This window comes from Myotis yumanensis, unplaced genomic scaffold (genome assembly GCF_028538775.1).
Source record: "Myotis yumanensis isolate MYYU_CA2020_CCGP unplaced genomic scaffold, mMyoYum1.0.hap1 SCAF_3, whole genome shotgun sequence".
Classification (NCBI taxonomy): domain Eukaryota; kingdom Metazoa; phylum Chordata; class Mammalia; order Chiroptera; family Vespertilionidae; genus Myotis; species Myotis yumanensis.
The window spans coordinates 2,204,845-2,344,182 of record NW_027223754.1 but is presented as its reverse complement, the minus strand read 5'-3'; the positions used below and the strand labels follow the sequence as shown (position 1 = coordinate 2,344,182).

Genomic DNA, 139,338 nt, shown 5'->3' with positions numbered 1-139,338 from the left:
TTGCAGGCTCAATCCCTGGCCCTGGTTGGGGCATGAGCAGGGGGCAACCAATCGATATGTCACTCTCACATAGATGTTTCTCTCTCTCTCTTCCCCTCCCTTCCACTCTCTAAAAATCAATGGGAAAAATATCCTCAGGTGAGGATTTAAAAAAGGGAGAGAGAGAGAGAGAGAGAGAGGGAACCTGGAAAGATCATGCAGGGACAACTGGGAGGCCAGTCTGCAGAGGCGACTTCTACCACAAACCACCTGTCACTCTTAGCAGTCCTTTCCCTCCCGCTCCCTTAGTTGCAGGATCCTGCCTTTCCTTCCTGCTAATGACCTTCCTGGAGCCCAGGACCACCTCTGACCGACTGGGAAGCTGAGACAGGCTCACGTGTGTTCACATGGCCGGTGGGCACAAAGATTCTGTCTGGAAATGCTCCATCCCATGTGGCTTTTTCTCCACCCGCCCCCTTCCTAAGTCCTGGTCACTTAGACACGTCTCCCTAAGGAAGAATTCACAGACCCCGGCTCGCTGGGTCACTCATTGAGCCAGCTCTGCTACCCCTCCTGACAGGCAGATTTTAAAACATGCTTCTCGAAGAGAAACCAAGATGGCGGCATAGGTTAACACCGGAATTTGCTGCCTCGAACAACCACTTCAAAAATACAACTAAAAGACGGAACGGACATCATCCAGAACCACAGGAAGGCTGGCTGAGTGGAAGTTCTACAACTAGGAGGAACCGAGAATCAGAGGAGGCGCAGTGCTGAAGTAAAATACTAAGGTGCGGAATGAGCGCGGCTCGGGCTGGTGGCTGAGGGCGCGGTTGTCTGTTTCAACCCGGAGGGAGCCTCAGACTCTGAGCTCCAGATCCGGGCGAGTCTCTAGGGACCCAGACTCAAACGGGAGAAGCAGGACTGTCTGGCTACGGTCCCTCCGAGGTTTGCAGCGGTTGCTGGGACAGAGAGGCAGAGCCCCTGGGGTCGGACTGAGAGCAGCCATAACTGCTCCCTCCTCCGCCCTGTTGATCCCCTGGGACCCGCCCCGCCCAAGCCCTGCACAGAGGCATTTGCCGATAGCCTCAGGCAAAGGCTAGATTAGCACCTCCCTAGAGGACACAAGTTCTTCCACTGCAGACACAGCTGATTAACACAGCCAGTCGGCCTGGAAGTCAAATCCCTCTAGTATTAACTACAACAATCAAGGCTTAACTACAACAAGACTGTGCACAAAGACCACTAGGGGGTGTACCAAGAAAGCATAAAAAATGCGGAGACAAAGAAACAGGACAAAACTATCAAGGGAGGATATTGAGTTCAGAACCACACTTTTGAGTTCTCTCAAGAGGCTTCTAGAGTCTGTCGATAAACTTGATGAGATGTACAGGAAATCTAATGAGACCCTCGATGGTGTGATAAAGGACCATCTAGGAAGTAAGCATACACTGACTGAAATAAAGAATATTATACAGACTCCCAACACCAGACCAGAGGAACGCAAGGATCAAGTCAAAGATTCGAAATTTGAAGAAGCGAGAAACACCCAACCGGAAAAGCAAAATGAAAAAAGAACCCAAAAATACGAAGATAGTGTAAGGAGCCTCTGGGACAGCTTCAAACGTACCAACATCAGAATTATAGGGGTACTAGAAGATGAGAGAGAGCAAGATATTGAAAACCTATTTGAAGAAAAAATGACAGAAAACTTCCCCCACCTGGTGAAAGAAATAGACTTACAAGTCCAGGAAGTGCAGAGAACCCCAAACAAAAGGAATCCAAAGAGGACCACACCAAGACACATCATAATTAAAATGCCAAGAGCAAAAGACAAAGAGAGAATCTTAAAAGCAGCAAGAGAAAGAAACTCAGTTACCTACAAGGGAATACCCATACGACTGTCAGCTGATTTCTCAACAGAAACTTTGCAGGCCAGAAGGGAATGGCAAGAAATATTCAAAGTGATGAATAGCAAGAACCTACAACCAAGAGTACTTTATCCAGCAAAGCTATCATTCAGAATTTAAGGTCAGATAAAGAGCTTCACAGATAAGGAAAAGCTAAAGGAGTTCATCACCACCAAACCAGTATTATATGAAATGCTGAAAGGTATCCTTTAAGAAGAGGAAGAAGAAGAAAAAGGTAAAGATACAAATTATGAACAACAAATATGCATCTATCAACAAGTGAATCTAAGAATCAAGTGAATAAATAACCTGATGTACAGAATGAACTGGTGATTATAATAGAATCAGGGACATAGAAAGGAAATGGACTAACTATTCTTGGGGGGAAAAGGGGTGTGGGAGATGCGGGAAGAGACTGGACAAAAATCGTGCACCTATGGATGAGGACAGTGGGTGGGGAGTGAGGGCGGAGGGTGGGGTGGGAGCTGGAAGGAGGGGAGTTATGGGGGGAAAAAAAGAGGAACAAATGTAATAATCGGAACAATAAAGATTTAATTAAAAGAAAAAGAAATTCTGAACATCACCTCAAAAAAAAAATAAAGTATTTTAATGAAAAAATAAATAAATAAATAAAACATGCTTCTCTAAGGTGCTCACGGGACACCACCCTCAAAGCAGCCAACCAGACCCTCCCTTGCCATTCTGGAGCTGCGTCCACTGTTCCCCAACTCACCTGAGCACCTGGTCCAGACGGCCTGGGAGGAAGGAAAGAGAACACATGTGGAGGTCCCGGAGGTGCCGCAGCCTGAGCATCTGAGAGAGGAATTGGGAAAAGGATTTCTGCTCCTCCTGATCCAGCCTTTCCCCCTCCGGCTCCCCTTCCTCTTGCACCTCTGCCTCCTCCCTCTCCTGCACCTCTGCATCCTCCCTCTCCTGCACCTCTGCCTCCTCCCTCTCCTGCACCTCTGCCTCCTCCCAATCCTGCACCTCTGCCTCCTCCCACTCCTGCACCTCTGCCTCCTCCCAATCCTGCACCTCTACCTCCTCCCAATCCTGCACCTCTGCCTCCTCCCTCTCCTGCACCTCTGCCTCTGGCTCCCCTTCCTCCTGCTCTTCTGCCTCCTGCACCTCTGCCTCCTCCCACTCCATCACCTCTTCCTCCTCCCTCTCCTGCACCTCTGCCTCCTGCTCCCTTGGCTCCTGCACCTCTGCCTCCTCCCACTCCACCACCTCTTCCTCCTCCCTCTCCTGCTCTCCTCTCTCCAACTCCTCTTCCTCCCTCAACCCCTGCTCCTCTTCCTGTTGTACTTCTTCCTCCCCCTCCTCCTCATAGACTTCAATCAACTCTCCCATGAGAAAGATTTCCTTCAGGTTACTCATCGTTCCCAGGTAGAGAGAAAATGTCCCCAGGGTGGACAGGTCCCAGGTGCAGTTCACGTCCACTTCCTGGATGCAGCCCAGCCGCACCCTATCCAGGACCCTCCTGACCCTCTGGAAGGGCACCTCAGAAATCCTCAGTGTCTTGCAGCACAGGTGTAGCAACCCTTCCCTCTGCTGGGCCCATTGGATGATGTGCATGAAAAACTCATCCCGGTCCCTTTCATCGAAGGTAAGGTCTAGGAACACCTCCAAGGGAGCCAGGGGATGCTCCATGCTGGGGCTGGAGCTGTGCATGGTCAGTAGTTCTCTCAGTGAGCAAGTCTCGGTGCTGGCTCCAAGCCACATATCCCAGAAGTTGGCACCCGTGTCCCTTAAATCCAGCACCCGCAGTTTGCACCTCCTGTGGGGAGAAGAGGACATTAGCTGAGATTCTTGCAGGTCAACAGGGCATTGGCTGAGGTGCTTTATGGACTGTGTGTGTGTCAGCGGTTGAGCATCGACCTATGAACTAGGAGGTCACAGTTCAATCCCCAGTCAGGGTACATGCCTGGGTTGCAGGCTCAATGCCCAGTGGGTGGGGGGAGTGTGTGTGTGTGCAGGAGGCAGCTGATCAATGATTCTCTCTCAGCATGGAAGCTTCTATCACCATCTCTCCTTTTCTCTCTGAAATCAATAAACATTATATGTTTTTAAAAAGATCGACTGAGGGAGGGCAGATCAGAATGAGAGTGAGCGTCTGAGTTGAGGCACCAATCAGACTGCACCCCCACCCTGAGCTTCTACTTTGAATCCCAGGGGCAGCTTCTCCCTTGCCCTCCTCCTCCCTCTGCTCTGCTGTGCTCATCCCCTTCCCTTCCATCCCTCCTGCTCAGCACTTGGAGTACCTGTAAGTCCCACTGGGAGGAGGCAGGGCAGGTTTTGCAGGTGCCCCTGCCCAGTTGGCATCCCCCCACTTCCCACAGTGACCTGGGCAGCATGCAAGGGCTCCCCGAGCCTCACTGGCATGGTCAGAAACTTCAGGTCCACCCTCAGGCCCTCCAAACACCCTGACCTCCACTGTCTCCCAGATGCTCAGTCAGGACCCTACCAGGCACCTGGAGCAGCCTTACCTGGGCCAAACCTCCTGGGCAAGCAGAACGTCAAGTGCGTCCAACACGGCTTTTAAGCCCGCGGCCCGGGTTGGGGCATGATCGGGGGGACGCTGCATCAGGACCCCCAGAGGGAGGACAGTGAAGGGCCAGGCTTGGGCCAACGCCTTCAGGAGCTGGGGGCGGCGTCCACCGCGGTAGGCCATGGCGAACAGGTGCGGGAAGAGCTCGGCAGGCAGGTCCTCCAGAGCGGCGATGGCCGAGGCCTGGTCCCTCAGCAGGCGCTTGGCTGCCAGCTCCAGGAGTGTGGGTGGCATCCGGATGCTCATCTTCAAGGTGCCCAGAAAGGAATCCTGCAGAAACGTCGAGGGAACAAGACATCCACGTCAGGCCAAGCCTTTGAGCCCCATCAACTCACACCCCTTCCCTCAGAGGAATCAACTCAGGGCCAAAGCCACAGCCTGGCAATGGTGAGAGCCTCGGTTTGGTGAGTCCCATTCTGGGCTCGGTGGCCACAGAGCCATAGCTCTCCCCTGTAGGCCCCAGACAAGCATCTCAGAAGCACCCACAGCTTTCATTCCAGTCTGACTAGCACGTGGGTACTCAGGGGCCTAAAAGCTGACCCCTACCTTTTTGGGGGGTAAGTTTCAGACCCATTTGGGACACAAACTAAATAGTTAAAATGTCCAAAAATAAAACCCCCAACAGTTAAGATGTTTTCATTGAGGGCAGTAGGGGGTGTGTGTCAGGGAATCAGCTTGTTTAGACATTTAAAAATAAACCAAAGCCCAAATCCAATGTTTGGAATTCAGGTAAAGCTACACTTAGACGTGATATCAAAGCATTCAATCTGTTAGTCTGTAATGAAACAAAAAGGACCCTAGGTGGTTTGCCTCAGTGGATACCGGTTCAGCCTGTGGACTGACGTGTCCCCAGTTTGATTCTGGTCAAGGGCACATGCCCGGGTTGTGGGCTCCATCCCCATTTGAGGAATGAGGAGGCACCTGATAATTTATTCCCTCTCATAATTGCTGTTTCAATCTCTCTCTTTCCCCCTCCCTTCCTCTCTGAAATCAATAAACATACATTTTAAGAAAGATGAAAGAAAGATGAGAGAAACCAAGATGGCAGCATAGGTAAAACACCAGAGTTTGCTGCCTCGCACAACCACTTCAAAAATACAACTGAAAGATGGAATGGACATCACCCAGAACCACAGGAAGGCTGGCTGAGTGGAAATTCTACAACTAGAAGGAAAGAGAAAAGCATACTGAGACTCAGAGGAGGTGCAGTGGGGAAGTAAAATACTAAGGTACAGAGGCGCACGTGGAGCGGGCTGGCAGCTGAGGGCGCGGTTGTCTTTTTCAATCGGGAGGGAGTCTCAGGCTCTGACCTCCAGTTCCGGGCGAGTCTCTGGGGACCTAGACTCATACGGGAGAAGCAGGACTGTCTGGCATCGGTTGGAACTCGAGGGCAGCTTTCTCTCGGAGGTACTTGCAGCGGTTGCTGGGACACTGAGAAGCGGGGCCTCTGAAAGCAGGACTGAGAGCAGCCATAACTGCTCGCTCCACCAGCCCTGTTGATCCCTTGGGACCCGCCCTGCCCAAGCCTTGCACTGAGGTGTTTGCTGGATAGCCTCAGGCAGAGGCTATATTAGCAACTCCCTAGAGCTCCAGGACAGAAGTTCTCCCACTGGAGACACAGCTGATTCTCACAGCCAATTGGCCTGGAGGCCAATCCCTCCCAGTGTTACTTACAACAATCCAGGCTTAACTACAACAAGACTGTTCACAAAGACAACAAGGGGGGGCACCAAGGGTGTCCTCCTCAGGTAATTGGGGAGGCTGAACCACTGGGCCCCAGAGGACACTTAGCACAGAAAACCACTTTATCAACACAAGGAAGCATAAAAAAATGCGGAGACAAAGAATCGGGACACAGATGATAGAAATGGAGAAGAGCAAACTGCTGGATATAGAGTTCAAAACCACACTTTTAAGGTTTTTCAAGAATTTTCTAGAAACCGCTGATAAATGTAGTGAGATCCTCAAGAAATCTAGTGAGACCCTCAATGTTGTGATAAAGGACCAACTAGAAATTAAGCATACACTGACCAAAATAAAGAATATTATACAGACTCCCAACAGCAGATCAGAGGATCGCAAGAATCAAGTCAAAGATTTGAAATATGAAGAAGCAAAAAACACCCAACTGGAAAAGCAAAATAAAAAAAGAATCCAAAAAATACGAAGTTAGTGTAAGGAGCTTCTGGGACAGCTTCAAGCGTACCAACATCCGTGCTGGAAACCATTTACTGTCTTCATTAGGTGAATATAGACAGAGACCCCAAAAGTTAGTAACCTTGAAGCCCTAGCAAAGGTCAGGGCTGTGTACCACCCAGTTAATCTAGATAATGGTAGCTGAAGCAACCTCCCTACCTTTAATCATGTAAATAGCTGAAGCAACCTCCTTACCTTTAATCATGTAAATTGCCTAAGGGTCATGTTATGACCTAATCTGTGTGTCATTGAAACCTCCTTATCCTAGGGCTACCCCAGACCAAATAAAAGGTTGGAGCGGCCAGAGCATCGGAGGAAGTCTCTCTCCTTGAGTTGGACTTGCCCGCCTGGTCCCCCGGACATTTCCAAATTATCTCGTGTCTTTTTCTCTCATTTGCTGTGCGGCTCCTCTTTCAGATACCAAACCCTACTCCACGCTGGACGTGAAAGGAAACTAACTCAGCACATCTGAATTATAGGGGTGCCAGAAGAAGATAGAGAGCACGATATTGAAAACTTATTTGAAGAAATAATGACAGAAAACTTCCCCTACCTGGTGAAAGAAATAGACTTACAAGTCCAGTAAGCACAGAGAACCCCAAACAAAAGGAATCCAAAGAGGACCACACCAAGACACATCATAATTAAAATGCCAAGAGCAAAAGACAAAGAGAGAATCTTAAAAGCAGCAAGAGAAAGAAACTCAGTTACCTACAAGGGAATACCCATACGACTGTCAGCTGATTTCTCAACAGAAACTTTGCAGGCAGGCAGGGAGTGGCAAGAAATATTCAAAGTGATGTATAGCAAGAACCTACAACCAAGATTACTTTATCCAGCAAAGCTATCATTCAGAATTTAAGGTCAGATAAAGAGCTTCACAGATAAGGAAAAGCTAAAGGAGTTCATCACCACTAAACCAGTATTATATGAAATGCTGAAAGGTATCCTTTAAGAAGAGGAAGAAGAAGAAAAAGGTAAAGATACAAATTATGAACAACAAATACACATCTATCAACAAGTGAATCTAAAAATCAAGTGAATAAATAATCTGATGAACAGAATAAACTGGTGGTTATAATAGAATCAGGGGTGTGGCAGATGCGGGAAGAGACTGGACAATAATCGTGCACCTATGGATGAGGACAGTGGGTGTGGAGAGTGAGGGCGGAGGGTGGGGTGGGAACTGGGTGGAGGGGAGTTATGGGGGGAGAAAAGAGGAACAAATGTAATAATCTGAACAATAAAGATTTAATAAAAAAATAAAAAAAGAAGTAATAGATTTGAACTAACAAGTTTTCAAGCTAGAAAATAAAAAAGAAAGAAAGACGGAAGGAAGGAAGGAAGGAAGGAAGGAAGGAAGGAAGGAAGGAAGGAAGGAAGGAAGGGAGGGAGGGAGGGAGGGAGGGAGGGAGGGAGGGAGGAAGGAAGGGAGGGAGGGAGGAAGGGAGGAAGGGAGGGAGGAAGGGAGGAAGGGAGGGGGGAGGGAGGAAGGGAGGAAGAATATGGAAAGCTCATCATGCCAGGTCAGGCTTCGTGCCACGGTGAGGCCGGCTGCCTTAGCTGAGGCCGGTAACTCACCTGCTGTAACCGGGTTGGCTGGGGCTCAGATCTCACACCTGGTGGAGATCCAGGGCACTGACTGTAGAGCTGGAGCACTCTGAATCTCTCCTCTGGTGCCTGAGGTTTTTTATACACCTTCTCAAATGCTAACATCCAATCAGATCCCCTGGTCTAAACCCCATAATCCTAATGGGATTTATGCGTTACTCCCTATTAATTGATTGACCCAGATATCCGTTTAGGAGAGAGAAAGTTAGGGAGGGGCAAGGTTGAAGAATGGCCCTTTGATTCCTTCCAAAGGCACTGACTGAGGTGGACGGATGGCCCATCGTTATCCTAGTTGGTGTGAGAGAGTGAAGGGTGTAATGGGTTCCTGATGTAAGAAAGGAGAAAAACACAACCTGAGAGCATGGTTGCTGGGATCTTTGGCCACATCAGAGTAATCCAAATTATCCACAGCTAAAACAGGCGAGAAGACAATGGTGGCAGTCGCAAGAAAAAAAGAAATGTGTCCATGCATCTAGTTGTCACTTAGGTTTTATGTCAGGTGACACAGCAGATCATGAGCTCCTTCCAGGAGCAGGCAGTGGTTGTTTGAGGATGTGGGTGGCCCTTCAGACCACAAGGCTTCTCTGAGGGAGGTCAGGACAGAATCACCATGAGAAGCAGGGGTCAGGGCTGGGCAGAGTGGAGCTGAGCCATCCTAATGGAACACTGTGAATGACCAAGGGCCATGTAACAGATGGATGTTTTTCCTTGGAGAGAAGAGAGATGGAAAGACTCTTCTCTGGGGAGAAACCAAGATGGCAGCATAGGTAAACACCGGAAATTGCTGCCTCCGACAACAACCTCAAAAATACAACTAAAAGACAGAACGGTCATCATCCAGAACCACAGGAAGGCTGGCTGAGTGGAAATTCTACAACTAGAAGGAAAGAGAAGAGCACACAGACTCAGAGGAGCTACGAAAGTAAAGTGCAGAGGTACGGAGGCTCCGGTGCGCAGGGAAAGGGGTAGGCACCTGAGGACGCGACGCAGCTGTCTTTTTGAATCAGGAGGGAGTCACAAGCTCCCGACTGCTCTGAACTCGGTTCCGGGAAGTCTCTGGGGTCCCAGGGCTCATACGGGGAGAAACTGGACGGTCTGGCAGCAGGCAGAACTCGGAACTTGAGGACGGCTTTTCCTCAGAGGTGCTGGCAGCAATTACCGGGACACTGAGACTCGCGGCCCCTTAGGGCAGGGCTGAGAATCAGCCATAGCTGCTTGCTCCGCCCTGTTGATTCCGAGACCCCGCCCCATCCAGGCTGCTGCAAAGGCTTTTGCATATGAATGCCTGGGTCCTTTGCAACCTGAAAATTACCTAACAAATTGCAGCTGGGCCAGACAGACCCAGAACTTCCAAGAGTAGGCCCAAGGCCCCACAGCAGCTTGCATTGCTTCATAGCTGGGCCTCATCTGGGCACCCCCAAACCCCCAAAAAAGGAAGGGGAATCTGAATATCTCTTCGTAGCTCCTGCTGGGTAACCTCAGGAAGAGGCTTAATTAGCACCTCCTTAGATCCAAGAGCCAGTGTACCCAGTGGTCAGAGTGGGACCATCCAGATTACAACTCCTCAGATTCATAAGGAACACACTCAGGGGGCAGACTCAGTGAGCACCAAAACCCCACTGAAGCAAGTCTTGCCCCAGAAGGGTGTCTTCAGCACTGAAGTTCTCCCACTGCAGACACAGCTGATTCTCACTGCCAATTGGCCTGGAGATCAATTCCTCCCAGTGACACCTACAACAATCAAGGCATAACTACAACAAGACTGTGCACAAAGCCCACAAGGGGGTGCACCAAGAGTGTCCACCTCAGGTAACTGGGGAGGCTGAGCCACTGGGCCCTGTAGGACACCTAGCACACAAAACCACTCTACCAACACAGGGAAGCAGGCAAAATGCGAAGACAAAGAAACAGGTCACAAATGACAGAAATGGAGGACAGCAAACGACTGGATATAGAGTTCAAACCACATTTCTAAGATTTTTCAAGAATTTTATGAAAACCGCCGATAAATTTAGTGAGACCCTGGAGGATATGAAAAAAGACCAACTAGAAATTAAGCATACACTGACTGAAATAAAGAATAATATACAGAGATCCAACAGCAGACAAGAGGATCCCAAGAATCAAGTCAAAGATTTGAAATACGAAGAAACAAAAAATACCCAACTGAAAAAGCAAAAAGAAAAAAGAATCCAAAAATATGAAGATAGTGTAAGGAGCCTCTGGGACAACTTCAAGTGTACCAACATCAGAATTATAGGGGTACCAGAAGAAGAGAGAGAGCAAGATATTGAAAACCTATTTGAAGAAATAATGACAGAAAACTTCCCCTACCTGGTGAAAGAAATAGACTTACAAGTCCAGTAAGCACAGAGAACCCCAAACAAAAGGAATCCAAAGAGGACCACACCAAGACACATCATCATTAAAATGCCAAGAGCAAAAGACAAAGAGAGAATCTTAAAAGCAGCAAGAGAAAGAAACTCAGTTACCTACAAGGGAGTACCCATACGACTGTCAGCTGATTTCTCAACAGAAACCATGCAGGCCAGAAGAGAGTGGCAAGAAATATTCAAAGTGCTGAATACCAAGAACCTACAACCAAGATTACTTTATCCAGCAAAGCTATCATTCAGAATTTAAGGTCAGACAAAGAGCTTCACAGATAAGAAAAAGTTAACGAAGTTCATCACCACCAAACCAGCATTATATGAAATGCTGAAAGGTATTCTTTAAGAAGAGGAAGAAGAAAAAGGAACTCTTACCATTTGCCACAGCATGGATGGAACTAGAGAGCATTATGCTAAGTGAAATAAGCCAGTCAGAGAAGGATAAATACCACATGATCTCACTCATTTCTGGAATATAATGAACAACATAAACTGATGAACAAGGACTGATCCAGAGATGGAGAGGCATTGATTGGACTGTCGGGCCTTGGAGGGAAGGTATGGGAGCGTGGGGGTAAGGGGCAGAGATCAACCAAAGGACTTACATGCAAGCATATAGGTCTAACCAATGGACATGGACAACAGGGGGTGAGGACATGAGCGGGGGAGGAGGGTAGGGGGTAATGTGGGGATAAGGACACATATGTAATAGCTTAATCAATAAAAAATATATTTAAAAAAAGACTCTTCTCTGGGAGAATTTAGGATTTTAAAGGAGACAAGCTAGAGGGCAGACAGTGCCATCCTAGAGGGCAAAGGGAGAGATTCCATCTTGTGTCCCTCCCAGGAGGAAAAGGGTGGGTCTCCTCTGGGAAAGAAGGGATTAGCTCAGCAACTGGGCGGAGAAGATTAAATCTAAGAATGTGATTAGAGGGAAAGAGGCCAGGCCTGGGAGTTAGACATTTTCAAGCCCGAGAGGCACTGAAGGCAGATGCATGGGCTCTTTTGGGATCTTGGAGCCCGGGAGAGAAATAAACATGGGCCAACCACAGGTAACCCTGTCACATCACGGCAGCTGCCACCAGGTGACGTTTATCTGCGGGTCGGGGTTCTTCCACGGAGAACCCTTCCCAGGTAGCAAGTGCCTTCCCTCACTACAGCGTGTCTCCATGGCCCCATTTCTGCCCTCATGGCACCCCTTCACTTCACCACACCCCCAATGATCTCCCCTATGACCATCGGCCCCCAGGTCCCCACTTCAGTAAGCCTGTCCCCCAATATCACTCTGTTCTGCATTTGACTGACAGCCTGTTGTCTGCTGGACTAGAGGCCCTTTGAAGCCAGGGAGCAATCATGGCTCCTTATGTTATGGGTTCAATCAGCAAGATAGACCACTGACTCAGAATTTAAATGTAAGAGCCTTTATTAATCTGGCCAGCTGACTACAGTGCGTCCCTTCAGTAAGTGGCTTTGCAGTCTGCAGTGCCGACCAAGGGTACAGCAAAATCTTTTATTGCAAAAACTACATAATGTTTTAAGGAAAAACTGCAAAGCATTTCATTAGCTGTTCCTTAGAAGTTCACAAAAACAAAGGGGAGATAAATGGAGTCACACCTGGCTGGGTTGAATCATAATACATTGTTTTCTGAGACAATCTAGCAATTTTTCTCTGTCACGATCTCGGACCCTAATAGAATCGGTAACCCTTCCATGCCTCAGTCCCTCCCCCTCGCACATTCCATAACCCTTCCATGCCTCAGTCCCTCCCCCTAGCACATTCTGTAACCCTTTCATGCCTCAGTCCCTCCCCCTAGCACATTCCCTACTGGTCTTATGCCTGAATCAAATCCTTGATTCAGCGCCCTCCTCTAAGATTCTGGAGTATTTCGTGTGTAAAGCCATTAACTTTACAGCCTGTATTCGATTTTGTATGAAATTGAGGAGGCATCTGGCAATACAGGGGCCGAATAGTAGCCCTAGGAGGAGCAGAACGACTGGTCCTGCCAAGGAGGAGAGCAGGGTAGTTAGCCAGGGGGACCAGGAAAATAAACTCTCGTACCAATTGCCCTCAGCCCTTCTAGCCTCTTCTCGGTCAGCCAGCCGTTTTCGCAGCTGGCTAAGGCTTTCCCTGATTACCCCCGAGTGGTTGGTGTAGAAACAGCAAGTCTCCCCTAGGGCCAGACAGAGGCCTCCCTACTTTAGGAAAAGCAGATCTAGGCCCCTTCTGTTTTGTAATACTACCTCTGCAAGTGAACTGAGGGAGTCCTCCAATTGGCTAACGGATTTTTCAAGCGAGCTTAAATCTTGATCTACCTGTCTGCTTAACTCTTTATAATCTTGGTGGCTGGTTGCTAGGGCGGCTGTTCCGACGGCCGTGGACCCTGCTAGTCCTATTCCCATAAGGAGGGGGACTAGGATGGGGGCCCTTCTAACTCTTCTGGGTTCGAGGTTCAAATGTTCTCGGCCTCCTTCTCCCGAATAGTAGTACACCTGTGGGAGGATATGAGTTAGAATGCATAGTCCAGGGTCCGTCGGATTCTGGAGGACTGGAGAGAAGATGCAAGGGGTTATACCAGTTGTACGTGCCCACCAAGTTCCTTCCGGCACTACGAAGTAGGTGGGGGTCCGTCCTGTATGATTTTTTTGAAGTATGATAGAAGAATTACATAGATCTGCATAGGTGAAACTGCTAAGGGGGTAGTTCCTAGGGTACACGCAAGTCCCTGGGTTCAGGATGTCCCCAAGAGTGAGTCCTGGGTGTTTGTGTCCCCACATACACAGTCCGTCTGACAGACTTTCTGCCGAAAGGTACCTGATGGCAGAGGCGTCCTTCCCGAGTTGGGCCTCTGCCCCTATCCCAACATAATAAGGGGGTTCAGGGTTAAGGCGCAGCCAGCAATCCGCAGTCAGGTTTGGGGAAGTGCGATTCAGAAAAGGAAACATTAAGTCTAGGGTTCCCAGCAGCTGCCGGTTGGGTTTTCCTGCGCCTGTACCCAAAAGCTGTTGTAGGTCCTCAAGGGCTGCTGGTGGAGTAGGGCTGGGGTCCTCGGGCTTTTGTGACTCAGGGGAACCAGGAGGTTTGGCTGGGGCTGGGTGCTGTGGCAAGCTCGGCCTCTTTGGCTTGTCTAGGGGACGCAAGGGGCCAATAGGGTTGAGCCGCCGGGGAAGAGTCCGGCGTTGAATGGTGAAGAGCTGGCCCGGGTCTTGGCCGCTGACATAGAGTCTTAGTCCCCACGTCTTTCCCCCTTCCCATTGGTCAGTCCACCAGGCGAGAGGCATGAGGAGAATGGGGTTACAATCTCCGACAGCGCAGTTCTTCTTTGGGGCCCCAGGTCGAACCTCTCTGGTCAGACGGAGAAGTTTGTTGGTGGGAGGTTTTTTCCACAGGGCTAGGGTCTCACAGCTCCAAGAGGCACAACAGAAGTCACCCTCTCCTCCACAGTCACTACCAGCTTCCCGGGGGCAGACATAATGTCGAGTGTGCCACAATTCTTGCTCTAGGGTTAAGTTTCCGTACCCATAACCCCCGGCTCCGGGGACCCAGGGATGCCCCCCGCCCCCAGCCATACCTGGTCGATATGGTTTGACCATGGGAATTTCCCCAGTTTTCCCCAAACAGTTGGCAGAGATCTGTCCGGATGACGGGCGCCCCTGCTCCGACAACAGAGCCTATAACCGTCCCTTCAATAGTCCGTGTGACCTCCCAAGAGTAATTTTTGGCCGAATGGGGATTTTCCAGTCCCGGCTGCAGGCAGACGAGAAGGGTCAGGATGAACACCGAGTGAGTCTGACCTTTAACGGGTCTCCGGTCTTCTGGACCCGCCATCCCTCGACGTTGTCGTTCGCCTTCTTAACCTGTGTACAATGGATCCAGTGCCTCTTTCCTGCAACTTTGATGGCGGTTGGAGTGCTCAGCACCACCTGGTAGGGTCCATCCCATCTAGGTTCCAGGCTGCCAGGGTCGTGACGCTTCACCCAGACGAGATCACCCGGAGAGAAGGCAGGCTGTGCTGGACTGGTTCTCGGTGCGTCCTCCTCCCGTACGGTTCTCACCACCCGTTGTGCTGACGTGGCGCTGCTCTGCAAAGCCTGTAAGGACTTAAGCAAATTTCAGGTAGACAGCCGGGAAATTTCTTCCTCCCTTAGGCGGGGAAGAAGAGGTGGCAGCCTGCCAAACATAATTTCAAATGGGGTGAGTCCTTTTATGTACGGGGTGCACCTAGCTCTGAGGAGGGCAAAAGGAAGGAGACTTACCCAGTTTTCGCCAGCCTCTAATTTTAACTTAGTTAATGTTTCCTTTAAGGTCCGATTCATCCTCTCTACCTGTCCAGAACTCTGTGGTCTATAAACACAATGCAATGTCCAAGTAACTCTTAGGGCCTTAACTATGGATTGTGTAACTTTGGCGATAAATGCCAGGCCATTGTCGGACCCCATGTATAGTGGCAGGCCAAACTGGGGGACAATTTCAGTGAGGAGTTTCCTAACTACTACCTGTGATGTCTCTGCCTTGGTTGGGTATGCCTCATGCCAGCGAGAGAAGGTATCAATAAAAACCAACAGGTACCTATACCCTCCTTGTCCTCCTGGTAGTTCGGTGAAGTCTACTTCCCAGTGTTCTCCGGGATTTTGACCTCGGAATTGCTGCCCCAGTGCGGCCACAACAGGGGGCCCTTGATTTACCCGGGCACACACTTGGCATCTTCTAATCAAGTCTTGGGATATTTTCTGGAGCCCTGGGATGTAAAATTCTCTTCCCAGCAGTTCTGATAGCTTCGTTCTCCCCAGGTGGGTACTCTGGTGGGTCTGGGAAGCGATGGTTTGCCCCAGGGCTTTTGGCACTATAGGCATTCCATCTGGCAAAATTAGCCATCCAGCCTCTCCTTCCCGGGCCCCTAGTTTCTCAGCTAGCCTCTGCTCCTCTGGCAGATAAGTAGGCTTTTCTGGGAGCCTTCGCGCTGGCAGGGCTATGAGAACTTCTAGGGGCCCTACTGGTCTTTTAGCCACGTCCTTGGCCGTTTGGTCTGCAAACCGATTTCCCTGTGCTTCAGGACTATCACCCTTCTGGTGCCCTCGGCAATGAATTACTGCCACTTCTTTTGGCCCCCATATGGCTGCCAGGAGGTTAAGTATCTCGGAAGCATTTTTAATGTCCTTTCCTCCTGAGGTCAGGAGACCTCTTTCCTGATATAGGGCCCCATGCACATGTACAGTGGCGAAAGCATACCGACTGTCCATGAAAATGTTCACTCTTTTTCCTTTTCCCCACCAGAGGGCCTGAGTGAGTGCTATTAGCTCTGCCTTTTGGGCTGAGGTGCCTCGTCCTAAGGCCTGTGCCCAGAGAATCTCCTTTTGTGTCATCACTGCCACCCCCGCATACCGAGTACCTTCCTCTACGAAGCTGCTCCCGTCCGTGTAGAGGGTCTCATCCGGATTCTGCAGGGGCTGGTCCACAAGGTCCTCTTGGAGGGAAGTGAGGGCAGTCAATGTCTCCTCGCAGTCATGCAAAGGGGTCTCTGCCTCCTTGTCAGGGAGGAGTGTGGCCGGGTTCAAGGCAGCTGTTTTCAGGAGGCTGACTCGTGGTGGGCCTAGCAACAACACCTGGTACTGGGTAATGCGGGTGTTGGACATCCATCTCTCCGGGGGGCTCCTTAATAAGGTCTCAACTGCAAGATACTTGGAGTTTTTGGCCAAACGTTAGCTTTGAAGCTTCCTTTACCAGCAGGGCGGTGGCTGCAATGGCTCTCAAGCAGTTGGGCCATCCCGAGGCCACCGGGTCAAGTCTCTTAGAGAGATAAGCAACGGGGCGTTTCCATGGTCCTAGGGGTTGTGTGAGGACCCCTTTCGCCACCCCTTTGCTTTCAGCTACATATAGCTGGAAGGGTTTGGTTAGGTCTGGCAGGGCGAGTGCCGGGGCGCTTACCAGGGCTTCTTCCTCCTTTTCCGTCCAGACTAGGGCAGGCTCCTTTTCCCCCCGTTGCAGAGTATAGTGGTTTTGCAATTTCTGCAAAACCTAGGATCCATATTCTGCAACAACCCACTGCCCCGAGGAACTCGTGGACTTGCCTTTTGGTGGTAGGCCTGGGGATTGACAAGATGGCCTTTATTCTGCTGCTGGATAAAGTTCACCTACCACCTTCTATGTTGTAACCCAAATATGTCACTCGGGTAGTGCATAGCTGAGCTTTCTTGGCTGAGACCCGATACCCCAATTGATCTAGGGTGGTCAGCAACTCTCGAGTGGCCTGTCTACAGTCCTGTTCCTCCTCCGTGGCCAGTAGGAGGTCGTCTACATATTGGAGCAGAGTCACCCGTGGATGGTCCTGACGGAACTCCCGGAAGTCTTGGTTTAGGGCCTCATCAAAGAGAGTGGGTGAGTTCTTAAACCCTTGTGGCAACCTAGTCCAAGTTAACTGTCCGGACTCTCCCTCTGTCGGGTCCACCCACTCGAAGGCGAAGATAGGCTGACTCTGCTTTGCCAGGGGAAGGGAGAAAGAGGCATCCTTTAGGTCTAAAACAGTATAGAACCGGTGTTCTGGCTTGAGAAGGCTGAGAAGAGTGTAAGGTTTCAGAACCGTGGGATGGATAGTCTCAACCCTCTTGTTTACTTCCCTTAAGTCCTGCACCGGCCCGAAATCCTCAGTCCCTGGTTTCTGTACTGGCAACAGGGGAGTGTTCCAAGCAGATTGGCAAGGAATCAAGATTCCAGCCTCTTTCAGCCTCTTAATGTGCTTGGTGATTCCCATTCTCACTTTCTGGCTCATTGGATATTGCCGGACTCTGACTGGGGTGGCACTGCAGGTCAGCTGGACCACAGTTGGAGGCCGGTGTTTAGCTAACCCTGGCGGATTGTCCTCCGCCCAAACTCCCGGGATAGCCTGTCTTAGTTGTTGGAGATAGGCATCTGCGGAGACTTCCCCTGGCTCCTCCTCATGTAGTAAATATTCCTCCTGTAAGGGCAGCGTGAGGAGATATATCCCTGCAGTCCCTGGGTCTTGTAATTTGACCTCAGGTCCTGGCCCTTCGAAGGAGATTGTGGCCCGTAATTTACTCCGCAAATCCCGGCCTGGCAGAGGGTAAGGGCACTCTGGCATTACTAGGAATGTGTGAGTAACCAAACCGTTCCCTAGGTCACTGATCCGACCTTCAGTCCATGGGTAGGCTTTCACTTTTCCAGTTGCCCCTTAGATGGGGATTTTGGTCTTAGAGACAGGACCCACTGGCTGTTGTAGGACAGAGAAGGTGGCTCCCGTGTCCACAAGGAAGTCCACCTTCTGGCCCCCCACTGTCAGAGTTATCCTGGGCTCTCGGGGCCAGCTGAGCCATGACGACCCTAATCCACCTCCTCCACCAACATGGGGGGGCCGGTTCCCCCGCACGCTCAGAGCACTTCCTTTTCCAGTGTCCTTCCTTTTTGCAAAACGCACACTGATTTTTCCCAGCCCGGGCCAGACTCCTTTTCTCCCGCAAGGCTTTCCTTTGTCCTTATTGTCTCTCCGGCCCCTTTGGCCTTTTTCCTCATTTATGGCCAGGGGGACCTTTGCCATCCGGGCGTTTAAACCTGCCGTCGGGTCCTCCCGATTGTTAAAAACCTTCTGGGCCACCTCAACCAACTCAGAGATTGATTTCCCCTCAAAGCCCTCTAACTTCTGCAATTTTTTCCGAATATCTGGGCCTGACTGGGAAACAAATGCAATAATGACAGCCCTCCAACTTTCCGGGGCATCAGGGTCAATGGGGGTATACACCCGATAGGCCTCGCACAGCCTCTCAAGGAAAGCTGCCGGGCTCTCATTAGGCCCCTGGACTGTCTCTGTCACCTTAGAGAGGTTTGTGGGTCTCCGAGCAGCAGTTCGGATGCCCCCCAATAGAGTCTGGCGATACCGATCGAGAGCCTCCTTTCCCCTCTCACTATTGGGGTTCCAGTTGGGCCGCCTGGAGGGAAACACAGCCTCCAATCTGTCTTGGTCAGATGTAGGCTGCCCATCTGGACCCAGTACAAATCTCCTCCCTTCTGCGTTGACCCTCTCTCTTCTGAAGTGAAAAGGGTTTGCAATAACTGCTGACAATCATCCCAGGTAGGTTGATGGGTAAAAAACACAGACTCCAAAAGAGAGATTAACCCTGTGGGTTCTGGGAGAAAGAAGGATTCTGGTTCCTCCAATTGTACAGGTCACTAGTTGAAAAAGGGACATAAATCATGAAAGGCTGGCCGTCCAGGCCCAGGTCCGGTGGCCCAGCCTGCCTCAAGGGCAGGAGAGGCGCTGGGGCCGCCGGCCCAACACCCCCGGAAGCTCCATATTCCGTTCCCTGTCCAGTATGGGACGGACTGAAGGGGTTGGAGGACGACAAAGCCCCTCCCGCCGGTGGGTCCGGAGGGAAGACAATCGGCATCAGGGGAGGCAGGGGCTCCGGGTCAAGAGCCGGTGGTGTGGCCTGGGCCTGAGGCCTGGGCTCACCTGGATCCGGCGCTGGGGGAACATAGGGAGGCGGCCTGACCCCGGGGAGTGCCTCCTCACCCGGACCCTGCAGAACAGAGGGAGTTTTGCCCTTCTGGGCCGAAGCCAAGAGGACTGTCTGTCTCTGTCCCAATTTCTTTTTCTTATTCTGACAACTCTTTAACCACCTTGGTTTTTCAGCCAAAATATCGACCCACACTTGAATATAGGGAATTTGGTCGGGGTGACCCGGCCGGCCATAGACAACATGGTGAACCCGAAAAGCGGTGGTTAAATCATAAGTCCCTACGTCCGGCCATCCCACCTGGAAAGTGGGCCACTCCCGTTCACAGAATCTCTGCAAATCAAAAGCATTAAGATCATATCCATAGTGTCCGGCTCTCTTCTTGAAGTCCTGAAAATTCTTAAGAAAACATTGCAGCGGGGAGCACACAGAAGCAGACGATGACTGCCCCATTTTGACAAACACCAAGACAACAAACACTAAGACAAACACCAGACAGACAAATTCAGTGCAGCCTAAAGCCGCATCTTCCAGGGACCCCGGCCACCGTCGTAACACATTGCTTTTCTAGCGAGATAATTAGCAATTTTTCTCTCCCATGGTCCCTGCCCCTCAGCCCACTCTGTAATTCTTCTTTGCCAGGCCCCTGCCCCTAGCACAGTCAGGGCACATGCTCAGGGTGCGGGCTAGATCCCCGATAGGGGGTGTGCAGGAGGCAGCCGATCAATGATGCTCTCTCATCATTGATGTTTTTATCTCTCTCTCTCCCTTCCTCTCTGGAATCAATAAAAATATATTCAAAAATATGCTTCCTGCAGTGTGTTCCAAATACAAAACCACATTTGATAAAGAAAAGTACTAAGATCAGATACCAACCTCTGCTCACCATGCACCAAGCACTGCTTTAAATATTTGCATGGTGAGGACATGAGGCCAGACGGGGTAAGGCGACCGTGCGTTCACAGGGCTCGTGGGCAGCCTTTCCGGACCCAGCCTCAGCCGTCCTGCTTCCAGCTGGACTCGGCCCACTGTGACCCGCACCTGCAGCCTGACCGGGGTTCCTTCTCCTCGGGGAGATGGCCACCTTCTAGAAAGATCTGAACAATACCCTGAATTGCTTGTAAGTGCACAGCCCTTGCGCCTCAAACTACGCATGAAAAATAACCCGGCGCACAGGTCGGAAAGCGAATCTCGGTCGCACGCGCTGCTCGTGGGTTTCGGTGCTTGGGGTGGGAACCGACTAGGTGGGGAGCCCTCTGGCCGCAGTCCGGGCGCCACCGGGATCAGGTGCTGCTGCTGCGAACACCACGGGCCCTGCTCCGCTTCCCCTCGCGGTGCCCCGCGCTGGCTGGGCGGGAGGAGGGAGGAGGCCCGGGCGCGGGTGCGGCGTCTCCGCTCGGTGCAAGGACTACACTGAGGATACCCCACTGCGCATGCCCGCGCATTAGCCTCCGGACCCGGGTAGCAACACGGTCACGCGGCCCGCGTCGGCCAATCAGGATTGAGGGCGGGGCTTTCCGCAGCGACTTCCGGCAATAAACCCGGACGCGCCGCCGCCGTCAGGTGGGGTCCGCGGTGGCCGGCGCTGCAGGTGGGAGCGGGGACACTCGGCGCGCAGGTAGGGACGGGGTGCGGCCGCCCGGAGCCCGCTGCCTTCGGGGGCCCGGCCCTGGCGGTGCCGGGAGACGTCTGCGCGTGCTCGGCCGCCTCCCGTGCCCCGCCCCCTCCGCCCGGCGTCCGGCGCCGGGGGTCCCGCTCGCCGCGCCGACCTAGGGCCCGCCCCTCGCCGCCCCCCTGGGGACCCGCGCCCCGGGCGTTGAGGGCGGCCCCCACCCAGCCTCCCGCCGCCCCGGCTCCGCCCTCCGTCCCCGTCGTGAGCTCCCGCGGACGCTTCCGTCCGCCCCGCCGCCTCCCTGGGCCGCGCAGACTCGTCCCGGAACTCGGGTTCCTTTTCCTCCAACCCCGGCCGTCCCGCCCCGTCGGAAAACGCCTTTTCTTCCCCCCTTCCTGCGTCATCCTCCCCCTTTCCTCAGCGCCCGCCCCGTCCCCAGGACGCACCCAGCGGGGGTCCCTCCCGGCCGCACCCAGCGGGGGTCCCTCCCGGCCGCACCCAGCGGGGGTCCCTCCAGGGCCGCACCCAGCGGGGGTCCCTCCAGGGCCGCACCCAGCGGGGGTCCCTCCGGGCCGCACCCAGCGGGGTTCCCCTCCAGGGCCGCACCCAGCGGGGTTCCCCTCCAGGGCCGCACCCAGCGGGGGTCCCTCCCGGCCGCACCCAGCGGGGGTCCCTCCCGGCCGCACCCAGCGGGGGTCCCTCCCGGCCGCACCCAGCGGGGGTCCCTCCAGGGCCGCACCCAGCGGGGGTCCCTCCGGGGCCTCACCCAGCGGGGGGTCCCTCCGGGGCGCACCCAGCGGGGGTCCCCTCCCGGGCCAGGGCAGCGAGCAGCGCGGCCCCAGCCCTCGGGTTCAGTCCTCACGTCCCTCCCGGTCCAGGACCTGCACTTGGACCCCCATCAGCGTTTGGTCCTCGGTGAGGAGCCTTGTGAGGAGCACAGAGCGGGAGAAAGGCCGGATGGTAAGCAGGCGCCTCTGACAGCAACGAAACTTATTTTTTCAAAACCGATGATGAAAATGACACCCGAGGGGGCTCCTTTGCCAGGTTTTTGCTCCGACAGCGCCTTCACATTGCCCTGCAAGCCGCTGTCCTCGGCGGTGGGATGTGCGGCTCCTGCCCACACGCACCGCTGCTGGTGGATGCCTGACTGAGCCGCTCCTCTAACCGGAAAACAAGTAGAAAAACATGTAGTCTTGTCTTGTTTTTGTTAATCCTCCCTCACCCGAGGATATTTTTATTTTTCCCATTGATTTTTCTTCTTCTTTGAGATAGTACAGGGGGGGGGAGGGGTGGGCGGAGAGACTGACTGGTTGCCCCCTGGGCCCTGGATCAAACCTGAACCCAAGTCTGTGCTCTTGACCAGGAATTGAACCTGAGACACTTTGGTCCGAGGGCCAACGCTCTAACCCCTGAGCACACTGCCCAGGGCAGCCTTTGAAAGTGTACTGAGTTAGGTTTTCTGTCAGGTTTTCCTTGTCTTGGTGTTTTTATTTTTAAGCTAGAGGCCTGGTGGGTGCAGGACATTCATGCACTGGGGGTAGCGGGAGGGGGGGGGACAGGAAGGGGTGTCCCTCAGCCCTGCCAGTGCCCTCTGGCAGTCCAGGACCCCTTGGGGGGTGTCTGCCTTCCACGGGGAGCAGGCCTAAGCGGGCAGTCGGACATCCCCCCTAGGGGTCTTTAGCTCTGCACAGAGCAGAGGTTCTCAACCTTCCCAATGCCACAACCCTTAATACAATTCCTCATGTTGTGGTGACCCCCAACCATAACATTTTTGTTGCTACTTCATCACTGTAATGTTGCTACTGTTATGGATCGTCATGTAAATATCTGATATGCAGGATGTATTTTCATTGTTACAAATTGAACGTAATTAAAGCATAGTGATTAATCACAAAAGCAATATGTAATTATATATGTGTTTTCCAATGGTCGTAGGTGACCCCTGTGAAAGGGTCTTTCGACCCCCAAAGGGGTTGTGACCCACAGGTTGAGAACCACTGCCGTAGAGGCTCCCGCCTCTCCTGCTGCATTCACCAGCCATGAGCCCGGCTTCTGGCTGAGCTGCATTCCCAGACCACCAGGCAGCAGCTCCTGTGTTGAGTGTCTGCCCACTGGTGGTCAGTGTGTGTCATAGCAACCAGTCGTTCCGCCATTCGGTCGATTTGCATATTACCCTTTTATTATATAGGAAGGATCAGTGGTTACTTTAGCTTATTTCTGGTATATGTGTAACATAAGGTAAATGAGAAGAAAAACTCCGCAGTTCTATGACCTGTTTCATAAGGCGTTCAGGCTGTGCTGTTACAAAAATACGCATGGAGCCTGGAGTGGCAGTCCACCAGTGTAAATGCCGCTTCGCCAAGCTGTTGGCCCCCGTTTCTTCACCGACAGTTGGGAGAATTAACCTGTGAGATGAGGGTGAGAACACTGTCTGCCTTGTAGGGTGGTGGGAGGTCTCCAGGAGATCAGACAGGTAAACGGTTAGAGTAGTGCCTTACCCGGACTGAGATCTAAAAAATGTCTGCTGTTCCATTAGTTACAAAAAGTACGCTTGCTGAAGGAGAGGCATTTCCTGGTGAGTCTGACGCTCTCGTGTCAGGAATTTCCACTGCAAGCGAACTTCCTGAGGCCCTGTTCCTCGCGCCCCACCCTCTTTTCCGCCCGTGAAGTCGAGATGAAGGGGAGGTTTAGCTGAGTTTGGGCCCGTGTGCTCTCTCGCATCAGTTGGCATAAAATTGGAAATTGTACCAGCTGTTTCACAGCTGAACCCCACCCTTTCAATAGTTGCTCTTACACATTTAATTTTCAACAGTGATTTCAAGTTTTTATTTCTGCATTTTGAAAATCTCAAAGGTAATTTTAATTAAAATAAACGTATATTATAAAACTCTAGCAATTCAGGTCTGTGGCAGAACAGATACATAAATTCTCAAAAAGTGATGGGTCATCCTCATTCTAATTTATTTTATTTTGTTTTTTTTTAAATATATATTTTATTGATTTTTTTACAGAGAGGAAGGGAGAGGGATAGAGAGTTAGAAACATTGATGAGAGAGAAACATCAATCAGCTGCCTCCTGCACACCCCCTACTGGGGATGTGTTTGCAACCAAGGTACATGCCCTTGACCGGAATCGAACCTGGGACCCTTCAGTCCACAGGCCGATGCTCTGTCCACTGAGCCAAACTGGTTAGGGCTCTAATTTATTTTTTATTTCAGAGCAAAGGAGAGAGAGAGAGGCTGCCCCCAACCAGGCATGTGCCCTGACTGGGAATCGAACTGTGACCTTCTGGTTCATGGGTTGATGCTCAACCACTGAGCCACACTGGCTGGGCTCATCCTCATTCTAAAAGTTCATGATATCTACTGATTTGCAAAGTTAGATTGGAAATTTCTTTTTATAATGTATTTTTTTATTGATTTCAGAGAGGAAGTGAGAGGGAGGGAGAAACATCAATGATGACAGAGAATCATTGATTGGCTGCCTACTGCAGGCCCCACACCAGGCTTCAAGGCCACAGCCCCCAGCATGTGCCCTGACCAGGAATTGAACTGTGACCTCCTGGTTCATAGATCGACACTCAACCACTGAGCCACCCGGCTGAGCAAAAATATTTTTGGAAATTTGAGACCCACGTCTTTGAAATTGCAATTTGTGATTGTTCCCCTCCCCGACCCCATAGCTTTTATACTGTTTATAATAACTGCTATGAAGGCTGCTTTTTAGTTCACAATCTGTAGATTATATTTTAAAGTAATCCAAAGAACATATTATTGTAATTCAAAGAGCGTAACATGACAAATCTATGGAATGCACACATCTACAGTGGAACAAATATTTTCCTCTGTTAAAAAGAAAACTTCAGAAATGTGCTAATTTTATTTCCATTGTCCATGTAGCTGCATTTCACTCTTCCAACCCATGGAAATACAACTACTTAGCAGCTGAAAAATTCAGACCAACTGTGTTAATTTATGAAGAGTTTTTAAAGTAAAAATGGATTATCTGTAGCGTTTTGGTAGTTGTAAAGGAATTGAGTGTCTTACTAGGAACACCCAGCTGACTCTCCACAGTGGAAACGCTGCGTAAATGGCTTGTGAGGCCTAATGTAAGTGTCCTGAGTGTAGTGGGCATAGTCTCCAAACAGCCAAGTATATGTTTGTGTGTCATAAAGTTTAGAATATTTTGTTACCTGAGATGTCGGCAAGACGTTCCTTTTGCCTGATTAGTTGTTATTTCTGCCTCTATTTTCCCATTTGATCTATAGGTCCTGGCAAGTAATTCTTAAAACAGTTTCTGTGTATGTTGCTACATGGCTTTAAAACTTTTAATTATCCTCTATAATAAAGGGCTAATATGCAAATTGTCCCCTCGGGGGTTTGACCGACTGGGAGTTTGACTACTTACTATGATGTGCACTGACCACCAGGGGTGGCATGGAACGAGGGAAGGCCCCAGCTGGCAGCCAGCAGTGGGGGGAAGGCAGGCCCCGGCCAGCAGCTGGAAGGCCCCGATCAGCCCTGATGGCCTACCCGTGCATGAATTTCGTGCACCAGGCCTCCCATCAGAGAATAAGGTCCCAATACCTTTGATAGTCAGCATTCTCTGCTGTGGCTTCTAGTCACCAATCTTGGTTTCTCTCTAGCAACCTTCCTGTAGCTTTCTCTATTTCAGCCAACCTGTTCTGCTCAGTATTCTCACACGAGTCATGTACATTCCCATCTGCAGGTTTTTCCTGCCGCCTCTTCGGTGATTGGTGTGTTGTCTTTGCCTCTCCATTCACTGAAGGCCCCACTGAGCTTCAGGGCTGAGCTCATGTTCTGTTCTCTTCAGAGGTTTCCCAGGGGGTTGCTTTTTTCTCTGAATTTCTTTGAGTTATTCCCTCTCTACTACTCATTCAGAACCCACATTACAGAATTGCACATCCTAATATATGTAAAGAGCTAGGTGCCGTCACAACCCAACGGGTGACTGGTCACCATGAAGTGCATGGAGCACCTCTCGGTCCCGCCCCCCCGTCCCCCACCCCCTCGCCCCCCACCCCAAGCCCCTGAGCCGCTCACTATGGGGGGTGCTGGCGGTGGGGTGGGACTGGGGACTGTTGAGCGGTGGTGGCGGGCTGCTTCGCGGGGTGGCTGTGAGTTTAGCAGAGCAGTCATGGGGGGGCAGCGAGTTTCACAGAGCAGTCACAGGGTCGGGGGAGAGGGAGTTTCACGGAGCGTTCAGCAGCGAGCCTCGCGGAGCAGTCGCAGGTTTGCAGAGCGTCTTGGGGCGGGGAGCTTCACCTAGTGTTACAGGGTGGCAGAGGCCATGCGACGGAGGCCAGGCTAGGCCCAGGGACCCTAACTGCGCACGATTTCGTGCACGCTGGACCTCTAGTATGTATATATTTGTATATGTTTTAAATATATCTGCATGTATTAATATTATATTGTGTGTGTGGTTTTCTCTCTCTTTTTTTTAGTTTCTCAGCTGGATGGTGCACACTTAGGGAAGGTGCAGATAGCATAGTAATACATTTGTTCTGTGCTTACAGGTTTGTCATTGGAGTAATCCTGTATTTAGTTGGTCTGTTTAGCAATATTCTGCACAGTTGCCACCAGATTTTTCGTTTTTAATCACAGATTCTGAATCCATGGAGTGATATTGAAAGATACTTTGGTACTTTGACAGTCGAAGATGGTCATTTTTCTTTGGTGTGTTTCTTATGAGACTACATCGCAGGACTTGCCTTTTGTAGAGTCTTCTCTGGCCTGTACCTGAAGCTTTATGAAAATAAAACAGCACATGCCCTAGAGCAGCGGTTCTCAACCTGTGGGTCGCCAACCTGTGGCTTGCGACCCCTTGGGGGTCGAACGACCCTTTCACGGGGGTTGCCTAAGACCATCAGAAAACATATATAATTACATATTGTTTTTGTGATTAATCACTATGCTTTAATTATGTTCAATGTGTAACAATGAAAATACATCCTGCATATCAGATATTTACATGACGATTCATAACAGTAGTAACATTACAGTGATGAAGTAGCAACGAAAATAATTTTATGGTTGGGGGTCACCACAACATGAGGAGCTGTATTAATGGTCGCCGCATTGGGAAGGTTGAGAACCGCTGCCTTAGATGATCCTGCCAATGGCTGGGCCTGCTGGCGGCTCTCTGTGTGGGATAACGCTCCCGTCCCCGCCCCCCACCCCACCCCCACCCCCGCTGGTTCTCCAGCTGGGAGCCAGCCCCTGGTGACCTGACTGAGCAGCGTGGAGCTAGCAAACCCCCCACTCCGCATCCCAGCCTGTCACTCAGCGCTGCCGAGGCACTGCTATCGCCACCGCTTCATCCCTATGTCGAACCAGCACTTACTGCCTGTGCAGACATTTAAATATTAAGTAAGCACTTACTTTTTAAAGATTAATGAGAAGTGATCTCAGTGAAATGAAACTTGCCTATTACTCACACATTTTAAACGTGAATCAACTGTTTTTACAGAGCGATGCCGTTTCTGGGCCAGGACTGGCGATCTCCTGGATGGAGCTGGGTTAAAACAGAGGACGGCTGGAAGCGCTGTGAGCCCTGGCGGCAGGACCTGGACCGAGAGAGCGCCCAGCGCAGCGTCCCGCACGGCATGTACGCGCAGCCGGCCCGCCTGGCGCCCAGGGGTCATTTCCTCTTCCAGGCGCTGAAAGCTCTGTCACTGTCTGTCGTTTGGCTGCGAGTTGCCCTCGCCCAAGGCTGGTGGGAGGAGGTCGTTATGTAGCTCAGGTCTGAGCCAGGACATGGCCCGGTTCCCACACGTAGATGCTGCTTTGTTACCGAGCAAGGGTCACTGCCCGACACCACGGAAGCCAGTGCTACTTGGAAAGAAAAGACCTTCCATGGTGAGGCCAGCCAGCCAGGCTCCTCTCTGTCCCCCGACCGGGTCCAGGGAAGTTCAGGGGCCACGGGGCACAGGCGGTTGTGGAAGTGCTGGCGGGGCAGATTTCGGTAGGCATGTTTTTGGAATTCCATCAGAAGGCCCCTGTCTGCGGTTTTGGCTTGGTTTTTTGTGAAGGAGGGGCCTTGAGGCGCAGTGTGGGGTCCTGTCTATGAAGAGTCCGTAGCGTTGCCCGGGGATTCAGTGCCGTTCCCTGTGGGCTCTGGGACGCTGAGATGGCACAGAGGTGCAAGGCCACGTGCACTGTATCCTGCGCTGCCGAACAGGACCCTTCTAGGGTTTCCCCTTTGCGTTTAACTTATTAAATCTTCACTGCATTGTTTTTACTTACATCTCATTAACATTCAGTTTCCTGTCCGAATTTGAATATTTTATGATTTATTTTGGTTACTTGGTTCACTGGGCATAGCAGTGGAGCTCATCAGAGACCTGGGGATTATCTTCAACTCTAGTCATACCCAAGATATCCCAAGAGTGGGATTCTCTAAAAAAACACACATTTTTAAATTGTGGGTCTTCCAAGGAAAAAAGGAAAGAAACTGCATTTTTGGTTCCCTTACAAAAATGCAAAAACAGTCTCTGGTCAACACCAGGTCAGAGGATCCAGGGGCCCACTAGCCCTTGAAGTAAGAACTGTGCTCCGAGGCCTCAGCCCCGGGAGACGCTCCTGTCCCCGCTCCTTTACTTAGACACGCGCCTCTGCTGGCGGCCTTGGTGGTGTTCCCTCGGGCTGCTGGGGGATGTGCAGCTCTCAGTTACAACCTGATGGCCTTATATTTTCTTCTTCAGTGACTAGGAAGGAAAATGTGGTTAGAAAGTTGGCACCGGCGTCAGACCAGCACGCGCCCAGGGCATTTGTGTACCTGCCTGCTCAGCGGGGCTGCATCTGGACTCGGAGGTCTGTCCTGGCCGCCCTGTGTCAGTGACAAGCCAGCAGGCGCATCATCGTCCTGACCTGTGTGGCAGGAGAAGTGAGAGTTCTTCAGCAGAGATCCTGTTCCGCACAGAAGAAATGTAGATTATGTATAATGTTTAAGGGACTTCGGGCCGTGAAAGGGTGAAAAGGAATAACATAGATAAGGATGAGTAAGCGCCATTTTTACCAAAGAAAAGGCATGAAAACATTTGCTTCAGAGAAATGGCCTTGGAGCCGCCAGAGAGGACTGTGCCGAGCTGAGGGCCTGGAGAAGTCGGGCAGGGGGGGGCGGGGCCTGGCCTGCGGGCGAGGCTCCTGTGCTTGGGAGAGTGCGACAGGGCCGATGGCAGATCTTCGGTGTTTGGGATTTGCCAGGAGGCGTGTGGCCCTGGACATGACTTTGTCGGGAGGTTGGGAGTCAGTCTGCTCAGGTTCTGGTTGGAGGCTCAGAGTGGGCAGGTGGTGGGTTTCTGGACCCGCGCTGTCATTTGGAGGTTGCCCAGCCTGTTCACATCGGGTCTCTGTCCTTTGTACTTGAGGAGCTTGAGTTGTGACGTCTCCTTCATTTCTGGTTATTTGAGTCTTTTTTTCTTAGCTAAATGCTTGTCAGTTTTGTTTATGTTTTTTAAAAAACCAGCTCCTAGTTTCATTGATTTTTTTTTTTATCTCTATTTTGTTTATTTTTGCTCTGTTCTTCATTTCCTTTGTTCTTCTTTTTCTAGTTCCTTGAGGTGTGAAGTTAGGTGCTCATTTGAAAGCTTTCTTGTGTCTTGTTGAGGCTTTTATCACGGGAACCCTTTCTTAGAATTGTTTTGGCTGCAGCCTGTAAGTTTTGGTGTATTTCCATTTGCATTCGTCTCAAGGTATTTTTATAATTTCTCTTTTGATTTCCTGTTTGACTCACTGGTTGTCCAATAGCGTGTTGTGTAATCACATATTTGTGATGTTCCTGTTTTATTCTTGTAATTGGTTTCAAGTTCATAAATCATGGTCAGAAAAGGTACTTGATATGATTTCTTCTTTTTTTTAATCTTCAACCAAGGATATTTTTTCTATTGATCTTTAGAGAGAGTGGAAGGGAAGAGGAGGGAGGGGAAGATAGAGAGAGAGAGAGAGAGAGAGAGAGACAGGAACATCCATGTGAGAGAGACACCTGGATTGGCTGCCTCCAGCACTCACCCCGACTGGGGCGGGGATCACACCCGCAACCCAGGTACGTGCCCGTGCCTGGAAATCGAACCTGAGACACTTCTGTGCATGACTGATGTTTTAACTACTGAACACACTGACCAGGGCACTTGATATGATTGCAATCTTAATTTCTTAAAGACTTGTTTTGTGGCTCAACATATAATCTGTCCTGGAAAATGTTCCATGTGTGCTTGAGCAGAATGTTCTCTTGCTTTTGCATGGAAAACTCCGTATATGTAAAGTCCACCTGCGCTAACATGTCCTTTATGGCCAGTGTTCACATTGGATCAGGGACATGGCAAATCATCAGTCAGTGTCGGGTACGTTCCCAGAGTGTTTCCAGTTTGGTTTATAATCTCCCAGTTTTGTTTTGTTTTTTTTTAAAGGAAGGCACTTCTTTTTAAAAAATATATATATTTTATTGATTTTTTACAGAGAGGAAGGGAGAGGGATAGAGAGTTAGAAACATCGATGAGAGAGAAACATCGATCAGCTGCCTCCTGCACACCCCCTACTGGGGATGTGCCCGCAACCAAGGTACATGCCCTTGACCGGAATCGAACCTGGGATCCTTTAGTCCGCAGGCCGACGCTCTATCCACTGAGCCAAACCGGTTAGGGCTGTAATCTCCCTGTTTTAATGAAGCATTTTGAAGTCTGAAACCGCATTGGTTGAGCACATGAAAACCCTTGGGACACTGGGACATGCCTAGCACTTCCTGGGCTAGCATTCTCAGAAGAACCGAGATAAGTCTTAGGTTTCTCAAAAGAAAAAGAATACATTAGACATCAGCTGTGTAATGTCAAGCTGTGATGTGTTGCTTTGAAAATGAACAGCTTGCTTTCAGAATTCAACAAGGTTTTTATTTTGATCTCCTAAATTGCAAGCCAGATACTTACTATCATTTTTTAAAAGATAGCCAAATGAAGATCCCCTATAAATATATTTTAATAAAATCTATCTTTATTTCAGAATCCTAAATAGTGAAGATGACGAAATATTTACTAGTGAGGAGCATGGATATGCATCCAAGAAAAGGAAAAAGGACCATTTTAGAAACGACAGCAATACTCAGTGTAAGATCATGTTTAACATGTTATATTTTACTGGAATATGTTGGCACACTAAGTCACTTCCACACGCGCACAGGAAAGGCGGCTCAGAGGTCTTAATAGTCCTTCTCCAGTGTTGCCCACAGGACTAGTGATCAAAGCTTTTGCAGCTCAGTCATTTTTTTGTGTTTTTAAAAAATATGCTTTTACTAGAGGCCCAGTGCACGAATTTGTGTACGGGATCGGGGCCGGGCCTGTCAGGAGGAGGAGACGGTGGGTGGTTGGCTGGCCAACCGGCCTGATCAGGGCCCCATCAGGGCTGGGCCGGCTGGGGGGAGTGGCCATGGGTGATTGGCCAGCAGGCGCTGCCCCTGATTGGGGTGAGGGGGCAGATTGGGGGCAGGGGTGGCCCTGGGGAGAGGCTGTGAGTGGTGGGTCAGCCGGCCCCACCCCCAAATGGGGTGGCGGGTCGATTGGGGGTCAGCAGCCGTGGGAGGGGCCGTGGGAGGTTGGCCGGCCAGCCCCACTCCCTATTGGTGTGGGGGGGCCGATCAGGGGTGGAACTGGCTGGGGAGAGGGGCTGCAGGCCGATTGGGATAGTGGGAGCTGATTGGGGGTGGGGTTGGCGTGGGGAAGGGCTATGAGCAGTGGGCTGGCTGGCTCTGCCCTCGAATGGGATGGGAGGGGCCAATTGGGGAACCAGTGACTTGGGGGAGGGGCCATGGGTGGTTGGCTGCCAGCCCTGCCCCTGATCAGGGTGGGGGGTGGGGCCAGGAGGGGGGAGGGGCTGCAGGAGGTTGGCTGGCCGGCCCCGCCCCCCTGATCAGGCTGGTTCGCTGGCTGCAGTGGGCATCATGGCGACCGGTCGTTATGGCATTATGGTCGCTGGCTTTTTATATATATAGATTGATTTCGGAGAGAGGAAGGGAGAGGGAGAGATAGAAACATCAATGATGAGAAAGAATCATTAATTGGCTGCCTCCTGCATACCCCCTACTGGGGATTGAGCTCGAAACCTGGGCGTGTGCTCTGACTGGGAAGCAAACTATGACCTCCTGGTTCATGGGTTGATGCTCAACCATTCTGTTAGTAAGATTGGCAAAAACAAAACAGGATAGCAAAACCCACTACAGAGCTTGCACATCCGAGCGACTGAACAGTGGTCACCATCAGTTTGCTGCCAGGCACTGAGGCCCAACCTGAGGCGTTTTGACTTTGGACTTTTGTGCAGGAGGTGCTGCTGTTCGGAGCAAGACACAAAGGTGGTCAGAGCTGGTTAGCCCTGGGGAGGCAGGCACTCCCTGTGCAGCCCCTGCTCTGCACTGAGCGCCTCTGTAAGTTGTGAGTGCTCCCGTGTAGTCAGTCTGCTGAGGAAGGTCGGGCCCTGTGTGGGGGGCAGTTATCATGACCCTTGAAGCTTTAGGATTCAGTTACATGAAAAAATTTAATTAAATCAAATACAATTTAAAGGCAAGGACGGAAGAATAGGACTTTTTATTAGTTACATAACACTTTATTAATTGTACTTTTATAATTATGTTTTCATATTTATAGTCATTAGTAACTAATTTTCTTCTAAGTTACTAAAAGTTGGTACTGTCTGAAAATCATATTTCATGTAAAGATGTGTTTCAGCACCTCTTAAACTTACGTTAGGAAACAGAATTTGCCCAGCCAATGTGGCTTAGTGGTTTAGCATTGACCTATGAACTGGGAGGTCATGGTTCGATTCCCAATCGGGGCACATGTCTGGGTTGTGTGCTTGACCCCAATGTGGGGCGTGCAGGAGGCAGCTGATCCATGATTCTTTCTCATCATTGATGTTTCTATCTCTCTCTCCCTCTCCCTTCCTCTCTGAAATCAATAAAATTAAATGTAGAAAAAAAACCCACAAAGAATTCTGTTCACATTTAACTAGTAAAGGCATCTCAATCTATATCAGATAATTTTGTTAACTTATGCAACTATTTTAAGTTCCTGAAAATCTTCATTTTGAAATTATTCCCCAGATTTTAAAAACAAAGTTAATTTCTGTTGTAGGTTTTTTTCGTGAAAAATGGATCTATGTCCACAAAGAAAGCACAAGAGAAGTAAGTATTCTGTTGTGAGTAAGCGGATATGTTTTGTCCTGTTGAACATGTAACTTCACATTAAATAAGTTACTTCTTTTGCAACATCAACCCTGTGAAGACGTCTGTGTGTGTGTGTGGTCGGTGCCCCTGGCACAAACCTGAATAAACAGAACAAGGGTGGGCCTGCTCTCCCGAGAGCTGCTCCTGCGGAGCCCTGCTGCTAGCGGGGCTGCGTGGGCCTGCTGGGCTGGGACGGGGAGAACTCTAACCCGCCTTTCCCAGGCCGGGCAGCTGATGTGACGCCGTAACGGACTGTGACTGGGCAAAGAGCAGTGAACCTCTCCCCGCCTTTGCTTTGCCGAGTTGGAGAAGCGTTGCTATGAGCCATGAAGCAGTCCACTCACTTCCACCTGTTTCCTTTTTCTCTGCTTAGTGTCCGGGAAGCTTACCTGCTTTGCAGTCTGAGGAACTCGGCACTTGCCTTATTTTGCAGCAACTGGGGATGATTTGGGGAGTAATTGTTTAGTGTACATTCCGTTGGCGTAAGTTACCTGTTCCAGAGGCGTTAGTAGTGGGTGACCTGAAACTGGCCCAGCTTCTGAGACAGAACGTATTTGACTACTTGGTGGTGGTTAACATTGTTAGTAGGTACGGAGGGACTGATCCTTCGCATACAGTCTAATGCACTGTTACACGAATGTTTGGCAGAATCTAACATAATTTGAGCTGACTTAAGACTCTTTCATATTTCATTTGCTCTGTGTTACCACACTGATGGCAGAAAAGAGAACCAGCTTAGGCCAGCACAAGCAACCGAACAGAACTTATGTGAGTCTGCAGGTGCCAGTGGACCTGTGGATCCCAGGAGCACAGTGTAACCAGCTCAGGGAGGGAGCAGGGACAGACTGAGAGCTGGCACTTCTCTCGCCAGCTGTCTCGGCCTCACTGGGCTGTCAGGACTTCTCAGAGGACCAGGTATCTCTGCTGCCCGTCTACATGGCCGACTGTGGCCGCCCGCAGACACTGAGCGCCTGACTGCATGGTTCCAGGCCCCCACCAGGTGGGCGAGCTCATGTGGTTCAGGCGTGTGATTTGCTGTTTGCTCTATGGATCAGAATTAATTCCCCCAACAGAAGAGGCTGTTGTGAGAAGGGGCTGCCTGGACAGGAGTCTCCTACACCAGCACACAGAGCTCTGTTCATTGAGAAGACATTAGAGTAGAAGTACCAGCTGGGTTCAAGTTCAGGTTCTGTCTAGGCTTTGCTCCCCCACAGCCCCCAGAAAATACTTTGCACATAGTAGATACTCCATAAAAATAGGTATTGAGTGCTGTGAATGAATGCATCTTGTTGGTTTGTGCACCCAGTAGGACTGTTCTCGGGACTTGCACAAACCACAAGCCCTTCCCATGTGTCTTAGCTGCGCTAGGGTGAGCCTCCTCTTCTAGACCCTCCCCTGCCACCCTGGGGTTTTCTGTGATTGGCCCCCAGTTTGTCCCACGACTCTGAATTGAAAATCTCTTTCTATACTCTTCGTATTTCAAATACCGAAGGTAGACTTTAAAGTGACACCTAATGTACAAACCAGTCGGAATGCAGGTGCATCATGGAGAAAACCATCTATGCAGAGAGTGGTGTTTCACTCGTTAAAAGACTGACTCAGTGGATAGAGCATCAGCCTGCGGACTGATGGGTCCCGCGTTTGATCCTGGTCAAGGACACTGCTCTGGTTGTGGGCTCAACCCCCAGTAGGGGGCGTGCAGGAGGCAGCCAATCAATGATTCTCTCATCATTGATGTTTCTATCTCCCTTCCTCTCTGAAATCAATAATATATATATTAAATATATATAGATATATGTTCTAAAAAGTAGTAAAAATAAAAGACTGACTTTGTTCATCTTTTTTGCTCTTGGACCTGGGTCTAATTCCAGCTTTGGGGTTTGGGTGCTGAGCAGGCCCTGCCCCGTAGTCACATCGCCCTGCCTCTACCCTCTCCCTCTGCCTTCAGCCTGTGTGTTGGGCAAACGTCCAGACCTCGGGACTCCTGCGAGCAGTCACATTCTCAGCGTTCGTGTTCATAGTGGCCCTTCACAGCACCCGCCTGCTGGGCGTGCTCGCAGTGTCGTAGCCAAGAATATTCCCACTTACTGTATGATTGCAGGCTTCATTGGCCCTCCCCCCAAATGTGTCCCAACAAAAGAAATCGGCGAGATGCGTGATGGGTCCGTCTTTGTCGTCTGCCGCGGGGTGAGGGTGTCTGTGCTGCCTCAGTGATGCATGATGGTAGGTCAGCTTCGGTGTGATTGACGCCACTCACCTGGGTGTGTCTGCATCATAGTAGACACTGTCCTTTGCTGACGGTTAAAAAACAGTTGGCACAGACTCGCCCACACTGAGCGTCGTTGGCTTTGCGTGCGTCCGCGCTGACTGTTTGCTTGTCTTCCAGCGGCACGGCTACTGCACCCTGGGGGAGGCCTTCACCCGCCTGGACTTCTCGAGCGCCGTGCAGGATGTGCGCAGGTTCAGCTACGTGGTCAGAGTGAGTATTTCCTTTCCCGGGAGACACTCGATGCCTTGGCCGCTGCAGAAAGCGGCGCTCCCTCGCGGTGCAGAAATATCCCGGGAGTGGGCTCAGGAGAAGACGGCTCGGTGCCGCTCAGCACCGGCTCCACGGACTCGGGTGGGACCGGGCCGGCCTCTGCGCTTTCTGGGTTTCTCCACGCCATGCGTGCGCTCGCACACTGTGCCAGGGAGGTGCCAGGGGAGCAGCCGTTTCCCTGCGGGTTTACCTGATGGTCCCTGCGTTTCCCACCTCACGTGTCACGGCAGAGCCTGGAACGGGGACTGCAGACAAAAGGAGCTCACAGAGCGGCTATGCTGTTGGCACCTGGCCGGACGGGGTTTGTGTCTCAGCCTCTTCCAGAAAGGGCTCTGGGCCAGGCCTCGCCTGTCCTATTGTGGAAGAGGCCTGCTCTGCGGCTTCCTCGCCTCCTGCTGGTGCAGGGGACAGTGACGGCTCCTGCAGCTGCGGCGGGATGGGAAGACGTCTCATAGTGGCTTTCAGCCTTTAGAAACGCTACGAGAACAGATATGGATGTCAGAGGTGGGGCGGGAGGGCCTGGGTGAAAGAAGATGGAGCGTTAGCTGAAGCACATGTCTGCGTGAGGGCGGGGTGGGTTTGGGGGGGAAGGGCAGGGTGGAGGTGGGCAGAGGGGACATCACAGTGTGGTTGTGCTCATAAAGGATTTTCAATTTAGCAAATAGGTAGACACACTTCTCTCTTGTGGAACCGAAACTTCTCTTCCCGAGGAAGGCGGGTTTGATTCAGGGAAACTGCTCTGATACTTTGCATTCCCCGATGCTCTGTGGTGATGGGATCATGAAACACCTTGACTGGGCTACAGTTGTCCGAGGGGTTTCTGATCAGCGTTGCTCCTCGGATGCTGTGACATGACGTCACTGCCTGTAGGATCCGTTTTTCAGGGATGGCTGCCAGGCAGGGTGCAAGGCCTCTGTTCCTGGGGAAAGCCCTATCTAGGTGTATCTGTGTGCTTAGGCTTAAGGTTTTAGTACCAGTTAGAGAACATTTATCTTGATTAAAATTTTCTCTTGGCAGCTAAGAAGAAAGAAATGTTAGGGAACACACGATTGGGTTGGTCACTGGAAGCCTGGGGTAGTCGTACCTACTGGCTGGTCTCCGTTGGTTTCCGGACACCTCATGGGATGGGTCCGGGGGCTCCTTTGGCACCAGCGGGGACTGCACAGAGGCCGCCCGCCTGAGTTCTCCAGAGGTTTGTTGCCAACAGTACTTCTTTTGGAGATGGTCCTCCCTGCGTTCTGAGCATTTCATGGATCCTTTAAACAGCGAAGCCATGAAAACAATGGGAGGACACAGTGACCAGACTGTCTGGTTATTTGAAGGTTTTGAAACTTTCTCCTAAGGACTGTGTTACGCCAGCAGCGTCACCAGCTTCCTCCACGGTGCACAGAGGAGCTAGAAACAGACAGGACCAGGTGCCTGCATGAGGCGGCGGGCGGGCGGGCGGGCGGGGCTGGGAGGTGCCTCTCGCTGATTTTTTCACTGAGGCTTGATTTGCCCTCCCAGCACGCGTGCTTCTCCCGAGACCTGACACCTCGCCATCTGGTAGGACAGTGACACAGGTGGAGTCACGGAACAGGTAGAACGCACTGTGCTCTGTTCCTCCGCCTACGTGGGCATGAGCTCTGGGCATGATGTAGACAGAGGTAGCAAACGTGCAGACAGTGTGCCCCCAGGGAGTCGGCAGACAGGCCTGACAACGGACAAGTGCTTCTGTTCAGACCTCCGTGATTCTACAGACTTCTTCTCGTGGAACCCCATGACTTACATGTGTCACATGACGTTTTAAAGGGGTGGCCTTGGAGTCCAGGGAATTCTGAGGGTTTCTGCTCCTTTCTAATTGAGCTGCAGTTGGCTGTGTTGAACTTTGTGGAGGGGCCCAGTTGTGGGCTAGATTATTGTCACATCCTCACCCCGGGCACCCTGGGCAGGACTGAACAAAAGGATGAAGAATGAGCCCTCTTTACACGCTTTGTTTTGTGAGTCACTTTTTAAAAAAACTTATTTTATTTTTATTGATTTCAGAAAGGAAAGGAGAGGGAGAGATAGAAACATTGATGATGAGAGAAATCATTGGTTGTCTGCCTCCTGCACGCCTTCTACTGGGGATCGAGCCTGCAACCCAGGCAGGTGCCCTTGACCGGAATCAAACCCGGGACCCTTCAGTCTGCAGGCCAATGCTCTACCCACTGAGCCGCACCAGCTGGGCAGTCTCCCCACTTTCACCGTCGAGTGTGCTCCACAGACTGCCCCGGCAGCGTGCACTGGCAAGCAGGGCTCTCAGATGGTCACGGTTGGCCAGTTGTTTTCTAAACCTGTGGGACCTCCTCTGCAGGAAAGCTTGGTCTTTGGAAATGAAGGACGTCCCTTCTTTGTTGTAAAACAGTCCCTCCCGCGTCCCTCAGCACAGAAAGGCGTGCTCACATTCAGTTAACAACCTCCTGTTGTCGGTGCAGGCATCGAGGTTGGCTGCTACTCCAGGCATTTCCTGTCATTTTCCCCTGAAGGTGTTGGGACAAAGTGCACGGGTGAAATTATGTTAATGCCCCTGAAAACGAGATGGAGGAGGAAAGCGTGAGAAGGGACAGTGTGGGGCCTGCTGACAGCCAAGGAAACGCTCCTCAGCCAGCAGAGGCCGAGTGCTGTCACTCTGACGTGTTTAAGCGAAACAACAGAAGCGATGGTCGTGGTGGGCGGCGTGGGCGCCGTGTCTGGCTGGTGAGCGCCGTGGTGGGGGAGGCCTTTGTTCAGTGATGACATTGCCAGCGAAAGTGGACATCCAAGCCACTTAGAAATTGTAAATGTCCTTCTCACAGGGCCAGCAAGGACCCAGTGCTCTATTGTTCTTCAGCTTCCAGCGTACTTATCCTGTCAGCTTGGAGTATGGCTCCATGCAGCAACCAGGAATTCTTTCAACAAAACTAAAACTGTAAATTATGCAGCAATTCAATTTATATAAACATTAGCAGTCTTTTTTTATTGATTTGAGAGAGAGAGAGAGAGAGAGAGAAACATCAACTTGTTGTTCCACTTATTGATGCATTCATTGGTGCTGCTTGTATGAGCCTGATGAGGATTGAACCTGCAACCTTGGCATATCAGCAAGATGCTCCAACCCACTGAGCTACCAGCCAGGGCCCAGCTAACATTCTTCCTTTCTGCCAGCACTGGGACTTGGTGACAGGGATGAGGCCCATGGAGTGTTCATTCCCAGGGAAGGGGGGCCAGAGGGACAGTCACAGACCATCTGCTTCACGCGTTCCCAGGATGGGAAGCCGCCTCGAAGGCAGCCTGACTCCGTCTGCGTGGCGCCGGGGACCTCGGGCAGAGGCATGGGTCTGGACTGTGGAGAGTCGGGCCGCCGAGCTCTCCAGAGAAGGAACGACTGCAGGGTTTGCCAGAAGGTTAGGACGGGGGGTTCTGCTTGGCTTCAGGAACATCCTGCTTCTGTAGGGTTTAGGTCACTTTGTTTTACTAAATGCAGTAAAATTGAGAAACTTTTTAAAGTGAGATAAAGAAATTTCAGATCAGTGATGCTGTTAGAAGCTACTCACCAGGCCTGACGGGCACACGATGGTGGGAGGTGCCTGGTGGGGCGGACAGTGCAGACCTGCGACCACCTCTGTCCGCTCTCTGAGCCCGTGACTTTCCGGTCATTTTCTTCATCTCCCTGGGCCTCGTCTTCTCATCTGTAGCTGGGGATCGTAGTGCTGCCTCGTAGGGGTGCTTTGGGAGTTGGGCTGATCACATCCCGTACTCTAAACCGTGCCTGTCCAGCAAGCACTCTGTGTTTCTGTTCGCTGTAAATCTACATCCTGCGGGAGCCTGAACAGCCGAACCGACTGTCTGGTGTGGCTAGTGTCTTGGTGACACTGGAGAAGTGACTTTGCCCTCGGGACCCCTTGGGGCTCCTGGGCAGCACTCTGAGAATCACTACATTACAGTAACTCCAGCTCTGCCCTCACTCCTCTCAGGGCGAGAGTAGGGCTGTGAGCGGCTCCTTTCCCTCTGGCCGTTGAGGGGTCAGATGCAGTGCACCTGCGTGTCTGGCCTGTGTCCCTCCGGCTGCAGGGCGGTGAGTCTCTCGTGGGTCGGTTCCCAGAGCCCCATTGGCTACAGACTCACCCGTCAGGTCTCAGTCCAGCTGCACTAGCAGGAAAGCTGCTGCTTAATCTCTGAACTCCTTGTCTCTAACCGGCTCCTCAGGAGGCGGAGAGGAGGGTGTCGCTCCGCATTGTGATGATGGCCGACCAGGGGGGCTCGGAGCAGCGCGCAGCTGCTGGGAACGGGCGGGAGCAGCGCTGAGGTCCAGCCGCAGGTCTGCGCCGGGCGGCTGGGCAGGCTCTCGCCTGCTCTGCCGGTGCTTCGTGTTGTCCGTGGTCTCCGCAGTGTGGGACACTCTACGTAAACGTTAGAAGCGGCAGAGGTGGTCTGTGGTGGTCACATTGTAATGAACTGTGGGCTTCGCCAGCCAATGCATCTCTGAGCATGTGGTTAGCACTTCCTTTCCTCCTCTGGAAGGCAGTGGAGGCGGCCGCGAGGAGGGAGGAGGGATAGAGTCCACTGCTGAGGCTGGGCGGCAGGAGGAGGGAGGAGGGAGGAGGGAGGAGGGATAGAGTCCACTGCTGAGGCTGGGCGGCAGGCGTCCCTGCAGAGTCTGAAGTGCGTGAGGCTGGCCAGAAGCAGCCACGGTTGGGCAGAGTCGGTCAGGATGGTGCGAGTGGAGGTGTTCACAGACGCAGGGCAGGTTGGGTGACACCAGCAGCCACACGTGGCCCAGGGAGAGGCCGGCAGGGCGGTGAGGTCACGGCTCAATTCCTTGCTCAGAGCACGTGGGGAACTGCAGAGGCAGGTGGTGGCGTGAGCCTGTGGGAGGGCAGCGGCTCTCCCTGGAGAGAGAGGAGCAGGCGGGCGGGCGGAGGAGCTGGGAAAGCCCTGCATTCCTCCTGGGGCCTCGGCAGGAGCTCTGCCCACCCACCTGCCTCAGGACGGGCGAGGCCAGAGGTGTGGACAGGGTGGTGAGGCACCAGGACCTGCCTGGTGGCGGGTGGCGGGGGGGAGAGCAGACTTTTCAGGGGTGAAAGCCTGACGGGCTGGGGAGGCATTGGGGGGCGGGGAGCTGGGAGCAGACAGACAGTGTGAGCCAAGGCTGACGGAGGAGACAGGCTGTGAGGACTGGAGCCGGGACAGGACCTGGAGGGAGTGGGCAGAGCGGGCACTTGGGAGCGGTCAGCGTCTGGGGCAGAAGTGAGAGGACCATGATTCTGAGTTTACAAGGACTGGGAAGAGGGAGCTGTGGAGAAAGGACAGACAGGAGAAGGCCCTGCACACTTAGAATTGGAGTCTTCAGGGAAGCAGACGGAGCACAGGTCCACGGGTCCGGTGCCAGCAGGCCTGCCTGGGGCACAGGCTCGGGTCTGCGGGTGGAGGGCGTGCGGGGCCGACCACACAGTCGGCGTCACGCCCTGGGGTGGCGTGACGGGCGCCTCTCACCGAGGACCCTGAGGGGCACACGTCCGTCCTGTGCGTGTCGTCACTGGTGTATGTTTCCATGTGAGGAGATTGATGCTCAGCTTTTCCCTCTTTCTTTTAAGCTATTGCAGCTAATTGCAAAATCCCAGTTAACCTCACTGAGTGGTGTGGCACAAAAGAATTACTTCAACATTTTGGATAAAATCGTTCACAAGGGTAAGAGGATAACTGACCTTTTTCATCGTCTGAATCTTAATGAGCTTTAGTGTGAGGAGAGGGGTTTTCTCTGACCCCCACCCCGTGTGTGTGTCCAACGGTGACGTCCGGTGCGTGGCCGTGGCTGCACAGCCGTGCCAGGGCCTCCGGCTTTCACGTCCACATGCTGTTTATGTTTTTAAAGTTGCGTTTGCGTAGGAAGGAGTATATTACGTTAATACAAGAAATATATCATTGTGCTATTATAAGATAGAAAGATAAGTGAAAGGACATTTCACTGCTTCGTGGTTAGCCATTCACACTTCACTTCACCATATAATGTTTCCATAACCATCAGGGTTGGGGCTCAGTTGTTTCAGCATCAAATACACCTACACATTTCTTTTTAATTTAGTGAATGTATTGATTGATTAGTGGCAAATAGGTAGAACAGTAGGGTTTATGCATGTATAGGGTGTCCCCAAAAAATGTATACATACTGTAACAGCTGATAGCTCCATTTTGAAAATGCAGTGTATTTGAGTAAGCACTGCCTTTGTATTTTCATAGTGTGTGTACATTTTGGGGGACACCCTATATCTGAGTTAATGGCTGAGTGCAGCCATTTTTAAACACCATTTTTCTTTATGGCAAAAATGTAAAGAACATGGAGGCTGACAGTTTAAAGTCAAAAAGTAGACTCGACCAGAAATGCTTGGTCAGGAAACAGTTTAAAGTCTGTTTAAGTCTCGTCATATCTGCGGTATCTCAGAAACCAGGTGGGGTCGCAGTGGAATGAGGTCATTGTTCATTGTGACAGAACGTAGACAATGTACAATTAACAGTTTCACTTAAGCTGACAGTTTGGTACCATTAGTTCCTTTCGCTCTGTTGTGCCACCATCACCACCATCATCTTCCCCAGAACATTCTCATCTTCCCAACTGAGCCTCTGTCCCCATAGACCAATGATGGCGCACCTATGATACGCGTGTCAGAGGTGACATGCGAACTCATTTTTTTGGTTAATTTTTCTTTGTTAAATGGCATTTAAATATATAAAATAAATATAAAAATGCAAGTCTTTGTTTTACTATGGTTGCAAAGATCAAAAAATTTCTATATGTGACACGGCACCAGAGTTAAGTTAGGGTTTTTAAAAATGCTGACACGCCGAGCTCAAAAGGTTCGCTATCACTGGCCTAGACACTCACTCCCACCGTCCCTACCCCTGGTTCCACCGTCCACTTGTGTCTCAGGCTCCGACTCCTCCGTCCGCAGACAGGGAGTCCCACAGCCGCTGTCTGTCCGGCTTGTCTCCCTGAGCATCGTGTCTTTGAGGGTCACCCACGTGGCAGCGTGTGGCGAGAGTGGAGTCTCTTCCTTTCCGAGGCTGAGTGCAGTCGGCTGTGTGCGTGCACCCCATTTCATCTGTAGGTTACATCGGGGTGCAGCTGGCCCTCTCCCAGGTGGCAGCTGTCCACGCACAGTCGTGCTGTTTTTGTTCCAGTGCTCGACGACCACCAGAACCCTCGGCTGATCAAAGACCTGCTCCAGGACCTGAGCTCCACCCTCTGCATCCTGATCCGAGGCGTAGGCAAGTCTGTGCTGGTGGGGAACATCAACATCTGGGTCTGCCGGTTGGAGACGATTCTCGCCTGGCAGCAGCAGCTGCAGAACCTGCAGATGACGCAGGTACGACCTTAGCACGAAGTCGTGACCTCTTCTCCAGACCCCCGGCTTGGAGAATGATGCTCGTCTTACTCTTTCGTGTTAATGAAGTTGTTTTAAATGGGTGAGACCAAAGAGCCCGTCAGTGGGCTCCAGCTGCTACTGGAAAGGGCTGACTCCCCAGGTGACGAGGTGGTAAACTCGCTCACCTCGAAAGGAAATTAGGTGCTTTGGACTCAAATGACATCAGGAAATCACGGCTCCGTGTGTGCGCAGTCTGCCCTTCCCCGCCCTGTGGCTCGTGCAGGGCCTGTACTCCCCTCACTAGCTCGCTCTGCGTGGGCGTGGACGCGGATGCACAGGTGTGTGGAGGCAGATGCACACATGTGTGGCTTGTAAGCAAGATGGCCCACGTGACAGACATGCCATCACATCCAAACTGTCGCCAGTGTCCAAGGCCCATGGTACCTGCAGCTTGAGGCACTGGATGAGGCAGAAATGTGGCCTTGCTCCCCTGTGGTTGTGTCTGATGAGCTGAGGAAGGGTTTGCACAGCAAGGACAGTGACAGCGCTCTGAGGGGACAGTGAGGGCGCCCTGTGCCCTCCACACCTCTCCCTGCACCCGCCCTCCTGGGATCAAGGGCGTTCATTCCTCCACACATGTCCCTTGTCTAGGGCACTGGATCATGGAAGAGAAGAGGCAGCACACGGGACCAGCTGTGCTGGGGCTGAGGCTCTGACCACCGGGGACACTTCTGCCTCTGCGGCGGGGGCCACCCAGCAGACACCTGCCGTCTGTCCGTAGGAGACTCCTGCGGACAATGAGGGCCTGCACGGCACAGCCCCTGGCACAGGCCTCCGACAGCACCACGTGGTGCCAGCCCTCCTGAGGGACAGTTCGGTTCCCTCGCCGGCTTGTGTGAGGGAGGGTGTGGCTTATGTACTTGAAATCACAGAGCTGTGAGCTAGAAGGGCCTCCGTGAAGGATTCATCCACGCCCCTGGCCACTGAGCTGCCCAGGCCGAGAGCAGAGGCTTGGAGCGCAGTGCACACTCCGTGGCCTGACACGTCCCCAGCACCTGCCCCTTCCAGGTGCCCCTTTGCGTGTCGTCTAGTAAACAGGTCCCCTCGTGCAGGTGCAGTGGAGGGGCTGTCGCCATAAGCAGCCTGGGCCATTCCGGCTCCACTTCCGGGCGTCCCTGATGGCCAGCAGAGGAGGCGTGGGGTCAGGGACGCTGGCATCACGCCCCGGGCAGGTGGGGGAGGGGAACGTTAGGTCGGTCCGTGGCCTGAAGGCGCCGTGGCCTGCTCCCTTTCTCGCAGGAGAACCACGGCCTCACGCTCAGTGACCTGCCCTTGCACATGCTGAACAACATCCTGTACCGGCTCTCCGACGGCTGGGACATCGTGACGCTGGGCCAGGTGAGCCCCACGCTGCGCACGCTCAGCGAGGACCGGCGGCTCTGGAAGAAGCTGTGTCAGTACCACTTCGCTGAGAAGCAGGTGGGTAGCGGCCCCGCCCGGCCCCGGCGCAGCCTGCGGCCTCGGAATCGTCCAGTTTAGGAAGGTCGTGTGTGGCTTCTCTCCGACAGCTTAAGCAGTTTCCTGTTCATCTTTTAAAAGGACCGTGAACTCATGACCCAACACGGAACACAGAACAGGGCGGCGTTCCTCCCTCTGTTGACAGCACCGTGTCGCCGTCTCCCCTATGGGCTCAGGCTGCGTGTCCGCTATGGCCGGGGCCCCGCCAGCCTTGGTTTCCTGGGCGGCGGGCAGCATGCCGCTGTCCACGTCCTCCCTGCCCTCCCTGCGTTCTGCTTCGCAGTCAGGGCTATGCCTGTGCGCGAGGCAGCCTGGGTCTGCGGGAGGGGAGGGGAGGCAGGCGGTCCGCGTCCGCAGAGACGGGTGTGGTGGAGCTGGTGACGGACGCGGGAAGTGGAGAAGTGGGTGTGCTGTGAGCACGTCCACTCTGCAGGCAGACGGGAGAGGACCCCTTGAGGAAATGCAGGTCACGGGGCAGTGGCAGTTGTGGGCGTGGTCCGCGTGGCAGGGCCCTACGCAAGGAGGCGCGTCATGAGCCCCGTGGACCCTCCTCTGCTTGGCGGCGTTTGGAACAAGTGCAGCTCTAGTGTGAAGAGCAGGCGAGTGGCACAGGGAGCCGATGACAGGCGGCACCAAGAAGGAAGGGTGTGGACATGGACCAACCCAGGGACTTGAGGCCCATTGGCTGGGGTGGGCGCAGCCGTGTACCGTGGTCCCTGGGGGTTGGGAGTCACAGGTGGAGACGGTGGGTTGAGATGCCTCCTAGGTGCCTGAGTGCAGCCCGTCGAGAGGCCCGGGTGTCTGAAGGACTCGAGAGGAGGTGGCGGGCCTCGGGCAGCGGCTAACAGGGCTCCTGAGGGCCTGAGAGGAGGGGCCAAGGCTCCCAGAGGTCCCCTGGGACCCAGAGGACGCCTGCTAGACTGAGTCCTGTGGTGGTGGGCGACCCCAGGAAAACTTCTGGGGGGTCTTGGGGAGAAGCACAGGGTCAGGGTTACTTGAAGGAGAAGAGCGAGATTGCATTCTGGAGTCGGCACGGGTGTGGGGACAGTGCGTGTTTGAGGGAGGGTTCGTGCCTAGGGAACGAGCGGGTGACGTGCGTCTGGGTGGCGGCCCGGAGCTCCTGGGGGCCCCTCCCCAGGTGCCCTGGCTGCTCCCCAGCTCGAGGGTCAAGTGTATGGCGGGCGTCTTGGGAACATGGTTGACCATTTGTGAGGTCCTTGCATGCATTCCGTAAAGGGTTACTGTATTTTTCTTAATATATTTTTATCGATCTCAGAGAGGAAGGGAGAGGGAGAGAGAGAGAGAGAGAAACATCAATGATGAGAGAGAATCATTGATTGGCTGCCTTCTGGGGGCGAGCCCACAACCCGGGCATGTGCCCTTGACCAGAATCGAACCTGGGACCCTTCAGTCCGCAGGCCGACGCTCTATCCACTGAGCCACACCAGCTCAGGCCTATAGGGCCCCTGTAGAGGCTCTGTCGTCCGCACAGAGTTTCATGTCAGGTGTCAGGATTGGCACCACAGGTGCATCTTGTCTGCATGCTGTGCCAGCCAGATGGAAAGCCCAGGAGCCGCCTGGCAGCGACTCCCACCCCCGGCGGGTGTGACGGCGTCTCCTTCCGACTCAGGGCAGGTCCTGGGCTTCTTGGCCATTTGTACATCTTCACAGAAATGTCTTTTCAGGGCCTTTGCTCATGTCGGGCAGATGATGTGTGTAACTTCCTGCCTCTTTGATTTGACTTGTCAAGTGCAGTTGACATACAGTATTATGTCAGTTTCAGGTGTGCAGCGTCGTGGTTGGACTTACTATTAGTTGAACTACTTATGGGCATCAGGCCAGATCTGAATAGTGAAATCTGTGTCACGGCTGTGTGGGGTCCCACAGTAGGGACACGCGCTTCCTTTGATGAGTCCCTTGGATTTAACCCAGGTAGTTTAAGTCCAGTGATTCCGTGTTGCCCACGCCACCTGCCTCTTTAACAGTTTTGCACCTCGTCACGCTCTGCTCATCACTGCTGACTGAGCCGAGCGTGCGTGTCCAGTTCTGCAGACACCTGATCCTCTCGGAGAAGGGCCACGTGGAGTGGAAGCTGATGTACTTTGCGCTGCAGAAGTGCTACCCGACGCGGGAGCAGTACGGGGACACGCTGCTCTTCTGCCGGCACTGCAGCACCCTCTTCTGGAAGGTGAGCTGCGGGCGCGGGCGGGCGGCGGGCAGGGACAGCTTGTCATCTGCTGCACGGAGCACAGAGGGGAGCAAACAGGAAGCTGTGGCGGAAGCGTGCGGGGCTGTCTGTCCCAGACGCCAGGCAGGCAGGCTCGTGAACACAGAGTGCCCTGGGTTCGGATCCAAGCGACGAGGAGCCGACCATTGGCCTCTGCCTGTCCCTGGATGGCGGTCCTCCCTGTGGTGACTTGGCGGGTGAGGCACGTCCCAGGGGAGGCAGGCAGCAGGTCTGCTGGCGCCCTCGGGCCTCCCCTGGCAGAGGCTGCTCCTGGCTGGCGGTTTTCCCGAGCCCTCGGCCTAGAAAGGACGACCTCCACTTACCTGTTCCCCAGACATGGCCTTCGTCCCACAGCCGCCCCTTCCCCCCCCCCACAGAGCTGCTTTGGAGCACCCCCCCCCCCCCCCGCCCCCCATGTGCCTCCCGGCTTCTCTTCTCAGAGCTCCACACACAAGTAAACGTGCATTTTCTTTGTTCGGTCAGAACCTAACAGACTCTGGTTGCTTATCAAGTCTAGCCCTTCAGTGAGGAATCTGTGCCTGGACACTCACTTTCCATCCAGAGCACGTAGGGCCCTTCTGCTGAGACCCCTTCCTGTCTGCCCCTCCAGATGTCTCTGATGGGCCCCCTTCCTGTCTGCTCCCCCCCAGAAGTCTGATGGGCCCCCTTCCTGTTTGCTCCCCCCCAGACGTCTCTGAGGACAGGTTCTCCCCGCTCAGGGCTGACTCCACGTGCCTCCTTCACTAAATTTTATTTTCTTCGCAAGTGAGCTGTTTCACCTGCAGTGCTTTCCACGCTTTGCCCTGAGTTTGTGTTTCCTGTGAGATTCACGGGTAAAAAGTGGTGAAACTAAAGGCTGTGTGAGCCCGGCCCCGGGCGTCCTGCGGCCCCTGCCCTGTCCTTGTGGGCCTGGGCTTCCGCCTGTGACACCACACGAGTTGGTTCAGCGCACATCCTGCCTCGGCCTGCGCGAGGCCAAGTCCAGCACAGGGAGCGGCGCAGCCGGAGATGCAGGAGCAGGAGAGAGGAGGTTCTGCCGGCCCCCGTGGCCCCCACGCCGGGCGCAGACCTGGTGACCAGGCGGAGCAAGCGGAGGGCGTATGGTCCCTTCAGTGGCGCCTGCACTTGGTGGCCCAAACGCCCCGAAAGGCTGTGAACGACTCCATGGCACAGTGTCCCCTCCCGTGTCATGGCGGCTCTGCTCCCGTCTTGCAGGAACACGGAGGGTGGTGTCCTGCAGCCTGGTCACGGGCGCGAGAGGCGTGGGGGAGAGAGACGTGCGTCATAGCTGCGGGTGCCGGGTGTTGGCTGGAGTCTCGGGTGCTGCCTTAGCGACCCGGCTGTCGCCCGTTTCCTGCTGGTTTCTTTCAGTTGTTGTCACACACAGCTCACCAGCCGCCCTTCTAATCTCTCCCTTTTCCTCCCGCTCCTCCGACCTGTCCTCCATCTCCAGGACTGCCGCCTCGCTTTGCTGTTCCAGGTACTCACACCTCCCGCCCTGCTCGGGACTAACCCTGCGCCTGCCCCGCCGAGGGCACCCCGCACCCATCGCAGCCCCGCCTGTCGGGTGCACAGCCTGGCTTAGGTTAGCCCCAGGGAAGGGTTTGCATGAGGTGCCCGAGGCCTGCACTTGAGCGCCAGGCTCAGCCTTAGGGGAAGCTCCAGGGGCGCCCAGTAGCATTTCCTTCAGGTAAAGGCACCCTCAGCACCTGGTGGTCACGGCCCAGCGAATGCGCCGGCTGTAACGTTCAGGCCACTCGTTCTCTCAAGTTCCTCAGCCCTTTCACACAAAACCCACTTTTCCTGTTAAGTACAATCCCGGAGTGTGGGCGTGGTCAGGGGGCGTGGGCCTGGGGGGGCACGGGCGTGGTCCAGGGGAGCGTGGGCATGGTCAGGGGGCATGGGCGTGACCCAGGGGGCGGGGGCGTGGTCAGGGGGCAGGGGCGTGACCCAGGGGAGCGTGGGTATGGTGATGGGGAACATGGGCGTGGTCCAGGGAGTGTGGGCGTGGTCAGTGGGCGTGGCCCAGGGGACCTTGGGCATGGTCATGGGGAGCTCGGGCGTAGTTGGTAGCATGGCTGGAGGAGGGCGGCAGAAACCTGGGGTCTTCTTCTCTGAGCAGGGCCAGCTCAGGCCAGCTCGGGGGTGGCTGTCCGTCCAGCACGGGAGCAGGAGGTTTCTGTGCTGAGACCACGCGTGTGCCGGTGTCATGCTCTCATGGCTTAGAGACGGGTTTGGGATGCTTAGGCAGCTGGTAACCGACCTGTGTCACCCTCGCCTCCTCCCGCAGGACTCGGGACACCCCTGCACGGCCACCGACCCCGACAGCTGCTTCACGCCCGTGTCCCCACAGCACTTCATCGACCTCTTCAAGTTCTGAGGCCCTTCCCCACGACGTGTCAGCCTCCGAGCCCAGCATCCGGTGACCGCGTGCTGCCCGGCCGAGCCGCTGGCAGCTTCCTGCTCCGGCGGGGACGCCGCGCTGTGTGTGTTCACCTTTGAAGGGTCAGGGAACCCAGTGAAGTCATTTCCACCTTCTTCTCTAAGAACTTATATTCTTCTGAGCATTGGGAAATTTGCAACTTTGCCTCCTAACAAATACGGTTCCGAAGGGCCCTGGGTTTTGAGCGCCACATGCTGTGCTGAGCTGACACCAATCAGTGACACGCTTGGTGGTCACTTGTCTCCAGGTTTTGCGTGGGGGGGGGGAGGGCGCAGGGGACCAGCATTCCATGTAAATACCTTGTGCAGAATATTTATTTTTCTTAAGATGTATTTTAACCACACTAGTTGTGACCAAATGACCTAGGGGAATATTTGTGTGTCCGTCCTGGTGTTTGGCGATTGAGTTGTGAATTGTGCAAAGTGTCTGTGACCAGCAGAGGTGTGAGTGGCGTGGCCGCCCTCCAGCCACAGCCCCGGCCACGCACCATGCTGCCCTCGGACAGACGCCGGCGTCTGGTGTCCCTGGAGGGACGGGTGACATGACAAGCGGCAGCCCGACGTCTGTGTGTGGAAACTGCTTTACAGACAATAAACCATGTTTACTGACACTCCTCAGGCTTGCCCTGAGAACTGTAGTGAGTGGTTTCATACTTACTTAAGCCTTTGAAACCTTTAAAAGATGGTTTTATTTTAAAAATAATGCAAGTCCATTTTAGAAAACGTGTATAGGTGTATAGCATAAAGTCACCGGTAACCTGGCTGCCCAGCGGCCAGGGTGAACATTGCCGCGTGTTCGACTGTGAGTCATGAGGGTCGGGGGCCGGCAGCATCGTCTCTATCTCCCTCAACATACACCGGGAGACAGTGCATGTCAGGCAGCGCCCTGCCCTCACCCTGGGAGTCCACATCTCCGTGGAACAGTGACTCAGATTGGACCGCCTCGGGTTGCTGCACTCTGGCCCCGCCCTGGCCCCCCTGGTCCCCTGGCTCTCAGGCTTCCGCTGCTGAGCTTTGAAGGCTCAGGGATCAGGGTTTCTGGCGCCTGTGGCCACAGCCACAGCCAGGGAAGCCCTTTGAAGCCCTGGTCTCTAAAGAAACAAATCATCCTCAAAACCTCAAGGCCGGTGGCCTCTCCTGTCACTCCCTGCCTGGTTGGTCAGCTTTCTTGAAAACATTACATTATCTAAGCTGCATTGTTAAAACTGACTTCAGAGAGGGGGCGGCAGGAGAGAGAGAAGCATCAGTGATGCGGATCGTTGGTCGCTGCCTCCTGCACGCGCGTGTGCGCGCACACACGCACACACACACCCGGGGTCGAGCCCGCAGCATGTGCCCTGGCGGGAATCATCCATGACCTCCCGGTTCACAGGTCCACGCTCAACCCCTGAGCCATGCCTGGTGGGCTGAAATAGTATTTATTTTAAATGTATTTTTATTATAGAGGAAGAGAGAAATGAAAACATCAATGATGAGAGAGTCGTTGACCACTGCCTCCTGCACGCTGACATGGTACTTTTCATTGAAATAGTTGTCCCAGCCCCTCAGAGCTGCAGGCAGAGGGCGGAGGGCAAAGCGAGACGCAGGCTCCTCCTGGTGAGTCAGAGCTCCTGCCTGGGAGCCGCGGGGGTCCCCACAGGCTCTCCCTGCTTCAGGGACCAGGACGGCGACTCCAGGGGCAGCTTGGCCAGGGACCTGGGCAGCTGGCAGGGGTGGGAAGTCAGTGCCCAGAGGAGGCTGCTCAGGGAGGCGTCTCTGGTTGGCGCCTCCTGCAGCTTTCCTAGCTCCCACTCCTTTCACAGGGGCACACTAGGTTCCTAGAGATGCCACTATTGTCATGGAAACGGCTCCACAACTCTCCAATCCCCGCAGGGTCCACCCCCCTCCCCCAGCTCCACCCGGGCCTCTGCTGTGGCTGGACACCCGACTGGGATGTTCTTGTTTCTCAGCCGGAGCTGGGAGGCAGGCAGCTCAGTCTCCAACTCACGGAACTGATTCAAAACCCCGCAGCCCCACACAGACCCGCCTCGCAGACAGCAGCAAGGCAGCTCACACCGGGAGCTCAGGTCCACGTCGGTCATGGATTATGAAACATCTGCACGTAGTTTGCATTTAAAACAGGGTGTACGTGTGGAGAGGCGGCCGTTGGCTCCAGGCCTGAGGTGAGTGAGCAGTGACCTTCACGTGGCACCAATGACAGGCCAACAACCAAGGACAATATAAATGACACTTTTATTTCTTAAAACCTCAGCATTAAGGATGGATTTGACCTTCTCTGCAGCCATTGCTTTTGTATGAAAAATACTAAAGCATCAGTAGAAGGAGCAGACACCTCGCTCCTCGCACAGTTGTCTATACACAGAATTCAAACGACCCCCCAACCAAAACCCAATCAATCTCAACATTTGCACAGAAAGTTGCTTTGGTAGATTATTTTTCTCCTGAAGCACAGCAATAAATATCTATAGGAAGACCCACCGAGCCCTTTTCACCGGATCCCATACAACAGAAGAACATCTCATTTGCATAAGTGTTTGCAGATGAGCGTGCGGTTTACAGTCCCACCTCGACCCGAGCCTGGCCCACAGCTCCAGCACCACGTAGAACACATCTGTGTCCAGGCTCCGCCAAGTGAAGTTCTTGTTCTACTGAAAAACACAGGTGGGTGAACGGACAGAGGCTTGGCAGACGACAGACAGACACGCTCCGACCCACCAGGCGTGGGGTGCGCGGCGGGTCCCGGGAGCGACCCAGCCCCCTTCCGGGGAGCAGCACCGTGAGCCCTGAGCAACCGGGATGTTCCTCCCGAGAGAATCCAGTGCAGCCAGACGTTGTTCGTGGCAAAAAGCGATGCCCGGTCCTTCACACCAGCCCCGGCTGGATACCGGGCCGCCCGCGGGGAGAGCTGGCCGGGGCCCTGGCCCGCGGTCGCAGTGCCAAGGACAAAATGGACAAAACGCCGCCCACGGCCGGACGCAGCCCTTAGGGTCCCACCGCAGGCGCAGCATCTCGCCTTGAAAACAAAACCCTGGGCATTCTAGAAAGGAGGCACTTCCAGTGTTTTCTACAGTTGCAAGTTTTCTACAGTGAGCAAGTTAACAGTTTCCAAGCAAAATTACGATATCAAGTGACTGAAACTGACCCACACTTTAGTGCATCCTGCAATCTGTAATCAGAACAGCACGACAGGTTTGTAGAAGAAAATACAGATCGATGTTTACAAGCCCAGCAGTAACAACAAAACCTCAACACACGCAGCGCCGACTGCGCCCACCGTGGACGGGGGCCTCTGCCAGCGGCAGGCAGCGTTCGCTTCTCTAGAATTTGATTTGCTGACAGATTTTTCATTTGAGAAGAAGTTTGCTTTTCCAGGATAAACACGACCTGACGCGGCCTTGGCCAAACTCGCGGCCCCCGGCTGGCGCGTGTCCATCCCGGCGGCTGCGTTCGGTGTCACCGTCAGCTCCCCCAGCTCCACGCGGGAGTCACCGCGCCATGCGGCCAACAGAGGCAGCTGAGGACGGCGGGAACGTGCCAGCTGGTACCCGTGGGGCAGCACCAGAGACTGCACCGCCAGGGGCAGGAGCGTGCAGGCACCCGGGCGGTCACAGTGTTTGGAAACTCCTCCCCAGGGTGTGAGACCTGGAGAGACTAACAATTCTACTGAAAACACCTGAGACAGCAAACTAAGGCTCTGAGCGGAAGGAGCCAGAGCGGCAACGTTGGGCAGATTCTGGTGTGACCCGCTGGCCGAGCCCGTCACTCGAGCTCCTCCCAGCTCTCGGTCAGGTGGCCGCGGCTCTGGCGCCGGATGCTGACCAGCCTCCCGGCCGAGCGCAGGCTCCAGCGCGAGCTGCCCCCCGGGCCGGCCAGGCTGGTGTACTTGCCGGAGCCCTTGGCCCCCTCCTCCCAGCCCGGCCGGGGCGCCTGGTCGCTCAGGGGGCCCGACTCGGCCGCCACGTCTTCGAGAGCGAGCTTTGGGGGCTCCCAGCCCTCGATCTCGTCTGGCTTCTTGGACTGTGTGTTCGGCTTTAAGACCAGATTGTCCCAAAACCCAGACTTCTTCTCCGTCTTCAGCTCTTCCTTCAACCGTAAGCTGGTTCTGTGGGAGACAAAGGAGTTGGGTTGGGGTGATGCAGGGGCCTCAGATTCTGTCCATTTTGTAAATAAAGGTTCCTTTTCTAGAACCATCTAAGGTGTGTGGGACGCTAACGCCAATCGATGTGTAAAACTTGAAACAGCAAAGTCAACGAGGGAGACGTCGTCCCCACGTGTTGCTGCTGACACCCGTGAGCCGCCTCTCAGACCCACACGTGGACGTGCACAGAAGACACGACTGGTGCTCACGTGCCTGCCAGTCGGCAGGAGGGACCCGGGGCCCAGGGCCCAATACGAGGAGGATTCCTTTTATCCCCCGGGGTCCCCAGGGCCCCAGCCAGCACACGGGGCCCCGGGAGACGAGGCCAAGGGGACCGACACGCAGGCCCCGCCTCCCGGGGAAGCAGGTGGTCACGGCGACACCCGCCCGTGAAGCGAAGCAAGGCAGCTCTGGGTCGCGGCTCTGGTGCCAGGGGAGGTGGGCCCTGGTCTGTAGCTTCCACGCTCCTCCTCCTGCGGCTCCGCTGCCCACGGCCTTCCCACAGCCCCGGCTTCTCCCCAGACATCAGGGGGCCCTGCACACCTTCCTCATTAGGGGAGGGGCCTGAGTGTCACCTGACTAGCCCTGCTCTCCCTACGTGACAGGGAGGGAGGGGTGGCGGGTCGCAATGACCCACTGGGGCCTGGCCTGGCCTGTGGCCCGCGTCCCCCCCTCCCGCAGGGACTTACCCCCTGGACTTGGGAGATTTGCATCTTCCCAGCAGGTGCTCCTCGTCATCATCATTAAACAGCGAAGTCACTTCCTTCCAACCTCGGAAACCTGCTCCCTGCACCAACAAAGGTCAGGAAGAGGTTAGGTCTGGCAGCAGCACACAGATCGGGTTTTGTAACAAGCTGTGGAGCTGGGCCGAGGAGAGAAGCTGGGCCCCATCCCCTGGGGTCTCGGCTCCTCCTCCCTCAGCGGCAGATGACCTTTGCCATCCTGCTGTGAGGACAGTCACTGCCCATCCTCGTCCTGCCCCCACCCAGGTGGGGCGGCCGAGCTGTGACCCCAGGACGGTTCCCTGGAGGTCAGAGGCCCTGCCAACCCACGGGAGGCTGCAGAGGGAAGGCCTGGAGTTCATCCTGGATGCCTCCTTTCTGCCGTCGGGGCGGGTCCTGTGCCAACCCCAGCCTCTCGGACCCAGAGGCAGGCGCTGTCAGAGCAGGGCCGGGAAGGGAGAGACTCCGAGAGTCCGTCAGGTGCCTCCTGCAGGAGCCCGTTCCGTCCCGCAGTCCCGGCCACTCTGTGGGTGGCTCTCTCCATCAGGGGATGGGAAGGGAGGGGGGCAGACCTCGCTTTACAGAACTCTGAGGTGTTCCTGTTGCAACATGAAAGGAAAGGGAACGAGGGCTGTGTCAGGCTGAGGTCACCCCGGGCCACCCAGGGCCAGGGAGCGAGAGCTCAACGTCGTCCCCAAAAGCTCACCCGGAGGCCACCCCTGGGGCCAGGCTCGCGACAGTGGGTCCCGGATGGACGAGGACCTGGCAGATGGTGTGTGACCACCTGACAGCCCCGTCCTGCCCCTGCAGAGCCAGGCAGGAGTGTGTGCCAGTCCCATGCCCTGTGCCCCGCGCCCCGTGAGGGCCCACCCACCCTTGGTCTGAGCAGCCCTGGGGGCCACGCCGACCGCCACCAGCAGCCGAAGCCGTGTTTACACACTCAAGCCTGTGACAAAGCCCCGCCTCTGTCCCGGCTGCCGGAGCCCCGGCTCCAGACAACGATCCAAACACAGACTCTTCCCAAGCGAGAGCAGCCACGGGACACTGAGGGCGACACATGGAAACAGGACACTGAGGACCTGAGAAGCAGGAACGGCCGCAGAGGACGAGTGGCCGCGGCTCCCACTCCGGGCGACCCTTGTGCCCTCACCCTCCCGCCCAGATCCCACGTAACATCAGCGCGTAACACAAGCTGCTTACACGTGTACAGCTCCAAGTATTTAGGTTCACAGGCCAGGAGTTAAGTTAAAGCTTTAGGTCAGGCCAACCGTGTGTTATCGGGGAAACTTGTTCCACCGAAGACGCCTGTGGCGCTCGCGTGGGGCTTGGTCTCCGTTGGGGGTGAGGGGTACCGCCCCGTGTGCGCCGGGCCCACGAGAACTGCGTGGCCCCGTCCGCTGTCACTGCAGGGTCACGCACTTCCTTGCGTGGCTGACAGACAGGTAAGCATGTGGAACCCGCCACGTGAAGCCGGGGGCCACATCTGCCTCCGGCTGCTAAGGAAGTAGCCGCCGGATGGATGCCCATGTCCTCAGTGGGCGGGCCGGCGGGAGTCCCGCGCCAGCAGGTGGCTTCTCAGGAGACGGCCCGTCTCTGCCTGAAGCAGCCCTGCCCGCTGCTGCTGTGCAGCCAGGTCCCCAGGCACCGGAGCACAGACCCTGCCCCCCTGTCACCCATCCCGCCGGGCTCCCCGCCCCCATGCGATCTCCCCTCCTGCCCTCCCGACCCAAACGCACGAGAGGAGTGAGAACAGCTCTTCTCCGGACCATTTCAGCTCTTGCTCCGAGCATGTCGCCAGCTTGGCTCAAATATACCCCTTGAACTTCCGCAGCATCGGCTGCGTGCTATGCCCCTACGCCGGCACCTGGGGCTCCAGAGGGGAGGGGACTGAGACCCTCAACAAAGGCACCGCCTGTGCCCTCAGGGGACGTGGTGAGAAGGACCATGCCTGTCCGCTCGGCCTGGAGCCCTGGGGATGGGGTTCTCGCAGGCAGAGGAGGAGCGGTGAGCCATGGCCGGCGAGGCTTCCGGGCGGGCGAGGTCCCCGCCCCACGCAGCTCTCCTCCTGCCCACGCTGAAGGGCAGAGCGCACCCGGCTGACGTGTCCGCTGCGTCTAGAGAACGGGCTCCACCCCGTGCAGGAGGCGGGCCACCGTGGAACCTGATCCCAGGCTCTTGTCAGGTGAGAGCTGCCCAGCGGCCCGGCCTTTGCCAGCCCAGCGGGGAGCGGAGGCCCCGGACCCAGAGCCCCAAGGAGGACCTCCCGGCAGGAAGGGGCACCTGGGTGGGAGGGCGCCCGCCGCCCGAACCCGTTCGTCTGTCGGTCTGTCCGCTCAGGGGCCACAGCCACACACCACGCACACGCCTGCAGAGGCCACGGCCACACGCCAGGCACACGCCTGCAGAGGCCACGGCCACACGCCACACACACGCCTGCAGAGGCCACGGGCACACGCCACACACACGCCTGCAGAGGCCACAGCCACACGCCTGCAGAGGCCACAGGCAGCCTCCTTCCTCCTGTGGGCGGTGCCAGCCTGACGACCTCCAACACAGGGTCCAACAAGGGTCACTGTCCAGAGACTAAGCCGGAGCCGGGAGGGAGGGCTCTGCAGGCCCCTCCCGGGCGGGGCAGGTCCTGTCTGTCCGGCTGCTCCTCCTGGGGGACCGGCCGCTAAAGCGACGCTGTGCATTCCACGTGCGCAGCATGGCCCGCTCCCCAACGGCACCGTGCTGGGTACCAGCTAACCACGTGCGCTGGTTCTGACCCACCGCCAATTGCTCTCGGGTTACTGGTCCTCTGGTCACCTGCTCCACAAGGTCCCCAGCCTCTCTTTTAACCCAGAACCACCCGACAGTCACCCCCAGCGGCTCCTGCTGACGGGGAGGAGAGCCGGGTCAGGGAAGCGCCACGGCCCCAGGATAACTTCCCAGCAGAGTCTCGGGGGGCAGGGGGCAGGCGGAGGGCGCTGCTTCTTTCAATCACAAACACTATGGCTCTTTATGAAGTTGGAAAAGCAACAGCCAAACGTAACGATGAAGATCCGATCTCAACACGAAACAACAGAAAAGGCCAAGCAGACAAATGAGCAAAACGTGAGGAAACAGGAGAATCTGCCGTGGAAAGTGTCTCCGTGTTTGCGGGAGAAACGCCGTCACGGGCGGCTCGGCTTCCCGGCTCGGGTGCCTCTGCATTTTTAATGTGTCAGCAGACGACGGGCTCGCAGCCTGACCTGGTCCCCGAGGGCGGGCGGGCGGCAGCCGCCTCAGAGGCACAAAGGGCTCTTTGCCGACGCCCGGCCACCGGCTGTTTGAACAGGTTCCAGGCAGCAGAACCGCGCTGCCCGGCCGGGGGGGCGAGGCCTGGGCAGTGCCCGGCTGCCTGCCCTCCGCTGCCAGGTGCCCTCGGGCTGTGAGCCTGTGGAGGCCTCAGGGAGCGGCTGGCCCTGCACGCCCTCGGCTCCCCGGGTTCCTCCACCTGCTGCAGCCGCTGAGTCCTTTTTCTCTCTGGTTTTCTTTCCCCTATTTTTTAAAAAAATATATATATTTTTATTGATTTGAGAGAGAAAGAGAGAGAAACATCAGTGATGAGAGAGAATCATGGGTCGGCTGCCTCCTGCACACCCCCCACTTGGCATCAAGCCCACAACCTGGGCCTGTGCCCTGACCAGAATCAAACCCAGGACCCTTCAGTCTGCAGGCCGATGCTCTAACCACTGAGCAAACCGGCCGGGGCTCTTTCTCCCGTGGAGCCCTGGAGGCAGCAATGAAGTGTTTATTGAGTCCTGAGCCCGAGCAAGGTGGGAGGGGAGTCCCGGTGGATGTCCCACCCCGTCCCCTGACCTCGTAGGCACAGGGCCAGGTTCCCACCCACACCCTGTCGGGGGCAGGAGGCCGAGTCAGCCTCACAGGATGTCACCCCAGGAGTCTCCCCAGTGGCCTGAGTTCACCTTTCTCCATCCGGGGCCCTTATCTCAGGACGGGCCATCCCTGGGAGCCTCGTGCCCTCTGGCCTTGAATGCAGCAAGAGCCGATGCCTCAGGGGCGACAGCAGGGAGCTGCTCTCGCTCGGCCACGTCTCACGGCTGAACTTACACCCATTCGGAGCCTTCACGCGGCATCTTCCGTAGCTTCCCACCTGGAAAACCTCCACCGCAGGTCCTTTTAACGTGTCCATCTGCACACTAACGGCAAGCTGTACACTGACCGTGGTGGTCACTCACTCAGAGCAGGACCCGGGCAGCGAGGAAAGGAGTCTTCACCGCCCACAGGAAGTTCTCCAGTGCACTCTTTCACTAACATAAACACCAGGCTCTTTAATGATGACGTAATGTTTAATTGATGTGCCGATATAAATGATAACCTTCATATAACCTTGCACACCTGATAGAAACACACACACCCACACATGTGGGGACCTGCACCGACTGAAATAAACCCATAGCCCTGGCCGGTCGCTCGGTGGCTAGAGCGCTGGCCTGGGCACCGCAGGGTCAAGGGTTCGATTCCCGGTCAATGGTGTGTATCTGAGCGGCAGGTTCAACCCCCGCCCTGGTTGGGCACATGCGGGAGGCAACCACTTGATGTCTGTCTGTCTGTCTGTCTCTCTCCTCCTTCCTCCTTGTCCTCCTCCCTCATACCCTTCCACTCTCTCTCAAAATCGATGGAAAAAATATCCCCGGATGAGGACTCACAAAAGAAGCAAAAAACAACCCACAAACACCACCACTTGGGGGTGGGTCTCCAGCACGCAGCCGGCCGGCGCCCTGGGCACAAGCGCTCCTGTGCTGGACACGCTTGCAGTGTGAAAGCACTGACCCGTGAGCGCGCCGACCGCCCTGCACCGGCCCGCACGTGCCTGTGCGCACGGGTGGCTCCCACAGCGGGTTCCTCTGCCGGCCCTCCCAGAAAACTCCCGGGAAACTCCCGGGAAACTCGGAGAAACCTTGCTCTTCACGTCTGCAAAGCTGCCAGGGTGCGTGTGTCCCCCCCAAATCCACCTGCCTAGACCCTGTCCCCTAAGATGATGGCAGGAGGAGGCCGGCCTGTGGAGGTGAGGAGGTCATGAGGTGGAGCCCTCCTGAGGCGATCCGCGCCTTCCAAAGGCAGCGAGCCCAGCCCGTGTCCCCGGCGGGGCCCTGGGAGGAGCCTGCAGCGGGAGAGGCCCCCCCACAGCTGGGGGGGGGGGGGCGGGCTCTGTGGTTCAGGCACCCAGTCTGGGCATTTCCCAGCAGCCAGATGGATAAAGATGCTTAAAATGTTGGTTTCTAAGAACCTGAAAAATCCCAATTAAGCCTTAGTCGGTTTGACTCAGTGGATAGAGCGTCGGCCTGTGACTGAAGGGTCCCAGGTTCGATTCTGGTCAAGGGCACATGTTTGTGTAGCCTACTCCATCCCCAGTTGGGGGCGTGCAGGAGGCAGCCGATCAATGATTCTCTCACCATTAATGTTTCTATCTCTCTCTCCCTCTCCCTTCCTCTCTGACATCAATAAAAATATATTAAAAAAAATAAACAACCTTTAAAAAAATCCCAATTAAGAGACACAATCCATGACTTTGTCAACTAGACTCCAAAGCACAGGAACTTCTTTCGCTGGAAATATTTCAGACGGAGACACCTGTTGCCAGAAGCCACGGAAGACTCCACCTGCTCCCGTGTCCTGGGATGGTCCCTCCGTGCCCACAGCACTTCCTCATCCACTCGTCCCTGGAGGACAGCAGAGCGGCTCCTAGAAGCCCAGGTGAAGAGGAGGCAGAAGGAAGGCTCGCCCGCTCACGCATCACTTCCTAATCCAGGGGGCGGCTCCCCGCACCGGGCAGCTCCCACCAACACCCTCCTTGCTCCATCACTCACGCAGCAGTGAAAGCAAACTGCGAGCGTTGCTGTATTGGAATCTGAGCCGAAACAGTCATTGCTTTTCTCAGGCACTGATGGGTGGCCCTGGATGTTTGTAAGACAAAATGTCAGTATTTGAAAAATAAAGAAAAATGATGTTGCAAATTCATGATCTGTGGCGTAAGAGAAAGTGTCCCGAAAATCTTAAACTCAGAGAAACGTGGATTCTCGCTGCTAGTGGCCCCATGATATCACGAAGCCCCTCTAACTCCTGAAGCCCCCCCATGTGAAACAGGGGGAGTCTCCCCGGAGGCAGCTGCGCTGTGGGAGTCACGGGGACACGGAATTAACAACAAGTCCTGACTCGCTGCTCTCACGGGAAACACGGGGCAGGGACCTGTGAGCCCTGGTCATACGTGTTCGTCAGTCAATCCTAACCTGTGTCACACGTGGTTATGCACAGGCACCGTATTGCTGCTGACTGCACGGCTCCCACACCGACTCGGCCGGGGCTCAGCCCGCCCAGCGCGCTTTCTCCACCTGACACGCCCGGCCTCCACCGGGGGAGCCAGGCACCGGCACTACGCCTGGGATCATTGGGAACAGCAGCATCAGCACCAAAAGCACTCAACTTGAATCACACAGAGCCAAGACTGCAAACAAGACGCGGCCAGTGTGACAGCTGACACCGTGGGCCAGGCACACGCAACCTCGGCCAGACGTGGGCCTCACAGCTGTGAAGACAGGAAGGCTCCCCAGCCCTGGACTGGGGTGAATTCCCAAACACGGAGCCCATGGAGCCCACGAAGAACCACGGAGCCCACAGAGAATCAATCACAGGGCCCATGGAGAACCACGGTGCCCACGGAGAACCACGGAGCCCACGGTGGCCAGTGCCTGTCCCAGGTCACCGTGAGGCTCTGCGATGGCCCGTGGCAGCCCTGCGGGTACAGTCCCTGCTGTAAGCCGCCAGCTCTTGGAATCGGACTCCGGGCGCCTTCAGAGGCCAGGACCGGGTACTACCTCTGCTTCACTTGACAAGCCACCTTGTACACAACACTGTGCTCCATCCACACGTGATAACACTGAGCCACGGGTTTCTTTCTTTTCTTTTTTTAATTTCAGAGAGAAAGGAAGAGGGAGAGAGAGAAACATCAATGATGAGGCAGAATCACTGACTGGACTGAAGGGTCACCGGTTTGATTCCCATTCACGAGCACGTGCCCCGGTTGCAGGTTCCCAGCCCTGGCTGGGGCGTGAGCGGAAGGCAACCAACAGATGTGTCCCTCCCACATGGATGTTCCTCTCTCTCTTTCTCTCTCTCTCCCCCTCCTCCCTCCCACTCTCGCTCTGAGTCAATGAGAAATACCGTCGGTCAGGATTTTAAAGGAAGTGTCTCCAAGTGCTGCCGGAGGTGTGCAAAGCAAGAGGCTGGCGACTTAGGTGGACTCCACTTGTCCTGATGTTCAGAACCACGTCACCACCCTCACGTCACTCCCTGGCCGAGTCACCAGGACCCAAGGACGCTCTCAGGGCCGCAAGTGAAGGCCGGACAGGCGGGCCCGGGAGCCTGATTAGACCGTCAGGTGCATCTGCGTCACCACCGGCAGCTGCGAGCCTCTAGGTGCCCGCCGCCTGCGCCTGTTCCTGCATCGAGGTCGCGGTGACACCACGGCAGGACGGCTGCGAAGCCCCAGCGCCACCGACGCCCGTGTTGGCGCCCATCCCCCAGGTTCCCGGTGGGAAGCAAAGCGGAGGCTCAGCCAGGTCCCGGGCTCTCACAAGGTCGGGCTCGCGGGGGCAGAGGCGTGGCTCCATCAGGGTCCACACGCCCACCCTCCACGCCCTCCACGCCCAAGCTGCGGCTGCATTTTCCCCCCGAGCGATGCCATGGTTTCTTTCTTTTTTTTATCCTCACCTGGGGATATTTTTCCATTGATTTCTTAGAGAGTGGAAGAGAGAGGGAGAGACAGAGAGAAACATCCATGTGAGAGAAACACATGGGGCTGGGAGGAGCCTGCAACCGAGGTACATGCCCTTGACCGGAATCGAACCCGGGACCCTTTGGTCTGCAGGCCGACACTCTATCCCCTGAGCCACGCTGGCCAGGGCAATGCCGTGGTTGTGAGTACAGTGTCATCCACCAGAGGGTGACACGGGCTGGTGGGGTCTGGGTGTTCATCAGGACTGTGACCACATGAAAAGTTATCCGCGTGCGAAACCCCATCACCATCAGACCTCGGAGTCCGCAGGGAACCGGCGTCGTCCGTGTGTCGTCCCCTCGCTGCTGGGAGGTGTCGGTACGGCCTCCGCAGGGGCCACTGAGACGGCGACCAGTTACCCAGGAACATGCCACTGGCCGCAGCGGCTGCGCTTCCGGAAATGTATGCTCAGGGTTTGGCGAGGGCTTAGGCCACAGGCTGTAACGAGACAGAACTGCCCAGCTCACGGTCACCACCGGGGAAGTTTCCTAAAGTCTGTGCGTCCGTACGAGGGAGCACTGCACGGCGCACGCACGCACGCTCATACATGCACACATGCACATACATACACACACGTGCACATACATACACACACGTGCACATACATACACACACATGCACACGCGTGCGAAGAAGCTCTTTGCCTGTTGCTAAGGCCGCCCCACGACTCAGCGGGAAGAAGCAGTGGCGAGTGTTTAAATGTTGCTCAAGTCCTTGTTCTACTGCAAAAGCCCGCACCCCGCACCCCACCCCGTTCGGGCCTCCGAGGGCTTGTTCTCTGAGCTCAGGTGGAGCATCCACGGTCCAGGTGACCCCACGCCTGCCGCCCCCCACACCCCCGCACCGCCCCCCTCGCCAACCTCAGCCGCTCGCGCTCTGAGCCCCGAGGCTGAGCCTGTCACCCACAGGAAGGTCACCCCCCGGGCCCCTCCGACCCCAAAGCAGATTGAGGCACACGTGACTGTTCCCTGGGCTGTTTTAGGGGCGATGCCTACTGAGTATGTCTAAGCCTCTTAAAATGGTAACATGAACCTGTGCTCAGAGTTCTCCGAGGCTTGTTTCAGAGGCATCAGTGTAGCTGCTGGCTAAGTCCCCACGCACCCCCGGGCCCTGCAGCCCATCGGCCCCGTGGCAAACCGCCCGGCATCTCATGGTCCCTCCGAGGCCCCGGGGAACCTGCGGCAGAGGCAGGCCCGGGAGAGGCCCCAGGAGACAGCTGGCACCGACCGCCGGCCTAGAGGGTGCGCTTTCTCCAGCTGCGGCTGAACTGAGGGCTCCGTGACCCACGCTACTGAGGGAACAAGGTTCCAAGGTGTGCACAGTGGGAGAGCACAGGGGTGGTTTTAAACACACACTCACGTGTACACACGCAGGCACGTCTCATGGTAGCTGTACAAAAAACGCAACAACGCTGCCCACGGAAAAGAAGGACGAAGGTAAGACCTAACATTTAATATCCAGAGCTCTTCTACCAAATATGGAGACTTTTAAAAAATAATAAACATTAGACTCATTAGTCTTTGTTATTAAACAAGTGCAATGAGTGTTTCACCTTATAAACCTCACTGTTTTACTATAATACAAAATAGATGTGTATTCATAACCAAAAAAAGCTCAACAGCCCTAGCTGGTTTGGCTCAGTGGATAGAGCATCGACCTGTGGACTGAAGGGTCCCGGGTTCGATTCCGGTCAAAGGCACATGCCTGGGGTGCAGGCTCGATCCCCAGTAGGGGGCGTGCAGGAGGCAGCCTATCAATGATTCTCTCTCATCATTGATGTTTCTATCTCTCTCTCCCTTCCTCTCTGAAATATATATATATATATATATATATATATATATATATATATATTATATAACAAATTCACTTTTAAAAAAAGTTCAAGGAGAAGCCCAGAGAAATTTATTTTCAGTGTGAAAAATATTTTAGGAACAATGAAGTGTTCCTTAATCCAAATAATGATTCCACATGCCTCACATTTCAAACTTATTAGAACTTCACATTAAGCTACTTTTTCTTTTTTAAAAAACCCAGCAGATTATAGCTGTGTGACCTGATTTTCAAGGAAGCTGAAGACTCAGATCTGAGTGCAAACTAAACACTTTCCAGAATAAGACAAAGTGTGCCCCGCGGCACAGCTGACCGCCGGGGCCTGGGGCTGGGAGGCGAGGCGGGCGAGAGGGAGAAGCACACATTCGGTGCACCCTTCTCACCACTGATTCCTACTTCTTTCAACTTTAAAATGAAAATCTGTAGGCAGAAGTTTTATGGTACACTTGTCACGAATTGTCTAGTTTAATTCTAACAGAAACTGGCTTTGGGATAAAGACCAATCCTCCAGAAGGAATTAAATTCAGAGTAAAAAAAAAAAAATCTGTTTTTCTATAGTAAAGTTTTTCAACACATTGAACTACAGAGACCCTTAATAAAGTGACGTAAAAACCACCCAGTCGAATCTCACTCAGGAGACAACAAGAGAAAATCCACATGGCTTTGTGGTGGCGATTTCTCAGGCACAGACACAGCCCATGAGGGAAGTCACTGAGAGCCTGTGCGTTACTAACATTAGAAACTTCTCTGAAAATGACACTGTCAACAGATGGAAAAGACAAGCCACAGGAGGAAATATTTGGGAAAGACACGTCAGATAAAGCACTGTTGTTCAAAACATACAAAGAACTCGTAAAACGCAACAACAAAAGTAAGTAGTTTTATTAAAAATGGGCCACAGGCCGTAACAGACACGCCACCAAAGAAGAGGGAAGCGCATGAAGAGATGCTCCACGTCCCCTGGCATCAGGGACACGCAAACGAAAGCCACAAGGAGGCCCTGCACACCTTGGGAGACCACAGTCCAGACACTGACCACCCCGAGCGGGGAAGGGGAGGACGCGGGGCGGCAGGAGCCGCACGCATGGCTGGTGGGGACACAGGGGGCACAGCCGCGGAGGAAGACAGTGTGGGGGTGCCCCACAAAGCTACACCCACTCTCACCACACGACCCGGCAAGCACGCTCCTCGGTACGTATGCATCCAAGTTAAAAACTCATGTCCGTACGAAACCTGCATACAGATGCTTCTAGCGGCTTCACTCATAACTGGGAAAGCCTGAAAGCGACCTGATGGGATGGATGGATCAACCGCGGTCCCCCAGCTGATGGGATATTATTCAGCTAAAAAGAAATGAGCTCTCAAACCCCGAAAAGACGTGGAGGAAACTTAGAGCACGTAACTAAGTGACAGCAGCCAGTCCGAAAGGGCCACCCACTGCAAGATTCCAAACCCAGGACACTTTGGAAGAGGCAAAACCACGGAGACAGTAAGTGGATCGGTGGGAACCAGGGATTAGAGAGGGAGCATAAGTGGACGGAGGAGGTTCTCAGGGCAGTGGAACGAGGGGACACTATAATCTCGGACACATTTCATGGTACATTTGTTGCAATCTGTAGGACACAGTCTGAGGGCCCCGGGATGAGGGTCTGCAGTGTCCCGATCGCAGCCAATGGGGTGCTGACAGAGGGGGCTGTGCCCTTGGGGACAGAACATACATGGGAAGTCGGTATTCTCCACTCAGTTTTGCTGGGTCCCTAAGAAAATAATCTCTTAAGCCCAGCGGGTGTGGCTCAGTGGTTGAGCTCGACCTATGAATCAGGAGCTCAGGGTTCGACTCTCAGCCAGGGCACATGCCCAGGTTGTGAGCTTGATCTCCAGTAGGGGCGTGCAGGAGGCAGCTGATCAATGATTCTCATCCCTGATGTTTCTCCCCTCTCCCTTCCTCTTTAAAATCAATAACCTATTAAAACACACACCAAAACACAGTTAACAAAAGAATGTAGACACCAACTTGTAAACTAGAAAATCAGGAAAGAAAACAATGTTACTAATGGTTGAATCCAAATTGCCCTTCAAGCTCCTATTCTTGCAACAGTTTTCTTATGTAAGAAAATTTTCAGAATAAAACAAGAGGAAAAAAACAGGTTGTAGGATTCATCAGGAGAAATGGAGGCAGGACACAGGATCAATTTAAAATTTTAACGTTCATCCAAAAAAAGATCCTGCTTATCTTTGATCAACAATAGTTACTTGGAGTGTAACTCCGTCACCACAAATACATTCTCATCATTCTATTCAAGAGAGCTGCTGCTTAGAGGAACCCTACCATTTTGAGATTTAAAAAAATAAAAACTCGGGTGTGCACTAATACTATCAAGAAAGTAACTTCTGAAAGAAGTTCGGATAGGAACCGGCACTGAAGGCGTCATCAGATGAACAGATTCATAGAAACTATCCCTGAACTATGTACAAGTGCTGAGAAAGAGACACTTCCCTAACTGCTTTAACAGCAGCGTCCAAACATTTAACAAAAAATAACCTTTCTGACCACCTTCAAAAGAGAACGAGCGAGCACTGAATTTCTGAACTGAAGTCCGTGGCCCAAGGAATGAACACGCGAATGTGCATCGGAAAAAGAAAGTGGGGGGAGGGAGGGGGCGCACGCGCCGCACGCAGGATCCACCTGGATCCTTTTTAATTAACAAATTCTGCGCATTCCAAGCATGTCTGGAACCTGCAGGGCCGGTGACTCCGTTTTCCGTAGAAAGGTCATCTGCCGTCTTTCTCCAGGCAATCAAAGGTTTAAGAAAAGGAAACGGTTGTTTATCCAAACCAGGGTTTCGCCCACTTGGCACGTAGCTGGGGTCGTGGAGAGCTTTCTGGTCTCCACCGGCGGGCACCGCTCCCGGGGCCGGGACTGCCCGCTGCTCCGTCCCGCGGGGGGGACTTGCTAAGGTCCTGGGCCGCCCCCAGCTCAGCAGGGAGGCCACGGCCACGCGCCAGCGTCGCAGGTGCCCTGTCACCTGTCTCGCGTTCCCGACCCCGCGTGGGGTGCTCAACACAGACGATGGCGGCGACCCGGACACGCCTGGGGCTCCTAACGGGCCGCGGGGCCCAGGCCGCACCTGCGCGCCGCTACCTGCGCGCCCCGATTCCCGCGCGCCGCCCTCCGGCGCAGCCTCCCCTGCGCGCCACCGTCTACGCAGCCCGCGCCCCCCACCTGCGCGCCCCCCACCTGCGCGCCCCCCACCTGCGCGCCCCCCACCTGCGCGCCCCCCACCTGCGCGCCCCCCACCTGCGCGCCCCCCACCTGCGCGCCCCCCACCTGCGCGCCCCCCACCTGCGCGGCGCTGGCGTCCGCGGCGGGCGGCGGCTCCCCCCGCAGTCCGTCCTCCTCCTCGGGGGGCTCGTCCAGGAGCACCCGGCTGCGGCTCAGCTTCCACATGCTGGTCGGGCCCGGCGTCCGCGGGTCTGGGCGCCCCTCTCCGGCCGGCCCGCAGCGCTGGGAAGCTCGGGCGGCGGCTCCAGCGAGGCCCGGACGCGGCGAGGGGGCGGGGACGGTCGGGCGGGGCCACATCACCCGCCGCGACCCGGACCCGCCCTGCGCCCCCTCCTCCATCAGGCACCCGGCCCACCTCCGTCCCCACCTCCACTCGGGACGGGGTCCCCGCCCACTGCCCCGGCCCCCGCGCCCCAAGGACCATCCCGGACCCGCACCCAACCCGGCGGATCCCCGGCTAGGCCGCCCCCGCCCCCACCCCCACCCCCACCCCCACCCCCACCCGGGGACCCCGCCCCCGGCCGGGCCCCGCCCCCACCGGCCACCCAGGACGAGGCCCCGCCCCCACCGCCTCCCCGCCCCCACCCCGGTCGACCCCTCACCCTGGCGTGGGGCGCGGCCAGGTCCACCGGCGCTGGCGCGGGGGGCGGGGCACTCGGGTTCCGGTCTCCATGGCAACGTCCACGGCCGCGGGGCGGGCCAGTGCGCATGCCCACAGCCGGCTCGGCGCGGGGGCTCCCGGGGCCGGAGAAGCGGTCGCTGGGACGTACCGAGACCCCGCAGGCCAGTGACCCTGTGTCCTTGGAGCGAAGTCCACCCGCGCGCAGGGCCTGGGTGCATCCGAGGCGACACTGGGGCCCCAGGTGTCCGGCGGTGCCCGCGCCCCGGCTGGTCTCTGTGGCCCCCGCGCAGCGCCTCCGACCCAACCGAGGGCACTCGTGTCTGGGAGGAGGGACGTGGGGGGCGGGCACCGGCAGGCGCGGGTGAGCCCCGAAAGCCAGGCCGGCAGGTGCGTCCCAGGGACCAGCATCCGCGACCTGGGCTCGGCCCTGATGGGGGGCGGCCTGTGCCCCGACCTCCGCGGGGAAACGGAAGGGGCTTTGCACGTGTCCACGTCAACACCTGGCAGGCCCGACGGACACCCACCCAGCCACCTTGGGACCCGGCAGCCTCCGCAGCGCCGCCCTCCTGGGGCGAGAGAAAGTGTAACCGTTTGGAGGGGTTTGTATCCAAACGCAGGTGAGAGCGCCACACGTGGCCCGGTGAACCCGATCTGAGAGTCTGTAGTTGGTGCTTTTCTAGCTAAGGTTACACTCCTGTCAGTGAACTGGGGGACCCCAGCCTGCACCCCACCTGGGGCAGTGGGTCCTCTTCCTTCTCACCAAGCCTCTGAGCAGGGGCACCTCACGCCCCCTAAAGCACAAAATGACTTATTTCCTGTCTCGGAAAGAGCTGAACAATAAAATACAAAAGGACATTCACCTCCATTAGAGTCAGAAAAGTGCAAGTTACATGAAATGCCTCTCCCCCCACCCACCCAAGGGGTAAAGGTGTGTCCGGTGTCGGGACCAGCGGGGTGGGTGTCACCCTGTGGGTGGGTGCTGGTGTGATTCCTGGTCAGGGCACGTGCATGGGTTGCAGGCTCCATCCCCAGGAGGCAGCTGATGGATGTTTCACTCTCACATCGATATTTTTCTCCTCCCTTCCTCTCCTCCTCCCCCCCCCAAAAACCCCACAACAATAAAAAATCGTAAAGAAAAAAAAACCTGTTGGAGGCAAATTGGATCCATTTCTGAGTATCTATCAAATTTTAATATGCACACCCTCCCGCCAAGCAAACTACCTTCTACAGAGAAACGTTTTACCTGACGACCTTCAGGTTTGCTTATATGCTCACACTAGCTCTATGTTTCTGTGTTACTTGAGTCATTTAAAAGTTTATAAAGAGATCCCAGAACTGTAAAAATAAGAAAATCAAATGTACCTTTTGGGTTTTGCCCCGAAATGATCAGTAGTAAAACTTTTAAACTGAAAAGAGGCTCTGAGTTGGTCTGAGGGAGGGAGAGGCCTGCGGGAGCCAGCACAGACCAGCACAGACCAGCGGTGACAGGCACTGCCCCGCAGGGCGAGGGGGTGGGACCTGGAAGGGCCACAGAGCTGGGAGGGATTAGCCAAATTTTAACTGTCCAGCAGGCACGTGGGAAGCCAGACATCTTACATGCTCAGCCAGTCCCAGGGATCCTGAGATAAGCACACCAGGCCCCCAAGTAGCTCTGGACCCCCCAGGCACAAATATGACAAACTCATGAAAGCCACAGAACACACCCACGAAAAATACCCTACCCAGCAGGAAGTGAATGGAAGAACTCCTCCGTCACAGCAACGTGTAAGAATGTTAACAATGTGCGTAGACACACCGTTTCAAACCAGGTCAAACCAGCTTAGCTTCTGGCCTTCAAGGCTCATGGGCTGGATACAGAGACGGGCAGTGGCTACCGTACACGCTACCCACACACGATGGGTTTCACGAGCTGGTACCTGGGGGCCAATGTCAAATAAACACTCTGCTGCACAACACTGAGGCTGCAAAAACCCATGAGACAGGTTACAAGACACAGCCAGGATGGAAACACGGCCTCCAGCACAAGGCAAACAGCGCAGGGACAAGCAAGGCAGACACTTCCGCTCAGTCCTCGCCATTCCCGCAGACACACAGGGCTTGTGCCCAGGCGCCTGGCTTCCCTTCCGTGGGGCACAGCCACCGTTCTGTGCTTTTAAATTTTCTATCGTAAATTAAATTGTCACCTCCTGCAAAGCCAGGCTTACTAGGTCAAAAAGCTAAATTTTAAACAGCATTTTGCATTATTTCTAGTGTGTGTGGAGGGGTGTCTCCAGGCATTCTGGAATTCTGAGAAGCGCTTCTCGTGATTTCTAGAAATGTGACCATCGTTCATTCACTTAGGAATTTTGTAAAATGAAGTGATGCTTGTTGAAGTTCGCAGGAGATGCTACAACCCTTACTCACAGAGTTTGTTTCTGGAGGGGGCTGAAGGACCTACTGCTTACGGAACCTCTGAGGGAAGAAGCTACGAATGTTAGCCTGACTTGCCCTTATTATAGGTAATAGAGCCCCTGACCACGCACTGGTACAGAAACTCTAAGTTTTAAAAAAAAAGGTTTTCGTTGATTTTAGAGGGAGGGGAAGAAAGAGGGGGAGAGAGAAGAAACATCAATGATGAGAATCATTGACCCGCTGCCTCCTGCACGCCCCCTCCTGAGGATCGAACCAGAAACCCGGGCATGTGCCCTGCCGGGGCGTCAACCAGTGGCCTCTTGGTGCATGGGACACGCTCAACCACTGAGCCACACTGGCCACGCTAGAAACTCCAACTTCGTAAACAACAATCAACTGTGCCATTTGTGACGGGAGCTAACCTTAGTGGCACTTTACTCTGGCATAGTTCCTCTTAAATGCAGGTACGGTCTGGGGTGCCACCTAGAACTTTCCAGAAACGCAAGCTGTTTGAGGACTGAATGAACAGCCTCAGGAGACAGCGAGTATCAAGTGCCTTGTCCCGGAAGTGGGGGTGTAGAGGCTGATCCTTATCGGGAACACGGGGTGTGGGCCAGGACCCCTGTCTGAGAACACAGGCCCCACATACTGTGCGTGCGTGAGCCACGTGGGCAGGCGTGCCTGACAGATGCTGGTGGCGACCTCACCGTGTGACCGCCCATTGCAACAGCTGCCACACTCCCCTGCCTTCGTTTGTACCAATGTCAAGGGAACGCTCATTTATAACATGTAGCATTGAGGTAACCCGTGAACTTGAAGATCAGTATGTCCTTAAAGATCAAGGTTCATATCTTTTATATTAAAATTTACACCTAATATCCTCCCAATCACGGTTTTCTCTGCACCACCCTTAACGGTGGGTATATATGAAAATAACATCCTATGCCCTTCAGTCCTCAACCCCCCTGTTCATTCTATACTTAGTATAGTGCTGATCACAAAATATTGGTGACATAATATTCACTAATTCATCGGCCAATTCTCTTATTAATAACTAGAAATAAAACTGAAAACTACACCTAGTGTTTATTGACTGCTTATTACATATCAGACATTTATTAGTAATATATATATATATTAGTAGTATATATATATTCTTTTATTTAATGGAAAGAGCAGAGTTTGGAGCGCATAGACCTGAATGACAATGTTAGCTCCACTTAGAAAGAGCACACCCTGAAAGGACTCGCACACATCGTAATGCTGCTTATTGTGGGAAGGACGCTTGGGGGAAATGCCACTTGTGTTTATGTCGTTATGTAAATGAATTATTGCATATAGGTCTATTACATACAATAGACAGAAGCCTTTTATATCTCTAGTATGTATTATGTATGCAAGGCGTTCAAAAAGTATTTGCTGTTTTGAATATTTAAGAAATTTGCTACTCTGTAAAAAATGAGCAAGTTGCTCATTGCAATTGTGGACGAAAGGGGCCACATGCTGACCTGACAAGCTCAGGGGAGGCCTGCGTGGCAGTCTTGCAAACTCAGAGACCTAAAGTCACCACAAAGGATGGTCTGAAGTAAACTTGAACTAAAGCAGTGATGGTGGGCAGTCATGTCCTAGGCCAGTATCTTCACTGACAAGATCAACTTTGATCCTTACTGAGCCCATTTGCCTTTTTGCCTCTAAGATAACATACCCTTGAAATGTCTGGGTAACTTGTAACTTCCCTTTTTCTGGAGCCCCTGGGGCACAACCAAATGTGCTGGGCGCCAGGACAGATACCACAAATTCCTTCATCATCATGTTAATTGATCCTGCACCCACCTAAGTATGTGTCCATCATTTTACTTTTTATCCAATCCCAGGGGTTTTCCTGCTTTGCTTTATCCCTCCTCCTTAATCTATCACCAATGAATTTCATGTAACCCACCTATGTCCTTCCTTTGATTGCAAATGTATAAATACAAATGTAACCCTGCCATTCTCCGGAGCACTAGCTCAATTCATTGAGGTTCTCTTTCCCAGCATATATCGACAGTTTGGCTCACATAAACTCACAAAAAATTCTTTACAGGTTTCAGTGGTTTTTTTAATGTTAACACAATAGATAGGGAATTTACAATAGATATAAATGAAATGAGACTGATTTGTTCTTATTTAGTTATGTTTTTTTAAAAAATATATATTTTATTGATTTTTTACAGAGAGGAGGGAGAGAGATAGAGAGTTAGAAACATTGATGAGAGAGAAACATCGATCAGCTGCCTCCTGCACACCTCCTACTGGGGATGTGCCCGCAACCAAGGTACATGCCCCTGATGGGAATCGAACCTAGGACCCTTCAGTCCGCAGGCTGATGCTCTATCCACTGAGCCAAACCAGTTTCGGCTAGATCTTATGTTTTTATTCCTCACCCAAGGATATGTTTTTATAGATGAGAGAGAGAGGAGAGAGGAGAGAGAAACATTGATGGGTTCCCTTGGTCCATGCCCCATCAGGGATTGAACCTGCCACCGTTCGGTGGACGGGACCACCTTCCAACCAACTAGCCACCCAGCCAAGGCTATTTCTCTTGTTTTTTATGTTAAAACCCCTGCCGTAACCCCACTGACTGTATCCAAATCTGCACATTGATGATGAATGAATAAAGCTCACATTACTAACATTAAATATATTTAATGTGAATATTACCAACAATCACATGTATGATCATGTGAAATGTGTTTCCTGGCTCTTTACCTTCCTGTATTTTTCAAATTAAAAGATTCCTGGGCAAATACAGCCGTGCCCTTCCCTGTACTGTGACTTTGGGTCACCCTGTCATCTGGGAAGGGGGACCCTCCCAGGGTCAGGGCGGGCGGAGGGGGAGGCTGCCTCCGCAGAGCATGCTGGGAGGCTCTGGGGGCCTGGCCGAGCCACTCTGCGCGTCGGTTTCCATGGTGACCTCCAAGCAGGAAGCTCCCTGCACCGCGCTCAGAGGTACCCCTGCAAGCTGTGCTCTTGGTCAGAACGCAGTCCCCAAAGGAGCAGCCCCGTGTGAGGAGAAACAGCCCAGCCCCCTCCGGGCGGCCCTCAGCCTGGCCCCTGGGCTGCCTTTCTCTGCGTCCTGTCCGGCCGGGTCTGCAGGAACTGTTGAGTCAGCCCGCCTGCTATGCACCTGCCCCAGGTGAGCCTGACCCGGGCTGCCTTCAGCAGGAAGCCCGTTAGGTCAGCTTGGCCAGCAGCCTCTGACCCCAGAGGCTTCCTCTGCTCCTGGGCCTAACCCCTCCTCCACCCCACCCCGAGCTCCGGGAGCCCCTGCAGCCTGCGCAGGTCCCTCTGAGTGAGGCCTTGGTCTTGGGCAGAGGTGCCCACACAGCCTCGCTTCCTCATGAGGGCAGCATTCACCCCTCACGTCCGAAACTGGGCGAAAGGGTGAGCCCCACCCCACCTCCCCGCCCCCTGCCAGGAGGGCCTTCCCCGGCGTCCACCAGGACACTCACTCTTCCGGGACTGGTGGTCCCCTCCATTGCCAGTTACTGGCCATTCATCCGTCCATCCTCCTTGTCCCAGACCTAAGGTTGGTGCCTTATCATTCATTCCTGCGGGGGGGTGGGGGGGGAATCTGAGAGGAGCACAATCCTATACAGTGGGGCCTTGACTTACGAGTTTAATTCATTCCGTGACGGAGCTCGTAACTCAAATTACTCGTATGTCAAATCATTAAAGTGAACGAGTGAGACACGTGATGCTGGGCTGATGTTGTGGCGTTCACTGTGACGTTCGCTGCGCCAACTAGCGGTGGGGTATCTGAAGCTGGCTCGTAACCCGAATTTTAGCTCGCAACTCAAAGCAAAAAATCAGCTGAGAGACGGCTCGTATCTCGAAAAACTCGTTAGTCAGGACACTTGTAAGTCAAGGCCCCACTGTATAATAAAAGGCTAATATGCAAATAGACCAAACAGCAGAACAACTGAACAACCTAACAACCAGTCGCTATGACATGCACTGACCACCAGGGGGCATGTGCGGAATATGGCGGGGGTTGGTCATGGTGGGATGGTGGAGCAGGTGAGCAGGGGCGCCAGACCAAGGGGGTGCCAGTCGCTGTCATTAGGGCGAGCCTCTGGTGGTTACTGAAAACTCTTTGCTCCCGCACACCACGGTTCTGCCCAGCTCTCACACCGGCTGCTGGCACCAGCCCTAATTGCTCTGGGCTGGCGCCGTCAGCACCTGGGAGCCGGAGGATGGGCCGAGACCTGCCCCTGTGCCTACCGCAGCCTCGTGGCCCACAGTTCCTTTCAAGGTGCATGAATTCGTGCCCTGGGCCCATAGTAACAGAATAAAATACCCAGAACTGGCTCACTGCCCTCATGGCTCAGGGGTTGAGCACCGACCTATGAACCAGGAGGTCAGAGTTCAATTCCCGGTCAGGGCACATGCCCAGGTTGTGGGCTCCATCCCCAGTGTGGTGTGTGCAGGAGGCAGCCAATGATTGATTCTCTCTCATCACTGATGTTTCTATCTCTCTCCCTCTCTGAAATCAATAAAAATATATTTACTTAAAAAATGCCCAGACTGGCCCTCCCACAGCTTCTCAGTGTCTTAGTTACTGGGCGGTTTTCCGGGAGGGAGGCGGATGACAGCAAACTGAACGTCCTGTTTCTGGAACTGAGGGTAAAATGAGTGAAACCCAGTGCGCTCGCTGATTAACACACATATGTGAGAGGGGCTGAGAGGGAATTCTCAGGTAGGATATGTCCACAGTCACCGAATGTCACCATGAGCCGTGGGGAGCCGAGTGCTGCTGGTCACCGGGCACTTGGGAGGCACCGTTAACTGAAACCCGAGTTTGTAACTGGAAACAGATCACGTTGCTTCCAAATCAGCAAAATTAGAAGCCAGTTAGAGGAACAGGCGCGAGGAGGTGTCACAGACTCAGCCGTGGGGGAGGACAGGATGTACGGAACCCTGAGAAACCCGGGGGCAGCCACGTACGGCCCCCAGTTCCCCCGGCCGCCGCGCTGCCCAGTTTCTGAACTCAGTGGACATCCGGCCGCCGGGCCCATTGTGCCTGGCCACAGCGGAGCCTGTTCCTTCCTTCCTCGCGGAGGGGATGTTTTGGTCTGGGGAGGGAGAGAGACTGCTTCCAGTCGAAAGAAGTGCAGTTATTGCTAAAATCTCTGCCGCCAGAGAGAGTTCCTTTTGTTCAGACAAATCCGCCTGGAACAGCAGCATTCCGAGTTGTGCCACACAGGGCCGCAGGCGGGGTCCGCTGGGGCCGCCTCCTTATCTGCAGGGGTCGGTGTCTCCGCCCCTCCCTCTCCGTTTCTTGAGTGAATGCTTTGAAGCCTTTCCCAGGGTCTGTGAAAAGTGGCTGAACTCTAGCAATTTGAAGACAAGAACAGATTTAGGGAAAGGGGTCTGGGTAAGACTCGGCTGAGGCCGGGGTCTTCTCTCAGGCACTGTTGCTCCTGGAGGGCACGGGCCTCAGGCAGGTGGGCTCCCGCTGACACTCCCCCTCCCCCACACCCCTCCCCTGCTGCCCCTGCGGCAGCCTTGTCCTTGTTACCTGGGGAGCTGCCCGCAGGGACCTCAGGGGGCTATGGGGGGGTGAGGGGGGGAGGGCTGGCGGAAACCTGTTTGTAAATAATAATGACAAAAGGATCAGCCTTTATGAAACCATCAGCTGTTTAGTGAGCCCTTTAGTGGCTAAATATAAAGTGTGGAGAGGGCACGATTTTCAAAATTAACAAAAAGGAAATCCCCAGTAAGCAGAATCCCGGAGGAAATTGAGGCAAAGCGGCTGTTTTACAGTTGTCACCGCTGGGGAAGGTGAGGAGCTGTGCCCCGAGGCGTCTCCTAAAAGGCCCCTCTGTCCCCGTCCATGGGAATGTCATTCAAAGATTATTTGAATTTAATGTAATAACATGGTTGGAGCTGGTTTTAATCCTATCAGGAGAGCCCTGCCTCCTCCCCAGGGGCTCACCCTGGAGGCCTCCTCTCCCAGCAGCTTCCTCTGATTCCCGCCCCATCACAGCGAAAGTCTCCCCGTCCCCCTTCTCCACACTGATTGTGGGGACACCTCAGGGTGAGCCCGACTGGAGAGAGGCCTGTGGCTGAGGCGCAGGGCTGGGCGCCGACCCTGCTGGCCGAGGACGCCCCTTTGCGGAGTCACCCGTGTTCGAGAAAACAGGCCCCTAACCCTGTGGGTGAACAGCCCTCCGTGGCCTTGGGAGGCCTGGGCCTCTCCACCGTCCAGCTGCCCCTCACCCCCCAGCACCGTGGTCTGCGCTCAGTGCCCAGTCGCACCCGCGGGGAAACACGCGTCCCAGCCTGGGGGTCCCCTGCAGGACAAGCCGCGAGGAGCCTCAGCGCAGCCAGCACTGGTGCCTGGGGGCTCCCGGGCGGAGGAGGGAGGACACGGTCCTTCCACGCTCCCGCGTGGAGTCTTAGGGAGGAAAGCGCAGGCGCCCAGCACGTGTGCTCCCTGATCGATGGCTTCAGGGTGGTCCTCTCTGTCCACTCTCCTTGAATCCTACCTATTAAATGGTTTTTTAATAGCAGGTACACCCTGATGGAGCTGTTAAAGTATCAAAATTAAAAGTAAAGTCAGATCTCAGGAAAGAGCGGTCATGAGCTTAGAGGTTTGGTTCGCTGAGCGAAGTGTAAAAAAATAAGACCCAGAAGTCATCAGGCCCATGGCTTACGGACGTTTGCCGCTGGGGCTGAGAAACTCGCTCTTTCTATGGAGGAAAAGTGAGCTGGGTCCCTAATGGGGTCCCGTGAAATGTGGACCTCAATGGGTCAGATCAGCGGTTCTCAACCTGTGGGTCGCGACCCCTTTGGCGGTCAAACGACCCTTTCACAGGGGTCGCCTAAGACCATCCTGCATATCAGATATTTACATTACGATTCATAGCAGTAGCAACATTACAGTTATGAAGTAGCAACGAAAATAATTTTATGGTTGGGTCACAACAGGAGGAACTGTATTTAAAGGGCCAGAAGGTTGAGAACCACTGGGTCAGACGGACATGTGAAAAGCAATAGAAGCAAGTGCAGACAGTGGAGATCCGAGAACGGGAAAGGAATTTTTACAAATCATGCAGCAGAACCCGGGTGCACGTGCTCAGAGACAACAAGCACAGCACACAGACATGCAGACAGACAGACACCTGCATCCGGAACACGGAGGCAGCAGAAAAAATGCAGGGGCACTATGGGCACTCCAGCCCCGAAGCCACCCTCCAGCTCAGGTGAGGGACAGACCAACAGGACAGGCTCCCCCCCCCCCCCCGCCCCCCCCCCGCCCCAAGCTACACCCTCCGCTTCCCCCAAGGACCTGGAAGCTCAGGAGGCTGGTACCACAGCAGCGGTTACAGCTCACACCCTTAGGAGGGGAAGGGAGGATGCGTGGGGGATGTTGGTTCTGCCCCAGAGCGATGGGCGGGCAAGGTCAGCAGGGCCCATTAGATGGCAGTGAGACCCTAGCCCAGCCGTGGGCAAACTACGGCCCGCGGGCGGATCCGGCCGTTTGAAATGAATAAAACTAAAAAAAAAAAAAAAAAAAAAAAGACCGTACCCTTTTATGTAATGATGTTTACTTTGAATTTATATTAGTTCACACAAACACTCCATCCATGCTTTTGTTCCGGCCTCCGGTCCAGTTTAAGAACCCATTGTGGCCCTCGAGTCAAAAAGTTTGCCCACCCCTGCCCTAGTCAGATGGGCCAATAGCAAAACGTGTCAGTGTAACAAGCGCTGGCTCTGGAGGAAGGAGACGGAGACACCAGAGCACAGCACGTGGAACAGACTGGAAACAGCCGCAGGAATGACGCTGCCCCTTCTGAGGCAGCAGGGGGCGCAGGCACCGGGCACAGAGCGCAGGGTACAGGGAAGGGGGGGCCTGCCTGCCGTGAGGTCAAAGAGAAGGAGGCGGGCTGGGCACCTGGAGTGGAGCTTTTTAATTTTAAAAAGTTTTTATTGACTTTTTGAGAGAGAGAGGAGGGGAGAGGGAGAGAGAGATAGCAACATCGAGAGAAACATGGACCGGACTCCTGCACGCCCCCCACTGGGGATGGAGCAGCAGCCTGGGCCTGCGCCCTGACCTCCTGGTGCACAGGAGACACACAACCACTGGGGGGTGAGAGCACTGTAGTCACCCCCACCCCCAGCGGGGGGGGAGCCAGGGCTGGGCCTCCCACAGCGACTGCCCGCACCCTCGGCCCCAGGGGACGGGCAAACTGGGCTCTCACATTTGAAAACTCTGGCAAGAAGGCTGCTCCGGGGACAGAAAGGGTCACCTCATGTGTGGATCTGCGGAGAGACCTGGCTTCTGCGAGGAACACAGGACAGGACAGGACGGGAGCGGTCACGCCCGGACTTCCCAGCAGGGAGTCCTGCCCCGGCCGGCCGTCCTTCAGCCTCAGAAAGAGCGACGGCTGCACAGGTGGCTGAGCCTAATGCCCCGGGACTGACCCTCATGTTAGGGACACTTCACCCGATGCACCCATTTCCAAGGATGGGACCAGGGCCCTCCTGAGTGTCCCACCACCAGCGACGGGCCTCAGGCCGCGAAGCTGCTAGCCTGCCTGCTCCCCACGCAGGCCGGTGCTCGACACCATTCATTCTCCAAGTGCGAAAGGGAAAAAACAAAACCAACAACTAGAATTGCACGATTTGAACCACAGCATTTAACAGCCGTAGCACTCTCGAGACAGAGACTTTCAGGGACGAGATAATTTAAAACTTTATAAAAACAGACCACAGCCTCACACTGCCGGCTTCCTCACCTGTACAGAGCGCGCACTTTTCGTTTTCACAGGAATAAAGACCACCCGATCACTGGGTGGTGGTGCAAGACGTGTTTGGTCTGTGCCTGTGCGGTGGGGGTGGAGCCTCGGGCCCCGGCCCAACACGGGACAGGAACGTCCTCCCAGGACCAGGGCCTCATGTCTTTGTGTCGAGGGCGTGAGCTCAGCGCCTGTTGTCTGTTAGGGCTTCCTGCTCCGTGTCAGCTCTGCTCAGGAGCTGCTGCCTCCGGGTTCACTCCCCGTTTTCTCAGGAAGGACGTGGGTGAGCCAGTAACTGAAGAAGGCGGAGACCACTCGGGCTTGGTCTGCAAAGAACAAAACCAGAACAACAGAGAAGGAAGCACTGGACACGGTTACCCTGTGGACAGCAGCCCATGGGCCCAGGGTGGCCGCTCAAACACCTATGACTCGAAGCTTTGGTATAAAGATGCTGAGGGAGCCGCCTACGCTGGGAACCACATCACATAAAGAACACACACAGCAGGAGCCCTGGCTGGTGTGGTTCAGTGGATAGAGCTCCAGCCTGCGGACTAAAGGGTCCTAGGTTCGATTCCCGGTCAAGGGCACATGCCTGGGTTGCGAGCTTGATCCCCAGTAGGGAGCGCACAGGTGTCTGCACAGCTGACAGAACTGTCTCCCCCCCCCCCCCCCGCAGACGCCCCCTGCAGGCCGCTCAGTGCTTTGCCCTGACTCCTGACCACGGGGTGACCCCAGCCCTGTGGGCACGTACCTGGCGGCAGGGTGCAGTGCTCCTCGAACGCCTGCAGGGCATGCCGCAGCCCCCCAGGATCCCGCAGGAGCAGCAGCGCCTTCATGTGGCCCAGGGCCCGCAGGTCGGAGGGGGGCACGCTGCCAGCGCCCAGGCCCCTCAACAGCGCCTCCGAGGCGGCCAGGAAGGTGGGGTCCGAGCCCTTGGAGACACCTACACAAAGGCAGGACCCGGGAGACGCACTCGAGTTGTCCTTCCGTCAAAGGAGAACGGCTCCTACTCAGAGGCCGCGTGGGGAGCAAGGCCCGGGCCACGGAGCAGAGCCCAGCAGGAGACACGCATCCTGCTGCTCCCGGGAACTGGGCTCTGCTCCGGGACCGTCAGGGGAGCAGCCTCCCCGCCACTGGGCGCCGCGGGGGGACAGGACAGGACGCCGGCCCTGCAGACGGTCAGGCCTCTGGGAGCAGCAAGGAGACGCGAGACCGGCGCTCCGCTGCTGCCTGAGGACGGCGTGTCCTCTCCTGTCACCGTCCACGCGCCCCAGGCTGCAGGCGTTCCTGCATCGGTCCTGCGTGCAGGTCCCAGAACGTGCTGAGGGTGTGGCCTGATGGCCTCTAGGAACTCTGAGAACTCCCAAGTGTGATCTCCTGAAAGCCCGTCCTCCCCCGGCCGGTCACCGGAGCCAGGCCTGACCCTCGCCCCCTCCTCCTGTCACTCTGCTGGGGCCGGCCTGCCAGTGACTGTCTTTTAGCTGAATCTAATCTGCTGCCTAAACTCGTGTTTGAGTTTTTAATTTGTTATTACATTTTTCAGATCTAGGATTTCCATTTCATTATCTTAATAGATTCAAATGAACTGGTGAAATTCTGCAATTTCCCCTCTGTTTTTGAACATCATGATTATAGCTATTTTAATTAAAATTCCTTGCGCCTGATAACATCGGGCATATTGCACTTGTTTTTAGAAAAAGAGCCGATTCCAACACGGACGTTGGGGTACGAGCCGGGAGACTGTGCTGGGAGCCCGGCCACGCTATGCCTCCTGCCGTGTGCTGAGCTAAGCGCTGGCGGGTCCTCGTAACAACTTCAATATTCTCATTTCTGCCTCAAAACTAATGGTTGTTTTGAATATTGGTTATTTTGTATTTTAAACATTTAAATATTATACTATTTTTGCTTATTTTTCCAAATACGTAGATACCATTATTCAAAAGAAAAACAGGGAAAAACATACCATCATAAAAATACAGTTCCTGTGTTGACTTCAAAAAATCGAGGATGCCCTCCGCCTGGTCGTCGGAGCCTTTGCCCCCGTCCTGCTCAGCGTCCACACTGTCTTCACGGTCCTCCTTGTCCCCCGCATCCCCCGCGTCCTCGGCCTCGGAGCCGCCCCCTCCGGCCCCCTCGCTGGAGTCCCCTGGCTCCACATCGCCCTCGCCGGGCGCGTACAGGAAGCTGATGCCGGCGGCTTTCGTCAGCATGCCGGCTGCTCGCTTCCTTTTCATCTGCTGCTTCTTCTTCAGTTTCCTCTTCTTGTTTTTGCTGATGGCGGGGCCGTCTGCGTGCCGCGGCTGCAGCCTTTCTTCTAAGAGGCTCTGCTGCTTCTCTAACTCCGCCTCTTCTACGTGAACGCTGCTGGGACGTCTAGTTTTTTTCTTTGATTTATGCTTCCTAATTCTTCTTCTCTTCGGTTGATCATGAGGATCCTGATCTATAAAACACGAGTTCAAGTCAACAATTTCCTGCATGATGAACCACAACAAGCATGTTAAACACAGTTCCCTTTAGAACCTTGTAATTTTAGCAGAACAGGAATTAAAAACATTTCATTCTCAACTGTATCTCAACTGATTACACCACCCAGGATTCTGAGATGTACAATTAACAGCCGTCTTGTTCTTAGAAAGAGAAGGCCTGTCAGACCTGCACCAAGGGACAGACACCTGCTCAGAGGGCTGGGGCTCAGCCGATGGGCCAGCCCCTCCGGCCGGAGCGCAGCTTTCCTTCCCTGGCCGAGTCCCTGGCGGAGCGAAACCTGGGAGGCGGGAGGCAGAAAGTCTCCGGGAGCAGCGCAGCACAGGCCACGCCAGAGAGGGCCTGGCCCCGGCCGCTCACAGCTGTGCTGTGTCACCTTTGAGCTGTTTTGCACTGAATAAAGTTTCCTTCTTCACCCCAAAGGCCTTCGGTTGAAAAGATATGTACACAGTTAATGCAATCGTGACGTACAGTGTGGTTTTAAGATGCAGTTGCTGCAGTTTTTTGGGGAGTAAGCTTCATTCCTACGGCCACCCACACCATCAACAATGCGCTGTGCCACCAGCACCCGCGGCGGGAACAGTGGGTGTGAGCACCTGCTGCACCTCGGCTCCCGCTCTGGGCCTGGGCCCTCCAAGTCCACCGCCTGGAGCTGCGTGGCTGCAGCCGCTCTGCTGTGGCCTGGGCTGTGACCCGGCCTGATGGGCATGGGGATGGGGGGGGAGGGGGCACGCCCTCCTGAGCAAAGCACAGGCCCCGCCCAGTGCCTCCCAAATTCTGTCAGCAGGTTCCAGCAGACTTTAGAGCAGCGGTTCTCAACCTGTGGGTCGCGACCCCTTTGGTGGTCGAACGACCCTTTCTTTCACAGGGGTCGCCTAAGACCATCGGAAAACACATATATAATTACATATTGTTTTTGTGATTAATCACTATGCTTTAATTATGTTCAATTTGTAATAATGAAAATACATCCTGCATATCAGATATTTACATTAGGATTCATAACAGTAGCAACATTACAGTGATGGAGTAGCAACGGAAATAATTTTATGGTTGTGGGTCACCACAACATGAGGAACTGTATGGAAGGGTCGCGGCATTGGGATGGTTGAGAACCACTGCTTTAGAGGAAGGTCACGGCCATGGCCGGCAGGTGGCGCTGTCCCCACGAGGCCGTGGTGCCCTCAGATCCTCTGAATGGGGACTGGACAGCCCGCACAGCCTGCTCAGCCCGGAGGGGACACACCGAGCCTCACAGGATCAACCTGGAATCTTTATTCCTATAGTTTCTGCCCTTCAAAGGCCCTGCCCTCAAACCCAGGCTCCTCCAGCCACTGCCCAGGCGCTGGCCTCCCTGGCATCCCTGCCTCCGGCCGGAGCAAAGGAGGTCACACTGCCCCAGGTGCTCCAGCACCCAGACCCCCTCGTCCTCCCGGCCTGTCATCTGCCTGGGACCCGCAGCCACCAGCGAAGCTACCGGAAGTTTACTCAGGGAGCCAGAGGCCTGGCTATTTATAACCCGAGGAGCTCACTCATTCTGAAAAGCTGCCATCCCCAAACATACCTTTCCTCGCACACGTGCTCATTTTAAAAATACCCGCAGTTTGTCAGAAGTCTCTCTGCCACTGTTTGGCACCCACGCCCGATGAGGCTGTAGTGGAAACAGACCCCGAAATAGCCGCCCTGCAGCTGCACTGTCACGTGGACACGGCGCAGCGACTTAAGGAAGAGCTTTATTCCGGATTCAGCGCTAAGGCTACCAAGGCGCGTGGCATGTCCCTCAGCCTCCAGGGGCTCCGGGGGCCAGTAACAGCAGAACTGACATCCACCTTGATCGAAACCACGTGTGCCAAGTCAGGTGTTAACTATAATGACAACCCATTGCCTTCCTACAACTCAGCACGTTCTGTCCTAACGCATCCTGTCACAGGCCCTTAGCGAGGTCAGATAGGCCCACAGACCAGGCCCATCTGGAGGCACAGGTGTGGGAGGAGGGCGAGCTGGGGCAGCGCCGAGGACTGAACCTTCTCACTGAGTGGCTCTGGCGATGGCGCCTGCGGCAAGGACCAAGCTTGGAGCGGAGACTTGACCTTTTTATTTTTTAAATATATTTTTTATGAATTTCAGAGAAGAAGGGAGAGGGGGAGGAAGACAGAAACATTGGTGATGAGAGAGAATCATTGGTCGGCTGCCTCCTGCAGGCCCCACCCTGGGGATATCAAGAACATGTGCCCTTGACAGGAATCGAATCTGGGACCCTTCAGCCTGCAGGCCGGCGCTCCGTCCACTGAGCCGATCAATCGGGCTGGACAAGATGCTGCCTTTCGGAGAAACCAAGGTGGCGGCATAGGTAAACACCTGAAATCGCTGCCTCGCACAACCATTTCAAAAATACAACTAAAAGACAAAACAGACATCATCCAGAACCACAGGAAGGCTGGCTGAGTGGAAATTCTACAACTAGAAGGAAAGAGAAAAGCACACTGAGACTCAGAGGAGGTGCGGAAGTAAAGTGCAGAGGTACGGAGGCGCGCGGGCGGAAAGGGCTGGCACCTGAGGATGTGGTTGTCTTTTTGAATCGGGAGGAAGTCACAAGCTCCCGACGGCTCTGAACTCCAGTTCCGGGCAGTCTCTGGGGACCCAGACTCATACGGGGAGAAACTGGACTGTCTGGCATCGGGCAGAACTCGAGGGCGGCTTTCTCTCAGAGGTGCTTGCAGCGATTACAACCACGACAGAGGGCAGAGGGCAGGCCCACGTCTGCTGGAGGCTGGGGAGGGAGCTAAGGACGGTTTGAAGGAGGGGTGTGGGGTGGAGGTGGGCGGGAGGGAGGCCCCACTGAGGCGAGGAAGGAGCCGAGGGTGGTGGGGAGGGCCGGCTTCGGGAGCTGAGGGTGGACGTGAGGTCCACACAGGACAGAGGGTGGGAGCCGGGCGGCAGGCCCGTGGGGCTCAGTGCAGCTGAGGACAGTGAAAGGGCAGGAGCCCCAGGCACGGCCAGCAGGAGGCGGACTCTGGAGGGACCTGAATTCACAGCGGTGGCATGGAAGGCACATGAGTGACAAGAGAAGGGACAAAGGGACACGGGGCCCCGTGACCAACCGCCAGGGAGGCGCCTGCACTGACCCCACTTCGGACAGGGAAGGAGAAAGTGGCTGGAGGACAAGACCCTCACGTGGGGAACCTCTGTGCTGCGACGGGAAACGGCCGACTCTTGCACGAAGGTCCGTCCTGCAGGAAGGATCGCCCACCCCAAGGCCGGCGGGCGGCCAGCGAGAAACGGGGTCTGAGAGGTGAGCCAGGCGCAGAGTTGAGGCCATGTGCTCGCGGGAACTTGGTCTGCTATGGAGTGGTTATAACAGCATCAGGAAAGGAACAGCTGCTTCAAGAGAAGGCACAGGATAAAGGGCAGCGCTGTTTTAAAGGGTGGGTCTGCCTGCTAAGGAAATGCATTGAGAGGGACTGGAAGCCATGTAGAGCCTGGAACAGGAGGCCCGGGGCCCTCGTCGCTCCGGCGGCTCCCCCTCCGCCTCCCCCTCCGGGGCCGGCTGCCCAGCCCATGGGGAGCCGTGCCTCCCAGGTTTGTTCTATTTTAAGGAAATTAGCTCATTGACCAGGGAATGTGCAAGTATCACTTCCCACCTTGCTCCTTTGTTTCCAACCCTGTTTACTGTGCCTTTTGCCATGAAAAAGTGTGAAGAGCTCCACAGTGAAGCCTGTGTGAGAAGCTCTTAGGCTCATGTGCAGTCCTCACATCACAGGGGACAGGCACGTTCCCCAGCCATCAGCTAAAACGTAAGAGACTGGCGATGTCCCTGCTGGAAAGTGCACTTCCTCGCCCCGCCATCGGGGGCGCACTCGCTCGCGTGCCCAAAGAGCCTGTCAACAGCCCGCATCCAGGGGCAGAGCTGCCCTGTGGGGCGCTCAGCTTCCCATCCGAGACCCACCTCCGACGGCACAGTGACGCACAGGCGCTCACTGAGGCACCTCAGAAACTTCTGGATGCTTTCAACTGGGCCGGGGGGCTAGTTGTTAACAAGCTGGTTTCATAAAATAGGTCCCAGCTGTTTTAAAAAGTGGTACCAATACATCTCTATGCACCGAAAGGGAAAACCTACATAACACTGAGAGCAACATCCAGTTACAACACTGGCCGCGACCCAGGGGCAATCTCTAAGTCTGTGTTCCACACGCATGGGGAGGCGTGCACACCTTGTACAACACACATGGGGAGGCGTGCACACTGTGTAAAACACACATGGGGAGGCATGCATGCTGTGTATAACACGCATGGGGAGGCGTGCACACTGTGTACCACACACATGGGGAGGCATGTATGCTGTGTACCACACGCATGGGGAGGTGTGCATGCTGTGTACCACACGCATGGGGAGGCGTGCACACTGTGTACCACACACATGGGGAGGCATGTATGCTGTGTACCACACACATGGGGAGGCGTGTATGCTGTGTACCACACACATGGGGAGGCGTGTATGCTGTGTCCAAAATGCACGGAAGGCATGTACAGGACCTGAGCTGCCTTGGGCTGTGGGCCTCTGGGGACATGTTCCATCTTGTCATCGTCTATAAAACGGGACTTTTCAAAAATAACATTGCTGTTGGAAGAAAAACTTCTTTTCATTTTAGAAAAATAACCCTCAGGACGTGTCCACCATCTGCTGTGGCCCCGACTTCTGTCCTGAGCTGTGGAATCTGCCTGTGGAGGGAAATGGGCCGGCTCCCCCGGGAGAGAAGACACCACCCTGAAGGCTCATGCTGATGGCCCCACGCACCCGGCAACACAGGAAGAAATCAATTAACAGAAGGTTTTGCCTCACAAACAGCTTATAAAAATGTAACTTGTAATAATGGTGTAGTCAAAAGTTACCACTAACTCTGCCAGGTTACTATGGCAACTTAAATGGAATAGATGGTACTCAATTCCCCTTTTCTTTACATTTTAGAGAAATCGTCTGCTCTAATGCCCACTGTCAGAGCAGAAGCCGGCACCAGGCCCACCCCAGCCCCCAGCCCCCTTCCCGGAGGCAGCGGTGCCCGGCCCTGGAACAGGAAGTGTGATGGCTGGTAGGGGTTGGACCACACGGCTTATAGGAGATCCATGTGTCCAGTTGGTACCGTCATCATCCCATTTCCTACGAGGCCGTCACTCTAGCTCAGTCCGGGGAGCAGGCTGGGACAGGGCGGTGGTCTGGGACAGCTGGCGCGGTCTCAGCCAGGGCCCTTGCACACCTGCCCTCGGGCCGACGCCTGCTCACCAAAGCCATTTATCCTCATAAAAACAGTGCAGTGTGGTATGGCATCATCTATTTACCTAATAATTATATTCTAAAGATTTTCAACAGGGCCCGGAAAGATGACTGTGACTCCCTGGCGACTCCATTTTCGGTTTTGTGGTTTCCGAGCCTTTAATTGGGAAGTCAGGAAGATCAATGAGCTAGAAAACCACATTTTAAACACTCAAGCTAATTAAGGCCCAAGCAGCTTCCAGCTCCCACCTGGGAAAGCCAGCTGGGTCAGGTTTTGTTTGAAAACACCCATTCCTCTAGCAGCGGTTCTCAACCTGTGGGTCGCGACCCCTTTGGGGGCCGAAAGACCCTTTCACAGGGGTCGCCGAAGACCATCGGAAAACACATACATAATTACATACTGTTTTTGTGATTAATCACTATGCTTTCATTATGTTCAATTTGTAACAAAGAAATTGGGGGTCACCACAACATGAGGACCGGTATTAAAGGTTGAGAACCTCTGCTCTACAGGAAGTCTGAATGATGACTCCGAGGAAAAGCTACCCTTTCGCTTCTCAGGTAGACAATTCCTGGGCAGCATCCGCCTGGAGACCCGGCAGCGAAAGCAGAGCAGACAGAGGAATTCCATTTTCCCCCGAGAGATGCAAGCCACGCTGCTCCCTGAGGACAGAGCGGAAATGCCAGCCCAGACCTTGTCAGGTGTCGGAGAAGCAAGAAAAAAGTGACAGGAAACCAAGACGGTAGTGACACAGATGCATTAACACGAGGTCTCCCTCCGCGTTCACAGATGCAGCTAAGATCACACGCCTGCCCACCGTGGCTGTGCGGGGACAGGCTCACCCCTATCGATGAACTTAGATGAAATCAATGCCCCAAACCGGATGATCGGAAAGCATGCTTTCTCACCTGCCACGCCCTCGCTGCTGGAGGAGCCCTCGGCATCCGAAGAATCCACGCTCGGGGGCTCGGGCTCAGGCTCCGGCTCGGGCTGGGCAGGGGCAGCAACAGGAACATAGCCCTCAGGAGGCAAAGCCACAGTGTAGAGCCGCCGGCCAGGCGGGGGCCCAGTGCCGCCACCTGCAGGAGGAAATGGGCACAACAGGGGTCATCGCACTGACCTCCAAACCCTTCCCTGGGAGCGCCACCGCAGTGAGCTCCATCCAGCTCAGTGCTGCCCCCCCCTCTGGCCCCCCCCCCCCCCCGCCCCCCTCAGTGCTAGAGCGAGTTGGCGACCCACGCGGCCAGGAAAGGCACGCTCAATGATCATTTACATTCACATCAGGTCACTTATTATGTCAACTTCCAGGCTCTTATGACATAAAGACATAACTAACGAGTAGGAAGCAGAAAATACTCCACAGAACACACCCATCCTTATCACATGAGTCTCAACATTTTGGTGGCATAATCTTCTGGACCTTCATGGACGCTAACAACCCATATATACAGTGTGCGTGCGTGCGTGTGTACACAGACACAGACACACATGCAGATACATGGGATCCTGCGCACATTTTATTATAAAACATTTATATATCATACGCTTGAATGATATTGTATATATATATATATATATTATACATACAATATCATTCAAAAGTGAATGTTATAAATTATATTTAAATCTACAGTCTTTTTTCAAGAAAAAAAGATTTTAAATATAATAATACTAGAGGCCCAGTGCACAAAATTTGTGCACTCAGGTGGGGGGGGGGCCCTCTGCCCAGCCTGTGCCCTCTCACAGTCCAGGAGCCCTTAGGGCAGTGATGGTGAACCTAAGACACACGTGTCAGAGGTGACACACGAACTCATTTTTTTGGTTGATTTTTCTTTGTTAAATGGCATTTCAATATATAAAATAAATATCAAAAATATAAGTCTTTGTTTTACTATGGTTGTAAATATCAAAAAATTTCTATATGTGACACGGCACCAGAGTTAAGTTAGGGTTTTTCTTTCTTTTTTTTTTTTTTTAAATATATTTTATTGATTTTTTACAGAGAGGAAGGGAGAGAGATAGAGAGTTAGAAACATCGATGAGAGAGAAACATCGACCAGCTGCCTCCTGCACATCTCCCACTGGGGATGTGCCCGCAACCCAGGTACATGCCCTTGACCGGAATCGAACCTTTCAGTCCGCAAGCCGACACTTTATCCACTGAGCCAAACTGGTTTTGGCTAAGTTAGGGTTTTTCAAAATGCTGACACGCCAAGCTCAAAAAGTTCGCCATCACTGCCTTAGGGGATGTCTGACTGACGACTTAGGCCCATTCCCGGCAGTCGGACATCCTTAGCACTGCTGTGGAGGCGGGAGAGGCTCCCACACCCACTGCTGCACTCACTAGTGGTGAGCCCAGCTTCTGGCTGAGCAGCACTCCCCCTGTGGGAGAACACTGACCACCAGGGGGCAACTCCTGCCCTCTGGTGGTCAGTGCGCATCATAGCAACCGGTCATTCTGCCATTTGGTGGATTTGCATATTAGCCTTTTATATATCAGATTACCAAACTGTACCAACATAGTATATCACAAAAGTTGTAGGAGATATTAAAAATCTTCAAATAACAGGATTACTTCTATTATATTCTAAAATATTTCTTTTCTCTGACTCTATTTTTGTTCATTAGTTTTTTTTGTTTTTTTTTAAAATATATTTTATTGATTTTTTACAGAGAGGAAGGGAGAGAGATAGAGAGTTAGAAACATCGATGAGAGAGAAACATCGATCAGCTGCCTCCTGCACATCTCCCACTGGGGATGTGCCCGCAACCCAGGTACATGCCCTTGACCGGAATCGAACCTGGGACCTTTCAGTCCGCAGGCAGACGCTCTATCCACTGAGCCAAACCGGTTTCGGCTTTTGTTCATTAGTTTATGTTATTCATTATATTCCACAAATGAGTGAGATCATGTGATATTTATCTTTCTCCAACTGGCTTATTTTGCATAACATAATGCTCTCCAAGTCCATCCATGCTGTTGCAAATGGTAGGAGTCCCTTCTTTTTTACAGCAGCATAGTATTCCATTGTGTAGATGTACCAGTTTTTTAACCCACTCATCTGCTGATGGGTATTTAGGCTGTTTCCAAATCTTAGCTATTGTAAATTGTGCTGCTATGAAAATAGGAATCAATCCTTTCTGATTGGTGTTTCTGATTTCTTGGGATATATTCCTAGAAGTGGGATTACTGGGTCAAATGGCAGTTCCATTTTTAATTTTTTGAAGAAACTCCATACTGTTCTCCACAGTGGCTACACCAGTCTGCATTCCCACCAGCAATGCAAGAGGGTTCCTTTCTTCACATCCTCACCAGCACTTGTCATTTGTTGTTTTGTTGACGTATCCATTCTGAGGTGTGAGATGGTACCTCATTGTCATTTTGTAAATCTACAATCTTTCAGTAGCTTCATAATAATCCAGGGAACTGGCAAATTGTATCTTAACCACTGTTTTAAAGTTTATACACGGAGGCCGATTCTAAATTTCTGTCAGAAATGGCTGGTGACCACCCTTGCTGTGGGCAGCTTCCCACACGTTTCTGAATGTCTGCACGTCCTGGGCCTGGCATCAGCTGGGAGGGCACCACCATGCCCGCCCGACTTAATACCGACCAGCCTATCTCCTCACGGGCCCACCCTGGTGCCCAGCCTGAGGGTCTTCATAGCGGCCACACTCGGGCTGTGCCTGTGCACCCTGCCCGCCTTCCTGCAGGGGGTGCACCTGGAAGAGGGACAGGCCTGGGCCGGGCGGCTGCGTGGCTGTGCAGGGGCAGAGCCGCCCTCCGGCCCCCTGAGCTCATCCCCCCCCCCAAGTTGCTGTTGGTCATGGTTTCTACGCCTGCTGGCTTCCCAGGCCAGGCTTCTCATCAAGTTCTCCTCTCCAGTCCAAATCCCAGAGCGTGCAAGCACAGTGCCTTCTCCAACCTCCACACAAAAGCAGCAAGCCCCTGGCTCCCCGCCCCGTGCACCCATCCGTGCCCTTTGCCCATGACTGCGGTTCCGCTGGGCCCCACCCCACAAGCCTCTGGTCACAGAGGCTTCCAAGTTTCGCCGAACACAAAAAGTCATGACTTCTTCCTCAGTTAGCAGTTCTGTTACCAAGACGTAAAAAGATCCCTTCCGGCCTCGCTGCTTCCTCCACTATCTCATACCTCCTCTTGAGGCTCCTTTTTTGTTTCTGTGAAACACATGCTTTATTGTTCTCTCAGTGAGGTGTGTGGGTGGTGAGATCCCTTAAGCTTTGTAAAATGAACACAACTTTAGAGGATTCTATTTATTATATGCTAATAGGTGCGACAACCACCCGGCGCCAGGTAAACGCAGGACGTGCGGGGACGCCGCCCCCTCCGCGAGGCAGCTCCGGCGGTCATGTCCTCCTGCGTTTGTTCTTCAGGCGACTCATGTGGGTGCCAACAACACACGCCATTCCCCTCTCCCGGACCCCGAGGCCAGTGTCTCCATGCTGCTGCCCCTCCTCGCATCCCCTGGCGCTGCCCCTTCCTGCGGGCACAAGCGCCTTCCCCAGGACAAGGCTGCTCTTCTCCTGTGAACGGACATGCAGACTCCCGCCACGCTCCCGCTGCTCTGAGCGATGACGTCATGAATAACTTGAACATGCCTGTTCCCGGCCCTGGAGCTTCAGGTTCAGGTAAAATGGCTCAGGTGTGACCGCCGAGCCCTGGTGTGCACCTGTAACCTTCATGGGTTCCCACGGCCTTTCATGGACAGGCCGCAGCGATTCTCCCCACAGCCAGGCCGAGTGCTTGCCCGCCCTTCCTAACATGTGTCAGCAAATTCCCGCCAGCCTTCACGTGGGCCTCGCGGTGCCAGCAGAGGGAGCCTGGCGTGATGCTGAAGAGCCACGTGGATCTTCTCGTGACGCCCGCCACTCTCCTGTGCCCGTGTCTCTTTGGAGCTGTGGCTCATGTTCTTACTGGCACACGAGCTCTTGATTCACGACGGAAGGGAACCCTCACCCAGGCCCGAGCTGCCACATCTTTTCCAGCCGCCTGTTTGCCTCCCGACTCCGCTGCGGGCAGGGTTTTAGTCCCCATGAGGTGCAGTTACAGTCTCCTGCCCTGTGCTCCGCTGCTGTCCGAAGGCCCTCAGGGCAGAGCTCCCAGCTTCCCCCGGTCCCCGACAGTTTCAACACTTTAGAGTGAAAACCGGCCTCGTCTTGAGAGAAAGTGTGGCTCGGAGTATTCCTCCCAGAGACGGCACAGCCGTCCCTCCGTGTCTGTGGCACGTCCAACACGCTCACCGTCTGGGCCATGTTCCAGATCTGAGTGCCCCACCCCTGGCCCCGGCCTCAGGGCCTGAGGCTCCACACGGACGTGGGACAGAGAACTGAGCTCCTAGCTGACCACCCACGTCCCGGGGCCCCAACAACAGACATCCCTCTGTCCCGACTGGAAGTGCAGACCAGGCCTCTCCTGGGGGTGCAGACGGCTGTCTCCCCCCATGTCCTCACAGGGTCACCCTCTATGTGCATTTCGTGTGAGTTTCCGAAGACACAATTCAGCCCCCAACAGGCACATTCTGTGAAGAGTGAGAACTAGTCCCCAGCCCTCGTCCCTCCCACAGGGGTGACCGGCGGTCCTGTCCATCCGACTAGTTTGCAGACAGACGGTCGTGGTGGAGCCAGGTACGCGTCTGTGACTCCCCGTGACCTACGAGCCCCTCACCTGCCAATGGGGGGACGCGCCGGCATCGCTCTTTCTTGGGAGGAGTTTCGGAGGCCGCAGGCAGACATGCCCTCTTTTCTTGGCCACGTGGATCCTGAGGAAAAAGTCTCTTCAGCACTTTTTCAACAAACACTAAAATGCAACCAATTAACAAAAAACAAAAACAAAAAAAGAGAATTACTTAAAGCAGTTTTATTTAAATTGCATATAGAATTTACTTAAAACAAAGACATATTCTAATATTAACACCAGAAAAAAAGGTGACTGTCATTACAGGACCCCAGCCCTGTCCCCCCAGGACCCCAGCCCTGTCCCCAGAGGACCCCCAGCCCTGTCCCCCCAGGACCCCCAGCCCTGTCCCCCCCAGGACTCCAGCCCTGTCCCCACAGGACCCCCAGCCCTGTCCCCAGAAGACCCCCCAGCCCTGTCCCCACAGGACCCCCAGCCCTGTCCCCAGAGGGCCCCCAGCCCTGTCCCCAGAGGGCCCCCAGCCCTGTCCTCCCAGGACTCCAGCCCTGTCCCCCCAGGACCCCCAGGTGTCTGGACAAGACAGGAGGCCCGTGAGGAGGTGGCAGGGGCGCTGTGCTGGGTCATTCACTCTGCAGTTAACTGTGCAGTCACCTGGGGCCAGCACCTGCGAGGCGGGGGGGGGGGGGGGCACAAAACGCAGCAGGAGCCCCAGGCCCACCAGCAGCTGCCCCTGATGGCAGGGTCCCAACGCCTTCCCCACCCCGGGATGCAAGTGCAGGCAGCAGGCAGACGTGCCACCGGTCTAAAGCAACACCCCGCTGAAGTGGACCAGGCGCATTCAGATTCCAGTAACTTCCTGCACAGGGCAGGGCACTGAAACAATGAAGTCCGAGAAACAAGGAAAACCTGGCGTGAGGCAGAGGGAACCGCCATCAAACCGCTGGAAAGCAGGTGGGGGTGCGCCAGTCAGGGCCAAGACTCCTGCGACAGCCCCCGGGTCAGGCCTGCTCCCAGGGCCCCCAACGTGTGACTGTACCGCGATCCCGCGGACGGTGCGACATGACACGTAGGTGGGTGTCACTCACATCTGTCCGGTCCACTCTGGGGCCTCACCTGACCGGGCAAATGAAAGCCATGACTCTGTGCTCCTGGGAGGGCAGGGAGCACAGGGAGGCTCCTCCGAGGTGGGTGGGTGGGTGGGGAGCTGCACTTCCTGCTCCCGCATTCTGCCTCGCTGACACATCAGTTTCCTTTTCTCATTTTAAGCGAATGCTTATTGACTACAGTTGCCCCTGGCTTTTCATTTCAAGGGGCCAGAATGCAATCCTCCGTTTTAACGGTGAGAACAGGCTGGTGTTTGCCGGAGGCGGGGAGGACGTGGGAGGACCGGGTGGAGAGGTGGAGAGGCACCAACATCCAGATGTAAGGGAGCAGGTCCCGGGAGGAGGGAGCAGGTCCCGGGAGGCGGGCGCTGCGCGGGCACTGCCGCTCACAACCCTGTGCTGCCTAAGTCGCGGCTGCGGAGCGAACTCCACAGCGGCCACCCCACGAGACACGTTTGCCACCACAGGAGGCGGTGGATGGAGCGGCCACGCCCGTGGCGTCATCAGGCCGCGACCTTAAACTGAGGCCGGGCTGCCAGCCACGGGTCTCTAACGCCGGGCCCCAGGAAGCGTCCCTTCTCCATGGTGACGGTGGTCGCGGGGTCATGGCGACGACGCCCCGCCGTTGGCGCTGGGTAAACACACGGTCGCTCAATCGCTACTGGGTGCCCTGCGAGGCACCTAAGTTGCAGGGAAATGCGAGCACCGCCATTTAAGTCGCGAAGTGTCCGGTAAGTCACCACTGCAGGTCCCGGCCTCCGCCCCCAGGACAGTGACTCCTGAGCGGGGCCCGCCGGTCCTGGGGTCCCCACGGGCCTTGAACCCCCGCCCCCGCCCCTCGGACCAGAGCTGGGCTGCGGATCCGGACGCGCCCGGGGCCCGGGTGTGGAGTCCGGCGGGACGTGGGCCGGGGCCGCGCCGAGAGCTGTCCGAGCGGCGGCCTCCCCGCGCCCCGCGCCCCCCGCCCCGCGCCTACCGTGCCTCCGCGCCGCAGCCATGCGGGTCCCCGACCTGCCTCCGAGTTCCCAGCGCCGCTTCCGTATCCGCCCCTGTGGGCCCGCCCACAACAGCGGCGTGCCCAATCCGGGACCAGGGCCTCCACCATTGGTGCCGCCAGCCGCGCCCCTGCTCCGGATTGGCTCTCTGGGATATGTGGGCGTGGCCTCCGAGCGCTCGTGCTCCGCGCACACGCAGAGGAAAGTGACTGAACCCCGAGGGCGCCGGACCGCGCGGCGGAGCGGTCGTGGCCAGAGGGGTCCCCGGGCGGGATCAGGGGGGCGCCCGGGAGCGGGGGCTGCTGCGCGGGCCGAGGGGAAAGGGGGTCCCACAGGAGCCGGCACCCGCGTCCGCACCGGGGCCTCCTCCCGCCCGCACACCTGGGCAGGGCCGCTGCCAGGTGCACCCCCCCATTCCCGGGGACCTGGGTTCGCCCCCCTCCCCGGGTGTACGCCTTGGGAAACGTACACTGTTGTGCACGCTGGGGTGCCCCGGCGAGTGGTGGGGTGACAGTGTGAGGGAGATGAGAGCGTGGGAGGAAAGGGCAGTAGGAGGGGGCGAGGGGGAGGGATATGTGGGGATCCGGGAGCCTCAGAGAATCTGAGCCGGCTCAAAGCAGGGCCAGCAAGTGTCCCCAGGCCCTGAGGGTTGTGTCGGGGAGCAGCGCCCCCCGTGGCCAGTGTGAGGGCACAGTGCCGGGCAGGGGAGGGAGGAGGGATGGGGTCAGACTCCAGGGCCCGGGAGGGCGTCCGCCTTAAGTTTTCCAGCGGGCGCGACGGAATCTGGAATCGGGGCTGGTTCGGGCCACAGTGACACCATCTGACATCTGGAGGAGTCCCTGGGGCCACTGTCCCCAGAGATGGTGGTGCAGGGAGCATGGAGCCCCAGGGAGGCCTGGCTGTGAGAGGCCCTGGAGGCGGGCTAGCATGGGCAGCTGCGGGAAGAGGTGGCTGGATTTGGGGGAGTATTTGAAGACGGAGCAAAAGAGATTCTGACTGAGGGGGTGTTGGGCTGGGGCAGAAGAGAGGTGGCCAGTGGCCCCCCGTGTGTGGTCTGGGGACTCAAGGCCAGCGGTTCCCCAAGGACCGCCCTTGAGCTGCCCTGGAGGCTAAGCCACAGAAGTCCTTTGTCTCTCGGGATGGTGATGGGTGAGGTGAGGCCTATCCCAGACAATCGGATGTGTCAAGTGCAGTTGTCAGTGACCTTGACCACAGTGATTCTGTGGGCGTGGTGGAGGCCCAGGCTTGATGGGAATTCAAGAGAGAGTCGCAGGAGAGAACCTGAGCACATGGAGTGCAGATCCCTCTCTACTGGGATTGGGGAAGTGGGGTCGGAGCCGGAGGGCTTTTAAACACACGCCACGTACACACATACTCAAAGGAGGGTTAAAAAACACACCGGAACACACACCACATACACTGCCAATGTGTGTCTGAAGTATCTGGTCAGGTGGAGATTGAAAAAATGAACAACGCTTAACAAAAGCGCCAAAGACCTTAATAGACACAGGAGAGATGCAGGTGGTGAATAGCACAGGAAAGGATGTGCCACCATCAGGCAAATGCAATGCGATGCAAATCAAAGCCCCAGTGAGCCACCACTGCACACCCATTGGAAAGACCAAATTCCAGGCCCTGACCGCACCAGGTGCTGGTGAGAGGGGCCATGGGGACGGCGCCCACTGCTGGTGGAGACGAAGATGTGCAGCCACTTACGGAGGCGGTTTGACTGTTTCTTGCAAAAGGAAACATACTCTTACCATGCCACCCAGCAAACCATGAGGGGAAAACGATTGTCCACGCAAAACCTGCACAACAGTCAGCAGCAGCTTCACTCATAATTGTCAGCACCTGGAAGCAACCAAGATGCCCTTTCTGTAGGTGGCGGGTCAACTGTGGGACCATCAGACAATGGATTCTTCAGCTGAAAAGAAATGAGCTATCAAGCCATGGGAAGACGAAGAGGAACACGAGATGCCTGTGACTGAGGGACAGAAGCCAATCTGAAAAGGCCCTGCACGGTGTGACTCCAACTCTACGATGTTCTAGAAAAGACAGATTTACGGAGACAGTAATAAATCGGGGGTTGCCACGGGAGTGGGAGAAAGGAGGGATGAATGGGTGGAACTACTCTGTGTGATACTATCATGACGGACACACGTCATCATACATCTGCCCAAACCCAGAGAATGGACACAGAGTGAACCCCGATGCCCACTGTGGACTCTGGGTGACCCTGGGTCCATTGTGACAGATGTGGGGATGTTGCTAATGGGAAGGTAGGGGTGTGTTGGAGATCTCTGCCTTTACCCCAGGCTTGCTGTGAGCCTAAAGCTCTCCAAACTATGATAGAGAACTTCAAAAACGAGAGTGGTGCATAGGAGAGGGAACTCGAGCTGGCCCCTGCCCTTGGCGAGGCTGCCTGTGAGTCTGACATTCTCTCCTCTGCATCCCCAGCAGCCCTCCAGCCCTCGACCTTCTGGCCTCAGGACCCACACGCTTCCTCCTGTCCCGACAGCCTGCCTCCACTCTGTCCTCTGCAATCGGCTCTGCTGCCCAGTGTGTTCTGCATCCTCCGGGGTTGTCCTGCTCCTGCTGAGGTCCGGAGGGCTCCACTCACCAGTCCCTGCCTTCATGCTGCTCGGAGGCCTCCCAGAAGCACCATCCACCACCTGCCAAGCACCTGCCGAGCCAGGCCTGGGGCTCAGTGTGCCCTCCTCCCTGCCTCTTCCTCACAGCCCCTCCCGAAACAGCACCCCTTGCGTTCCACCCGCAGCACCCCCCTCCCTCCCGCTGGCTCACATCTGCAGGGTCACTAGCTAGGAGTGGTCCAGGCGTTTCAAATGCGACCTCCCCAATTCCACACTCGTCTCCTCACCCCCAACCACCTCCCTCTCTCCTCCCAGCAGCCAGGAGGATGTGACTTTCATTCAAAAGTCACATGTCCAAGCTAAAGAAAAATCACGTGATCATATCAATAGGTGCAGAAAACGCATTTGACATAACTCAACAAAATGCAAAGTTCAAGGTAAAAACACCCAGTAAACTAGGGAGAGGGTGTGGGGGGCATTTTAGACCTGATAAAGGCATCTGCAGAAACCCTGCCACGAATGCCACGTTTACGAGGAGAAATGAGATGCTTCCTCCGGCCATCATGGCTCCTCCCTCCACCCCTTTCCCAGGTCAGGCTGGGGGTCGTGGCTAACGCACTGTGACCAGTAGAAGGAATAAAAGGTATATAGTGGCGTGATTGTCTATGCAGAACATCTTATTTCCCTGCTCAGAACCCTACATCAAATTTCATTGTGTCCAGCAGACAATAGGATGGTGAAGGCTGGGGGGCAGAGGGGTGTGGGCTGGAGGGAAAGAGGGGGACATGTAATACTTTCAACAATAAAGAATTATTTAAACAAACTGTCGTGTGTCCGGGGTATAATTCGGAGTCCATAAATGTCCTTTAAGCCCCCAGACGTGACTGCAGATGTGTTCGTCTGCCCTCCCCCTTCTCATGTTGACCTGGTTCCTCCGACTCCCACAGCACCAAGTCCTTCCACCACTCCACCTTCCCCCGCTCTTCTGGCCAGCAGCCCTTCCTACCGGGCTTTTCCTGGTCTGACAGAAGTGGAAACTGTCCTCAATCTGGTGCTGAATGTCCCCTTGACCTCCCTGCTGGCACCTCAAACCCTGTGGGTTGACCTCCAGGCTGTCTTGGAAGCTCTCGGAGCTGCTCGGCCAGAGGAACCTGGGGGGCGGGGGTGGGGGGAGGAGGAGATAGGGGTGGGAGTGCAAGTGTCAATCACTGGGTGATGGAAGTCAGACAAAAACTGTCCGCCTGCCAGCCTTCAGGGTGCATCCCCCGGGGCCTTCCGGAGGCCCAGCCAGTCTGAGCCCCGTTGTCCACGGGTGGCCAGCTTGGGAACCCGTCCATCCGGTGTCCTCTCTCCTGTTTCCTGGAGGCACCCTCCACACCAACGCCTGGGCCCAAACCCACGCCTGGGACCTGCTCTCGGGAGAAGCGGAGGAAGAGGAAGGTGTGTCTCAATGACGGCTCCCTCGGCTGTTTCCTGGCCCACGAGCGGACAGGTGGCCCCTGCAGTTCTCCAGCCCTGCCCTCTACCTTCCCCCGGGGAAGTGGCCGTGGACTGGCTGTTGGCCCCTCCTGCCACTGGCTGCTCCTCTGTGTTCTGCTCACACATGGAGAGCCCGTGGCCAGCACCCAGCACCCAGCACCCAGCTCACACATGGAGAGCCCCTGACGGCACCCAGCACACTCGGGTCATGCGTGTTGTGTGGTGGCATGAATGAGTAAATACATGGATCTCAGAAAGACGAAGGCATGAGGACACAGACGAAGTGGAGGAAAGTAAATTTTAAAATAAATAAAAAATCGATCTTGCGTCTGGATTTCGGGGTGCGGTCTGGTACACACTGCCCACTGGCTTCTGACGTGGGGACAACACTGAAGGGCGCTCGGTCCCCCCGAATCTGGGCTGTGGGGTGCTTGGCTGCTGGCTGTACCCTCGCGCCTCAGCATGCAGACCTTCGCTGAGCAACCACCACACATGGAGAAACCTGGTGGGGACACGGCTTTTGATGAAAGATCCTGCGGTTTCAGGAAAAGATCGCCCTGTCCCATTCCAAGACGTTCCATCTCCTGATCTCTTTTCCTGCTCAGATCCATTTCCTTGAAAACTTACCCAGATGTTTCCTTGTCTGTCAGCTTTCGTGTCTTTTATCTCATTGGAACCGCTCCACCGTCGGTCGGTCGGGGCCGCAGAAAGCCCTCTAGCGCCGAGGTGGTGGCGGTGGGGCTCGCGGTGGCCAGGGCGGTGAGGGCCTCGTGGAGCGGAGCGGGGATAAAAACGGACTCAGCTCCGCACAGCGCGGCCGTCCTCCCGCCCGCCCCCGTCCTGCCTGGGAAGTTCAATCCCGTCCATCAAACACGGCCCGTGCGGCTGCAGGCTGTCAGCACCACCGGACGGAACTCGTTCCCTCCCTCGTCCCCTGGCTGCGTGGTCTGAGCGGCTGCCCGCGGGCGGTGCGCGCTGCCTCGGGACGCGGCGGACCCCTGCCCCGCGAGGACAGGAAGGGGCGTGGGAGGCTCGGCCGGGGCCCCGCGGCAGCAGGATGGACGGTCCCCCCGCAGAGCCGGGGCGTGCAGGAGACCGTACCGCGTCCACGACTCCCTCGCGCGATGCGCCCGCGTGTCCCTCTGCGCGCCCGGAGCGCGCTGCCCCGGCCGGTGTCCAGGGGCGTGTGGCACCCGCGGCGACTCCCAGGGCTTTCGGGCACCTGCTCAGGGGCAGCGCCGGGGCCGCGGGCGGGCCTCCGGGAGCGCTCCGGACCCTCGTGTCCCCGCTGTCCCCGCGTGACCGGCCGCTCCCCGCGCAACAGTTGGCGGACCGGGCGGTGCGCGCTCCCCGGGTCGGCAGGGAGCGCCGGCGGGAAGGGGTGGGAAGGGCGGCGGAGGTCGCCCCCGAGGTCCCGCGCTGCCCCCGCGCGGCCCCGCTGCCCGCCGGGTGCCGCCGCGCGCGGGCCGCCCCCCAGTGCGCGGGCCTCCCCAGGCGCCCAGTGCGCAGGCGCCGCCGGAGGACCGGGCTCGAGCGCGGTCGGAGCGCGCGGCTGCGGCGGCGGCGGCGGCGGCAGTGGCGGCGGCGGCAGACGGACCCTCGGACAGACCCGCCGACCCGCGAGCCGCCGTCCGGCCGAAGAGGCCGGTCGCCATGCGTCCCCGCACCTGCTGACCGGGAGCGCCGAGGATGTCCGCGCTGAGGAAGGTGCGAGCGGCCGGGGCCGCGGGGACCGGGCGAGGGGACGGGGCGCGGGGCGCGGAGCCGTCGGGAGGGAGCGCGGGGTCCCGGGCTGGGCGGGCGGCCTCCCGGACCGTGGGCCCCGGGGGGCGCGGAGCTGTGACCCACGCGCTCGGCCCGGCAGGGACCCGGCGAGGGGGGCGCAGGGGGAGCGGACCCGCGGGAAGGGACCGGGTGCGGCGGCCGGAGCTGCGCGCGGGGGCGGCGGGGGTCGCGGGGTCGCGGGTCCGGGGCGCCTGGCGGGCGGGCGGGCGGGCGGGCGGGGCGGCGGAGCGCCGCGAGGGGGTGGCCGCGGCGGGTGTGAGCAGCGCGGGGCTTTTTCGGGCGGTTGCTAAGCGAGCGCTCGCGGCGCGGGGCTCGTCACCACCTCCCCCGGCGGCTGCTGTGCGCTCGGCTCGCTCGCTGACGGCCGCGCGGAAATGAGGGGCTGTGACTGTCGCAGCCGCGCGGGCGGGGGCCGGCGGCCAGGTGGCGGGGGGCGGGGGTGGCGGGCGCGGGTGCGGGGCGCGAGGCGAGCGGAGGGGACGCGGCGGGGCCCGCGCGGAGTGGGAGGCGGAGGGGCGCCGGCGGAGACCCTCGGAGGCGGAGGGGCGGCAGGTGCCGGGGCTGGGGGCGCGCAGCCGGTGACGGTTCCCGGGAAACTCGGCGGCGCCGGCCCTTCCCCGGCTCCCGGCACTTCTCCGCGAACCGAACTCCGGCCGCCCGCGCCTCGCTGCTCCGGGGCTGGGATGCGGGACTAGGAGCCACCGGCTCTCTCGTGGATGGAGAATGAAGCGTTTGGCCGCGGGTCTTCCTCCGGTCACTGTTTCTGCGGGTGGAGCCGGAGCCGGGACTGAAAGCAGGAGCCTCTGGTCCCGGGGACAGGGGGCGGCAGGGCGCAGGGAGGCGCCTCGGACAGGACCGGGATCTGGGGCGAAGGGTTTGCCCCCAGAGTCCCGCTCCAGGAGCCCTCCCGGAGCCCCGACGGCAGCCGGGGGCTCAAGACTTGTGTGCGGTGGCGACTCCGGGGTACTGGATGTTAGGGGGCCACTCTGCGTCTCCGCACCGTGTGGGGGGTGCGCGCACCGCTCCGGGAGGACTGTCCCCGCGTCTGAGCGCTCTGGTGGACCCGCCCCTCCCCCTCCCCCACCCCGAGAAGGAACACTGTGTAGACGTGCGGTTAGTGCGCGGTATACCTTTCCCATTGTGCTTCCTGTTCTTGGCGAAAGGTAATGGGTAATTAAGGAGACACACGATGGAATGATGAAGGGAATAAAAGGTGATTTATGGCAGGTCAAGTTGAAACTCTGGTGTTTAAAACAACGCCATTAAGCAGGAGTTTCCAGCAGCAAACCTCCGGGTGACTCACGGATCGGGCCCTGAGAGAGCGGGAGGGTGCACGCCGCTTCCTGTTAGATGGCCTGACTGTTGCATGGCTCCGAAGAGAACAGGTTAGAAGGCTTCGCCTCCCGCCTGTGGCAACCTGGCTGGCGGGCCTGGGGGTGCTGCGAACAGCCGGGCCCAAGCACCCCCTCTTCTATCACCACCTCAGACAAGAGCCGCATGGTCCTGGCATTTTTCCCCCATGAAGCCACTTCTCCTCACCTGCTCTCCTGCTTTTGGCTAAGAAGCCCGTCAGCCCTCGCACGTCCAGTCTGCACATTCCACTTGAGGTAAAGGGTGCGAGCGCTTTGTGAGCAAAACGAACCCTTGACCCACCCACAGCGAGGAAGTCACTGAAATGAAGGTTTTCTCACCACAAAGGTGGTTCCCCGAGAAGTGTTCCGAGCCAACGGGCCCTGCTGTTCGTCGCCAATACCTTCCTTCCAGGGACCTGTGCCCCGTCAGCCTACCCATCCGACGTGCTCCGCGTGAGGCAGACGCAAGCATGTGTCTACTCACCAGTATTCCTGCTGTTTTAAATGTTTATAGTCGTTTTACGTGTTTACGGTTGTGCATACAGGAAACAGAGTTCATCCTGGTATTATTTAGTAACTAGAGGCCCGGTGCACGAAATTCGTGCAAGGGGCTCGGCCCTCGCAGCCCCGGCTTCGTCTGGAAGGTCATAGGACGGTCGTTCTGCTGTTTGGTCTAATTAGCATATTAGCTCTTTGTTACATAGGCTTATTGTATTCCTCCCATGGAACAGGGAAGCCTGCGTTTGCCCCTCCTGGGATTTTGATGATATTTTCTTAGGCCTCCGGTCACTTGTGATGTGGAATATTTAATAACTTTGAAAGCAAATGATTTAGATGATTTCTTCCCTGTGACATAAATCTGTCGTGTTACAGCAATGTATTGCTTCTCCTACCTCTGCCTGTTCCATTTTTGAAATTGTGGAAATTGCAAATGAAATATTAAAAGCAAAAAAAAAAGTGCTTTGCAAAACCTGAGTGGCAGCGGAGTCCGCACACCCAGGTTCCGAGCAGGGCTGGCCCGGCAGGGCTCTGGTACTTTTAGAGGATCGCGCTCTCGCTTTTGACCAGAGGACCTTCCGCGATGTGCCCATGTGATGAACCTGGAGAGACGCCAGGAAACGCCACGTGTCCTCAGCTAGCCCGGGGGTGAAGGATGTGCACTTTGACTGTCGATTGTAGAGGGAAAGTAATGACACGCACTCGGCATCGCCCGTGCGTGTCTGTGCCGGTCACTCCCTGGATTCGGTGGACGTGGCCGTGACTCACCCTTTGGCAGACGGGCGCGTGTTTAGCGCGCAGACAGCCTGCGACCTCGGGAGAGTCACAGGTTCCGGGCAGGGAGTTAGCGGGCGGAGCGTCCCGTGTAGCTTGGAGTCACTCTTAATCAAGCAGTTCCTCCTGCAAGTTATTTTTATCCAGTAACCACACTCCTAGCTGGCCGCCAACGTCCACAATGTGTTCTGTGTGCAGAGCGGAGTGTGGTCGATTGTGTCCATGACGAAAACATACGTGCGTTCTCGGGGAGCTGAGCATGCGGGCACTGGCATCCATGGGGTGGGGTTGTGGTGCGTGCGGGGTGCAGTGGTAGACCTGTGTCTGCTGGGAGGAGAGCAGTCACCTGCACAGCCACCTCTCCACCTGTCGGGCGTGGAGTCCGTGTTCGCGTCCTGGGCAGAGGCGGCTGGAGTTCATGGGTCAAAGCAGTTCTCCCTCCCGTCCATGTCCTTGTTCTGTGCGCCGGCCTCGGTGAGTGGACAGGCCTCTCCTCAGCCCCCATTCTCCGGACCTCAGCCCATTTCTCCGCTGTCTGACCTCCTCCGAGAAGGCACCGCTGCGGTGCTCAGAAGTGAAAAGCCCCCCGGGGTGGCTGCCGCAGCTCTCTGGCCCAGAGTTGGTTAGGTTTGTTCCCGAGCCATCTGTCTTCCCCGGTGCATCTTCAAGGGCCTGTTCCGCTGGCTCCTGTGGTGTTTACCGTGGCCCGCACCCGCCCTCGGGGTCACTGTGCACGGAGGTCCTCAGAGAGCCGCCCCTGTGCACGTGCAGGGCGTGGCTGTGGTGGGCCTGCCCTGTTCAGAGGAAGGCCCGGAGCCCAGCCTTCTCTCTGGAGCGCGCGCGCCAGCCCAGCGCTGCCTGTGCCTTGGAGGAGGGAGAGGCTTGGGAAGGGAGGGGACAACGGGCGCTGTCCACCAGTCCAGGGTGCTGACGCCCCGTCAGGCCGGCCCGAAACCGTTGGTCATGGCGGGTTGATTTTCCGTGTGTGAACCCAGAAACGCCTCTCTGTGAGCCAGTTTTCTGTCCCCGACGACCCAGTGGATGGGCTGTGTTTCTCCACGAATCTGCACTCGAAGCTCTGGTGGGGGAGATGTCAGGGATTCTTTTGTCCCCGGTTCCTTTGTGTGTCTCCACAGGAAAAAAAAAATATCAAAATGAAATATCGTTGAAAGGGAATACTCAGCTGCAACCAGCCCATCCATAAAATTGTAGCTCAAGTTGAAAAGGTGCCCTAGCCAGTGTGGCTCAGTGGATAGAGCGTTGGCCTGCGGACTGAAGGGTCCCGGGTTCCATTCCGGTCAAGGGCGTGTATCAATGGTTGCAGGCTCCGCCCTGGCCCGGGCCCTGGTTGGGGCTCATGCAGGAGGCAACCAATCAATGTGTTAATGTGTTTCTCTCACATGCATGTTTCTCTGTCTTCCCTTCTCTCTTCTCTAAAAATTCATGGAAAAAATATCCCCGGGTGAGAATTAACCAAAAAAAAAAAAAAACAACCCACCCCAAAACAAAAGTAACCTTTGTGTCTTTAGCACAATGTGCCACGCTCGACACAGAAGAGACAACACTGGCCCACGGGCATATGTGTCAATCCGGGAAACAGAAGACGAGCCGCCTGTGCTTCATTAAAATGTCTCCTCCTGCGTTTGCACGACACCCACCAGCAGCTTCCTCCTTCCGAGGGGTAGGCCCCCCCGGGGGCGGGTTCTGGACGCCCAGGGCCTGGGGGGGGGGTGCCACACCTGGCCATTTGACCTCAGAGTATGTCAGCCCCGCCAACCCCAGGAGAGGGCCAGGCGCAACGTTCTCTGGACGGGGCTACACGGGGCTCCATGGACCGAGGCGGGAAGCATTGCCACCGCGTCCATAGCAGATGCTCAACAAGTGTGGACTATTTTTACCGCCAGGAAACAAACGGGGCCCCTTCTCCACATTCCCTTAAAGCTTAGCGATGGATTGTTCCCGGTCTTCTCTTGTTATGTCCGTTTTGCTACCTCTTGCCAAAAACTTTGACCTGACATAACCACAACCCCCTCTCGCCTCCCCCCCCCAAAAAAAAACACAACAAAAAGATAAGGGCAGGAACGTTATTAGAAGAGAAATGGACTATTCAAGCAAACAAGGCTGGTAACCCCGACAGTAAACACAGTTCTTTGAGCATGAAATCTTGACTCCCCAGAGGCCAAGTCAACCACAACACTGGGGGCGCCCCCCCCACCCTGCGGTCCCTTCGCTGGGGTTTAGAAGATGCTCTTGCGATGGACTCCCTCGGGCCGTGTACTAGCAACAGGGTCAGGCACAGACGTGTTTTAGGGATGGAGTCTTGTAACTGAGTTTGAAAGGAACCAAAAGCAGCGCACGCACCCACAGTACACTGACCTCCCTCCTCCCCGCGCTCACTTCACGGCTGCTGGGCTCCGGGTCCCGGAGGAGGTGTCACCACCCCGGCCGGCAGGGCGCTCACACGTGGCCGCACGGCGTGTGTCTGCGGACAGCTCGGGGTCCTTAGGCCCCATGCTGCTTCCTTTCCCACAGCGCCCTAAGGAAAGGCCCAGTACCGGCTTCACGGAAGCAGGTGGCCCTCTTGTCCTGAGTGTGGCAGCTCCTGAGCGGAGGTGGGAGAGCCGCCGCCAGCAGCCGTCCCCGCGCCCCTGTGTCTCTCCCTCCGCACTGAGGGAGACGCCTCCGTCCCTGTGAGCCTCAGAGTGGCTTCAGGAGCTGCCTCCCCCCCGGCCCCCCCATGCGCGCTTAGTGTGGCAACGTTCTCTGTGCTCTTACCTATGGTGACGCCTCACGCCAGCTGTAATGCACCCTTCCCTGGCTTCCCCTTTTCTTCTATTTTTAAAAAATATGTTTTTATTGATTTCAGAGAGGGAGGGAGAGGGGGAGAGAGATAGAAACATCTATGATGAGAGAATCATCATCATCGACCGGCTGCCTCCTGCACGCCCCCTACTGGGGATCGAGCCCACAACCCGGGCATGTGCCTTGACCGGGAATCAAACTGTGACCTCCTGGTTCATAGGTCGATGCTCAACCACTGAGCCACACCGCCAGGCTGGCTTCCCCTTTGAGAGTGATGGCTTTTGGGGCAAGGGGCCTTGTCTGGCCCAGGAGTCCCCTCTGTCTGTCTGTCTGTCCTGGTGAACTGGCGAGCTCCTAGCTGGGCGCTCCAGGTTCCCCGGACCTGACCACCTCGTCCGTGGCCCCTCCTGGTGTCCGCCTGGCCTCTCGCGGCGGCCACTGCGCTTCTGCCTTCCCGACTCCGGCGTGCAGCCCTGTCGCGCTGGCGTGCACTGGACAGCTTTTCCTTCCTGCATGTCACCACGTTTATTCCTCTGCACCTCGTGGAGCTGCGACTCCCACTGCGGCCTTTTTCCCAGCCCTCCTGTGTGAGTGTCCCTGGGCCCCGCCTCCCTGGGGGACGTCCTGTGGGCCACTACCCTGGACAGGCCTCCTGCAGGCGCAGGCGCTGTCCTTGGTGCTGAGGACGGACCGTGACCAGGGTGGATGCGTGGTCTCAGGTTCCCCCACAGTGTTTTGGGTCCTGTTACACCAGTAGCTGCTCCACGGACAGGGGCATCCACGCCCGTCAACACTGGGGGTGCCCTGGCAGCCCGTCCTCCCGTGCCCCCCACTTCTCAGGCTTTGCTAGTTGGGTGTGAGGTGCCCGGACAGGAACCTCGGGCAGGGCCACGGGGCCGTGGGCCTTGGGTATTGACTGGTCACTCGAGGCTTCTGGCTCTTCGTAAACAGTTCCCACTTCCTGACATTCTCTGTAGTGTGTGTGCCGTTTCTGAGGACATTCCGAAGACCTGCTTTCTGACTCTGTCACAAACTTCGTGTGGAGTCCGCACTGTGACGAGGTAGCCGTTTCCACGAGTGGCCGAGGGTTGCGTCTCCCGACTTCCGCTGTGGCCATGTCCGCACTCGCTCCTGAGCCCACCCCCAGACACCCCCCGTTGTCAGGGAGACAGACTCAACGTTTCCCTTCCGTTGTGGAGGGCGGCAGCGCAGTCCTTACACTGACCAGACCGTATTGCTCGGGGTCCGGCCGCCCACGTGCGCGCTCCTCGGTGGCCTTTTTTTAAGAGCCACGCCACGCAGTGAACGAGGCCTGGGAACAGGTCCTAAGGAAAGAACCACGAGTTTCCAGGAAACCAGCTGAGCTGATGTCCACTTGGCGTTGTTTCCTGGTGAAATATTGGAAAGTAGCAATCGCAGGGGGTTGGGCAGATGCACTGTGATGTGGCCACAGGCGTCCCACGGAGGCACGTCGGACCTGCGGTACTGCAGAGGTGTCCACACGAGGCCGCGTGGAGAGAGCAGGGCACAAGCAGGATGCCCGGGGCCCCACTTCCCGGAACTCCTGGGCGGGCAGCACAGAGAGAAGGTGGACGCGAGTCCCGCCCGAGGGAGGCCTGTTTAACCTGGCGGCTCCTCCACCTGCTCCCAGTCAAGGCCAGCTCCCTGCGGCGTCTGACCCCTCACCCGGCAGTCTCGGAGTTCCCCTCAGCCTCTCTCCTCGCTGAGCTGGCGTCCGGTGCTGTGTGCTGTGTGGCGCTTTGTCGGGGAGCCATTCCGTCCCTCCAGCACCCCGTCTCCCCAGTTACCCTCTAGTGTACCATGGGATGTATTTACTTATTAAATCTTTCTTGTGGAAAGTATTACCTATGTCCCCTTTCCCCCCATTGACCCCCTCCAGCCCCCCAACCCCCCCCCCAAGCCCCAGACCCTCACCACCCTGTTGTCTCATCCATATGTGCATACAAGTTCTCTATGCATCTCTTCCCACCGGCCCTCCCGCCTCCCACCCCCTGGACTTGCTGATGTTTTAATGTTTGTTGCCACCCCCTCCCCAAATAATAACCAGTGTTCACCGGGCACCTACTGTGGGCCAGGACGCGAGGTCCGGTAACGGGATTAAGGCCACAGGAGGGCCCGCAGAGCCTGGATGTTAAACCGCTGCTCCGGGCACCTGCACACCCCTGGGCTTCTCAGGCTGGTCACAGTCCCAGAAGCAAGCCCCTGCCGACTCCAGCCAGGAGAGCCCGCTTCGGGGACCAGATGGGGAAGCAGAGAGGAGCCCGGAAGATGAGCAGAAAGCCGGGGCCTCGCCGCAGAGGGTCAGCTTCCACGGAGCCGGCGTGCTCCTGGCACGTAGCGCGTTGGCCAGAGACGTGCAGGCACGGGGCTGGGAACCGAGGGCCGTGACCACCGCCCTGCAAAGGCTGCGCCCCTTCCCGGGCGTCCAGCTGTGAGCGGTGAGAGGCGTGACCCCGCACCGCCTGACCGTCCCTCGGAGCTTTTTAAAGAAGACACTTTTGCATACACGTGTAGGAAGCGACGACTCCACGCGTCCTGCTACTGTGCGTCTGCGCACACGGTGGTTCTGATGCGCTGCCCGGACCCAGGCCCGTCCCTTGAGCTTTCCTGTCGGGGCCGGAGGCTCACCGCCGTGCACGTGGGACCTCCGTGTGGGCTCTGACTGACCTCACCCTCCCGTGGGAGCCGCGCTTTCCCAGGGAGCTGGAGGTTACTGCTCCCGGTCCAGCTCCAGATCTTCCGTGGCTCCCAGGCGCCTTCTTGTTGTTACACTTTCTTTAAAAAAAATACTGATTTCAGAGAGGAAGGGAGAGGGGGAGAGAGAGAAACATCAATGATGAGAGAGAGTCATGGATCGGCTGCCTCCTGCACGCCCCACACTGGGGATGGAGCCCACAACCCAGGCGTGTGCTCTTGACCGGGAATCGAACCCGGGGCCCTCAGTCTCCAGGCTGACCCTGTATCCGCTGAGCCACACGGGCTGGGGCACAGTTGTTAGACTTGTTGCAACTTGTCTCCCGGGTACATTTGATCCCCTCGCAGCAGCTCCTCAGCCCCAGGAGAGGCCAGGGCACGTGTCAGAGCACAACAGGGCAAAGGCGGGGAGCCTCAGCTCCAACTGGAACTTGGGAAGGTGTTCCCTGCTCACAAGTGAACTGGGGGTGCGGGCGGTGAGCCTGGTCAGTCCCCGTCCACGTAAGATTCCTCCTGAGTTTAGCGCATGAAAGTGGACCAGGAAAAAACAGGAGTGACAATGAGTCCGTGTTGTGGTCAGGATCACTCCTGGACAGTAACAAAAAGCCATGGAAATCAGTCTAACCCAGCCGTGGGCAAACTACAGCCCGTGGGCCGGATCCGGCCCATTTGAAATGAATAAAACTAAAAAAAAAAGACCGTACCCTTTTATGTAATGATGTTTACTTTGAATTTATATTAGTTCACACAAACACTCCATCCACGCTTTTGTTCTGGCCCTCCGGTCCAGTTTAAGAACCCATTGTGGCCCTCAAGTCAAAAAGTTTGCCCGCCCCTGGTCTAACCCCTTGAGTGAGTTTTATTACCAGAGGCCTGATGCACGAAATTTGTGCAAGGGGCTCGGCCTGCGCCATCCAGCTTCGTCCGGAAGGTCATCTGGTCTAATTAGCATATGACACTTTTAATATTATATATGATTACTACTGTTATTTTGTTAATCCTCACCCAAAGATGTTTTTCCCATTGATTTTTAGAGAGAGTGGAAAGCAGGGAGGGAGGGAGACAGACCTACAGACAGACATGGATGAGAGAGAAACACATCGCTTGGTTGCCTCCTGAACACACCCTGACCAGAGCCTGGGATCAAACCTGCAACCCAGGTATGTGCCCTTGACTGGAACTCGAACCTGAGACCCCTCGGTCCGAGGGCCGAAGCTCTACCCACTGAGCACACTGGCCAGGGCACGAATGAGTTGTTACTTTACCAAGATCACTGGCCACCCATCTTCCACCTCTCCCTCTCCCGGCCGCGGGAGCCTGTTGGCGTGCTTCCTCCCATCGTCCCCGTGGCCCGGATGGCGTCTGCATCGGCCGCCCGGCCACGGTCGGGCTCACAGCCGTCACAGGACACGGTGTTCCGACTCCATAATCAAAGGCAGATGTCCTGTTTCAACAGGTTAATGGCCAGCCTCTTACAGGAGGAATTCAGGCTAAATTTAGTGTCTGAGAGGGGCCAGGCCAGAAATAGACCTCCGGACGGCCAGCCGGGCCGTTTTCCTCCGAGAAGGTGAGCGGACGTTCTTCCCGAACTCCGTCTTCCCGGCAGCAAACGGGTGTCACCGGCCGGCCCCACCCGACAGCCACTGTCCCCCGGGGCCTGCTGCCCGGCCCTGGCCACGTGGGCGGGCGGCGAGGCCAGGGTCCCAGGTGCCTGGGACACGGGTCCGCGTGGCTGTCGCCCCCTCCCCTTCATTCCTCAGCTCGGCCACCTCCCGGGCCCCGGCAGTCCTTGTTGTTTTCCATCGAAGGAATTAAAAAGGTGACTCATGGGCTAAAAATGCCTGCTTTTCCTGGTTTCCTGTGCCTCTCCTGCTCTCCACGTTTCTGCTGTAACTGACATTTATTCATGGTTCTTGTTTTCTCCTAAAGCGGCGGCTGGACCCTTAGCTTAGGACAGGCGGCCGTCCACGTTCGGACACGGCCCGCACTGGGCCAGCCCCGGCGCCGCCCGCCGCCCCCCCGCCGCCCCCTTCCTCGAGCCCGCAGGTGAGGGGAGGGTCAGGGCGCGGCTCTCTGCCCTGCCCACAGCGCCGGCACCATCACTGGGCACTTTCCTGTCCCGTCACGGGAGCTGTGACACGGGCTCCCAGCGGGTTCGCCCAGGGAGATGGCAGAGTGGCTGCCGTGGCACCGACCGGGACTTCCACACTCCACCCGCTGGCCGCCCCCGGGGCCGGCGTGTCCCCCTCAGGTCACGGGTGGCTGTCGGAGTGGGCAGTGAGAGGCAGTCCTTGTCCTCCCCCCCAGGAGAGTCCCAGTTGGCTGAGGGGCACAACCCCCGGGGGGGCTGGGGGTGGGGCCACAGGACCAGCAGAGAGGCGGGCAGGGCCCAGCGCCCAGCAGCTGCAGCAGAAAGCGGGCCCGGCGTTTGCAACTGTCTGGATGTGCGGGGCCTGTGCTCCGGGAGTTCAGGTTCCGGGCAGCCGGTGGGGGCTCAAAGGACAGCCTCCCATCCGTCCACCTTCCTGGCCTGGCTGCTCGGCGTTGGGCGCCATGTGTGCCGAGCCGGCACGGCCATGGGTGAACCTGAGAGGGGGCGGTGAAGGATGGAGAAAAGACAGACAAGAGGAGAAAGCTGGGTCTGGGGGGGACGCTCCTCTCTGGTGGAGAGACAGCGCCACAGCCTGTAAGCCGAATCTTTATTTTATAGCCGATCCCACGAGGCAAAGCAAGGGCGGGTCAAGATGTTTACACCGAATCCACTCAGTCACATGCACCTGATCAAGGTTTGTTTACTTGCTGCACCTCCCGCAGCCCACATCACCCAGCCACGTGGGACCACAGGTTCCGACCATCAGGTCAAGCTCACAGCTGTAGCCTTTGGCTGTAATTGTGCTGGGAGGGCTCTGCCCTGCAGCTGGGACTTGCACGTGGCTATGCCCTCTCATTAGTCCGAGGCTCGAACCCGTCCAAACGCTGAAGCCGCTCGCCACAGCTCAGGGCCCACAATTCAGCACCAGGCACAGTGATGCCACCAGTGAGGAGACAAGGAAGCCTGGGTCAGGTACGGGCACCTCCCTCTCGCAAACATGACACAGGAGCCCTGACGGGGGTGCGGGGGAGGCGGGGGATGGAGCGGCCGGGGGCCACGGCACAGGCAGGCGGCAGCCCTGCCCACAGAGGCGCCTGGATCTCGCCCAGGTTTAGCTCCGCGGGGCTCACACAGGCCCGCGTCCCTGCGCCCGAGAGGGAGGGAGGGTCCCGGTGGACATCGGGGATGCACGTCCTCTCCCTCTCCCGCTACCTGGGTGCGATGCCGTCAGGAGCAAGGGTGGCGGCCCAGCTTCCTCCGTGGCTGCCCGTGAAGCCGTCCCGGCAACGCCTGCCGGCCGCCAGGTGGGTTGTGCGGGCCAGGACGCATGCGTTCACTCCGCCGGGCGCACCCTCTGGGCAACGGGGACCAGTCTGGGTCTCCCTGGCTGGATTCGCAGAGAGCCGCTGGCCACAAGGTGCTTGGGAACGTGAATGTTCGGTGCACGTGATGGCCGCGAGAGGGGACAGACCTGTTGTGGTCGTGACCGATGACCAACCGTCCATGCGATGTGCTGCTCCGTAAGCTCCCAGTGGGCCGCATGGTGCCCGGTTCTTCAGTTTGGGTGGACGAGAAGTGCGTCCGTGGAGGAGGGTAGCGCTAGACAAGCACGTGAACAGTTGAGTTGGTAACATCTTTAAGACGATGGTTCTAATTCAGGGAGAAGTGCTGGTTCTGTGAGTGATGGGTGACGAGGGGCGGCGGCAGGGGGGGCGGTTAGGGTGCAGGTGTGTGGGAGTGAGGGCAGCAGAGCGGGACACAGGGCGGGCGACGGGAGTGCCTGGGCGCTGGGCCAGCAGCCAATGAGCCGTCCTGCCGGGGCCTCGCTGGTTTGGAACTCGGACGCGTATCCTGGTTTGAGTTTAGCTGGCATGGGTACAGTCTTATGCACTCGAGAGGATTTAAAGACACATGCGTGATAAAAACACGCGTGAACTGCCGTCTGCCGGACCGGGCCTGTGGTTCACGCCGAGGGTGGGCGTAGCCTGTCTGTCTCCCTGGATCCGTGTTCACGTGCGGCCGGAGAGCTCGCCCGCGGTCACGTGTCACCCAGGACCGAGGCCAGTGCACCTGGAAGTGCTCAGGTGGCCACGCCGTGGGGTGAGGCCTCACGGTGGACAGTGGGGATGGAGGACTGGCCCAGCATCGCCCCCACCCCGCCGCCCGCCCCCGTGAGCACCCGGCACGGCCACACCCTCCCCTGCGCCCGAATTAGCAGAACATGCTCTCAGCTGGGTCCCCGCCCCCAGTCTCTCTCGCGAGGAGCCTTCCCACACGCAGCTGCGGGGGAACCTTCCGGAGCCCTTCATCACCCGCATCCCCGCAGGCTGCGTTCTGTGCCTTTTGTCAGACCCAGATCTCCCTGCCGCCGCCCCCCCCCCCCCCCCCCCCAGCTCTGCTGCCAAACTTCGCTCCCCTGGGTGGAGCCTGTGTGCAGCGCCAGCCCCTGGCGTGCCAGTCCAGGCACCGGCTCCCGCCCCTCACCCCGGGGCCTGGCATGTGCCCGTCGCCCACCTGGAGCATTCTCCACCCACCCCCGTGGTGGCCCATGTCCATTTCTCCTTCCTGCCTAACCCGGGACCCCTTCCTGCTGCCGCTGACTCCCAGAGACGCCCGCCCCAGCTCTGGCGGTCCCTGTAGCAACTAGGTATCGGCTCTTAACACGCAGAAGACGTCTTACATAAGGTGTCTGAATCCAGCCAATGAGCAGTTATGTAATGAGCAGCTACAACAGATAGACGGGCCTCACCCCACGGTGAGCATCCTATAAAAGGCCATTTCCAGACCCGGCTGGTGTGGCTCCGTGGTTGAGCGTCTCCCCAGGAACCGAGAGGTTGCTGGTTCGATTCCCGGTCAGGGCACATGCCGGGGTTGGGGGCTCAATCCCCAGTGGGGGCCCTGCAGGGGGCAGCCGATCCCTGATCCTCTCTCATCAGGGATGTTCCTATCTCCCTCTGCCTTCCTCTCTCTGAAATCAGTAAAAGCACATTTAAAAAACACCACGGCCGCGGCCCGGGCTGTTCTCGCGTGTTTGCCAGGTTTCCCAGCTGCGTCTCCCCACGGCTCTGTCTCCACCGTGCTGGAGCCCCCGCCAGGCGCGATGGCGTGTGTGTGGGGACGGGCGCGGGCTGCCCGCCCTTGACGTGACCTTGACTCTCTGAGCTCCACTTCCCTGTGAGGGTGGGAGGGGGAGACGGTCATTTCATCACCTTCTCACCTTGTGGAGGTGGAGTGGACTTGAGTCCCTGAGGCCTGAATGGCGGGCAGAGGTCCCAGTGCAGGCCATGAGCCAGGGCCCCCGCCTGACCCCCCGACGGTCCCGTCCCCCGAAACCGCCTGTTCCTCAGCACACGGCTCCTCGGCGAGTTTAGTTTGCACACAGGTGGTTTTTACTGTAGAAAGAACTGTATTTATAAGGTACTAGTATGTTTCCCATTTTTATGGCAAAGCAATTTTTTAAAAAATTTGTTGATTTTAGAGAGAGAGAGAGAGAGAGTGAGAAACATCCATTTGTTGTTCCACTTACCGATTCACTCGTTGGTTGCTTCCTGTGTGTGCATGACCATGACCGGATGGAACCCGCAGCCTAGGTGTATCGGGACGACGCTGTAACCAAGGAGCCACTGGCCAGGGCCTGCAAAGCGATTTAATCCCTTCCTGATTGTTCTTGTTTAAATCTAGCAGTCTGTCTGCGACACGGGGCTTCTCACATGAGAACTTCAAAATGAGAAATACACACACACACACCACACACGGAAAACCCTCCTCAGTTAAGGAGAACATTCAAATACTTCGGAGAGAGAGGCAAAATTGGTGTGAGTGTTTAAGATGGACACGCGCTGGGAAGACGGTGGGTCCTGGGATTTTCCGTGGAGCCTCGCCCAGGTCGGGGAGAGCAGCGAAGTCTGCATGGCCACTGGCCCCAGCCCCTCCTCGGGGTTGGGGGGCAGGACGGCGTGCCCCCCGGGAGGGGCGCTCTGTGGGGAACCCTTGCCTCTGTCCCCGTCACCCTCTGAGGAGCGGCAGGGAACGCGGAGGAAGCCGAGCCCCGACCAGCGTCTCTGCCGTGTCCCTCCCCCAGGAGCGTCCCTGTTCCCCATCCCTCGGGCACGCGTGTGTCTGGGGAGCCGCGTGCTGGTCCTGTTTCCTGGGCCTCAGCTACGGTTGCTGTGGCAACAGCCCGGCTTCCTTTGTGTGCATCTGGTGGCCGAGCCCCCAGAGCACCCACAGGCGCCGCCTGCCTGCTCCGTCCACGGCCTGCCATCTGCCTCCGCCCGTTCAGTTACTATATTCGCTGTCCCCTCGCGAGCTGAGTCACAGGGCGCCACTGCCTCCTGGGGTTTCCTGCACCAGCTCCCAGACCCAGTGCTCTCGAGGGTGCTCCCCGTTCCCGGTCCCGGACTGGGACTCTGACCGTGGGCGCTGGGCGAGGGGTGGCCCGGGTGTGGGTCCAGGCGCCGGGGGAGGGGTGGCCTGGGTGCCAGGGGAGGGGTGGCCCGGGTGCGGGTCCAGGTGCTGGGGGAGGGGTGGCCTGGGTGCCAGGGGAGGGGTGGCCCGGGTGCGGGTCCAGGTGCCGGGGGAGGGGTGGCCTGGGTGCGGGTCCAGGCACCGGCCCCCCATGTCAGGACGGAGGCTTTCCTGTTGTGTCACGGAGTCCCCAGGCTGGTAAGCGTCAGCAGGCTCTCCATCCTGCCGAGCCATGGGGTCTCATTTAGTTCGTGTCCTGTTGGCATCCAGGCCTCTGGATGGTCAGTCCCAGGGGTTCATTCCCGGGGAGTCATCCCTGGGCAGTCATCCCTGGGAGCTCAGCCCTGGGGGTCAGTTTCCGGAGGTCAGTCCTGGAGGGTCAGTTCTGGGCAATCATCCCTCGGGGGTCAGTCCCGGCGGTCAGTTGGCCGTGCCCGCGCGGAAGGAAGGCAGGGACACCCTCGGTAAATGACCTCCCGCGTGGTCTAACCTGTTCCCCAAACTCGTCCTCCTGCCGGTAAGTCCGTCCAGTGTTTGGGGCGGAGCGAGTCCTTGGAGGAATCTCGGGGTGGCCTCTGGTCTCCCTCTCCGTGGACTCCCTTCAATGCGCTTGAGAGACGCCGAGTGAGCGCGTGACTGACGCCACCCGTGCTCAGTGCTCCCGCGGGGGTGAGTGGGCTGTGCGTGGCGCCCGGGGGCCTCGCTGTCACGCCGAGCCTGCAGCCGCCTGTGCTTCCTCTGCGCCCCTGCCCTCCGGGCGCTGAGTTAGAGTTGGCGCTCGCTGCTCTGGGGCTTGCGGCCTCCTGCCGCCCCACCCCAACTCGGCCCCTCAGTTTCTCCTCCCGCAGGAGAGTGAGGACGAGGGCAGGTTGCAGAGCTCCTGGCCGTGAAGCCATAGCAGGGTGCCCAGCCCCGGCTCAGCGTCTTCTCAGCGGGACTCCCTGCCTCCTGTGGAGGGGCCTGTCCCCAGGGAGCAGGCGCATCTCTTAGAGAAGACGGCGTCCTGCAGATTCTCTGCACAAAACGCTGCTCCAGCTTCTGTCAAACACAGAGCTGACTGTGGCCACTGCCCCGTCGCGAGACCTCCCACCGGGTCTCGCTTCCCTCTGCCTCGTGTTTCTCCTTGTCCGCCCACCCAGTTACCTTCAGCTTAGGAGACGGGGGCACTGCCACGAAGTCATGAGCTCCCCGACAGCAGGTGAGAAATGCTGCAGGGAGTGCTGCCCTCGGCTCCGGAGGCTGCGCCCGTCCGGAGCGCTGAGGCCAGGAGCGCCCGCCTTCCCAGGGGCTGGCCGTGTGGGGTGAGGCCCTGCTGCGTGCCACCAGCGCAGCTGCTCCAGGGACGGGCCCAGGACCCGGTGACTCGGGGAGCCCGGCTCTCGAGGAGCTTCTCGCTCACAATCTCGAGGACTCCCGCTTCCTGCGCCCGCTCCGTGTTCTCTCCAGGAGCGGCGGGCAGCCGGTCCCCAGGGTGTGGAGTTTTGCATTTCTGGGTTAAATATTTCAGCCACAGATGTGTCTGAAGTGGCAGCATTTGCCAGGCCCTGAATATGGGGCTCCTGGCTGTTTTTTTGGGGGGAACGTGTGCTTGGCGCCCAGACAATGTGGGACTTCAGGGGGTAGACGCCGGGCAGACTCGGGAACAGGGTGAGGAGGGGGTGGCCACGGAGGCTGGTCAGGGACCCAGGCCTGTCAGCTCGCCCACCACGCACTGTACGCCCCGGCCCGGCAGCGTCCCAGACCCACGTGCTAGTATTTGTGCAGTGCGGGCCGGGGCATGGGGGGTGGGGGGAAGCGGATTGTCCCTCAGGGAGGGGGAGGGGGAGGAGTCAGGCTTTGCTGTCACGAGAATTGCCATCGCACGTGTGAAATCCAGCACCTTTTGAATTTTTGACTTTTGGGTTCGGGGCTGGTGGCTTGTGAGGGCCGAGGAGGCCGAGGAACTCAGGGAGACTTAGTGCAGGAGGAAACATATGCCAGGAGAACTCCCGTTCTCCCCACTTCCGGGCATATGTACGCACACATGCACATGCATGGACACATGACACACACAGGCCCACAGGCACACACACGTACATCCATGCACATGCATGGACTCACACGCACACAGCTGCACAAGCACACACAGGCCCACAGGCATGTACACATGCGCACTCACAGGGACACGTACACACGCATGCACACATCATGGCTGTGGGCTCTACACAGTTTTCCAAATTCCTGCCCAGTTAGCTGGTTGGGTGGGCTGCACGCCTGTGTGGGAACACGCGTGTGTGTGAAAGTTTCGGCCGTGCCAGAGACCCTTCTCTGGGCAAGCGGAGCACTTGTTGAAATCGGTCAAATCTAATGACCCTGGAGCTGAGCTCGGGGTGACCTGAGCCCCAGCAAATACGTGTTGAAAGCGGCAAGGTCCCTCCTCCGGGGCCGGGGCCTGCGTCTGCCCGGGCTCGGCCTGGGGTGGGAGGCAGAGCTTATTCAGACAGACGGTTCCCGTGGGTGAGGAGCCCTGTGCACCACGTGTTGGGTGTCACGTCGGGTGACTGGTGACACCTGCAGCTGGACAGCTGTTCCTTCTCTGATAAGCCCTGTTCCGCCCCATCCCCCCGGAGTCAAGGTCCAAAGAGCTGTGTCCCCCGAAACCCGCCAGCTTCCGATGGCCCGAGGAGGGGTCGGGACAGACACCCCGGTCTTCCTGGGGCTCACGCCACTCGGTAGTTGTTCAGACCGGGGCCCGCACACGCTGTTCTCTCGGGGCCGAGGAGGTCAGGTGGCCTGGGATCGAAGTGTGAGCGGTCGCAGCCGGTGGCTGAGGGACCCCAGAGCCGGGACTCTGCAGAGGTCGTTTCCCCGGGAGGCGGATAACCAAGTTCCTCAAGCATTTCCCTCTGTTGGGGAGAGAGTGCACTCAGGGCTGGTCAGGCCCCATTGGCTTTGCAGTTCTCCCTTTTCTTCTCTTTCTTTTTGGTTAATCCTCACCCGAGGACATTTTCCCGTTGATTTTTAGGGAGAGTGAGACAGAGAGGGAGAGACAGAGAGAAACATCTGTGTGAGAGAAGCACATCGATTGGTTGCCTTCTGCACGAGCCCCCACCAGGGCCCGGGCTGGGGAGGAACCTGCAACCCAGGACATGCCCTTGACTAGAATCGAACCCGGGACCCTTTGGTCCACAGGCTGATGCTCTATCTACTGAGCCACACTGGCCAGGGCCAGTTCTTCCTTTTCCAGTGGGTCCCTCCCTGTGAAGGTGGACTTACCGGCCAGGGCTCAGCACCGCCCCCTGCTGGCCGCATCGGCACCGTCCTCGCTTCCAGCCGGAGCCACAGGGACGGGCTGGCCCTCAAGCCTGGTCTCAGGGGAGGCACGGCCCGGTGCTCAGAGGGGGGACCTTGGGAGCAGCCGGTTGCTGGCTCAGCCTGGAAGGAGTTTGCACACCAGTCCCGCGGCGGCGGGAGCTGTCCCGGAGCGTTTCGGGGAGATGCCAGGAACACGCCCCACACAGGACACTCTGTGCCTCAGCAGAACTCAAGGCAGATGCTGCGGACGAGAGGCCTGCGCCTTCCTAGCTGGAAATGAGGCTTTTAAAGCAAAGCCCGTGACCTCGGCCGCTCGGAAGAAGCGCGTTATAGCGGACGCGTCGTCTGTGCCCCAGCAGCCAAATTAGACATCTCTTCCTCCGGAGAGTTCATCGGGTTTCTGCAATTTCAGGCGCAATCACAGGCATGAATTGGAGCCACAGTGCTCGCCCGATTTGTAACAAACTGAGGGCCCAGCGGCCTCCGCGGCGGGGAAGGGGCAGGCACCTGCCACGGCGGGACCCGCCGGAGTGGAGTGGGAAGCAAGGAGACTGAGACCCTTTCCTGCGGGGTGGTTTGGGGCGGGCACCCGATGAGTGGGCGGAGGGGGGATGGCCACGCCCTGCAGACGGGCGGGGTCTCTGCTGCGGGTCGCAGCCTGTGTCACCTGCGTGCTCCCCGCTGAGCCTCACCGTGGGCGTCACAGACATTTACCGGAGCGACCCCCCAGGAAGGAGCTGTTATTCTGACTGCTAGTTACTGCTTGTGTTCCTTTGTAGGTGTGTGGTGTACGGTCACGGAGCCGGTGTGTGTGTGTGTGTGTGTGTGTGTGTGTGTGGAGATGCGTTGAAATTGGTGTAAAACCAACAATTCCTTGTCCCGTGAAACCCTGAAAAGCAGTCTGTTTGAACACTTCAATTTTTAATATATTTTTATTGACTTCAGAGAGGAAGGGAGAGGGAGAGATGGAAACATCAATGATGAGAGAGAATCATGGACTAGCTGCCTCCTGCACGCCCCCCACTGGGGATCGAGCCTGCAACCCGGGCATGTGCCCTGACCAGGAATCGAACCCCGGGACCCTTCAGTCCACAGGCCGATGCTCTCTCCACTGAGCCAAACCAGCCAGGGCTGTTTGAACACTTGAGACTTAACAATAGAGAAGTTGCGAAACAACTTGTGCTGATATTTGTTTGTTGACTTATGTCTGGGGTTGGGGGTAGGTCTGTGTGGGGCCCCAGGAGGTCGGCTCCAGTCCAGTCCAAACACGGTGTCCGCCTGGCACGTGCGCCTCGACCTCCCACAGGTGATGCTTCCCCATTTGAAGTGGCGGTTGATGCCCAAGGAGCGTTCTGACCCGGTGTGGACGGTGTGGACGGCGAGTAAACCTTCATGATCAGCTACTGCCATCAGCTAGACCCCCTGGGGCAGAGAATCCGCGCAGAAAGCCTTCCAGGGCGAAGGGACGATAGGCCGACAAGCCCGGCCGTAGCTGGGAGCGCTTTGAACAGGAGACCGGGGAAGGCAGGCTGTGGTGTCCCGTGGGCTCGGGCTCTGCGAGGAGCAATGCCTTCTGGGACGAGCCCCTGCGCACGCTGACGTTCAGCGCCTAGCAGGACACCGCCAAGGAGGGCCTGACCGACCCCGGAGGTCTGCCCGTTACCCTCAAGGGCAGGAGGGAGGTGGGCACTTTTTCAGGGACGGATGCTTAGGTCCTCTCTGCAAGCTCATTACACACACTAACATACATGCTTGGCTCTTGATGGAAATAAACGTTTTTATTGATTTCAGAGAGAGAAAGGGAGAGGGAGAGAGAGAGAGATGGAAACTTCAATGATGAGAGAGAATCATCCATCAGCTGCCTCCTGCACGCCCCCACTGGGGATGGTGCCCTGACCAGGAATCGAGCCATGACCTTCTGGTTCATAGGTTGACGCTCAACCACTGAGCCGCGCCAGCCGGGCTGTGTTTTTAATTTATAAGGAACTTCCGTGATGTTTGGGAAGGAGCAGAGGAGTAAATGTGGGCTAATGTTCATTCAGAATCTCGGCGAGGCGTTCGGAGGGACGCGTGTCGGCGTCGGAGCGGCCTGGGTGACGCGCATCTCCAGTCCTGCGGGCAGAGTTGCCTGACCCCCAAGACCTAGAGCAGCGGTTCTCAACCTTCCTGATGCCGCGACCCTTTAATACAGCTCCTCACGTTGTGGTGACCCCCAAACATAAAATTATTTTTGTTGCTACTTCATAACTGTAATGTTGCTACTGTTATGAATCGTCATGTAAATATCTGATATGCAGGATGTATTTAGGTGACCCCCGTGAAAGGGTCGTTCGACTCCCCAAAAGGTCCGAGACCCACAGGTTGAGAACCGCTGGCCTAGAGGGTCGTTGGGATTCAGGACTCGGGATTCTCCTGTCAGAAACGACAACTTGGCGGCAGCAGAGCCACGCGCCCCGGTTCCCCTGGAGGCTGGCGGCGTCACGCAGCTGGCCCGGGACAGAGCTGTCTCGCCCACCACAGGGTGGAGCGTGTGACTCACAGCTGCTGGGAGCGATGCGCTGTAAAAAGCAGTGGTTTCCTGAATGGTTCCCCGAGGGCTGCCACCCGCCTCTGGGATTTGGGTCCATTTCTTGCGAGGCCTGTTGCCCTGCTCTCCTCCGTCCCGGGGATCGTGAACGAATATTCCCTGGAAATCTTTTTACTTTGGCTTTGAATGAAGTCCACAAAAGTGTCATCAGGGGGAGCGCTGAGGTCCGTCCCCAGCATCGGGATGGGACACGCTCACTGTCTTTCTCCACGTGTGGCCTCCGCCCTGGCCCCGGTCTCCGCCCCGGTGGCCACACCACGTCCTCCTCCCACGCCCGGGCCAGCACGGAGCGATGTCGAAATTCCCCAGTTAGGTCAGTGATGGCTTCCCTTCCACACACAGCGACGTTGGTTGCCTTTTGTACGTGTCCCGACTGGAGCTCGAACCCGCAGCCTGGGCGTAGGAGGATGACGCTCTAACCATCTGGGCACCTGGCCAGGGCAACGGTGCGAGAAGCCTCGCTGACGCCCAGTTAAAATGCTTCCCAGGAAGGTGAGGTCGGTCCCCTCGCGAAGAGCAGGAAATGCCTCCGGAACCTCCTGGCTTTCCCGCCCTCTGACGGCCTCCAGGCCCCGGCCCACAGCTGCCGGGTGGGAACGGGCTGGCAGCCTTTGCCACTGAATTGCTTTCCATCCAAGGTGTGTGGCTGGCAGGGCTAGCGCTCGGTCTCCGCCACAAGGCGCTCGGCGCTGGTCTAGGCTGGTGTGCTCGCTGGCGACGATGACCTGACGTTAGTCCCTGCGACCCCCGGTTACACGATTCCACGCCGTGCGGCTTCCTGTACGCACCTGCCCTCGCGTTCTAGGAGCCTGCTTCTTTCAGCAGCACTTTGTTTAAAGCCTGTGCAGCTCATGCCTGTTCACCATAACAATGACAGCGGCGCGCACGTGCGTCAACAGTGAGAATGTCTGCGCCTCCCATCCAGCCGCCGGGTCAGCCGATCCCGCCCAGGGTCCCTGATCCGCGGAGCTCAGCAGAAACGCAAGCGAGGCTGATACGGGATTTAAATTTGCCAGAGGGCACCGTGGAACGCGTGGGGTAAATAGGTGACATAAGGTTTCAGAACCTTTTATTTAAGCCAGTATATTTAAGCCGTTGTCATTTCATCTTGTGATCCTTGGAAATAATCACTTTAAAATATTATTGCTCTTGCTCCGTGATGGCGAGCCTGTGACACGCGTGTCAGAGGTGACACGCAAACTCATTTTTTTGGTTGACTTTTCTTTGTTAAATGGCATTTAAATATATAAAATAAATATCAAAAATATAAATCTTTTTTTTTTTTACTATGGTTGCAAATATCAAGAAATTTCTATATGTGACATGGCACCAGAGTTAAGATAGGGTTTTTCAAAATGCTGACACGCCGAGCTCAAAAGGTTCCCCATCACTGCCCTAGCTGGTTTGGCTCGTGGATAGAGCGTCAGCGTGTGGACTGAAGGGTCCTGGGTTCGATTCCAGTCAAGGGCACACACCTCAGTTGCAGGCTCCATCCCCAGTCCTGTTTGGAGCACGTGTAGGAGGCAACCAATCCATTTGTCTCTCTGGCATCTATGTTTCTATCTCTGTCTCTCCCCCTCCCTTCTATTCTCTCTAAAAAATCAATGAAAAAATATCCTTGGGTGAGGATTTTAAAAAAGTATTATTATTTTAAAATACATTCTTGCCTGGCCAGCCTGACTCAGTAGTTAAGCATCAACCTATGAACCAGGAGGTCACGGTTCGATTCCCTGAGAGTCACCTCATTAGCATAAACTCAGGTGAGGTTGGAGGGGGCTTCCCTCAGAAACCCCAAGGGTTTCAGGGCTCTGTGCCAGGAACTGGGTGGGACCAAATCTAGATTCTTCCTCTATCACCACCTCACATCCCTTCCCTCAGGAATGCAAGGCGTCCACCCTGAACCAGCTTGGGAATCATGGGGGAGAGCCAACAGCGTACTGAATCCACCTGTCAGGGTCTGTGTAAGGGGACCAGCCCTTGGGGAGAAATTACAGAGGAAGGGAGAGGGAGGGAGAGATAGAAACATCAGCGATGAGAGAGAATCACCGACTGGCTGCCTCCTGCACGCCCCACACAGGGGATTGAGCCCGCAACCCAGGCATGTGCCCCGACCGGGAATTGAACCGTGACCTCCTGGTTCATAGGTCAATTCTCAACCACTGAGCCATGCTGACTGGGCGCGTTGTGATTTTTAAAGCACTTTTAGCTTTGTTTCAACCCAGGTGTGAAAACCTGTATCTATATGGCTTTATTTACATAAGACTAGGTCTTACGTCTGTTAAAGATTTGTACTGGCAGGTCTTCGTATTACTCCTTCATGGTTGCGATTCGTAAGAACTCTATTGCTTGGCACACAGCACACCAAATAGTGTCAACCTTAAAAATTCATTAAGTTAATTAGATATGAACATTTTGCGTTCACAATTTTGGCTTCTATTTCCACCATTGTTTAAATGCTGCTCACATCTTTGTTATTGTTATTTCTTGACTCTGGTTAATAAAGATGCTTGCTTTCAAAAGATATCTTGAGAAAGGTAAAAAACACCAAAGGAAATAATAGATATTGCCTCACTTAAAAAAAAAAATCTTTATTGTTGGGAGTATTGCAGATGTCCCTCTTTTTTCCCCTGATTGCCTGCCTCCACCAAGTTCTTGCTCTACCCCAGGCCTTCACCACCCTATTGTCTGTGTCCATAGCTAATGCATCGATACATATAAGATCTTTGTTTAATCTCTTCCCGCCCCCCAACCCCCTTCCCTCTGAGAATCATCAGTCTGTTCTATTTCATGCCTTTGATTTTATTTTATTCACCAGTTTATTCTGTTCATTAGATTTCTTATTCGTCTATTTTGATTTTTAGATTCAATTGTTGATAGGTATATATTTGTTGACATTTTGTTGTTCTTATTTTTGATCTTTTTCTTCTTCTTTCTCTTTATAAAGAATACCCTTCAACATTTCATATAATACTGGTTTAGTGGTGATGAACTCCATTAGCTTTTCTTGTCTGTGAAGCTCTTTATCTGACGTTCAATTCTAAATATTAACTTTGCTGAGTAATCTTGGTTGTAGGTTCTTGCTATTCATCACTTTGAATATTTCTTGCCACTCCCTTCTGGTCTGCATAGTTTGTGGAGAAATCAGCTGACAGTCATATGGGCATTGTCTTGTAGATAACTGATTCTGATTTGACTCCCAGAATCCTCTACTGTTGATTCTCTGTATATTATTCTTTATTTCAGTTAGTGTATGCTTGATTTCTGACTGGCACTTTTCCATTTTTTTGGAGGTTTCTAGAAGATTCTTGAGTGACCTTATAACCGTGGTTTTGAACTCTATATTCAGTAGTTTGCTTTCTTCCATTTCTTTCATTTGTGACATGTTTTGTTGTCTCTGTATTTTGGCTGCTTCCCTGTGTTTGTTTCTATGTATTGGGTAGAGCTGTTATGTCTCCTTGAGTTGGTAGAGTGGCCTTGTGTAGTAGGTGTCCTATAGAGGCTAGTGCTTCAGCCTCCCAGTCACCTGAGCTGGGAGCTCTAGGTGCACCCCTTTGTGGGCTGTGTGCACAGCCTTGTTGTAGTTGAGACTTGATTGCTGTTGGTGTCACTGGGAGGAATTGACCTCCAGGACAATTGGCTGTAAGAATCAGCTGTGTCTACAGTGAGAGAGCTGCTGTGCAGGAGACACCCTTATACAGCAGGACTTGCTTCAGTGGGGCTTTGGTGCTCACTGCGTCTGCCCCTTGAGTGTGTCGCTTATGGATGTGTAGAGTTGTAATCTGGGATGGTCTCACACTGACCACTGGGTACACTGGCTCTTGGGTCTCCAGGGAGGTGCAAAGTCAGCCACTGCCTGGGGCCACCTAACAGGAGCTACAGAGAGGTCTGCAGATTCCTCCTCTTTGTATTGGGTTTGGAAGTGCCCAGATGAGGCCCAGCTATGAAGCAAGGCAGGATGGTGCTGGTGCCGGTTTTGGGTTTTTTTTATTGATAGGTTTGGGGTTCCCTGACCCAGCTGAAGCTTGTTTGAGAGATTTTAGCCTGAGCAAGGACAGGCCCTTCGTATGCAAAAGCTGCTGCAGGCAACTTGGGTGGGGTTGTAAAGTGGATGAGATGGGGTCTTAGGGAATCACCAGGGTGGAGCAAACAGAAATGACTGCCAGTCAGCCCTGCGGCTGAGGAGGTCCCAGCACAGGAACGATGATCCCTGTGATCACCTCCATCTGGGAGAAAGCTGGCCCCAAGTTCCTGCCCCGATGCCAGACAATCCAGTTCCTCCTCATATGTGTCTGTGTCCCCCAGAGCCTCGCCCTGGTGCTGGAGCTCAGAGGAAGTGGGAATCTGTAAGTTCAGTTTGTGTGCCCACCTTTTTTAAAAAAATATATTTTATTGATTTTTTACAGAGAGGAAGGGAGAGGGATAGAGAGTTAGAAACATCGATGAGAGAGAAACATCGATCAGCTGCCTCCTGCACACCCCCTATTGGGGATGTGCCTGCAACCAAGGTACATGCCCTTGACCGGAATCGAACCTGGGACCCTTGAGTCCGCAGGCCGATGCTCTATCCACTGAGCCAAACCAGGTAGGGCTGTGTGCCGGCCTTTTAAGAGGAACAGCTGGTTCTCCAGCAGCCTCTGTGTCACTGAGCCCCAATCTGCACTGGTTTTTACAGCCCGTAGTTATCACCGCCTATAGGGACTTCTTTTCCCAGCTCTGGGAGCCTGGGCTGGGGGTCTGGTGTGGGGCTGGGACCCCTTGCTCCTCCGGGTGGCCTCCGCAGAGGTGATCTTCCTCCTGGTGAAAAATGTGGCCCACATGGGTGCCAGCCCAGCCTGTTCCGCGCCTTTGCACCTCCTACCAGTCTCGGTGCGCTTCCTTCTTTACTTCTCTAGTTGGAGGACTCCCATTCAGCCAGCTTTCCGGTGGTTCTGGAAGATGGTTGTTCTGTATTTTAGTTGTAATTCTGATGATTGTGGGAGGTGGCGAGTACAGGTGCTTACCTACGCCGCCATCTTCCACCTCACTTTTTCTGTATTAAAGAACTGAAAACTGCAAATAATATATGAAGATGTGAAAGCCTTCGAGACTCGCTTCAGCTGAGATTAAGTGATGTAATTAAGTTTTAGTGCTCACAGCCCTCTTAAAACACGAGTGTCCCCGAAGCGCCGAGTTTTCTCTGCGAGGTACGGGAGGAGGGTGGTGATGGGCCCGGGGAACAAGGACAAACAAGAAAGGGCGTTCATCGGGACTCACTAGGCTGAACACGTCAACGGCAGGTTAAGAAATGAAGGTACTTCGTGGAGCCATACACAACCCATGGGCAGACGTGGTCAAAGGGCCCCCATAATTGCTGCTAAGGGAACTACAGTCTCATTGCTTGACAAACGTTTGCTAGTATTTTCTGCAGTAAAATTATTTAACCCAATCTTGTGCTATAACGTTGTGTACGAGGGAGCGTTGAACGCGTTTAGGAGATAATGCTGCTGTCGCTCAGGAGACCAACGTGCCACGTTCCTGCTCGTTGGGACACAATTAAGGTCTAAGAGCCGGGCTCTCTCCACAGGTGCCCAGCTGAGTCCTCCTCCTGGACATCGCCAGGCTGCAGGCTGCGTCTGGAATCCATGACAGATAACAAGTGCCGTGTCCCTCCGGCCTGCCCTGCGTTACCAACACCTAAAACGTTGTGACATTAAGATGGGCCGTGTGAGTCGATATTCTAAGCGCAACCATCCTCAGTGATTAGTCAGTCTCTCGGCACCACTTAATTTTCATGTTTAATAAAATATTTAAAGTCTTAATAAGATAGTTGAGACGCAGATTTGGGTTCCGTTATTGCTAGGGGACACCCCACCCTACACATGTCACGAAGTTGAAGTTGTGGGTTATGTGCTCAGGTCCCTGAGGGCCGCCGCCTCCCTCCCAGCGCTCCTTTTATCCGCCGTGTCTCCGAGGAGGGTTCCGTCTTATCTGTGCTTCTACAGGAACTTGTCTGCCAAGCACACACCTGCCGTAGACGATGTGAAGGCGTGTGAATGTTTCTTAGACCGAGTCCTCCTCAAGGACACGTTTGAGGTCTCTCCAGACGCCCTTCCTCTGTGGTCAGCTCTCAGGTGACAAGAAATAAGGTGCAGCCCTGGCCGGTGTGGCTCAGTGGATAGAGTGTCGGCCTGTGGATCCACAGGTCCCGGGTTTGATTCCAGTCAAGGGCACATATCTCCATTGCAGGCTCCTCCCCGGCCGGAGCCCCGGTCGGGGCTCGTGCAGGTAGGAACCCATCGATGTGTTTCTCTTACATCGATGTTTCTCTCTGTCTCTCCCTCTCGCTTCCACTCTCCCTAGAAATCAATGGGAAAATAGCCTCGGGTGAGGATTAAAAAAGTAAAAAATAAAAATAAAGAAAGAGCCTTCTTACCCAGCTTTTGTTGGGACAGAAGCTTATTATAAAAAGAGGGAAAAAAGGAAAAAAGAAATAAGGCGCGCACCCCAGGCACCTCGGCGGGCGCCGTGTGCTCCGTGCTGTGCCTGCTGAGCTCCTCACCTGAGAGAGCAACACGGGACGGAGCCCCGTGACCGTGGGAGAGCCATCCATCAACGTGGGAAGCTGCCACCCCCCTGCGCCTTCCCCGCCCCGTGAAGTGCCCGAGACACAGTCACGGCGCCCTGCCTGCGGCCGCCGAGGAGCCTTCAGGCCAGACCGACTCCTGATTGCTCGAATATCATAGACCGCGGCCTGCTCCCACCCCGTCCCCTTGGAAACTCGGGCTCGGGCGAGAACACTGTGCAGGGGAGGGAGCTGCAGAGGAACACGGCTTTCGTGTGTCCTGGCTTGGTCTTGCTTTGCTCTTTAGAGTGACCCTGTGACGCTGTCTGTACAGGAGGAAACCATCACTGAGGACCGTTTTCCGAGTGTACAGAGCTGGGCACAAAGGACAGCCGAGGTTTCTTGACCTTTTGAATATGAAAGGGAATCTGTTTTATTACTTGTTTCTTGCCACAGCGGTCTCTACACGGCCAATACACAGAATTGGACAGGAAGCTTGGAGGTCTGATTGGCTTTATGAAACGGCGTAGGCCAGCATCTCACCCAGCCAGCAGAGAGATGCTCCGGGGCTTACACAGGACAGTGGGCTTTTATACAACAGAGGGTGGGCCAGGAAGTCGCTGCAACAGAAAAATGAACCTTCATTGGAGGGAAGTTAGACTTCAGGGGATGATGGCTTCTCACTGGCTGAGCTGCAGCGTTTCCATTGGCTGGGCTTGTTGCTGGGCAAGGGGAAAATCTCCCTCCTCCCGCTGAGGTGGTAAAGGAGCTGGACTTCCCGCCTGGAGTAATTGACATGCTGTGCTGGGCGTGAGATCGCCCTCTACAGGCCTTCCTGACTCTGATTTTAGTTATGGTTCCTTCATTACTTTGCTTACTCTTGCAATGCACCAAGTTTTTTAAAAAAATATCTTTATTGATTTCAGAGAGGGAGAGAGATAGACACATCAATGATGAGAGAGAACCATTGATCAGCTGCCTCCTGCATGGCCCCTACTGGGGATGGAGCCTGCAACCTGGGCATGTGCCCTTGACCAGGAATCAAACTGAGAGCACCTGGTTCATAGGTTGATGCTCAACCACTGAGCCACCGTGGCTGGGCTCAATGTTCTTTTTTTAAAAAATATATTTTTATTGATGTCAGAGAAGAAGGGAAAGGAAGAGAGAGATAGAAACATCATTGATGAAAGGGAATCATTGATTGGCTGCCTCCTGCACACCCTACACTGGAGATCAAGCCCACAACCCAGGCATGTACCCTTGACCAGAATCAAACCTGAGACCCTTCAGTCACTCAGCCAAACCGACCAGGGCTCAATGGGTTTTTTTGTGTGTTTTTTTATTTTTTTATTTTTATTTTTTATTTTATTTTTTTTAAAGTAAATCTTTATTGTTCTGATTACATTTGTTCCTCTTTTTTTCCCATAACTCCCCTTCTCCCAGTTCCCGCCCCACCCTCCGCCGTCACTCCCCACCCACTGTCCTCATCCATAGGTGTACGATTTTTGTCCATTCTCTTCCCGCATCTCCCATTCCCCTTCCCCCCCCCCAAGAATAGTCAGTCCATTCCCCTTCTATGTCCCTGATTCATTGTAATCACCAGTTCATTCTGTACATCAGATTATTTATTCACTTGATTCTTAGATTCACTTGTTGATAGATGCATGTTTGTTGTTCACAATTTGTATCTTTACCTTTTTCTTCTTCCTCTTCTTAAAGGAAACCTTTCAGCATTTCGTATAATACTGGTTTAGTGGTGATGAAGTCCTTTAGCTTTTCCTTATCTGTGAAGCTCTTTATCTGACCTTCAATTCTGAATGATAGCTTTGCTGGATAAAGTAATCTTGGTTGTAGGTTCTTGGTATTCAGTACTTTGAATATTTCTTGCCATTCCCTTCTGGCCTGCAAAGTGTCTGTTGAGAAATCAGCTGACAGTCGTATGGGTATTCCCTTGTAGGTAATTGAGTCTCTTTCTCTTGCTGCTTTTAAGATTCTCTCTTTGTCTTTTGCTCTTGGCATTTTAATGATGATGTGTCTTGGTGTGGTCCTCTTTGGATTCCTTTTGTTTGGGGTTCTCTTCGCTTCTTGGACCTGTAAGTCCATTTCTTTCACCAGGTGGGGGAAGTTTTCTGCCATTATTTCTTCAAATAGGTTTTCAATATCTTGCTGCCTCTCATCTTCTGGCACCCCTATTATTCTGATATTAGTGCGCTTGAAGCTGTCCCAGAGGCTCCTTACACTATCTTCACACTTTCGGATTCTTTTTTCATTTCGCTTTTCCAGTTGGGTGTTTTTTGTCGAATCTTTGGTTTGATTCTTGTGCTCCTCTGGTCTGCTATTTGGTATAATATTCTTTATTTCAGTCCGTGTATGCTTACTTTCTAATTTCTTTATCGTAGCATCGAGGATCTCATTAGTTTTCGTGAGGCTCTGCACAAGTTTATAGCAAGCCCTCAAAATTTCGATTCTTAGCTCCATATCCTCCATTTCTGTCATGTTTTTTTGTCTCCGCATCTTTTATGCTTTCTTGGTGCACCCCCTTGTGGTCTTTGTGCGCAGTCTTGTTCTAGCCAAGCCTTAATTGTTGTAGTAAACACTAGAGGGATTTGACCACCAGGCCAACTGGCTGTAGGAATCAGCTCTATGGAAAACGTCTGCCTTCTGGGGAGGTGCTAATCCAGCCTTTGCCTGAGGCGATCGGCAAATGGCTGTGCGCAGGGTTTGGGCGGGGCGGGATCAACAGGGCAGGCGGAGGGAGCAGTTATGGCCACTCTCAGTCCCGTTCCCAGAGGCTCTGCTTCTCAGAACCCCGGCAGCCGCTGCAAACCTCGAAGAGAAAGCTGCCCTCAGGTTCCAACTGATGCCGGATAATCCCGCTTCTCCCGTTTGAGTCTGGGTCCCTAGAGACTCGCCCGGATCTGGAGCCCAGAGTCTGAGACTCACTCCCGACCGAAAACGACAACCGCGCCCTCAGCCACCAGCCCGCTTTGCGCGCGTACCTCGGTACCTTTGTATTTTCCACACTGCGCCACCTCTGAGCCTCGGTTTGCTGTTCTCTTTCCTTCTAGTTGTAGAGTCTCTCTTCAGCCAGCCTTCCTGTGGTTCTGGGTGATGTCCGTTCTGTCTTTTAGTTGTATTTTTGAAATGGTTGTTTGCGGCAGCAGTCTCCGGTGTTTACCTACGCCGCCATCTTGGTCTTTTGTGTGTTTTTTTAATGGAGAACAAGATACAGGATAGTTTTAAGGAAATTAATTTTCTCATTTTAATTTTCACAGGTGCTTTTTCAAAAGATATTAGTCTGGAAGGTGTTTGAGTTATGCTCATTCATCCTTTTTCTCCTCCGTCTCACATGCACCCTCCTCCCGCTCCGTGGAGGAGAAGCGTGCGTCTCTGTCCCCCCTGGAACCTGGCCGGTAGCCCAGGTGTAGGGCTCCCGAGGGAAGGCCAGCCCAGAGCCCCCCCTGTGGGCAGAGGTAATGACGGTAATGAATGGGTAAAAATTACTTTCCGTTTCCAAGTTCTTGCTTTTAACATAATTGAAAGATGATATAATGGAGTTATCATCTAATTAATAAAAGAGTTATTTCTGAAGGGGTTCCAGGAATTGAGGGTCATTGCGGCAGCAAAGCGCTTACGTCGCCATCTGCTTGCTAATGGAGCCTGCCTTTGCCGGGCCTGTGGCTGTTGGAAATGTCGGTGCTGCTGGACTGTGCTCCTCGCCGAGGAGAATTCGTCCATGAGGACACTAACGGGAGAAAGCCTCTGTCTCACAGAGAGAGACATTTCCAGTTCAGCGGTAACGTCTGCATGTCCTGCCCCTTCATCACACTGGTAATACTCTAGTTTAGGGCCCATGAGGCACCTCTAAGAATGATGATGAGTGAGGGAAGCAGACTGTTTTTATCATTTAGAATCTCCGTCACAGAAACTGAAAAACTACATTTCAATTGTGTGTTCATGTATGTGTGTGCGGTGCAGAGACAGAGAGGGAGCCTTTGAACCCTAAACATGTCGGCAGTGGGGTCCGATTCCGAGGAGGGACAGCGAGCAATGCACTGTGTCAGACCCTGGGAGACAGACTCGTCCTAGGTCAGGGGTGGGCAACCTTTTTGTGAGTGCGTGCCAAAACCGGCAAAATCTCTGACTCAAAATTCTTCTTCGTGCCAACCCTAATTTTTTGAGAACATGTTATGCCTACTTGATATCTCTTAAGGTGTACGTATGTGAAGAACCTTGAAGAAATAATAAAATTCATTCGAGCGACAAAAACACAGTATATGATGATGAAAAATACATTTATTTTTTAATGTATACATGTACACTGATAGTCTGACAGAAGACTTTATGATTCCGTTTGATATTATCAGTGGGACTTTTGCTGCTGCATCACTGGTGACAGAGATTTTACATCAGGTTTATATTTCGTGACCTTCAGAGATATGCACGAGCTACTACTTTCATCCGTCAGGCTACTCCTATTGCGAGACTTAGCAAAATTCATCACTGAGAACAAAGATTCACAAGCGTATGTGGATGAAAACACGGAGAGTAACGCTGTTGCAAAGTTTTTTAAAAAGGAAAAAATTTTCTGGAATGGCATTCCAAGTCCTCAATAGTTCGTTTTCGATACTTCTCTCTGGTACTCCTGTCTCTAATCGCTTTTTTTTTTTTAATGTTTTCCAAGTCAACTCTAAGGTCAATAAATTTCTGCTTCCAAATTGAGCTACCCTGAAATTCAATCAACTGCATTTCAAAGTCAGCCATGTCTATGGTCTTTAAGATAACTTGTTATGTAAAATTATTTATTTATCTAAGATGCACCTACACTGGATTTATCTGAAAAGTAAAAAAGTCGATATTAAGAAAAATATTGTAAATGGAAGATTATAAGAGAGGGTTACTGGCGTGCCATGTTTGGTACGCGTGCCAGGGGTTGCCCACCCCTGTCCTAGGTTCTCAGGTGGGGGAGGGCGGGGTCAGGCTGGGGTGGCATTTCGATTCCAGGTGAGACACAGGAGGGTGTGAGGCGGAGGTTTTGCGTCAAATTGTCCCATGTAAACTGGGTGAGACCCCGGGCGTTTGCCACCATTAAACTCACGGAGAAGAGGGTCAGAGGTCGGCTTGGAGACGTGCAGGGGGAGCATGGACTGCGTTCCCCAGTCGGTGCCGTCTCTGCGTCTCCCGTCTCTATCCCCGTCGTGGGGTCCGGTGGGGAGGTACCACACACCGCTGTTACCGTAGTTTCCTAGTTGGGAAACGGCACACAAGCAGGCGGAGAGGAAGTAGGCGTGAACTGTGGAGGTCGCCCTGGCTTTTAACACGGGGGCCTTTTTATTTATTATTTATTTTTAAATATATATTTTTATTGATTTCGGAGGGAGGAAGGGAGAGGGGGAGAGAGAATCATCGATGGCTGCCTCCTGCACACCCCCTACTGGGGATAGAGTCTGCAACCCAGGCATGTGCCCTGACCGGGAATTGAACCCAAGACCCTTCAGTCCCCAGGCCGACGCTCTATCCACTGAGCTAAACCAGCTGGGGCAGCATGGGGGTCTTTTTAAAATTTTTATTTATTCAATTGTTTTGTTAATGGTCACCTGAGGATATTTTTTCCATTGATTTTTTTGACAGAGTGGAAGGGAGGATGGGGAGGGAGGGGAGAGAGACACATCGATGTGAGAGAGACACATCGATGGGTTGCCTCCTGCACTCGCCTCGAACGGCCCAGGGATGGAGCCTGGAACGAGGTACGTGCCTTGGACCAGAATCGAACCAGAGACCCCTTGGTCCACAGGCCCACACTCTCTCCACGGAGCCACCCGGCCAGGGCTCATGCTTCTGCTTTTACCCGACAGGAGTGTTTACAGGGCACCCACGCCTGCGATAAACCAGCGTCCCCCGTCGGCTGCTTTCTCCCCGGAGAAGCCATGTGCAGAGCAGTCCGCACGGAGTTTGTCGGCCGAGCCAGGGGAGGAGGGTGGAGTCCGTTACTTGCACCTTGAACAACAGCCTCCCGTTATCGACGCAGTATTTTAAGCAGAAACTTCTTGGAAATGTAGTGAATATTGATTATAAAGAAATACGCCAGCCTGGCCGGCGTGGCCCAGTGGTTGAGCGTCAACCCATGAACCAAGAGGTCCCCCTTCGATTCCTGGTCAGGGCACATGCCCATGACACTGTCCCTCTCTCTTTTTTCCTTTTTGATTTTGTGCTAATTGACCTTATAGGGGCGACGTTGGTTAGAATTACGTGGGTTTCAGGTGAGCCATCCCACGACACGTCACCGTGCACTAGCGGGCCACCTCCCGCGCTGCTTAGCCACCCCCTGGAAGGACGCGGGTGACTGTTTTCTCTGGAGCAGACAACTTGTGACAGTCCCCTGGCGTGCTCTCCTTCGAAGACGTGCAGCTGCTCGGCGAGGCCTCGCTGCGCCCGGGATGTCGGGTGGGACCCCGATAGACGCCGCGCCCCCCACTCAGGCGGTGCAGCCGCTCCCGGGAGCACTGCAGGGCTACTGCCCGGTCGGATGGTCTCACTTCGTGTTGTTGGATGGGGATTCGTGGTTTTCACAAATCCCCTCTTCATACTCTTCCCCCATTTGTAAAGTCATGCTATTCTGTTCCTTTTCTAATCGAGGGTTGCTAACTGCTTGTCAGCGGGTACCCGGGTGTTTTCTGAATAGATCACTGCTTAGTCGGCTCTGAGTTACTTCTCCCTTCCCAGTATGTCTCTCCTATTGCCTGTCTTGGTGCCGGGTGTGGGGCCGCCAGCACGGCGCTAGCGACTGATTCCTCATGAATGTCTAGGTTTGATTTCTGGCTCTAGTAGAAACGGTTCTGATCACAGCACGATGGTTGGCCAGAGATCCGGAAAACACCTTATAGGAGTGAAACAGATCTCCCCCGTCTCTAATACCTTTAGAATAAAAAATGGCTGGCCGGCAGCGTGGCTCAGTGGGTGAGTGTCAACCAGGAACCAAGAGATTCTGGTTTGATTCCCGGTCAGGGCACAGGCCCGCGTTGCAGGCTCCATCCCCAGTGTGGTGCGTGCAGGAGGCAGCTGATCCACGGTGCTCCTGTCTCATCTATGTTTCTATCTCTCTATCCTCCCTTTTTCTCTCTCTAAAAATCAACAAAAAATATTTAAAAAACAGCTACGCTAGAATTGAGCCATTTTTCAGCTTGGAGTTAAGCACTGTGGTGACACACGGAGGCCTCCGTGTGCTGGTGTTTTGTCGAGAATGTTTGCATCTTTCCTGACGGGGAGGCGTGTGTTTCGCCCGATTGATCCGTCTTTGCACCGGGGTCCTCCCTGCAGAGCGAGGACCCGCCATGCCAGCATCCTGGGCTGAGAGGCTGCGGGTTGAGGCTCCAGTTGTTATCAGCTGTAATTGTGGGTCCACGGTGACCCCCCCACCCCCACCGCCTGCCTGGAATGTGCCGCGGGCTCCTCTCCTGGGTGCCGGGCTTACATTCACGTTCACCTCCCCGCTGTCTCCTCTGAAGAGCATCCTGCTAACATCTGTGAGTGGGAACGCGCTCACAGCCCTTGGGTGACTAAAAATATGTTTATTCCCACACGGATCTAATTTTACTCGAGTTGGAATCTGAGTTCACAGACATGCGCCCCAGAGCTGCCCGTGTGGCCGGCGGAGGCCTCCCTCCTGTCCAACTGTCTCTCTTAGGGGCTCTGTGTCCCACTCCCTTGTGGCGTTGGGGTTCCTGAGATGCGTCCCAGCACCGTGTTGGGGGTGGGTCTGGCTTGTGATTCCCGTTCAGTGGCTCCATCCTCCCTGGGCTCCGTCCTCCCTGGGCTCCGTCCTCCCTGAGCTCCCTCCTCCCTGGGCTCCGTCCTCCCTGAGCTCTATCCTCCCTGGGCTCCGCCAGCTCAAGCGGCTACTTTCCTGCTAACTTGGGGAATTCTCTTCCATGGTTCTCTCTCACCCCCAGTCCCCCGAGTTCCCCGTGGGAGGCCCGTCAGAAAGACACTGGGCCCCTCACACCCGCGTTCGTGCTCGTCCCATCTCTGCGTTGTGTGCGTCTTCTCGGGGACCCTCCAGGTCTGGCAGCTGCCGGCCTCCTGGTCAGTGGCCGGTGGCCAGGGGCTCACAGGCACAGCAAACATGCCCTCCACACCCAAGGCCTGCGGTTCCCTGTCGTGGGCGTGAGGACAGCAGGGCCCAGCGCTGCAACCACCTTTTGCGACGTCTGATCAGGTCCCGAGTGTTGAGAGTGACCTCCTCTAGTGCCAGAGACACCTGTCTGTGTCCGTCTCCATCTCTGTCTCTGCCCGTTTCCGTCTCTGTCCATCTCTGTCTCTGCCCGTCTCTGTCTCTGTCCATCTCTGTCTCTGTCCGTCTCCGTCTCTGTTCGTCTCTGTCTCTGTCCGTCTCCGTCTCTGTTCGTCTCTGTCTCTGTCCGTCTCCGTCTCTGTCCGTCTCCATCTCTGTCCATCTCCGTCTCTGTCTCTGTCCATCTCTGTCCGTCTCTGTCTCTGCCCGTCTGACTCTGAAACCCTGGCCTGACCCGCGAGCTGTCCGTGACCCGCCCCCACCCAGTGTGCCCCTTGGAGGCGGGTAAACTCTTAAGAATTGATGCCTACGTCTGATTCGCGTTAGGGCTCTGCGTGTGTGCCCACATGTCGGGGATGCCCCCTGCGCTTGGTGATGAATGTGGTTCAGAATGCGCCCTGTGCTGTTCGTTATCTTTCTAGTTATTAATTAGGAGATTAAGCAGAGCGGGGAGCCCTTGTTCGGCACCCACCACTGCACACCGCAGGCACACGGTGACGGCGGAAGCCTCGCGCTCCGGGACCTGATGGCACACGGAGCTCGCGCTGCCCGTTGGGCCTGACGACATGCCGCCATGAAGCTTCATTAGCCGCCAGTGGCTTTTCTAGAAAATTATCACGCCGTGCGCCACCCTGCAGGTTCCCAGAGCCTTTGTTTACTGAACATATTTCTCACTGTTTTCGACATGCCGATCTCTAAAAAGCCATCATTGGATTCTCTTGTTCAAGTCACTAACGACCTTTAAAACCGAGGACGGAGGGAGGAGAACAGTGGCTCCCAGGGCGGAGAGCCGGTCTCTGAGTGTCACCTGCAGGCGGGCGTCGCACTGGACTCAGAGCGGGACGCAGGCCACCACGTGGGCGGCGAGGAGGACGGACAGATGGCCAAACCGGGCCACCGGAGGCGTCGCCACCCGGGAGAGAAAGCACGGGCTTCGGAAAGGTGGCCTCCTGCTAGGTGACAGGACCAGAGAGGACGTAGGGAAAGGCCTCCTGTCATCCCGGGAGAGTTCAGGTTCCGCCTGCAAAGGAGGATCTTAGAGACCATGACAACTCGCAGGCGGGAGAGGCAGGGTGGGCATCGCTGGCACCTGGATTCGTGTCATCGAATTAGGCAGCCCGTTCGCGGGTGGACGGGCGTCCGAGCGGAGGGGGCCTCTGGCCCCAGAGACCGCGTTTGTACCATTTGTTGAGCTTTTAAGGTGTTTCTGGCCGTGTTCTGGGGGCTCCCCCGAGTCATTCACTTGATCTTTACGGCCACCGTGGGGGCCAGTCTGCTGTTACCTCCGCGCCTCCCCTAGAACCCTGGCTCGGAGGCCTTCCCTGTGACGAGGGTCCTGGATTCACACCTGTCCTTCGAGCAGTGTGATAAGTGAACACAAGTAAAGCGAGGATCGGAAATTAGGTCAAAGGACCAACTAGAGCTGTTACAAAAACGACAGCCCTTGAACCGGAAACTCAAGACATAGCTGGAAAATGAGTGAGCTGGAAGATGGAGTGGGAGAAAGTCCCAGATTAGCAGCAACACGCCAGGGAGAGACCGTGAAGCAGTTAACGACTGAGCGGATAGCCCCGGACGGATTCACGTGATAAAGGCCACGGAAGGAGGTAATCGGCAGGAAGGCAGTGAATCAATATTTGAGGGAAAATGGCTGGTAATTCCCCCGAAAGTGAGGAAAATTGTTTTCAGGTTGAAAAACTGTGCCACCTGCTGGGCCGGAATAAAGACAGATGACACGCACACCCCGACCTTTCCTTGTGAAACGCAGCGTCCAGGGCAAGGAGTGTGTCTGGAGCACTTAGGGGACGGAGATTGCTCCCCGACTCGCAGAAGGTCCGTGTAACCGTAGCTCGGGGGCAGCTACGAGTGTCTGAATTCCATGCCTCGCCTGTCACTCAGCGTTGAGGGCAAAACACAGGCGCTGTGAGACCCGCGAGGGCGTGGAGAGTTTACCACGGAGACCACGGAGACCATGTGGAGAGAAAAACAAGGTATTTCTGAGCAGGAGGAAAAATGAACCCAGGAGGATGCTAGCAAAGAGACCAAAGACACACGATGAGTTACAAGTATTTGAATAAGTAACACGTTTTTCCTTTAAAAAAAATGGATTTCAGGGGGAGAGAGAGGAAGGGAGAGGGAGCGAGGGAGAGATAAACATTGATGTGAGAGAGAAACGTGGATCCGTTGCCCCCGGCAAGCACCCTGACTCAGCCCCGAACCCCGCAACCTGGGCATGTGTACTAGTATGTGTGTGTGTGTTTGGCTGTATGTGTGGGTACTAGGAACCCATTCGCTTTAGGGGGGACAGTGACCTGGTACTTTCATAAGCCACGGCCACAGGAGCAGCGCATTTTACAACTCGCCCACGTGTCCGACCACCACCTCCGTGCTTTTTATGTCACACGCGGCTTCCTCTGGGTTTAGCGCCTTTTCCCTGGAACACAATGGTCAGCTGTCCATGCCCTGGATGGCGCTTCTGCTTCTCGGAGTCTGCCGGCCTCCGGCCTCCGCAGGACCGGCCTCCGCAGGACCGGCCTCCGCTCGCAGATGCTGCTTCTCCGGGTCGCCTGCGGGGGCCGCAGCTGTGGGCACAGGGGCTTTTATTCTCCCCAGGGGCCGGGACAGCCTCAGGTTGTGAGACCTGCGTATCGTCATTCCAAACGCTGCTTGAGAACCCAACCCTTTTTCATGACGTGTGCGGGGCTGCGGCTCCGGGTGATGGCTGATCGCCTGCTGTCACGGGTTGGGTGTGCATCCGTGGTTCACCCCCCCCTCGCGCCCCGCCCCCTCGGGGAGGTTGTTGACCCTTTTTATCATCTTCTTCCCATTTCTGTCCGTTCCTTGCCTTAGGCCTTCCCGCCGTCTGAGGCTCCGTAGCTCCCGGTTCCCAGCGGCTGCCGGCGACCGCCCTCGGCCCGCACCCCCGTGGCCCGCACCCCCGGCCAGCACCCCCGGCCAGCATGGGGACTGCTCAGGTAGGTTTGTTTTCATGTTTTCCTGTGCCCGGCTTTACACAGCCACCATGGACAGTCATGGACCAATGGTTCCAGTAACAGACGCTTAAACAACGTAGCACAGCCTCTTACGGCAACGCTCCCTCTCCATCGCAGTATCCAAACGGTGGTAACAGCTGCGAGCAAGGCACATCGCCATCGGGGCGCCCGTCTGCGGCCAGCGGCTGCTGGAGTGGCGTCCAGTGCTCGGCGGCGTGAACACGCTGGGCAGGTTTCCTCTGGTCGGTCGCTGATTTCCTGGAGACTTTTCTGGACTGAAATGTTTGGCGGTCACGCAGCTGTTCGAGGTTTTCCGTGTGTGTCTCAATGTGATTTCCAGAAAAACGCACCTGCTTCCCTCCCCGAGACTGCACACTGAGCACCTGCTTCTGCAGTTCTCCTGCAGTGGCTGTTCTGACAGCTGACAGCTGGCAGGGTCCCCTTCCCTGCGGTGGTGGTGGTGCCGTCGAGGGGTGTCCCCTGTTCCTCCCCGTGTGTGCGAGGCGCAGGGGCGTCTTCCCCTCACTTCGGTGTGATCGGGTGCTTCTTCCACTCATTGGGGATCGTAACCAGGAGTGTCCGCTCCGTGTGCACAGCAGGGGCCCCTCCTGCCCGCTGCCTGGGAGTCCATGCCTGACGGTGCCCATGGGGAGAGGGGCGCTCCCCGGGCCTGGGAGTCCCTGCCTGACGGTGCCCATGGGCGAGAGGGGTGCTCCCCGGGCCTGGGAGTCCCTGCCTGACGGTGCCCATGGGCGAGAGGGGTGTTCTCCGGGCCTGGGAGTCCCTGCCTGACAGCTCCTGTGGGTGAGAAGGGTGCTCCCCGGGCCTGCGGTGCCTCCCTCCAGTCCCCGGCTTCAGCATCAGCCACAAAAGCCCGCCTTTGCCAACATGTGCGCAAACGTCCAGCCACATTGTACGTTAACACTTTCTTCTCACGCTTCACCTCCGTGGGACCCA

General features: G+C 55.5%; 4 protein-coding genes across 12 annotated transcripts in view; 1 reads left to right on the top strand and 3 right to left on the bottom strand.

Annotated features, from left to right (window-relative positions):
• The window catches only part of LOC139005643 (PRAME family member 8-like), a 5,750-nt gene extending 1,064 nt beyond the window's left edge, over positions 1 to 4,686 (bottom strand). Inside the window, exons 1-3 of the mRNA XM_070407833.1 lie at positions 4,379 to 4,686; positions 3,198 to 3,669; positions 2,623 to 2,702 (exon numbers count right to left, since the gene is read on the bottom strand). Coding sequence (XP_070263934.1) covers positions 2,623 to 2,702; positions 3,198 to 3,669; positions 4,379 to 4,686 — 860 coding nt within the window. The remainder of the gene's footprint in view (positions 1 to 2,622; positions 2,703 to 3,197; positions 3,670 to 4,378) is intronic.
• Positions 4,687 to 20,631: 15,945 nt separating this feature from the next.
• On the top strand, positions 20,632 to 49,636 carry FBXO25 (F-box protein 25). 5 transcript variants are annotated; one of them, XM_070408096.1, is made up of 13 exons: positions 20,632 to 20,718; positions 21,591 to 21,672; positions 26,939 to 27,102; positions 27,203 to 27,340; positions 30,727 to 30,830; positions 32,847 to 32,896; positions 35,325 to 35,417; positions 41,072 to 41,165; positions 42,654 to 42,838; positions 44,138 to 44,317; positions 46,401 to 46,544; positions 48,037 to 48,063; positions 48,874 to 49,636. In XM_070408096.1, the coding sequence occupies exons 4-13, from the start codon at positions 27,207 to 27,209 to the stop codon at positions 48,961 to 48,963; spliced, it is 1,101 nt and encodes a 366-aa protein (XP_070264197.1). In that variant the 5' UTR covers positions 20,632 to 20,718; positions 21,591 to 21,672; positions 26,939 to 27,102; positions 27,203 to 27,206; the 3' UTR covers positions 48,964 to 49,636. The 5 variants fall into 5 exon arrangements, with proteins under 5 accessions (XP_070264197.1, XP_070264196.1, XP_070264200.1 ...); XM_070408095.1 differs by lacking the exon at positions 26,939 to 27,102; XM_070408097.1 differs by lacking the exon at positions 26,939 to 27,102 and having other exon boundaries at positions 20,645 to 20,663.
• A 1,602-nt stretch (positions 49,637 to 51,238) lies between these two features.
• Positions 51,239 to 67,113, bottom strand: TDRP (testis development related protein). 2 transcript variants are annotated; one of them, XM_070408100.1, is made up of 3 exons: positions 66,878 to 67,113; positions 53,853 to 53,950; positions 51,239 to 53,127 (listed from the first exon to the last, which is right to left on the bottom strand). In XM_070408100.1, exons 1-3 carry the CDS (start codon positions 66,980 to 66,982, stop codon positions 52,785 to 52,787), a joined length of 546 nt encoding a protein of 181 aa, XP_070264201.1. In that variant the 5' UTR covers positions 66,983 to 67,113; the 3' UTR covers positions 51,239 to 52,784. The 2 variants fall into 2 exon arrangements, with proteins under 2 accessions (XP_070264201.1, XP_070264202.1); XM_070408101.1 differs by lacking the exon at positions 66,878 to 67,113 and adding an exon at positions 55,622 to 55,661.
• Positions 67,114 to 73,251: 6,138 nt separating this feature from the next.
• On the bottom strand, positions 73,252 to 94,183 carry ERICH1 (glutamate rich 1). Of its 4 annotated transcripts, none has more exons than XR_011470713.1 (7): positions 94,103 to 94,183; positions 92,054 to 92,185; positions 87,276 to 87,446; positions 80,577 to 81,053; positions 79,365 to 79,556; positions 78,614 to 78,939; positions 73,252 to 75,202 (listed from the first exon to the last, which is right to left on the bottom strand). XR_011470713.1 is itself a non-coding variant. In XM_070408092.1 (6 exons), the coding sequence occupies exons 1-6, from the start codon at positions 94,122 to 94,124 to the stop codon at positions 78,845 to 78,847; spliced, it is 1,089 nt and encodes a 362-aa protein (XP_070264193.1). In that variant the 5' UTR covers positions 94,125 to 94,183; the 3' UTR covers positions 78,553 to 78,844. The 4 variants fall into 4 exon arrangements, 2 of the variants coding, with proteins under 2 accessions (XP_070264193.1, XP_070264194.1); XR_011470712.1 differs by lacking the exon at positions 73,252 to 75,202 and adding an exon at positions 77,402 to 78,156; XM_070408092.1 differs by lacking the exon at positions 73,252 to 75,202 and having other exon boundaries at positions 78,553 to 78,939.
• Positions 94,184 to 139,338: the final 45,155 nt, after the last annotated feature.

Excerpts from the sequence above, each read along its gene's own strand:
- TDRP (XM_070408100.1), bottom strand. The coding sequence starts at position 66,982 with ATGTGGAAGCTGAGCCGCAGCCGGGTGCTCCTGGACGAGCCCCCCGAG. Across the intron at positions 53,951-66,877 it reads CGGACGCCAGCGCCGCGCAG|GGAGCAGGTTTCCGAGGTTG; the intron begins GTGGGGGGCGCG and ends TTGTTGGTGCAG. Across the intron at positions 53,128-53,852 it reads AAATCTCCCAAGTCCAGGGG|AACCAGCTTACGGTTGAAGG; the intron begins GTAAGTCCCTGC and ends TGTCTCCCACAG.
- ERICH1 (XM_070408092.1), bottom strand. The coding sequence starts at position 94,124 with ATGGCTGCGGCGCGGAGGCACG. Across the intron at positions 92,186-94,102 it reads GGCTGCGGCGCGGAGGCACG|TGTTTGTTGAAAAAGTGCTG; the intron begins GTAGGCGCGGGG and ends GTTGCATTTTAG. Across the intron at positions 78,940-79,364 it reads GCACTGCACCCTGCCGCCAG|ACCAAGCCCGAGTGGTCTCC; the intron begins GTACGTGCCCAC and ends TGTTCTTTGCAG.
- FBXO25 (XM_070408095.1), top strand. The coding sequence starts at position 27,207 with ATGCCGTTTCTGGGCCAGGACTGGCGATCTCCTGGATGGAGCTGGGTT. Across the intron at positions 35,418-41,071 it reads GGTTCAGCTACGTGGTCAGA|CTATTGCAGCTAATTGCAAA; the intron begins GTGAGTATTTCC and ends CTTTCTTTTAAG. Across the intron at positions 41,166-42,653 it reads GGATAAAATCGTTCACAAGG|TGCTCGACGACCACCAGAAC; the intron begins GTAAGAGGATAA and ends TTTTTGTTCCAG.